The sequence below is a fragment of the Coregonus lavaretus genome (assembly GCF_964263955.1).
Source record: "Coregonus lavaretus genome assembly, chromosome: 21".
Classification (NCBI taxonomy): Eukaryota; Metazoa; Chordata; class Actinopteri; order Salmoniformes; family Salmonidae; genus Coregonus; species Coregonus lavaretus.
The window spans coordinates 12,454,452-12,594,451 of NC_140008.1; the positions used below are offsets into that span (position 1 = coordinate 12,454,452).

The following is a 140,000-nucleotide window of genomic DNA, read 5'->3' on the forward strand; positions in this document are numbered from 1 at the left end:
TTTGTAGGTGACCAAATACTTATTTTCCACCATAATTTGCAAATAAATTCATTAAAAATCCTACAATGTGATTTTCTTGATTTTTTTTTCTCAATTTGTCTGTCATAGTTGACGTGTACCTATGATGAAAATTACAGGCCTCTCTCATCTTTTTAAGTGGGAGAACTTGCACAATTGGTGGCTGACTAAATACTTTTTTTCCCCACTGTAATTCCCTTGGCTCTGCTGGTGCCTTTTCCACATGAATTAACCCTTTATTTTCTTGCAGTTGATTATGAATATAGTCAATTGTATAATGCAGATGAGACGTTGATGTGTAATTTTGTTTATTTCACAGACTACCACGTCTTTCACCGTTGACCTTCAATGCAGAAAAGGTGACCAAGTTGTAAGTGCACTTTCTTGTACTTTTAAACATCCATACATTATGTGAGTGGCTACAGTATGGGCAATCTGGACCAATAAATAAATAATTAAAAAAAGCAATTACAATAAAAAGTTATGCCCGTTATACAATGATCAACATTGTAATAAAAATTATTTTGATTTGAGATGTATTCAGTCATAACTGCGTTTGTTATTTACTTGTGTATGGTCATTTTATGGAATACACATACACCTCCACTGTACATTTTGTTAACCATCAAAGTGTAAATGGAGCAATATTCCAAACTGCATTCCATGACATTTTCACATGCAAATAGCACTTGATTTCTATGATACAGTATATCTGTAGTGCTCAAGGGACAACATTCCATTAGAGCAAAATGACTTGGGAAATATATATTTAAATCTACTGTGACCTTTTTTTAGGTAAAACTCTTAAATATCATTAGATTTATGACAGATGGCATGCAGTGTTAAACGTAAGTTAAACCTAATTTTACTTCTATGGAGTCAGTAATTCAAATGTGATCTTCATTCCAGCTCCCTTTACCAATAGTGGTACTTATTGAGAATGTGAATGACAACCCGCCAGTATTTACAGAAAGCCAGTACACTCTCAATGTCAATGAGGTGAGTGCATATTTGTGACTCTCATTCTTTCCTAGTTAGTTTACTTCATTATCAGTCATAGGGAAGTTAGGATCACGTTTTTAACTAGTCAGTCAAACAGTCAAGCAGATTAACAGTCTAGCAGTTTTTATACTAGCCATGAGTACTTTGCTATATTTCTAGAATCCTGTTAAGGTTCCATAGTAGAATGTCTGATTCCATTTACTGTAAACACAAAACATCTACTCATAGGACAGCGACAGTAATTAATACTATACGTGTTATTTTCTTTGGACCAGTTGTCACCTGTAGGCACAAGTGTCGGTGCATTTGTAGCAGTAGACGCAGATGATCATCAACTCTATTACCGCCTAATGCCAGATACAGTAAGTCTCCATCCTCATCCTGTCTAAATATGAAAGCGAATACTAAAAGAAAATGCTCCTCTCAGCCATACATAACTTATCTAAAATAAAATAATGTCCTTTTAAATTCTAACAGGCGGGTTTTAGACTGCAAGATAACAGCCCAAATATACTAGTGCAACAAGTTCTCGACTACGACACAGTGAAAATGGTGACACTTACATTATTTGCTCAGGTGAGTGCTGGTTGTGTTTTTCTAGTTCTTGTAATAAAAGTGACTGATTGTTTGGGGCTGTGGAATAAGAAACTGTATTGGTTGAAATCATCATCTATCTGACTGCATCCAAGCTTTTGATCTTCACCTAGTCCTTTGTTGTGTTTTTTTTAGGATACCCCAACACCCACACCACCTTCATTTACTGCCACAGCCACTATCCATGTCAACATCTTGGACATTGACAACCGTCCACCATGGTTCCAGCCCTGCACAGAAACCACAGTTGGCTTGTCCAAAATCTGCCTCAGCTCAGGTTATACAGGAAAAGTCAACCTAACAGAGCAAGAGGTGCGTCCATCCATCTCCCCTCAAAAAACAACAACGTTGTTATAATCTTATAATACATCTGACTAATATTCACAATCTACTCAGTACGGCTAGCCATCATTATGTGTTTATCTTAGCCTATGACATTGTTGGATTGTAATAGTAGTAACAGTAGCCACAGTAGGTAATGCAAAGTCTCATTTACGTCCCAGGTTGGTGCATTGCCATTGCAGCCAGGTCCGGTGCGTGCCATTGATGGTGACAAAGGCTTAAATGTGCCGATAATGTACAGTTTTCTAACTGGTAAGCAGCATAAATATTCAACATTTTACATGTACATGCTCTCAGATGTTGGCTCTCAGAAATATCATGATCATTGATACTGGCAGACTCGGCCATCATTCACAATGCAAATATCTCACCTATAGGCCTGGCCAACAACACTTTTCTTCTCCAATGAAAATACCCCTACTTACAGGACTCTCACATTTCTCTTTTTCTCTTTTTAAGAGAATGGCATATTTGATATCAATCAAAACACTGGGGAGATCACCATGTTGAAAGCGGCGGATGTAGCGGGTCCATTGACCTTAACAGTTTTGGTAATTAAACGTTTATCTGAAATAGTTCATAAATCCATAATGTCCATATAGACCTCTGCCAACCATATAGTCTATACACGCTTAGAAAAAAAGGTGCCATCTAGAATCGAAAAGGGTTCTTCGGTTGTCCCCATAGGAGAACCCTTTTGAAGAACCCCTTTTGGTTCCAGGTGGAACCCTTTTGGGTTCCCTGTAGAACCCTTTCCACAGAGGGTTCTACATGGAACCCAAAAGAGTTCTACCTGGAACCAAAAAGGTACCCTTGGAATCCTTTTTTCTAAGAGTGTGTAGTTAATAACCTCTTATTGCAATTAATAGAATTATGCAGTTGACATCACATGGGAATGTTTTTGCGGCACAGATACAATCAGCGATAGAAAATGTTGACTCGGTTCTTATTCTCAGGCTTTACAGACGTCCAACAGCGACCAGTTCGCGACCACAACGGTCACGATCGTTGTTGTGACCAAGAGTGTGAACCCGCCGCGGTTTGAGAAGACGGAGTACGAGGGCTTCATCTCTGCAGACGCGGGCATAGACAGCATGGTTCTGGAGAGCAAAGCCTCCAACAGGCCACTCAGGGTCCAGGCCAAGGACAAAGACTTTGCTGATGTAAGGTCTATCGGATTCCCTTGTGGCGGTAGCAGTGAACACACATGCACATTTAAAGTACAGATCTTGTGATTTCATTTTTAAAGAGACTAAATATGCTACAGATGATATTGATATTGATCACACTAACTCTGAATATGATCTTTAGTGGTCTTACATTTCCCATTACAGGGACCTTATTGCACCTATCTAACGGTATGGCTAACCAATCCTTCTCTACAGGGCTTCAACCCTGATGTGAGATACGAGGTTCAGGAAAGCCGTGGTTTCTCTATTACCCCGCAAGGCTTCATCCTCATGGCTCAAAACCTTGAGCCAGGCCATGTTTCCTTGCAGGTGAGTGTATCCTGTTCCCTTTAAGACAAAACAACAACCTCCAAATAAACTGGAAGAAAGTCTACTGTAGGTGTTTGAGTGAGACATAAAAAAAAAAACTTCTTGTACTTAGAGTTTCAATGTTGAACTTTTTATCTGTTTGCTCAGTTGCGTGCCATCGACTCATTCAATGCAGAATCAACTACAGCAACTCTCACGGTGGAGATCATGCCAGGTAAAACCCATTAAATGTAGCTAATATATTTACATAGTTATAAATAATGCTGGTTGCCCATTACCCTCCCTGCTCTCCCTTAATTACTCGCAAATCACGTGCTATTGCACGCACTATGTCTTTCTCCATGCTATGCTATTGCTAACCCTGGTGAGGGACAGGGATGGTGAGGGGGTCCATGCTGAACAGCTGCTGACACTGCTCTCCTCCCAGGGATTACAACCATGGCCCCAACCACCACTGACATGGCCACCACTGACATGGCCACCACTGACATGGCTACCACTGACATGGCCACTACTGAAATGGCCACCACTGAAATGGCCACTACTGAAATGGTCACCACTGAAATGGCCACCACTGAAATGGCTACCACTGAAATGGCTACTGCCACCCCTGCCACCATCAACTCCACAACAGGTACCCACATGGAAAAATACTACAGTTTACTATAGAATATTATAGTATTTACTGTAGGATTCTCTAGTAAACTGTAGTAAAAGGTAGTATACTGTAGAATACTATACTCCACACTGTAGTATCCCTCGATCATGTGTAGTGCTTACTTTATAATGTAGCAGTATATTGGAGAATACGATAGTAAATACTACAGTATTATCCACATAAAAACACTATAGTTATAAAGTAATGTAAAGTACACAAAAACACGAAAATGTCTGCAAAAACACTATAGTTTTTAACTATAGTAATACTACAGTATTTAATGTGCTTATACCCCACCCATTCCTATCTCCCGTATCCCAATTTGTGCCACCCATGAGTGAGAAACCTACATGCCAAGTATAGGCAACATATTGTGTTCCCTACAGGTTACATGGAAACACCTCTGTCAATCATGCTCCAGATGTCAAAGCCAGACTGATACAAACTCAACCTCACACAACATCAACATACCTCACTTATAAACACAACATAACCCTAATTAACATATACCCTATCCCCTACACCCAACCCTTACCCTAATCCGGGTTCGTATCCTCCCCCTCCCCTCCCATTACTGACTATTGGCATCTACAAACAGTTCTTTACACTTTTACTGTTCTAAACTCTACTACTATTTTAACTATTCTCCCACTAACTACTTTTAACTCATCTCGTTGGCACTCTTCTTTCCTTTATTAACAAAAGTAAATAAATATGTAAATAAAATAAAACTTATTGAATTTTAGGTATTACTTTAAATATACGTACATTCAGTGGCCAGTTTTTAGGTACACCACCCCATTCATGAAAATGGTTCACTCCTACAGACAGTGAGTCACGTTGCTGTGGCTTGCTATATAAAGCAGGCAGACAGGCATCGAGGCATTCAGTTACTGTTCGATTAAACGTTGGAATGGGCAAAACAAGTGACCTACGCGACATTGAACGTGGTATGAACGTGGTATGGTATGTCTCCCGAGTGGCGCAGTGGTCTAAGGCACTGCATCACAGTGCTAGCTGTGCCACTAGAGATCCTGGTTCGAATCCAGGCTCTGTCGTAGCCGGCCGTGACCGGGAGACCCATGGGACGGCGTACAATTGGCCCAGCGTCGTCCAGGGTAGGGGAGGGAATGGCCGGCAGGGATGTAGCTCAGATTGTGGGTTCGATTCCCACGGGGAGCCAGTATGAAAAATAAAAAATAATAAATAACTGTAAGTCGCTCTGGATAAGAGCGTCTGCTAAATGACTAAAAATGTATGATCGTTGGTGCCAGGCGTGCCGGTTCCAGTATCTAAGATTCAGCCAGCTTCCTGGGCTTTTCACACACGACAGTGTCTATGGTTTACCGAGAATGGTCCAACAAGCCAAAAACATCCAGACAGCGGCAGTCCTGTGGGCGAAAACAACTTGTGGATGAGAGGTCGAAAGAGAATGGCAAGAATCGTGCAAGCTAACAGGCGGGTCACAAACAGGCAAATAACGACGCAGTACAACAGTGGTGTGCAGAACTGCATCTCGGAATGCACAACTCGTTGGTCCTTGTCACGGATGGGCTATTGTGGCAGACGACCACACCGGATTTCACTTCCATCAGCTAAAAACAAGAAGAATTGGCTCCAGTGGACATGCGATCACCAACACTGGACAACTGTAGAGTGGAAAACATTGCCTTGTTCGACGAATCCTGGTTCCTGTTGCGTCATGCTGATGGCAGAATCAGGATTTGGAGTAAGCAGTATGAGTCCATGGCCCCATCTTGCCTAGTGTCAACAGTACAGGCTGGTGGTGTTATGGGGTGGGGAATGTTTTCCTGGCACATGTTAGGTCCCTTGATACCAATTGAGTAATGTTTCCATGCCCCGAAGAATTCAGGCTGTTCTGGAAACAAAGGGGGTCCGACCCAGTACTAGATGGGTGTACCTAATAAACAGACCACCTAATAAACTCCCCCCTGCCTGCCTTGCCTCCTCCTCTCATCCCATGAGATGACATCGATAGAAAATAGTAGAATGTCTGAACTATCCAATCAGGCTCCAGTCCTACCTACCTACCTACAGTTTATAGAAAAGAGCAGAAGCTCTGAACTATCCGTTCAAATTTGCTCTTTTAGTATTTGTCCAGTAGGTTTCCTCAAGGAGAAAGCCCCCACTTCTATGTCAAAGATAATAAAACAAAAACGCTGTAGTAAATACACAGTAATGTCCTCAAAAACACTACAGTTATTACTACAGTATACTACAATCATGTCCGCAAAAACACTACAGTAAATACTACAGTATACTACAATCATGTCCTCAAAAACACTACAGTAATTACTACAGGATACTACAGCCATATCCGCAAAAACACTACAGTATGCATTACAGTAAAGTCCACAAAAATACTACAGTGAATAATATAGTATATAAATATAGTAATACTACAGTATTTATACCATAGTATACAATAGTATTTTTTCATGTGGGTATCCTCTAATCCCCCGTATTTTTCTCCCAGGAGACTCCAAACACAACCTCACTGATAATGGCTATTGCTGCTGCCTATGCTTCTTACACAAGGTCACACACAGTGCTTTTGCTTGGCTTGTCAACACCTCCCAAAAGCCATTCACTGATTGTAAAACCAATGTCCATAGCTTGCAAACCTGCGCTTACCCAAGCTTGCTGAAATTATACTCACAGGTCTTTCTTGGGACTAGAGGTCTTTCTTGGGACATTCCTGTGGTTATTGCACATCCTGATAAACCCCTTCCCTAATCCTCCTACTTTTAGGGGGGAGGGGGCTATAGAGATGCATATATAAAATTGTATACACAATTTTACCATATTTGATTAGTCTCTAAAAATAATGTTTTCCCTGACCAAGATGGCTGTCCTGTAGACATGTTGGATGGATGCCAATGTCCATTCTTGTGTTGTATTTATTTCTGTGAGGGGCGGCATGTTTTAAACATTGTGTTTGACCTCGAACCTCCCCTGCAGAGGGGATTCTTGGGGCCCCAGGTGGGTATGGTCCTGGGGACATGGCTGCCCTGGGTGCTAGCATGGCTGTGTTACTGGTCATCTCTATGGTCTTCATCGGCCTGCTCGTCTTCCGCATCCAGAAGGGCAAGACAGATTGGAGGAAGCTGTCAGAGGCCAGCATCTTCCGTAGCTCTGTGAGTTAATTCTACACTGCTAGAAAAAATAGCAGTTCAAAGCTTTTAAAAGCTACACTTTTAGAAAAGAAGGTGCTATCTTGAACCTAAAAGGGTTATTCGACTGTCCCCATAGGAGAACCCTTTGAAAAACCGTTTTGGGTCCAGGTAGAACCCTTTCCACAGAGGTTTCTACATGGAACCTAAAAGGGTTATATCTGGAAACAAAAAGGGTTCTCCTATGGGAACAGCTGAAAAACCCTTTTGAAGTGTAGTAATCGATTGGAGTGGCAAAAAAATTATATTAGTGTTAAAGATTTTTGCTCTGCCTCCCTAAATACAGTCTGTTCTGACTGGTGCATTGCTTGTCTACAGCTTGGGAAAGGTCCCGGCGAGCTCAAGGACGGGGTGCAGTACACCAATGAGGGCTTCCAGAATGACGGGGACACCAGCAGCGTGGGCTCCAAAGGCCCAGAGGAGATGGATGGGAAGTGGGCCATCGGGAATGGAGTGACCTCCAGAGCTGTGGAGGAGACTGTCATAAAGGTCTCGGCTCCAATGTACCCCAACCTCCTGCCTGATACCAGCAGCCTGGCAGGGTCTGACAAGGCCGACAGCGAGAAGGAGGTGAAGCCCATCCTGACCAAGGAGAGGCGCATGGAGGAGGGCTACAAGTCAGTCTGGTTCAAAGAGGACATCGACCCAAACGCCAAGGAGGAAGTGGTCATCATACCCGACAATGGGGAGCGGGAAGGTGACGACGATGATGATGATGATGAGGAAGAGGAGGTGTCTAGAGAGGAGGAAGAAGAATATGACAACTCGTCACCACAGACCCCAAAGGTGTTCTTCTCTGATGCTGATCTGGATGATGGACGAGGGGCGAGGTTTGAGGATGAAAAAATCCAGACGTCTGACCTGTGAGGAGTAGAGGGGTAGGCCTGCAGTGGATTTAGCTTGCCTTGTCTGGTTGGGCGGGTGGGGTTTTCATTTTTTTGCGGGGACTATCTTACTCTTTCAGTTGTGCCGAGTAAGCTAAATCTTACACACCTGGGGCCTCATTTCCACACTAAATATCTGCGTGCGCCATTTCTGAAAAGAATACGTACGTCTAAAAATATTGAGATTTATAAACTTGGCGCATTCCATACATACGCATTTTTGCCGCTATAAATCAGACCTGTCGTAAAACTGTGCACACATGAACAAGCATTATAACTCTGTCAGAAAATGTCCCTCCATTCACCTTTCATGGTGACAATAACGCCTTTTATTTTCTGTATCATTTGGAACTATTGGAATTAGGCCACGTAGGTTTCTGAAAGAAAGAGCAATGGCAAATTTGATCACATTTCTGTAGAGGTGTGGGCAGAATGTTTTAGTCTTTTAAAGTGACTTTTTCAAACAGAACATGCATGCTGCCTATGCCAAACACTTGATTGATTGTAATTTATATTCGGAACAATTTTACTTTGACAGTATGGGTATAGGCTACCGTATTGCTGTGCGATGGGAGCGTGACATCATAGCCTATTGAATCTCAGAGCCTATACCAAGGCAGGAGATAGAAACACAATAATCTATTGATAAACAAAATATTGAACAACAATTAGTATTTTGCATAGAACTGTGGGCTGTATCATTTTACTTATAAACTACTGGACTATTTACTGTGGAATAGATTCCTATGAATAAAACACAGATTTTCACTCTTGTCACTAACAGCAAATGGCTGCATCTTGTTATTATCTTTTTATGAATAAACGTGTCATAATAGCCCCCATTTGCACAAAATACTTTGCCGCGCTCACGTGCTAGTCAGAACTAGGAAACTCTAGTGCACACATGTTTTGGGGTATATTTTGTACGTACGCAACATTTATAAACGAGGCACCTGAAGTACTGCATGTGAAAGAAAGAAATGCTATTTTCTGCATTAGGATCCCACCTGTCTGAAGCATCACATTAACTTTTTACTGCATTGGGCTAAATCAGGGTCATACAGAGTGTTTCTTGGTAGTCTTAAACAAATCTACTTTGAAACAAAAGTGTACACCTCACACACATGGTTATGGACTGAAGAAAACAAGACACCTGTACCATGTCAGATATACAGATGAAATGTATTCAATGTTGAGTTTGCATCCCAATATTACACTTTATATACATCACAGAAGATTGAAATATAACAAAACCGTTTGACATAGAAACACTGGATTTTCAGCAGGTTTTTTATGAAACAAATGAATAACATTCCACCCATGATGCCGTTAGAGGGCGATTTGGTCATTTGACCACAGGAATGGGGTTTAAGACTACTATTTTATTGGACAACATGCTAGAACCTCTGCTGCTTTCTCATCAATCCTGGAAACATTACAGTAGAAGCCATTATCAATCATGTGGAGCTTTGACCCTGGCACACATCGGAGTCATACTTCCTTGTTGCTTACCGAAACTCTGCCGTTCACTAATCAGTAACTCACTTTATTGCTTAATACAGTACTATTAGACAATGTGTTATCATACACAAAAACAAACAGAAAAAAATAACATTAAGTGCAATACTTACTAATTTCGTTTTGCCATTGTTCGGGTAAGATCATTCATGGTTTGAACTTAAGGTTGAACTTTTTTGTATCTTTGTAAATAATGGATGTTAAAAATAAAATAATTTATGTAATAATAAAGAACTCAAGTATGATTTGACAAACCAAATATCGAATGATCATGTCTCACATGTCTCACATGAGTTTGATAATACAGACACCTGAATGTAAAAATGTGGCAGGACAGATACTGATAGCAACAAGTCCTCCATTGTTTGTTGCTTGTTTATGATAAGGCCCTCGTTACCAGCAGGCAGGGGCTGTAAAGAGCAATAGACTGACGCAAACAAGTGCACTTTGTACCCTAATTAAATAATAATCCATGTACAATAATCATAGATGTTCTATATTTGTGAGAATGACTAACCCATGACATACAGTGAGGGAAAAAAGTATTTGATCCCCTGCTGATTTTGTATGTTTGCCCACTGACAAAGACATGATCAGTCTATAATTTTTTTTAATGGTAGGTTTATTTGAACAGTGAGAGACAGAATAACAAAAAAAAAATCCTGAAAAACGCATGTCAAAAATGTTATAAATTGATTTGCATTTTAATGAGGGAAATAAGTATTTGACCTCTCTGCAAAATATGACTTAGTACTTGGTGGCAAAACCCTTGTTGGCAATCACAGAGGTCAGACGTTTCTTGTAGTTGGCCACCAGGTTTGCACACATCTCAGGAGGGATTTTGTCCCACTCCTCTTTGCAGATCTTCTCCAAGTCATTAAGGTTTCAAGGCTGACCTTTGGCAACTCGAACCCTCAGCTCCCTCCACAGATGTTCTATGGGATTAAGGTCTGGAGACTGGCTAGGCATCTAGGACCTTAATGTGCTTCTTCTTGAGCCACTCCTTTGTTGCCTTGGCCGTGTGTTTTGGGTCATTGTGATGCTGGAATACCCATCCACGACCCATTTTCAATGCCCTGGCTGAGGGAAGGAGGTTCTCACCCAAGATTTGACGGTAAATGGCGCCGTCCATCGTCCCTTTGATGCGGTGAAGTTGTCCTGTCCCCTTAACAGAAAAACACCCCCAAAGCATAATGTTTCCACCTCCATGTTTGACGGTGGGGATGGTGTTCTTGGGGTCATAGGCAGCATTCCTCCTCCTCCAAACACGGCGAGTTGAGTTGATGCCAAAGAGCTCGATTTTGGTCTCATCTGACCACAACACTTTCACCCAGTTCTCCTCTGAATCATTCAGATGTTCATTGGCAAGCTTCAGACGGGCCTGTATATGTGCTTTCTTGAGCAGGGGGACCTTGCGGGCGCTGCAGGATTTCAGTCCTTCAAGGCGTAGTGTGTTACCAATTGTTTTCTTGGTGACTATGGTCCCAGCTGCCTTGAGATCATTGACAAGATCCTCCCATGTAGTTCTGGGCTGATTCTTCACCGTTCTCATGATCATTGCAATTCCACGAGGTGAGATCTTGCATGGAGCCCCAGGCCGAGGGACATTGACAGTTATTTTGTGTTTTTTCCATTTGCGAATAATCGCACCAACTGTTGTCACCTTCTCACCAAGCTGCTTGGTGATGGTCTTGTAGCCCATTCCAGCCTTGTGTAGGTCTACAATCTTGTCCCTGACATCCTTGGAGAGCTCTTTGGTCTTGGCCATGGTGGAGAGTTTGGAATCTGATTGATTGATTGCTTCTGTGGACAGGTGTCTTTTATACAGGTAACAAACTGAGATTAGGAGCACTTCCTTTAAGAGTGTGCTCCTAATCTCAGCTCGTTACCTGTATAAAAGACACCTGGGAGCCAGAAATCTTTCTGATTGAGAGGGGGTCAAATACTTATTTCCCTCATTAAAATGCAAATCAATTTATAAAAATGTTGACATACGTTTTTCTGGATTTTGTTGTTGTTATTCTGTCACTCACTGTTCAAATGAACCTACCATTAAAATTATAGACTTTATAGACATTTCTTTGTCAGTGGGCAAACGTACAAAATCAGCAGGGGATCAAATACTTTTTTCCCTCACTGTACCAGGGGGAGAACAAGTCCACTTCTCAAACCAACCCATTGCAGGGACTGAATACATTTTTTAAATGTTATTTGTCACTGCAGTAATTGTGTCGGATTGCCATAACAATGTTGTGTCTAATGACCCAACACTCATTCATATATCAGTAATATCACTATTATCTTAATACCTAATGTCAAATTCCAAATCTGAATTCCAAAGTTTAATAATACACATGTATAAATGTACCCAGGAAGAAAAGCATGTAGAGGGCACGCTGGGCTAATGAGAGTCCATATAGATGGGGATGTGCTGAAGTGATTCAAGGTCAAAGGAAACCACATTCATTTCCTCATGGCAACAGCAAAACCATAACAAATCCTGATAAACATCGCCGTTGGTGCAACATCATAACTACACCCAATCAGCTGCAATTACTCTGAAAGAACACCACGCACACACAATGGCCAAATAACTGGGAGTTAAGTATTTATTTGATTCATTCATCTATTTACACACAAATATGTAAAATAGAGGTCATGTTTAAATAGGGAGATTAACCAGGGAAATTAACACAGGAAAATGCACCCACTTACTCATAAAACAAACTAAACTTTGAATGCTGTGAAAATTATTTATGATACAAATGTTACCAGTGTGAGAGAAGTTAATTGTCTGCATGCCTCATTTTCAGGCCAAATATAATTGTACAAAGTTTGTTATTCTAAAATAAGAATTTTAAATCTATGAAAGCACAATAAATCTCAGCAGCTAATTTAAGTGTTTTAGCATTACTCTCTTTTTCAACATTATTTTCACTGGGCAGGGCTATCTAGAGGGGTTGGGTTAAACGCGGATGCAGAAGACAAATTTCGGTTGAATGTATTCAGTTGTGCAACTGACTAGGTATCCCCTTTCTCTTTCCCTTATATTGCTTTGGCAAATCCCACCCTATCGTTGTCCCGGTCAAAGACTGTGTAGTAAGCTCCAATGAAGACATCTCCCAGAGTCCAGCCAGGGAAGCCTGTGGCGAAAAATCCTAAAAGGCAGACTTTCTTGCCCTTACTAGTCCACTGTTCATGCACGTGCGCACGCCCGCACACACACACACACACACACACACACACACACACACACAGTTAAGAAGGTAAGAAGGAGCACCAGTGACATCTACTGATATGCTAACAAGGTTTCTATTCTATAATGATGCTAAATTATTCCACTTTATATTTCCATATGCCTTTTACTTTCCTAGACTCTGACTGTGCTAACATTACAGTACCATATAGTGCATTTCGTTTTCTCTACAAACTGCCTGATATACTATACAGTGGGGGAAAAAAGTATTTAGTCAGCCACCAATTGTGCAAGTTCTCCCACTTAAAAAGATGAGAGAGGCCTGTAATTTTCATCATAGGTACACGTCAACTATGACAGACAAATTGAGAAAAAAAAATCCAGAAAATCACATTGTAGGATTTTTAATGAATTTATTTGCAAATTATGGTGGAAAATAAGTATTTGGTCACCTACAAACAAGCAAGATTTCTGGCTCTCACAGACCTGTAACTTCTTCTTTAAGAGGCTCCTCTGTCCTCCACTCGTTACCTGTATTAATGGCACCTGTTTGAACTTGTTATCAGTATAAAAGACACCTGTCCACAACCTCAAACAGTCACACTCCAAACTTTACAATGGCCAAGACCAAAGAGCTGTCAAAGGACACCAAAAACAAAATTGTAGACCTGCACCAGGCTGGGAAGACTGAATCTGCAATAGGTAAGCAGCTTGGTTTGAAGAAATCAACTGTGGGAGCAATTATTAGGAAATGGAAGACATACAAGACCACTGATAATCTCCCTCGATCTGGGGCTCCACGCAAGATCTCACCCCGTGGGGTCAAAATGATCACAAGAACGGTGAGCAAAAATCCCAGAACCACACGGGGGGACCTAGTGAATGACCTGCAGAGAGCTGGGACCAAAGTAACAAAGCCAACCATCAGTAACACACTACGCCGCCAGGGACTCAAATCCTGCAGTGCGAGACGTGTCCCCCTGCTTAAGCCAGTACATGTCCAGGCCCGTCTGAAGTGCATTTGGATGATCCAGAAGAGGATTGGGAGAATGTCATATGGTCAGATGAAACCAAAATATAACTTTTTGGTAAAAACTCAACTCGTCATGTTTGGAGGACAAAGAATGCTAAGTTGCATCCAAAGAACACCATACCTACTGTGAAGCATGGGGTTGGAAACATCATGCTTTGGGGCTGTTTTTCTGCAAAGGGACCAGGACGACTGATCCGTGTAAAGGAAAGAATGAATGGGGCCATGTATCGTGAGATTTTGAGTGAAACCCTCCTTCCATCAGCAAGGGCATTGAAGATGAAACGTGGCTGGGTCTTTCAGCATGACAATGATCCCAAACACACCGCCAGGGCAACGAAGGAGTGGCTTCGTAAGAAGCATTTCAAGGTCCTGGAGTGGCCTAGCCAGTCTCCAGATCTCAACCCCATAGAAAATCTTTGGAGGGAGTTGAAAGTCTGTGTTGCCCAGCGACAGCCCCAAAACATCACTGCTCTAGAGGAGATCTGCATGGAGGAATGGGCCAAAATACCAGCAACAGTGTGTGAAAACCTTGTGAAGACTTACAGAAAACGTTTGACCTGTGTCATTGCCAACAAAGGGCATATAACAAAGTATTGAGAAACTTTTGTTATTGACCAAATACTTATTTTCCACCATCATATGCCAATAAATTCATTAAAAATCCTACAATGTGATTTTCTGGAGAAAAAAATTCTCATTTTGTCTGTCATAGTTGACGTGTACCTATGATGAAAATTACAGGCCTCTCTCATCTTTTTAAGTGGGAGAACTTGCACAATTGGTGGCTGACTAAATACTTTTTTTCCCCACTGTATATACTGTACTTACCCTGAGAATATAATGTTCTCCAGTCAGAGGGTAGACCTTTCCACTGACAGCGAAGGAGACGGTGGGGAGGGAGGACACTTTCTCACAGTCAACCGTGTACTGTGAAACAACAGGGAAATGACAGCTAGCGTTTAACAACAGTCAGACTACCCTCTCACAGCTAACATGCTTCAATGTCAATAGAATCGCTAGAGAGTTGTGAAATGGCTATTCGAGGACCTATTTAGCATCATGATTACAATTATTTTTACTCCCTTGGGTTTGGTAGATACCAGGACGATATACTCGTCGGTTGGTATGCATTTTCAAAAGGATTAGGGAGATAGAGAGAAGAGATAGAGAGTAATAGGAGATTCTAGTCTCTGTCATCTGTCATGTTCTACCTTTCCACGGTTCCAGGACACAGCTCCGACAGCCTTCTGCAGAGCACTGATCTCATCATAAGGACCTAGGATCAGGGAGGTGCCAGTGTCCACTACGGCCTCACAGCCACCTTTACACAGCTTGACATCCTCCCCAACGTTCAAACTGCCAAAGACACCCAAATATTTAGTTAGAGAAATATACTGAACAAAATTATTAACGCAACAATTTCAACGATTCAACGAGTTACAGTTCAGACAAGGAAATCAGTCAATTGATATATATTAATTAGGCCTTAATCTATGGATGTCACATGACTGGGCAGGAGCCCAGCCATGGGTGGGCCTGGGAGGGCATAGGCCCACTCACTGGGGAGTCAGGCCCAGCCAATCAGAATACGTTTCTCCACACAAAAGGGCTTTATTACAGACAGAAATACTCCTCAGATCCTCAGGGGATCTTTTATTTCAGCTCATGAAACATGGGACCAACACTTAACATGTGTCCAATCAAAAACGCATCTTCTGACCAATGGCTAAAATAATATGTAAATTGTGTAAATAACTCTCTAACAAAACCAATGGTCCAAACCTCATATCTCTATCATAATCCGTTGAATTTCTATTGGAGTAAAAGCGGGGTCAAAAATCGGGAAATTAGCATTGAGCGTACTGCAAGCTTTTTTATTTTCAAAGCCTTTTAGTTTATTTCAGCTCGTGCCATGCTAATTTAGCAGAAACAACTTGTACATTCTCAAAATGTAAAATACTCAAAGGTTTCGGCGACAGAGCTCGGTGCATTTTATCGGATGTATGCAGTTCCGAAATTGGACTTTTTGTATATAATGTTAACGATATGTTAGAGATAGATCCCACTGAACGATTCAGAACATGAAGAATCATATTTGTCTCTGTAAAATGTATTTTATAACATAAGGAAGTGAAATGTCATCACCAATGCACGTTTTCACCCACTCTGGGCAGAGTGGGTGTACACCCTAATGACTGTCCCATGAAAATCTAGCTTTTAAAAGTTAATATTCTGTTAACTCATAGCCAGATAATGTTGTTGACTCATCCTATACTTGTATTTGTGGCCAAAGCATAAATTGGAGAAAGAAAACACTTCAAAAACCCCACCTCAAACTTGTCTCTCAAACAGACCGTTTAAAAAAATGCTTGCTATTTCCTCAAATGCTTGCTATTTCCTCATGGAGGATGAGCTGGCCAATCAGCGGACTACTCGCATGAATATTTTTAATGACCATGTTACAAATGAATGGAGGCTTGTTGTGCAATTAAACTGAACGTCACAGCGTAGCTTGGAAGAAACTGTAAGTAGTATGTTGCCTTGCCGAGGAATGATGCCAGCTGTGCTGCGGACTGAGGCTCAGGTAAGGTGAGAATAATAATAATAATATGCCATTTAGCAGACGCTTTTATCCAAAGCGACTTACAGTCATGCGTGCATACATTTTTGTGTATGGGTGGTCCCGGGGATCGAACCCACTACCTTGGCGTTACAAGCGCCATGCTCTACCAGCTGAGCTACAGAGGACCACTATGGGACAGGATGGGGGTGATGTATCCAAGGAACTCAACGTCTGACACCCCGAACACACACTTTTCTGTGTTGAGTCTGGCCCCGATCTCGAAGAGCTGACAAAACACCTGCTGCAAGTGAGAATTGTGCTCTGTCTGTGATGCACAGTGTACCACAATGTCATCCAAACAGATTTACACTCCAGGGATGCCTGCCAGGAGAAGAGTCATAATCTTCTGGAATCAGCTGGGCGTGGAGCTGAGTCAGAATGGCATGCGTTTGTACCTGAACAGCCCCCTGTCATGTGCCAGGGGAACCTGGAGGGATCCCTGCCTCAGGTCTAATTTACTGAATAACGTGGACCCATAAAAATGGGTTGTGAGCTCCTCAGCGGTTGGTAGCGGGTCCTTGTCGGAGATAATCGCTTTGTTCACGGCCCTGAGGTCCATGCAAATTTGAAGATCGCTATTTTTCTTGAGTGCAATGACCAGGTTTGAGACCCATGGTGAGGTGTCAAGGAGGTTGTCAAGTCCGTTGTCAATGGGCTTCCGAAGGGTCAGCGGAACCCTCCGCAATGGCTAGATTACTGGCTTGACCTCTTTGTTGACTGTAGGCCGATGAGGTGAACTAGCACCTCAGAAAGTTGTGAGTACTCCGTAGGCACTGGTGTAGGAAAGTGCTGCACACGTGCACCAGTTGAATCTGACAACTTGAACCCTAGGGCATGAAATAAGTCCAGTCTGAGGATGTTAGCGCCATCTGTTGCAACGTAGAACTGGGTGGCCGGTGTGGTTTTGTTGTTGTAACAGACTGACAGTGAGACAGTCCCAATGATTGAGATCGGTGTGTGGTTGTAGCTGTAGAGGGATACTGCTGGTCTCTGCAGTGGCACATGTGAGAAGAATGAGTCATAAGTGGCTTTGTTCAAAAGTGACACTTTTTCTCCAGTGTCAATCACCAGTGAGGTTTTAACACCCTCAATGTAGCAGTCACATTGCTTGGCCGCAACTGAGTCATCATGTACAGAGTTAATGGAGACTGGTGAACTTTGACCTGCATCTGCTCGATGCTGTCCTGCCGCTGCTGAACGACAACAATGGGCAAAAGGATTGTATTTGTTGCAGTTCTTGCAGCGTTGCCCTTTTGCTGGACATGGAGATGCTCTTGTAGCATGCCCACTGGAGCCACAATTAGAACAATGAAGCCCCACAGTGGTTTCCTGCTCATTTTGCACTGGTGCCTCAGCCAGTGTGTGAAGCCCCGCCCACTGAGATGCGCTCTGTAGTTTATGTAGGTCAGCGAGAGCAACTTCCATTTGTTTTCCAGTGCTTTCTCCAGTGTCAGCTCTTCGGTCTCTAACAACAATTTCTCCCTCAGTGGAGCACATGACGATTTTTCAATGAACTGATCACGTACAAATTCGTTTTCGAGTGGTCCCACTAGCTCTCTCAAGGAGGAGACAAACTGTGCTACGGACTCACCCAGCAGTTGGGCTCATTGTCTAAAGAGAAAACTATGCATGATCACACTACGTGAGCCACTGTAGTGTTCCAAGAGAGCTTGGACCGCCGATGTAAACTTGTTATCTACTGGCTTTAGAGTGGAGATGACATATTGTCCCTCAGCACCGAGACAGTGGAGTAGAATCGCCCGTTTGTGCAGCTCCATGCAGATTGATAACTACCATATACATCTGGGCTCCCGAGTGGTGCAGCGGTCTAAGGCACTGCATCTCAGTGCTTGAGGCGTCACTACAGACCCCCTGGTTCGATTCCAGGCTGTATCACAACCGGCCGTGATTCGGGGTCCCATAGGGCGGCGCCCAGTGTCGTCCGGGTTTGGCCGGTGTAGGCCGTCATTGTAAATAAGAATTTGTTCTTAACTGACTTGCCTAGTTAAATTTAAAAAAAAAGGATTGAAACCAGCGATTCCATGGAACAGGTGGATCTCCCAAGACCGATGGAGATTGTGGAGGTAAGCTAAACTCGGCCATCCTCCTCGCCAAATGCACTGAGGCTTTTTGTGCAATTAAACTGAACATCTTTACTTCAGATCAACATGTTAACATCTCGTACAAACTCACCTATCCAAACCTCACACCTCTGTGCATGGACAATATGACTGATACATTCTTAAAGCAACAGTATTCAATACTCAACTGAGCTACGACACCATATTACTGAACACAACAGACCGGTATACACCAACACCATTCTGTTGTTGGGATATGCCGATACCCTTCCAAAACAGAAAAGTTTATTTTAAATATACTTAATTACAATTTTTGGGGACAAAAATGTTTTCACACATATTGTAATTAATTATAGGTCATATTTCATAGAAATCTGGAAACACTGGACAGTTACTTTAAAATAAAAAAAAACACTGGCTAGCAGCACTAACCCGTCCATGTGGATGTTCCAGAGGTCCTTTGTGGTGACGTTGACATAGTGGAAGTCCCCAGTGTAGTATGCAGGGTCAGTCCCTCCCAGCACTAGCTGTCCCCCTGGCTGGTTGGAGGAGATCCTGTCACAGAACAGTAGTGCCCATCAGAAGACAGCATCTACAGTACATTTCCAGTGGTACAAGTAGATTTCTAAAACTGCCATGTTAACTTACAGTTATTCTGCTCAATGGGACTTTCTGGATAAATAGGTATAAAATACAATAATGATCTGTGTTCCACTTCACTATCGCCACTCACCTGTGGTTGAGGTAGAAGGAGAAAACATTCTCCGCCAACAACTTCTCTCTCATTATGTTGTCAAAGACAGGGCTCATGGCATCATCCGTTGGGTAAGACATACCCAGAACTCCATCGAACCTAGCACCAACGAAGTTCGCTCCATATATCTTGACGGCCTCACCAAACACCTGATCTTTTACGGATACACTTCCAATCTGACAGAAGAGCAAAGAAGACGATTTAAAACTATATCATCTGTCAGTGACAACAGTTCATTTCTCCTCCTTTCCAAACTTACTGTGCATGTATCCTGGCTGAGATACCCGGTTACACTTCCCAGTCCATAATGCATTGAAAAGTATTTTCCACCCTTGACATATGTGCTGGACTTGGTATCATTGTATTTCCTGTGAATCACTGCAATACAACGTTAAACAGACGGTGCCTTGCAAAAGTATTCATCCCCCTTGCCGTTTTTCCTATTTTGTTGCATTACAACCTGTAATTTAAATGGATTTTTATTTGGATTTCATGTAATGGACATACACAAAATAGTCCAAATTGGTGAAGTGGAATGAAAAAAATAACTTGTTTCAAAGAAATTCTATAAAATAAGTAATGGCAAAGTGGTGCGTGCATATGTATTCACCCCCTTTGCTATGAAGCCCCTAAATAAGATCTGGTGCAACCAATTACCTTCAGAAGTCACATAATTAGTTAAATAAAGTCCACCTATGTGCAATCTAAGTGTCACATGATCTGTCACATGATCTCAGTATATATACACCTGTTCTGAAAGGCCCCAGAGTCTGCAACACCACTAAGCAAGGGGAACCACCAAGCAAGCGGCTCTCCAAACAGTTCAGGGACAAAGTTGTCATTAATCAGAGAGGCAACAAAGAGACCAAAGATAACACTGAAGGAGCTACAAAGCTCCACAGTGGAGATTGGAGTATATGTCCATAGGACCACTTTAAGTTGTACACTCCACAGAGCTGGGCTTTACGGAAGAGTGGTTAGAAAAAAGCCATTGCTTAAAGAAAAAAATAAGCAAACATGTTTGGTGTTCGCCAAAAGGCATGTGGGAGACTCCCAAACATATGGAAGAAGGTACTCTGGTCAGATGAGACTAAAATTGAGCTTTTTGACCATCAAGGAAAATGCTATGTCTGGCGCAAACCCAACACCTCTCATCACCCCGAGAACAACATCCCCACAGTGAATCATGGTGGTGGCAGCATCATGCTGTGGGGATGTTTTTCATTGGCAGGGACTGGGAAACTGGTCAGAATTGAAGGAATGATGGATGACGCTAAATACAGGGAAATTCTTGAGGGAAACCTGTTTCAGTCTTCCAGAGATTTGAAACTGGGACGGAGGTTCACCTTCCAGCAGTACAATGACCCTAAGCATACTGCTTAAGCAACACTTGAGTGGTTTAAGGGGAAACATTTAAATGTCTTGGAATGGCCTAGTCAAAGCCCAGACCTCAATGCAATTGAGAATCTGTGGTATGACTTAAAGATTGCTGTACACCAGCGGAACCCATCCAACTTCAAGGAGCTGGAGCAGTTTTGCCTTGAAGAATGGGCAAATATCCCAGTGGCTAGATGTGCCAAGCTTATAGAGACATACCCCAAGAGACTTGCAGCTGTAATTGCTGCAATAGGTGGCTCTACAAAGTATTGACTTTGGGGGGGTGAATAGTTATGCACGCTCAAGTTTTCTGTTTTTTTGTCTTATTTCTTGTTTGTTTCACAATAAAACATATTTTGCATCTTCAAAGTGGTAGGCATGTTGTGTAAATCAAATGATACAAACCCCCAAAAAATCAATTTTAATTCCAGGTTGTAAGGCAACAAAATAGGAAAAATGCCAAGGGGGGTGAATACTTTCGCAAGCCACTGTACATCATCAGTTTGAAATTGTATTTTCTGAACAAACAACTAGCTAAGACATTAAGTCACAATTCACAATGTTTATTCCTAATATTGACATAAATGTCACTCAGACATTAAATCGCCCTTGGGTTTGGTCTCTCTTTCTTTTTAAACCTTATATCCATTTACTCCAAATATACACTGAGTGTGCAAAACATTAGAAACACCTTCCTAATATTGAGTTGCACCCCCTTTTGCCCTCAGAACAGCCTCAATTCATCGGGGCATGGACTCTAGAAGGTGTCGAAAGCGTTCCCCAGGGATGCTGGCCCATGTTGACTCCAATGCCCACAGTTGTGTCAAGTTGGCTGGATGTCCTTTGGGTGGTGGACCATTCTTGATACATACAGGAAATGTTGAGTGTGAAAAACCCAGCAGCGTTGCAGTTATTGACACACTCAAACCGGTGCGCCTGGCACCTACTACCATGACCCGTTCAAAGGCACTTAAATATTTTGTCTTGCCCATTCACCCTCTGAATAGCACACATACACAACCCATATTTGAATTGTCTCAATGCTTAAAAATCCTTCTTTACCTTGTCTCCTCCCCTTCATCTAGACTGACTGAAGTGGACTTAATAGGTGACATCAATAAGGGATCATAGCTTTCACCTGGATTTACCTGGTCAGTCTATGTCATGGAAATAGCAGTGTTCTTAATTTTTTGTACACTCAGTGTATATTTCCATATGCCTTTTACTTTCCTAGACTCTGACTGTGCTAACATTAAATTGCAGTATCATATAATATACATGATATTCCTAGAGTAAAAAAGAATTGTACATTCAGTGTATATGCTACAGGGAATAGTCTGAGAAAATGCTACCCATGTGCACAATGCATGATGAGACTTACAGCATGTGATGTCAGCGACGGAGCACTTGGAAGAGGGCACCCAGAGATCGTTGGATCCAGTGTCAAAGGTCACCCTGAACATTTGAGGTGGGGTTCCTAGACTAATCTCTCCATAGAACTGAGCCTGGAGACACAATCACATCAACGATGAAGAAGATATATCAAAACCAATGCACAATGATTAATGCATAATGGGCGAAGTATGACTTGAGTTACTGTGCATAAGGCCCCTTACTGTGCAAATGAAATAGGACTTTTATATGACTTATACTGTGCATAAGGCGGGCAGACCCTTACATCAACATAGTTCCTCAGAGCCACTTTGCTGGGCCCACTGGCGTCATCGTCGTCAAAGGTGTCGGAGTAGGAATCATGGAATAGATTACTGAAATCCCTCTCTGAGTCAGACATAGATTGCCTCAAGGACTTAAACTTTGTGAGGGGAATACTGGATAGCAAAATCAACAAAAAAGGTACAGGACATAAGGATCTTCTCAGTGCCTCTAGGACCTTTATCAAGCCTTCACTAAGTATGAACAAGTAATAATGTTTTAAGCAGTATACTTTTATACAGATCTCCAGCAATCTATTTTTATTTCTACATAATTCATATAGAATTACTGCATAATTTAGGTAATGTTCAGTTGCAAACCACACATTACTAATGCAGTTAATAATGCACATGTTTTATAAATGAACTAGAAATGTTATTAAAAACATATCTGCTGTGTATCATACCGTATGAGTGACTCGGACGTCCACGCACAAGTTGCTAACACACTGAGATATAAAATCTTCATTTTGAGGCTTTCTTGTGGTTGTTGTCGATGCAAGTTCTGATGGCTTCTCCACCACTGCTGTGATGTTGAACTGTAGAGTAAGGATCCATAGACTGGATATCGTCTCTCCTGAGAGGAATTTATACAAATCTTTGTTTGCTTGTTGCTGTGTACCTGTCACTCCTGTCATGCAACACATTACCTACCTGAGGCTAATTCACAGGTTCAAATATTGGAGCTAAGCTAATTCTTATTGATGTAGGCAATGCGGGCGGCAGGTAGCCTAGCGGTTAAGAGTGTTGTGCCAGCCAAAAATGTTGCTGGTTCAAATCCCCAAGACAACTAGCTGAGAAATCTGCTGATGTGCCTTTGAGAAAGGCACTTAACCCTAATTGCTCCAGGGTCGCCATCAATAATGGCTGATCCCTGGCTGTGACCCCACTCTCCGAGGGTGTCTCAGGGGGAGTGGGATATGCAAAAATAAATTTGCAATTCACACGTGTATAATACCCACTTGTACATGTGTGAAGTAGGACAAATATAAGCACCACCCTAATTATGATTATTTTGATGCAGCGCTCCACCTGAGGAAGAATGTGTGTCATTCAGAATGCATTGTGTGCTTCTGCTCTTAAACAATCAAGATTAAAGGAATATTTCAATATTTACAATCTGTTTAAGCAGTTGGTTCAATGATATACTGAAGATGGCAGCTGTCGTATGAATGATAAATGATAAACATGCCAGTGAAATATGTAAAACTGGAGCCAAAAAAATACCCCAAAATACACAGTATCTTCTCCCCATTGGTCTGCCATCAATCATGACATCGTAGTGACCCCCTCCATGTGATACAGGCAGTTGAGGCAGAGTACATGATGCCGTACCAAGTTAAGGATAGGGCTATGAGTGGCTCCAGCCAGGCAGAAGGCCTCATCCACCAGCAGTCCCCAGCCTCGTAGAGTCTTAAGGGCACTGGCACACACTTCCCTGGAGCTCCAGCCTAAACCTCCTCCTCATCTCACCCATCAACACAGCAAACTCTGTCATGGAACCCTGGAGTACAGACAGCATGTCAGGGCGACGTGTATGCTGTGAGCGAAGAAAAGCGCAGGACACCAAGCTACTGGCAGACGAACTTTACTTGCACAGTAATAAAAATTACAAACAAAACCTCCAAACAGGGAGGAACAAAATACGCATACACCCGAACACTGCCGACCTCACGGAAAACAATCACACACAATAACCAATGAGAGACAGGGGGTTATAAAGGAAATACAATGTAACATAATGGGAAACAGGTGAAAACAATCAAGACAAACTAGACAAACACCGAAACATAGATCGGTGGCAGCTAGTACTCCGGGGACGATGAACACCGAAGCCTGCCCGAGCAAGGAGGAGGAGCAGCCTCGGCTGATTCCGTGACACAGCAATACTTTTCTTTAGTAAGGCCTTGCAAACATCATTGGTATCTGTTGACAAGTACGGCTTCAGGTTATTTGGTTGCAGGCTCTAAATGGAATCCTCCTTGTCGCAGAAGTAAAATCTGCTAATATCAATAACTTTTGGGGAATACAAGAAATACAACATCCAGTTTGTGATAATTACACGTTAACTAGGCCTACACATGGATTACCTAAAAATGACTACTGAATAATAAAGTAAGAACACTGTTCTTGAAAATAGGGATTCATCTTACATATCTTGTTGTGATTCTCTTCCATACCCCTACTGTAACTCAAAGTTTATGCCATACCATAATGTTTTGCACTGGCAATGATATTTGAGTGTGTTTCTTCGCTGTCATTGGCCAGCAGAATCACATCAAACAGGAATATCTCATCAGGGTTCATGGTCAGCAGTCTTTCATTCACTTCCTGGATGGCCTGGGGAGGATAAAAGCATGCAAAACAAACTTCATTTCTGAAGAAATAATATTTCTGAAGAAAGACGTATTCAAACTATTAATGTATTCATTCATAAATGAATTACCACATCTGTGTATTTTACTAACTGTGCATACAGAATGGATGCTTAAAATTATGAATGTTCACCTTGATGAACGAAAAAGCATCTCTCTTTCTCAAAGGTTCTGTTTCTCCATGGACTTGCTCAGCGTCTGATTACACTTCAACAACCACAGCCGGAGTTGCGTCTCTCTAGAGACAGAAAGAAACATTCAATAATATTGCTCAAACATTGATAATACCCCATAGCCTACAAGTAGTTGTTCTGGGGGACTATTATGAGTAACTGCAACTAGACAGATTTGCCGCAGGATATTTGACATGTCGATGTCTCACCTGCTTGACATCGGGATTAGGATTGAATATTACATTTACATTTACATTTTAGTCATTTAGCAGACGCTCTTATCCAGAGCGACTTACAGGAGCAATTAGGGTTAAGTGCCTTGCTCAAGGGCACATTAACGTCATTTAGCAGACGCTCTTAGCCAGAGCGACTCGCAAATTGGTGCGTTCACCCTATAGCCAGTGGGATAACCACTTTACAATTTGGGGGGGGGGGGGGGGGGGGGGTTAGAAGGAACACTTTATCCTATCCCAGGTATTCCTTAAAGAGGTGGGGTTTCAAATGTCTCCGGAAGGTGGTGAGTGACTCCGCTGTCCTGGCGTCGTGAGGGAGCTTGTTCCACCATTGGGGTGCCAGAGCAGCGAACAGTTTTGACTGGGCTGAGCGGGAGCTATGCTTCCGCAGAGGAAGGGGAGCCAGCAGGCCAGAGGTGGATGAACGCAATGCCCTCGTTTGGGTGTAGGGACTGATCAGAGCCTGAAGGTACATAGGTGCCGTTCCCCTCACTGCTCCATAGGCAAGCACCATGGTCTTGTAGCGGATGCGAGCTTCAACTGGAAGCCAGTGGAGTGTGCGGAGGAGGGGGGTGACGTGAGAGAACTTGGGAAGGTTGAACACCAGACGGGCTGCGGCATTCTGGATGAGTTGTAGGGGTTTAATGGCACAGGCAGGGAGGCCAGCCAACAGCGAGTTGCAGTAGTCCAGACGGGAGATGACAAGTGCCTGGATTAGGACCTGTGCCGCTTCCTGTGTAAGGCAGGGTCGTACTCTCCGAATGTTGTAGAGCATGAACCTGCAGGAGCGGGTCACCGCCTTGATGTTGGCGGAGAACGACAGGGTGTTGTCCAGGGTCACGCCTAGGCTCTTCGCACTCTGGGAGGAGGACACAGCGGAGTTGTCAACCGTGATGGCGAGATCATGGAACGGGCAGTCCTTCCCCGGGAGGAAGAGCAGCTCCGTCTTGCCAGGGTTCAGCTTGAGGTGGTGATCCGTCATCCATACTGATATGTCTGCCAGACATGCAGAGATGCGATTCGCCACCTGGTTATCAGAAGGGGGAAAGGAGAAGATTAGTTGTGTATCGTCAGCGTAGCAATGATAGGAAAGGCCATGTGAGGATATGACAGAGCCAAGTGACTTGGTGTATAGGGAGAAAAGGAGAGGGCCTAGAACTGAGCCCTGGGGGACACCAGTGGTGAGAGCACGTGGTGCGGAGACAGCTTCTCGCCACGCCACTTGGTAGGAGCGACCGGTCAGGTAGGACGCAATCCAGGAGTGAGCCGCGCCGGAGATGCCCAGCTCGGAGAGGGTGGAGAGGAGGATCTGATGGTTCACAGTATCAAAGGCAGCAGACAGGTCTAGAAGGACAAGAGCAGAGGAGAGAGAGTTAGCTTTAGCAGTGCGGAGAGTCTCAGTGACACAGAGAAGAGCAGTCTCAGTTGAATGACCAGTCCTGAAACCTGATTGGTTTGGATCAAGATGGTCATTCTGAGAGAGATAGCAAGAGAGTTGGCTAAAGACGGCACGCTCAATAGTTTTGGAAAGAAAAGAAAGAAGGGATACTGGTCTGTAGTTGTTGACATCAGTGGGGTCGAGTGTTGGTTTTTTGAGAAGGGGAGCAACTCTCGCTCTCTTGAAGACGGAAGGGACATGGCCAGCGGTCAAGGATGAGTTGATCAGCGAGGTGAGGTAGGGGAGAAGGTCACCGGAGATGGTCTGGAGAAGGGAGGAGGGGATGGGGTCAAGCGGGCAGGTTGTTGGGCGGCCAGCAGTCACAAGTCGCAGGATTTTATCTGGAGAGAGAGGGGAGAAAGAAGTCAAAGCATAGGGTAGGGCAGTGTGAGCAGGACCAGCAGTGTCATTAGACTTAACAAACGAGGATCGGATGTCGTCAACCTTCTTTTCAAAGTGGTTGACGAAGTCATCTACAGAGAGAGAGGAGGGGGGGGGGGGGGGGGGGAGGATTCAGGAGGGAGGAAAATGTGGCAAAGAGCTTCCTAGGGTTAGAGGCAGATGCTTGGAATTTAGAGTGGTAGAAGGTGGCCTTAGCAGCAGAAACAGATGAAGAAAATGTAGAGAGGAGGGAGTGAAAAGATGCCAGGTCGGCAGGGAGTTTAGTTTTCTTCCATTTCCGCTCCGCTGCCCGGAGCTCTGTTCTGTGAGCTCGCAATGAGTCATCAAGCCACGGAGCTGGAGGGGAGGACCGAGCCGGCCGGGAGGATAGGGGACACAGAGAGTCAAAGGATGCAGAAAGGGAGGAAAGGAGGGTTGAGGAGGCAGAATCAGGAGATTGGAGGGAGAAGGATTGAGCAGAGGGAAGAGATGATAGGATGGAAGAGGAGAGAGTAGTGGGAGAGAGAGAGCGAAGGTTGCGGCGGCGCATTACCATCTGTGTAGGGGCAGAGTGAGTAGTGTGGGAGGAGAGCGAGAGAGAAAAGGAAACAAAGTATATTGTCCTGGTATTTTACAACTCTTCCATCCCGAGAATAAATCACTTTTCTCCCGGTTAACCCGGTATTTCCCGCCAAAACCGGAAGTGTAATTCAAAAGCATATAAAGCATATAGGCGTATATCTGGATTTTATTAGAGATTTGATCGAAAATTCAAGCCTGATGCTACCTGAGCCTGATGAGCCATACATTAAATACATTTTATGAGCCCTACATTAAGGACATGTTATGAGCCCAAGCCCAAATGATTGTGTCGTTATCCAATACATGCAGTACCAGTCAGAAGTTTGGACACACCTACTCATTCAAGGGTTTTTCTTTATTTTTACTATTTTCTACATAGTGGAATAATAGTGAAGACATCAAAACCATGAAAGAACACATATAGAATCATGTAGTAACCAAAAATTTGTTAAACAAATCAAAATATATTTTATATTTGAGATTCTTCAAAGTAGCCACCCTTTGCCTTGATGACAGCTTTGCCCACTCTTGTCATTCTCTCAACCAGCTTCACCTGGAATGCTTTTCCAACAGTCTTGAAGAAGTTCCCACATATGCTGAGCACCTGTTGGCTGCTTTTCCTTCACTCTGCGGTCCAACTCATCCCAAACCATCTCAATTGGGTTGAGGTCGGGTGATTGTGGAGGCCAGGTCATCTGATGCAGCACTCCATCACTCTCGTTCTTGGTCAAATAGCCCTTACACAGCCTGGAGGTGTGTTGGGTCATTGTCCGGTTGAAAAACAAATGATAGTCCCACTGATCGCAAACCAGATGGGATGGCGTATTGCTGCAGAATGCTGTGGTAGCCATGCTGGTTAAGTGTGCCTTGAATTCTAAATAAATCACAGAGAGCGTCACCAGCAAAGCACCCCCACAACATCACACCTCCTCCTCCATGCTTCACGGTGGGAACCACACATGCAGAGATCATCCTTTCATCTACTCTGCGTCTCACAAAGACACGGGGGTTGGAACAAAAAATCTCAAATTTGGACTGATCAGACCAAAGGACATATTTCCACCGGTCTAATGTCCATTTGCTCATGTTTCTTGGCCCAAGCAAGTCTCTTCTTCTTATTGGTGTCCTTTAGTAGTGGTTTCTTTGCAGCAAATCGACAATGAAGGCCTAATTCACGTAGTCTCCTCTGAACAGTTGATGTTGAGATGTGTCTGTTACTTGAACTTTATTTGGGCTGCAATTTCTGAGGCTGGTAACTCTAATGAACTTATCCTCTGCAGCAGAGGTAACTCTGGTTCTTCCTTTCCTGTGGTGGTCCTCATGAGATCCAGCTTCATCATAGCGCTTGATGGTTTTTGCGACTGCACACAACTTTTCCGGATTGACTGACCTTCATGTCTTGATGGACTGTCGTTTCTCTTTGCTTATTTGAGCTGTTCTTGCCATAATATGGACTTGGTGTTTTACCAAATAGGGCTATCTTCTGTATACCACCCCTACCTTGTCTCAACACAACTGATTGGCTCAAACGCATTAAGAAGGAAAGAAATACCACAAATGAACTTTTAAGAAGGCGCACCTGTTAATTGAAATGCATTCCAGGTGACTACCTCATGAAGCTGGTTGAGAGAATGCCAAGAGTGTGCAAAGCTGTGGGACTATCTTTTGTTTTTCAACAGGACTATGACCCAACACACCTCCAGGCTGTGTAAGGGCTATTTTACCAAGAACGAGAGTGATGGAGTGCTGCATCAGATGACCTGGCCTCCACAATCACCCGACCTCAACCCAATTGAAATGGTTTGGGATGAGTTGGACCGCAGAGTGAAGGAAAAGCAGCCAACAAGTGCTCAGCATATGTGGGAACTCCTTCAAGACTGTTGGAAAATTATTCCAGGTGAAGCTGGTTGAGAGAATGCCAAGAGGCATCAAGGCAAAGGGTGGCTACTTTGAAGAATCTCAAATATAAAATATATTTAGATTTGTTTAACACTTTTTTGGTTACTACATTCTATGTGTTCTTTCATAGTTTTGATGTCTTCACTATTATTCCACAATGTAGAAAAACCCTTGAATGAGAAGGTGTGTCCAAACTTTTGACTGGTACTGTATATGATATAGGTATAGGCTACTGCACATTACTCACAACATAAAAACATGAAAGCCCATAGATGTAGCTAGCTATAGCCTATGCTCTCTTGGGTAAATAAATGAAACAAGCTCCAGTAGGCTAATCTTTTTGAGTGTGAACTGTATTACTGTAGGCCTACTGTATTGTTTTATACTGTATTATATGGACTGGAATTACGCACCTCCTTCAAACCATGATCAAGTTGGGAGAGAACATGCAATTCTGGTGCAGCACATGCGGCCTACAAAGTTACAAATATAGGCTAGCGAATTTGATTTCAATTTTGAAATATAATAGGGCCTATTTCTATAATTAGTAGGCTGACCGATATATATATATATATATATATATATATATATATATATATATATATATATATATATACCTTTTATAATATTTCCCCTAATGTTATTAGCCTACCTCCTCTTTCTCTCTATATTGTTGCTTCATTCCTTCCTCGCTTTCAACAGTTCAATTAAATACGTTTTGTTGTCCTTATCTTCATCATTCTAATGACATGCTTGAATAATATAGTACTAGAATTAGATGCAGACGGCTTCCACTTCTCTTCACGAAGATTGAATGGTTATGGGTCTGAATAAATAACTGCTATAGCCTACCGCCATTGCGCGTTCGCCCTTTTTTCAAACTACTTGTGAGATCTATTGGCTGCTGTATTTATCATTCAGCAAACAAGAGCTTGCATCCCTCTTCTAATAGTCTACTGGTGTAAGAAATGCACAAAAAAATGCTAAGCTAAGGAGCTTTTTTTAAGGAGAGAGGCCAGTGGAGCACAGGTGCGTGGGTATTGCGGAAGAGACAGAGGCTATAAATTAGAAGCGTATTATGCATCATTTATTAGCAAAATATAAGGCCAATACTGCATTGAATGTATTACCTGAAAGAGGTAGGCTAGGACATCGATATACAGTATGTGCCTATATCCATCTTGAACAGGATTATCTATTTTGGATGATTGACCATACAGAGAACAGAGAGAATGCTGTAGATAAACCAGATTTAGACATCGCATATAATTTAACAGTTCCATTTCACGTCATGCTGTTCATATAAATAATTTATGGTAATTTACCGGTTTCTCGCAGTTATTTATCCTGGGAAAAGGGAGTGGTTTTGGGCAGTAAATCTCGGGAACTGGGTTCCAGCCATTCAACCCTAATTGGGATTGCACACCATTGAAACCATCCATCTTGATAATGCAGAAGAGAGAGAAAAAATTAATAAAAATAACCCAAACAATCTCCAAACTCTCTAAAGTTTCTTAATGAAAACTGTCAATAGACTCAGGAATAGGCATTTGTGCAAAATTGTCTATTTGAATAGGCTATAATGACAAACATGTATTGAACAAATTATGCAGAATAAGGTATAATGTGGAACGGTGCTTGGACATCAGATTGCCCTACCTACTTTGGTTTGCCTTGCTACAGTGTTTTTCCGTACTGAGAAACAGATACTTAACCAATACTGCCATCTGCTGCACAGGAGTAGTAGTACCAGCAAAACTACAGAAGTTATCCCCTAAAAACTAACATTATTATAATCAAGGTAATATTTGTACTCCAAAATGAATATTAAGAAAAGAAAATAAAGCTAAACCTTATTGATAAGATTCTTAATATTTCATTGGATTTGAGTCCATGTTTATTTGTCATGGAAACCATATAGTCACAGCGGAAGCTATGATTATTATTAGCAACTATTTAAACATTTATTTTTATAAATGCATGACAACTTTCAGCATAAATAAAATAGTCAGAGAGCTCCATCTATAGCGCACATGTAGATTGAGTATGATTGGAGATAAATGAGATAAAAATCAATAGTTATTTGCTCAATAAACAGATGATGGAGGGGTTGACTATTGACTCATGGAGGCACCGATGTTACTTTGTTGTAACTGAACCGGATTAGTCTAGGTATCTTCCTGTGTTCATGCAAATGTTTGTGTTTTTAACCTTGGTTTCCTTTCAAAATGGAATATGATACCGTACTGTAGTATTGGTCCATCCCATGTTTATACAACATATCCAGACTACTGTTCTACTGTTCTACTGTTCTACTGTTCTACTGTTCTACTGTTCTACTGTTCTCTTCTCTAATACTGAGGTGGAGCCAAACATTCCAATGCTGTACGGGTTCCCTGACTCACACACACACACACACACACACACACACACACACACACACACACACACACACACACACACACACACACACACACACACACAATGTGTGGTGTCACTGTGTGTACATGAGGTGTGGTATTCAATGCTTCAGTTACATGTGTTGAGGAAATACATCAAAGCTCCCTACCATCTACAAGCTGTAACAAAATGGAGGGATGGGATGATTGGGATCAAGAAGTGGACTAGACACATCATTGGAATTTAAATTTCTGGAAACAAACGTGTCTATTATCATTGGAGAAAAGGTGAGTCAATCAATTTACCAGTGTGATATTTACACATTTAAAATTAACCCACTCAATGATCAATCCACCATTACAGAAAGATTTGTGTAAACCAGAATACACAGTTTATTGAGCTGTTTAATACTAGTAAAAAGCATCAGTAACATAATTTACTCAAAGATGTTATTGTAAACAAAGGTGTGATACTGCAGGAAAATATTGAAGGCTACGCCCTAACTGAGTTGGCCTTTCTATGCTTAGCAATGAACTATGTGAAATGCATATATTGGTCTAAGCAGAAGAATAGCTATTTATCTTCCGCATGAGACCACGTCTTCTCACTGATCAAACACTTCATACAGAATGTTTATGGGCCGATCCAGCCACTTTTAGGCTTTCAGGGCCAAGTGACTTCCTTCCCCTCATTTGTTGTAATCCTGTAACTCCCTTTTGCTGGAGAACTGCATGGATGAATGATAAAGTAGTATAGTCTTCAAGTAGGCTACAGTAATAAGGATAAAACTACACTGGTACTGAAACAGTGAGTACTACCTTATGTTTTTACATATACGTTTCCCTATATTGTAAGTAAAACCTGATTCTCTCAGAATATAGGTATCTATTAATAAAACAATTGTTTGCCTGTTGTACGGTTGTTGGTTGTGTTCATGTGAACAAAGACTCGAGCTCTTGAGATACAAGCTCTTGTGGTACTCTGTCTTTTCATTATCTTTGTTCTAATGCTCAAATACTGTCTCTTTGAACTAGCAGCTACTGTATAAAACACCTTGTATTGGGTTTTAGGGATATTGTCCATTGAGTGTCCATCTTTGTATTGACTTTTCCTTACTGTTGACACATTCCGGTGGTGGAAAAAGTATCCAATTGTCATACTTGAGTAGAATTAAAGATACCTTAATAGAAAATGACTCAAGTAAAAGTGAAAGTCACCCAGTAAAATACTACTTGAGTAAAAGTCTAAAAGTATTTGATTTTAAATATACTGTATCAAAGTAAATGTAATTGCTAAAATATACTTAAGTATCAAATGTAAAAGTACAAGTACAAATAATTTCAAATTCCTTATATTAAGCAGGCCAGACGGCACCATTTTCTTGTTTTTTATTTTATTTACGGGTAGCCAGGGACACACTCCAACACTCAGACATCATTTACAAATTAAACATGTGTATTTAGTGAGTCCGCCAGATCAAAGACAGTAGGGATGACCAGGGATGTTCTCTTGATAAGGGCGTGAATTTAACAATTTTCCTGTCCTGCTAAGCATTCAAAATGTAACAAATACTTTTGGGTGTCAGGGAAATGTATGGAGTAAAAAGTACATAATTTTCTTTAGGAATTCAGTAAAGTAAAAGTAAAAGTAATGTACAGATACAAAAAAAACCCGACTTAAGTAGTATTTTTACATAAGTACTTTACACCACTGACACATTCCAATTGAAAAGCATCTGTATGAATATATTTACGTCATGTAAAGTAAAGAAAAGTAATCCGCTGTGCTATGGTCATTTTGTTTGAAATACCATTTAGAAAATAATGTTATCAGGGGAGTGCAGCACACCCTGTTTTAATCTGCCTTTGTGGAGCTGTCAGCACTCAACCATGCAGTTGTTTAACAATGGTGGTGGCTAAGTATCCACTCTCCTCTGTCATGGCAACCATGTTTTTGCAAGCAGAGGCACAATATTTTGTGTGTAAGAAAGAATGGGTGTTGGGTACAACTTGAGTTTAAACCAGTAGTGTAAAGTACTTAAGTAAAAATAATTTAAAGTACTACTTAAGTAGTTTTTTGGGGTATCTGTACTTTACTTTACTATTTCTATTTTTGACAACTTTTACTTTTACTCCACTACATTCCTAAAGTAAATAATGTACTTTTTACTCCATACATTTTCTCTAACACCCAAAAGTATTTGTTACATTTCGAATGCTTAGCAGGACAGGAAAATGGTCCAATTCACCCACTTATCAAGAGAGCATCCCTGGTCATCCCTACTGCCTCTGATCTGGCGGACTCACTAAACACAAATGCTTCATTTGTAAATTATGTCTGAATGTTGGAGGATGCCCCTGGCTATCCGTAAATAAAAAAAACAAGAAAATTGTGCCGTCTGGTTTGCTTAATATAAAGAATGTGAAATGATTTATACTTTTACTTTTGATACTTAAGAATATTTAAAACCACACACTTTTAGACTTTTACTCAAGTAGTATTTTGCTAGGTGACTTTCACTTTTACTTGAGTCATTTTCTATTTAGGTATCTTTACTTTTACTCAAGTATGACAATCGGGTACTTTTTCCACCACTGGTTTAAACATAATTTCAACATCAATGCTATGATCTCCAAACTATTATCTGTAAACCTAACAAAAATGGTCTAAGGCAATGAAATTATTAGTACTTTATCTTACCAGAGGGGACTGCTGAGGAGCAACAGTACAGTAACTGTGTTAAAGTAGCAGTTGGTGTCAACAGACACAGAAGCATCCTGAGCTATGAATTACCCAAATTGCTTTTTCTCATTGCCTGTGTTTGCTGTTTGCTCTCGATTCTAGGTCTCAGCTATTCACCCCATACATACACCATGTTTCCTACAACCCCATTAACTAAGGGCACCGTAACCCCTAACACTACTGCCAGCCCCACAACCGCCGCTCCTGGGTTTATAGACCAACTACTGAACAAGATTCCCTGTGAGTAACCCCGTAATCCCCCCCCCCTCTCCCTTTACCCCCCCCCCCCCCCCCCCCCCCCTCCTCTGACACCCCTCCTCTGACACCCCCCACCCTCTCCTGAGTGGGCACCCCTACGCTGCCCCCCTTCTGTCCCACTTTCAACAGACATGGCAGGGGAGAGCTGCCTGCCTGCCTGCCTGGGCACCTGTCTCCATGTGTCATATCTAATTTCACTCCCAGCGCACATTTCTTAGCTCTCCATTTTCACTTATTATACAAGTTTATTTCTCCTGAATCTTGTTGGCTGTGCTCTTGCTGCATGCTTCAGATGTGTGTCATGGTGAGACAAGTTGACTACACTGACTCTCCCAAGACTCGGCAGCTAGGGGCTGCTGCTCTCACATAAATACAAGGCAAATGTATTTTCGAATAGCTCTCCATTTCTACTTGTTACAAGTGAATCTCTCCTTAATCCTGCTGGCTGTGCTCTTGCCTCATGCTTCAGATGTCTGTCACAATGAGACAAACTGCTGTCTTTTCTTGTCTCCCGCAGTGCCAAGATGGGCTATTTACACCATCTTTGCCGTCATCGACTTGATGTTTTTGGTGTGTATTATCTGCATCTGTGCGAAATGCTGCTGCAAGAGCAAGAAAAAGAGAAAAAAGAAGCCGGACGCTCATATCAATCTACAAGGGGTGAATGGTTCCTCAACTACATCGCTAGTAAGTACAGGGAGTAGTAGTAGTAGTAGTAGTAGTAGTAGTAGCTTGGTCTTGGTGGGAGCATCTGCTCCATTTGATCCATTTATTTTTGCTTAGACTGGTCGCTGTTGTTGAGAAGGAGTGAGGTAGAGGTGCAGCTTTAGCTCCTCATGTCTGTTAGGATGGGCCGCTGATTGAGGGATTGGTTGGCTGGCCGGTGAATGTGATTAGCTGGTTCAAGCTATGACAGTGTTCTTGATGGGCAGGTCCAACCTGGCTCGGATGATGCAGGCTACGGCTCAGCTAAAAACCGGGGAAGACTGCTCTACTCTCTGGAATACAAGGCACAAGAGGTTAGAATGCACTTAATTAGTCTTCTGAACTTGTAACTTGATCAAAATACTGTAGCCACCACAAGCCATAGAACCAGAGTTCCCATTTGATCACAGATTAAACAAGATATTAATTATCACACATATCAAGAGAAATGTCTGCTTTTTCAAAATATCACTGAAGTATACGTCAATGTGTCTTTATTTTTCTACCATACAGTGATATTGCGTGTGTGTGAAGCAGCCTTATCTTCCCCTACTATCTTTGACTATCCTGCCATCTCTCATCCCCTGCAGCTGACAGTGGGGCTCAAAGAGGCTGCAGCTCTGACAGCCATGGACCGGAGAGGCACCTCTGACCCCTATGTTAAAGTCTACATCACCCCCAACAAGTCAAAGACATTCGAAACTAAGGTCTTCAGGAAAACCCTCAACCCCGTGTTCAATGAACACTTCAAATTTAAGGTATTTGAGGAGTATTATACATATGTTATTATAGCAGTATTACCAGACAGTCTACCAATTTGAGAGGATTTTAAACAGTGTAAGTGAGTCTGTGTTCCTGCACCACTCTTGACTCTTGCCTGTCTATCTTGTGTCCAGATTGACAAGGCTGAGCTAAATGAGTCCACCATAGTCATGAAAGTGTTCGACTTCGATAGATTCTCCAAACACGACATCATTGGGGAGCTGAGGCTGCAGCTCGGAAACATTGACTGGAACCATGTGATTGAAGAGTGGGAAGACCTGAGAGAACCCTCCAAGTTTGAGGTCAGGAGATTTAGTTGATTTCTGGAACCAAATAGTGCAGGTCAAACATTTTTTTTCAAACGGCATTTGAATATCACAAAGTTCTCAAATCTAGCCATAGGCCTACATACTGAATTTTTACATGAGGCCTACATTCCTTTGACATCTATAGGCCCACATACTGAATTTCCACATGGTAGTTAATGTTGTTTCTTGTTATCTACTGTGATTACAGGATGAAATTCTGGGGGAGATCTGCTTCTCGTTGCGCTACGTCCCCACCACTAACAAGCTGACTGTTGTCATCCTGGAAGCCAAGAACCTAAAGAGTATGGACAGAGGGGGCTCATCAGGTAGGTCCAAGCCTTGCTCTCTGAGAGGAAGACTGAGTGGTGGTTTTGCTGAAGAGGCTAGTTATGATTAGCCTGGAATCCAGACCTGTTTTGTGCTGACATTCCACTCCTTGTACTCAGTCAGTGTCATGCGCCAAACATATAACATGGAGTAACAAAGAGTGCAATGTTACCACAAAACAAGTCGGATTCCAGGCTAAGTTATTAATTAAACAAATAATACTACATTATTATTGAGGCCAGTTTTTGATTATCACAAAAAATACTGCATTATTTGTGAGGCAGTGGATGCTCAAACTACACTCCACCTTCATTCATGTACACTGTAGATCCCTATGTAAAAGTGCAGCTAGCTCTGGACAAGAAGAAGTGGAAGAGAAAGAAGACATCTGTTAAAAAGTCGACACTGAATCCCTACTTCAACGAATCCTTTACGTTTGATGTGTCGTTTGAACAAATTCAAGTAAGTATGATCTTATCTCAGAATATGGCTAAGATGAAGCCTTTTGGCTCTTCAGCCAGTTACAAGCTCAACAGCCTGCATGCTATGGAGCTCCAGAAAAGAGGCCATCCCTTTACATCATAATGTTATTTTGTGGCCAAATTCATTTAAACAAAAAGGTGATGGCACATCCTCTGTAGAAGCACAGTTTGCAGTGACTGTTCTCTGCTGTTGCTCCCTCCAGAGGGTTCAGCTGATGATCTCTGTGTGGGACCATGACAAGTTGACCAGGAACGACGCCATAGGGAAGATTTTCCTGGGTTGTGATGCTGCAGGGAACCAGCTGAGGCACTGGGCAGACATGCTGTCCAACCCCCGTAGGCCTGTGGCCCAGTGGCACAACCTGCTTTCCAACGAACAGGTGGACTCCACCCTTGACCTCAAACACTCAGTCAGGATCCCCTTCATCAATAAGAACTTTTGAGAAATCTTAGACTCGCTTGCCAGACTCATGGCACTCAAGCAGCTGTGGGAAGAGGCTAGAGAAAATCCTCCTCCGTGGCCCGACATAACCAGATTCCTCCCTCTACTTCACTAAGCTAATAGCGGCTTGGAGGCCCTAGCACTTTTAAACACTGCAAAATACAGTGCCTTCAGAAAGTATTCACACCCCTTGACTTTTACAGCCTGAATTTAAAATGGATTACATTGAGATTTTTTTGTCACTGGCCTACACACATAGCCTATAATTTCAAAGTGGAATTATGTTTTTAGAAATGTTTACAAAACATGTTTTTATGGAAAGCTAAAATGTTTTGAACCCCTTTGTTATGGCAAGCCTGAATAAGTTCAGGAGTAAAAATGTGCTTAACAAGTCACACAATAAGTTGCATGGACTCACTCTGTGTGCAATAATAGTGTTTAACATGATTTTTGAATGACTAACTCATCTCTGTACCCCACACATAAAAGTATCTGTAAGGTCCCTCAGTCGAGCAGTGGATTTCAAACACAGATTCAACCACAAAGACCAGGGAAGTTTTCCATTGCCTCGCAAAGAATGGCACCTATTGGTATGGTAGATAAAAAATATTTAAAAAAAAAGCAGACATTGAATATCCTTTTGAGCATGGTGAAGTTATTAATTACACTTTGGATGGTGTATCAATACACCCAGTCACTACAAAGATACAGGCGTCCTTCCTAACTCAGTTGCCGGAGAGGAAGAAACCGCTCAGGGATTTCACCATGAGGCCAATAGTGACGTTAAAACAGTTACAGAGTTTAATGGCTGTGATAGAAGAAAAGTGTGGATGGATCAACAACATTGTAGTTACTCCAAAATATTAACCTAAATGACAGAGTGAAAAGAAGGAAGCCTGTACAAAATAAGGCAATAAGGCACTGAAGTAAAACTGCAAAAATGTGGCAAAGCAATTCACTTTATGTCCTGAATACGAAGCGTTATGTTTTGGGGCAAATCCAACACAACACATCACTGAGTACCACTCTTCATATTTTCAAGCATGATGGTGGCTGCATCATGTTATGGGTATGCTTGTCATCGGCAAGGACTAGGGAGTTTTTTAGGATAAAAATAAATGGAATAGAGCTAAGCACAGGCAAAATCCTAGAGGAAAACCTGATTCAGTCTGCTTTCCAACAGACACAGGGAGACAAATGTACCTTTCAGCAGGACAATAACCTAAAACACACAGCTAAATATACGCTGGAGTTGCTTAACAAGACAACATTGAATGTTCCTGAGTGGCCTAGTTACAGTTTTGACTTAAATCGGCTTGAAAATCTAAGTAATGGCTGTCTAGCAATGATCAACAACCAACTTGACAGAGCTTGAATAATTTTTTTGTGTGCAAATATTGTACAATCCAGGTGTGCAAAGCTCTTAGAGATTTACCCAGAAAGACTCACAGCTGTAATCTCTGCCAAAGGTGATTCTAACATGTATTGACTCATGGGTGTGAATACTTATGTAAATTAGATATTTCTGTATTTCATTTTCAATACATTTGCTAAAAACATGTTTTCACTTTGTCCATATGAGGTATTTTGTGTAGATGGTTGCGAAAATAAAATCTATGTAATCCATTTTGAATTCAAGTTGTAACACAACAAAATGTGGAATAAGTCAAGGGGTATTAATACTTTCTGAAGGCACTGTATATGCTGCCATTTTTATAGACATTTCATGAGATAAACATGTGATAGTTATGAATAATACAATTATTGAAGCTCAACTATTTTCTATGTAGCCCATTGTTCATTGGTTTTACACTCAAGTTGAATATAGCCTTACAGGCAAACTTGAACGCTGCACATGTTCATATAAATGTAATTACAATTGGTCTCAGTTGTAGAACAATTGTCATAGTGTCTACCTCAAGTTATTCAACAAACACTGCCCCTATATGGAAATACTCTAAAACTCTTACTTGATGGAAATATGCAATAAATCCATGTATGGCTTCTCATTTCCCCAAAGCATCTGATTGAATGTGTCTGATTGAATCTCAGATGATAATAGCATGTGCCCTACCTTGGGCCAATTAACTTCAGTTCAGCAGCCTCCTCTCTCCCAAGTGACACAGGGTTGGTACAGTGGGAAATCAGGGAGCCACAGAAGTGTCAGCCTATAAAACCTTTAGATGAACATGGATCCCTATGGGAGGGATGAAAACAACAGAAGCAGGGCTCGGATTCTGAGCCAGAGATGGTTTATAATGTTGATACAGGCTTTGTCTCAGCGTTGTCAGCACCTGCTGTACACAGGCTCATTATAGCTACCTAATGAGGAGTTATGTTTTGGACAGAGCACTGGAAGCACTGTGGCCACTACAAGAGGGGATGTTGCTTACTGGTCTCACAGGTGGTCAGGTGTAACATATTGAACGGTATGAAAGAAGTAAAGGAGTTTTTTCATAGCATGTTGTCAAACATACCCTCAAGACAATAGTATTGCAACACATTTAGCAATATTGCAACAAATATGGAAGTTTGAGTATAACTCAGAAAGATATTGACTTGAAATAAATTAAACTGGGTTCTAACCATGCTAGATCTCATGTCATAGAGTGACAGTCAAAGAAGGAGCTATGACTACAGTGGCTTGCGAAAGTACTCACCCCTCTTGGCATTTTTCCTATTTTGTTGCCTTACAACCTGGAATTAAATTTGATTTTGGGGGGGTTTGTATCATTTGATTTACACAACATGCCTACCACTTTGAAACAAACATGAAATAAGACAAAAAAACAGAAAACTTGAGCGTGCATAACTATTCACCCCCCCCCCCCCCCAAAGTCAATACTTTGTAGAGCCACCTATTGCAGCAATTATAGCTGCAAGTCTCTTGGGGTATGTCTCTATAAGCTTGGCACATCTAGCTGCTCCAGCTCCTTCAAGTTGGATGGGTTCCGCTGGTGTCCAGCAATCTTTAAGTCATACCACAGATTCTCAATTGGATTGAGATCTGGGCTTTGACTAGGCCATTCCAAGAAATTTAAATGTTTCCCCTTAAACCACTCGAGTGTTGCTTAAGCAGTATGCTTAGGGTCATTGTCCTGCTGGAAGGTGAACCTCCGTCCCAGTCTCAAATCTCTGGAAGACTGAAACAGGTTTCCCTCAAGAATTTACCTGTATTTAGCGTCATCCATCATTCCTTCAATTCTGACCAAGTTTCCCAGTCCCTGCCGATGAAAAACATCCCCACAGCATGATGCTGCCACCACCATGCTTCACTATGGGGATGGTGTTCTCGGGTGATGAGAGGTTTTGGGTTTGCGCCAGACATAGCGTTTTCCTTGATGGCCAAAAAGCTAAATTTTAGTCTCATCTGACCAGAGTACCTTCTTCCATATGTTTGGGGAGTCTCCCACATGCCTTTTGGCGAACACCAAATGTGTTTGCTTATTGTTTTATTTAAGCAATGGCTTTTTTCTGTCCACTCTTCCGTAAAACCCAGCTCTGTGGAGTGTATGGCTTAAAGTGGTCCTATGGACAGATACTCCAATTTCCACTGTGGAGCTTTGCAGCTCCTTCAGTGTTATCTTTGGTCTCTTTGTTGCCTCTCTGATTAACGCCCTACTTGCCTGGTCCGTGAGTTTTCATGGACGGCCCTCTCTTGGCAGGTTTGTTGTGGTGATATATTCTTTCAATTTTCTTATAATGGGTTTCATGGTGCTCCGTGGGATGTTCAAAGTTTCAGATATTTTTTTATAACCCAACCCTGATCTGTACTTCTCCACAACTTGTCCCTGACCTGTTTGGAGAGCTCCTTGGTCTTCATGGTGCCGCTTGCTTGGTGGTGCCTCTTGCTTAGTGGTGTTGCAGACTCTGGGGCCTTTCAGAACAGGTGTATGTATATTGAGATCATGTGACAGATCATGTGACACTTAGATTGCACACAGGTGGACTTTATTTAACTAATTATGTGATGTCTGAAGGTAATTGGTTACACCAGATCTTATTTAGGGGCTTCATAGCAAAGGGGGTGAATACATATGCAGCACCACTTTTCCGTTATTTATATTTTATAATACAGGTTTATATACAGGTTGTAATGCAACAAAATAGGAAAAACGCCAAGGGGGATGAATACTTTTGCAAGGCACTGTATAAGAGGAAATATATCTTAGAAGGATTCAAAGAAAATGTCTTCAATCTCCAATGAAATGTATTTTTTTAATGGTTGTATTGGAAATTAAATAGACCTTCTCTCATTTCCAATTAAAAGGTTTAGTTGGAAATCAAATAGAGTTTCTCAGAATCCTCTTAATGATTCCAGTGAACTGTTACTTCCTGGAAAGAGATGAATGGATGACCAGTGTGTGTGAGCGCAGAACTGCACATGTGTTCCCAGACAGTGGCGGCTCCTGAAAAAATTCTCAGGAGGGGCAATTTTTCTGATGATTTAGGTGACCTACACACATTTTAAAAAAGATATGTCCAGCAACAACATGAAGACAGGGGCAGCATATAAGTCAATACCAGAAGCATTTATTGACTGATCTGGGGAGATGGATTCCAGTTTCTGTGACAGATTATAAATAATCTCTGATGCCTTTGTTATATTAGCTTTTGGTTGAATGTACTGTCGTAGTAAATATATAATGTTATAGCTTGGTCTGACTAAAATCTTGTGCATGACCCATTTTGTGTTGGGCGTTTGTTTTCAATCAATGCTGTTCCTATCCTATAACAATGGACAAAAGAGTCCTATCTTGTCAGCCTTGTCAGCAGGTGGCCAAGGACAACACCCACGCCATAGGTCTCTCAGTTCTTCCAACTCACGAGTTCTTGCTCTGAGGACACACACACACACACACACACACACACATCATCACTGATAACACACACACACACACACATCATCACTGTTAAACACACACACACACACACACACAAAAATCCCCTCTCTTTAGGCTGAACATTTGAAGACAGAGAAACCGACTCAGAGCCAATGCAACAGTGGAGGGGACCTCGCCCAACTCATCAGGACCAATCAGAAGATCAGAACTACTAGATTCAACCTACATCATTTATTGTATAAAATGTCTGCACACAATGTTTTCGGGGCTCTCTTCTCCCTAAGAGTTTGACGAACGAGTCCGTGCACGCGATTCCAGATATCTTTACCTCTGAATAAACTGCCTTTATTATACCATATCCACCCTGTCCAAAGTCTCTACTTGGTCTCAGTTCTCCAGTAAACTTGTGATTATCAACAGTACACAACGGTAACAAACAATTGGGGGAACTCACGGGGCAGATAGTAAGGTCGCAATGACACCGAAAGCAGTTCAATGTCGGGGTACAGAGTCGCTCTCTTACCAGGATCGCGGTCCGCTCTGACCAGGGTGAAGCCGGCCGGCTCCACTTCTCTGTCCGGGACTCTGTCATCCAGCCAAGTCTCCCAGCTGTATTGGGATTCCGCTGCCAGCAGCGTTTTCATTATTTAGTCCGTTCGTAGCGGGTATGTACACGATCAACAAGATCAGTCCAAAACCAACCACTGGAAATCCATGGTTGGCAGAATGTTTGTAAACTAAGTCTACAAATTAAAAACATAAAATAACGCCACACTGCAGGTCGCAACAGAGACGCTGCTAGCCGCTATTGTCTTAGTTACGTTCATGGTTACGTCACGTATGACGAAAGCGCGTAAGTGCAAGCCCACAGACACCCATAGAGAATGTATTGAAAGCTTTGAAATTTGAAAAAAATAGATTTTACATGACAGGCTATGAGAGACTTCTGGGCGATTTTCAACTTGACTGAAATCGCCCCAAAAACGGGCGGGGCCATTTGAAGCACGACTTTAGCCTGATTTGACATTTAGTGGCTGGCAGATCAGACGTGAACACTGATAACTACTGTTGCCGTGATATAATTGATTAGAAAAAAAATCCCTTCCTTTTCCCGTTTGGCAGTGCGTCGCCCATATCGCCCTATTGAACAGGCCGTCCCTGTTCCCAGAACATGAAGATCTGAGTGATGATCCAACAGTAGAGCCAAACCAAAGGTCATGGCTCACGCTGCTGTGTTTTCAGTCCACTCTGTCCTGTGACACAGGGCCTCCCGCTGTGTGACCTGGCCTGTGGTAAGCCTCCCAATGCTGGGCACAGTAACATCAAAGAGCCCCTGGGAACCATGGAACCTGCCAGTTCTGATCCTGACTACAGGCCTGATCAATAAACCATGGATAGCATACTCCCTGGTAGAGTTAGTGAGCACACTCCCTGGTAAAGCTAGTAGGCACACTCCCTGGTAGAGTTAGTGAGCACACTCCCTGGTAAAGTTAGTAGGCACACTCCCTGGTAAAGTTAGTAGGCACACTCCCTGGTAGAGTTAGTGAGCACACTCCCTGGTAAAGTTAGTGAGCACACTCCCTGGTAGAGTTAGTGAGCACACTCCGTGGTAAAGTTAGTGAGCACACTCCCTGGTAGAGTTAGTGAGCACACTCCCTGGTAAAGTTAGTGAGCACACTCCCTGGTAAAGTTAGTAGGCACACTCCCTGGTAAAGTTAGTGAGCACACTCCCTGGTAAAGTTAGTAGGCACACTCCCTGGTAAAGTTAGTAGGCACACTCCCTGGTAAAGTTAGTGAGCACACTCCCTGGTAAAGTTAGTAGGCACACTCCCTGGTAAAGTTAGTAAGCACACTCCCTGGTAAAGTTAGTAGGCACACTCCCTGGTAAAGTTAGTGAGCACACTCCCTGGTAAAGTTAGTGAGCACACTCCCTGGTAAAGTTAGTAGGCACACTCCCTGGTAAAGTTAGTGAGCACACTCCCTGGTAAAGTTAGTGAGCACACTCCCTGGTAAAGTTAGTAAGCACACTCCCTGGTAAAGTTAGTGAGCACACTCCCTGGTAAAGTTAGTGAGCACACTCCCTGGTAAAGTTAGTGAGCACACTCCCTGGTAAAGTTAGTGAGCACACTCCCTGGTAAAGTTAGTAGGCACACTCCCTGGTAAAGTTAGTAGGCACACTCCCTGGTAAAGTTAGTGAGCACACTCCCTGGTAAAGTTAGTAAGCACACTCCCTTATAAAGTTAATAAGCACACTCCCTGATAAAGTTAGTAAGCACACTCCATGGTACCAGACACATCACATGACACCAAGTGCCATTTAGCATGAGGCCCACGCACGCACGCACGCACGCACCCACGCACGCACGCACGCACGCACGCACCCACCTACCCACCCCCCCCCTCCCATGTCATAGAAATAAAACTATTCTATCACTATGGGCCTATGTCATAGAGATATAACTATTCTATCTCTATGGGCTATGTGCTCAGCTGCTCTGTATGCAGCAGGGTGACATCATACGACTAGCGTTTCCAGGATACCTGGAGTGCGGCTAAGCTGCCCAATTAAAGTGCGCCTTGAAAACCATCGCCTCATACAGTTTAAGTGATTGCTCTCAATGAGGGTTTGCTTCATGCAGATTGCAACCAGTGCATGATAAGAAGGATTATTTGTCATTTGAGAGACGACGAGAGAGAATCCAATAAAATCATAGGCTATCACCACACGAGGTGAGTGTTTAAACCTTTTTGAATGTGAATTAGGCATAGGCAGTTTAGTATTCCAGATTGTTAGCTTACAAATGATTAAGGAACAATGTGGGATAATATTATTTTCTATGGTAATTTAATCTAATGATATACCCATTTGATTCTTGAAGAATATAATAATGCTATGAGCCTACTCTATCATTACACAAAATATAAGGTTGTTTTATACTATGCTTTATATTATCTGAATTCTTTGAAAAAGCTGCAATGTCAATGTCATGGCCTGTCAGTCCCTTGAATCCATAGCCCAGACGAATTTGAGAGTTGCATTTTCCCAGCCTCAGACCATTTATACCAAATCAATGGGACTTGATCACCATCAGGCCATGATGTCAAGATGTATATTTTATTATTCCATCAAATCAATTGATGACATTTGATATGTCTAATTCAGGCAATATTTGTTCAAATTTTTTATTTTTTATTCCCCATACAATTTTACCTGACAGAGTTGTCAACACAGGGGCCACAGCTGACCACATTTACCTGGGGTGTATTCATTACAGAAACCGTTTACCGTTTAACAACCAAACGGAAGCAAACAGAGAAAATGGAACGAAATGGGGCGGGACATACCTGCATGTGTCGAATAGAAACTCTCGTTTGCTTTTTCCGTTTGGAGTGGACGGTTTTTGCAAAACAAATTGAACAGACGAAACGTTTTGCAACATAATCGGCGTAATGATTACGTCTCAGTAAAATTCCTAATCGCGTTATTGAGGTGATTTGTCCACGTGAGCATCCGTACTGTTCATTCAGCTGAGAGCTGCAAGGAGCGAGTGGATGGGGGGTTTGTGCTAACTGGAATTTCTATCCATTTCATTCTTGTTGTATGGACATCTATGCAATAGTGTACTGTTTGTCAAAATTATTTCGAATGCGCATTTATTGTGTGTCTCTTGCTGGTTGGCGAGCATCCATTAAACAGCGACACTGCACCAACCTGTTATAGCTAGCTAAGTTAGCAATTTAGCTAACGTTAGCGAGCTGTGTGTATACAGCATACCATAACAGGCAGCAATATTATAATGCGCTTAGCAGAAATATGCTATGCTAAAAATGATTTGATTAGGCTCGGTTAGCCAATGCACGGCCCGGGCACACGTCCCCAGGAATCCTACCGCTAGCTGATTAACTGGCTGGTAAAAACGGCAGCGAGCCGACGGCCACTACCACCACAACATGAGTCAGATTAGATGTCGGACTCTTTGAATACTCTCTCTCTCTGCTGCTGCTGCTGATGATGATGATGCTGCTGCTCATCTTTCAATTTCAGCTTTACGGCGGCGGAGGGAAATTGTCTACGATGACAATTGGTATATTTAGTTACCTAGTCTAGACTGTGTTGATTGATAGTTATAGGTTGTCAGCAGCCATTATCAACACTGATATCGGGTAGCTTTGGAAAATGTTGAAACCCATGTTGATCATCAGAATCCTCAATTAATCTGTCTGTCTCGCTCATCAGGAGGCAGAAAATGGAAACCGTGGACAAATGGAACAAATGCCTAATATCACCTAAGTTGTTGGATAGAAAAGTATTTCCCAAACAGAATGGCAAGACAGGTACTTATTCTTCATGGGTTGCACTTGTAGTAATGTACACATAAAACAATGTTGGTTAGCTAGTCATTGTGTATGAATGAATGGTAAATGACAGACAGAACTGAAAAGATAAATGCTATTTCATTCACAGGCATGATTGCTAAGCATCTTCACAACACATTCAGACTTCAACATAGTTTGCAGATACAGTCCATCACTCGCTCAGAATGTGCCACTGGTAAGAAAACATTTGACCTAAAACCTTTTGCCCTTTTTTTATCCTGGTAATATTTCAATGTTGACTCCTTTTTCAGCACTGCATCATAAATGTTGGGTTTTTGATAACAATCTGTTTTAGCACTATGCATTAGCTACAGCACATCCAGAGGGTTCATTCTTATCATAACTAATCACATTGTGACAAAGGTAAATATTGACACATCCCTTGTCCTTTGTCAATCAGGGATATCTCAGTGTTAATGTTTAGCCCCTCAGCAAGCAACAATTGGTCTAATATAAAAGGCTCCATCGTCTAGTACAGTGTTTCCCAAACTCGGTCGTACCCCCCGTAGACGTTTAGTTTTTTGCCATAGCACTACACAGCTGATTCAAATAATCAAAGCTTGATGATGAGTTGGTTATTTGAATCAGCAGTGTAGTGCTCGGGCAAAAACCAAAACGTGCACCCGGGGGTGGGGTGCCAGGACCAGGACCTAGTTTGGGCAACCCTGTACTAGTAGAACAGAAATGGCAATGTTCACGGAGTGGTTAAGCTATTAATAAAATCACAGTTGTGGCACTGTGACTATCCCTTTGCTTGTAAGATCCACTATGCTGCTGAGGCCTTTCTCGTAGTTTTCAAGAAACATTAGAACTGTGCAAAGTTACAGAACTTGGCAAGGCCTAAACTCTGGATGTTTTCCTCCCTGTATATGTAATTCAGGCTCCTGTCCAAATTTGATGATGAGTAGGAATGAGCGCCACGAGCCTCGGCCTGTCCCCGTTGCCCTCACCCCCCAGCTGGCCCCAAGGGCCCACCGGCCCCTCTGCCTTTCTGTCTCCTCAGATAGCAATGGCCGCTTCAAAGCTCTGGAGACCCAAGAGTGGAAGAACAATCTCAAAGCCCAGGTATGTCTGTCTACTAGGCCTATTCTGGTAGGTTTCCCCATCAGTAACTACTGTTAGCCATGTGGGTGGCTACTAGGCCAATACATACTGGTGGTTTTCCCCTTCAGTGACTACTGTTAGCTATGGGGGTGGCTGTAGTACTTGCATTGTAATCCAGGCTCTGTTGTAGCCGGCCGCGACCGGGAGACCCATGGGGCGGCGCACAATTGGCCCAGCGTCGTCCAGGGTAGGGGAGGGAATGGCCGGCAGGGATGTAGCTCAGTTGGTAGAGCATGGCGTTTGCAACGCCAGGGTTGTGGGTTCGATTCCCACAGGGGGACTGTATGAAAAAATAAAAATAATGTATGCACTCACTTAACTGTAACTCGCTCTGGATAAGAGCGTCTGCTAAATGACTAAAATGTAAATGTAAATTGTAACCAGGGGTTGGAACTGAAAATCTTCTCCCAGAACCACCATTTTTTTTTGTTCCGTTCCACTGTTCCTGACCAGCAAAAAAAGTTCTGAACCGGTTCGAACACCAAAAGATAAACGGTTTATATCGTTCCTTTCTGTTCCTTTTTAAATCTCTGAAATCAAATGACTTCACCAATGGATAGAGCAGCTTGCTATGGAGCTGGCAAGCTATGTACATGCATTGGACAGACAAGTGTAGCAAAGGGTGCGACATGCGACTGACATTGGAATTTCTTTGAACTTCAGAGAGTTGGCTTAACTAACGTTGGACCAGAGCTAGCCCTTGATCATTAGTTTTTTGAGAGCTAGACCAGAGCTAGCTAAAAAGCTAGCTACAGATTATTCGGAAAGTATTCAGACCCCTTGACTTTTTCCACATTTTGTTACGTTACAGCCTTATTCTGAAAATGAGTAAATTGTTTTTTTCTCTCATCAATATACACACAATAACCCAGAATGACAAAGCAAAAACAGGTTTGTAGAATATTTGTCACTTTTTATTTTATTTTTAAATATCATATTTACATAAGTATTCAGACCCTTTACTCAGTACTTTCTTGAAGCACCTTTGGCAGCGAATACAGCCTTGAGTCTTCTTGGTTATGACGCTACAAGGTTGGCACACTTGTATTTGGGGAGTTTCTCCCATTCTTCTCTGCAGCCTCTCAAGCTCTGTCAGGTTGGATGGGGAGCGTCGCTGCACAGCTATTTTCAGGTCTCTCCAGAGATGTTAGATCGGGTTCAAGTCCGGGCTCTGGCTTGGCCACTCAAGGACATTCAGAGACTTGTCCCAAAGCCACTCCTGCGTTGTCTTGGCTCTGTGCTTAGTCATTGTCCTGGTAGAAGGTGAACCTTCGCCCCAGTCTGAGGTCCTGAGCGCTCTGAAGCAGGTTTTCATCAAGGATCTCTCTGTACTTTGCTCCGTTCATCTTTCCCTCTATCCTGATTAGTCTCCCAGTCCCTGCCGCTGAAAAACATCCCCACAGCATGATGCTGCCACCACCATGCTTCACCGTAGGGATGGTGCCAGGTTTCCTCCAGACGTGACGCTTGGCATTCAGGCCTAATAGTTCAATCTTGGTTTCATCAGACCAGAGGTGCCTTTTGGCAAACTCAGAGCGAGCTGTCATGTGCCTTTTACTGAGGAGTGGCTTTGTCTGACCACTCTACCATAAAGGCCTTATTGGTGGAGTGCTGCAGAGATGGTTGTCCTTCTGGAAGGTTCTCCCATCTCCACAGAGGAACTCTGGAGCTCTGTCAGAGTGACCATCGGGTTCTTGGTCATCTCCCTGACCAAAGCCCTTCTCCCCCGATTGCTCAGTTTGGCCGGGAGGCCAGCTCTAGGAAGTCTTGGTGGTTCCAAACTTCTTCCATTTAAGAATGATGGAGGCCACTGTTCTTGGGGACCTTCAATACTGCAGAAATTTTTTGGTACCCTTCCCCAGATCTTTGCCTCGAAACAATCCTGTCTCGGAGCGCTATGGATAATTCCTTCGACCTCATGGCTTGGTTTTTGCTCTGACATGCACTGTCAACTGTGGGACCTTTATATAGACCGGTGTGTGCCTTTCCAGATCATATCTAATCAATTGAATTTACCACTAATCAATTGAATTTACCACAGGTGGACTCCAATCAAGTTGTAGAAACATCTCAAGCATGATCAATGGAAACAGGATGCACTTGAGCTCAATTTTGAGTCTCATAGAAAATGGTCTGAATACTTATGTAAATAAGGTCTTATTTTATTTATTTTGTATACATTTGCGTAAATTTCTAATAACATGTTTTCGCTTCGTCATTATGGGGTATTGTGTGTAGTTTGATGAGGATTTTTAATCAATTTTAGAACAAGGATGTAATGTAACAAAATGTGGAAAATGTCAAGGGTTCTGAATACTTTCCGAATGCACTGTAGCTAACAAGCTTGTGTGTGCAGAGCGGCACCAGAATTCAAATAAAAACACGTCTTACCTTTTTGTAACTAATAAATCCAGTGTGAAACATAAAATATATAGTATCCTTAACTAGCATTAAAAAATAATCCATTGTTCTGTAATTACACTGAACAAAAATATAAACGCAACATGTAAGTCCCATGTTTCATGGGAAATAAATAGCTGAAATAAACAAACCCATAAATTTTCCATACACACAAAAAAGCTTATTTATCTGAACTTTTGTGCAGATTTTTTTTTACATCCCTGTTAGTGAGTATTTCTCCTTGGCCAAGGTTAATCCATCCACCTGACAGGTGTGGCATATCAAGAAGCTGATTAAACAGCATGATCATTACACAGGTGCACCCTGTGCTGGGGACAATAAAAGACCACTCTAAAATGTGCAGTTTTGCCACAGATGTCTCATGTTTTGAGGGAGTGTGTAATTGGCATGCACAAGTGTCGTATCTTATGGTATTCTACTTCAGTATGCTGTGTGTGTGTCTGCCTGCAGATGGAGCAGGCCCACAGTGCAGGATCAGCCAGCAGCACAGGCTCCTTGGAGAGGGCCTCGTTGTTTTGTGCCTCTGGTTCCACCACGGCCTCCAGCTCTGGCTTGTCCAGCCCCGTGGAGAACCTCACCAAGAGCAAGTCCTCCAGCCGCTTCTCCCTCTTCTCCCCTCCCTGGAACAGCAGCTCAGAGTCCGACTCCAACCCCCCCTCCCGCTCCGGCTCCAAGAAGCTGCGTAACTACAGCATGAGGGCGGCCACAGGTCCGGCCGGGGTGGGGGCAGGGGGCAGGGCGGGTCCACCAGAAACCCCAGACACGCCCAAACAGAACATCCCGGAACACTTCCAGTACTCTGAGCCCGTCATCTCCAAGGTGACGGACTACATCTTTGTGGGCAACCTGAACGCGGCGTACAACGGGCGCACGCTGTGCCGCAACAACATCGACAGCATCATCGACATGAGCAGCCTGCCGGGGGACCCCGGCCCCAGCCTAAGCCTTATCCCCTGCACCTGCTCCCGAGGCGCCCGCCACAGCTGGTCCCGCCTCAAGGTGGACATTTGCGATGTACCAGATGCGCTGGGCGAGGGAAGCCCTGCCCTGAAGCAGCGCTGCTTTGAGGACATCAACGAGTGCATCGAGGCTTCCACGGAAAAAAGGAAACGCGTGCTGGTCCACTGCCGTGACGGGTACTCCCTGGCTCCGACCTGTATCATCCAGTACCTCATGGTGAAGCAGAATATGCGGCTGATCTCGGCCTACGAGCTGCTGAGGGCCAAGTACCCCGTCAACATCAGGGAGTGTCACCAGAACGTGCTGGTGAGCCTGGAGAGAGCTCTGCGGCCTGGAGGAAACGTGGACCCAGAGTGCTTCAAGCAGGCCATCTCAAGGAAAGTGGCCTGGACATGACCTGACTCCTCCCCCTCCATTCCCCTCTCCCTGTAGTTTGACCCTCTTTATTTTTCTAATCTAATCATGGCATTCAATGGATATTTTTCTATGGACAATTTTTGAAAGGCAGCTTTACTTTCTGTCATAGTCAACTGGATATGGTGATGTTGCCACTTAGTGAGCTTCAAAAGGATTGGGACAGTGACACGTGTTGGTTCTGTACTCCAGCACTTTGGATTTAAAATGACACAATGACTGAGGTTAAAGTGCAGATTGTCAGCTTTAATTTAAGGTTATTTTCATCCATATCTGGTGAACCGTTGTAGATGTGTTTAGAAACATTATATTCTTATTTACAAAATAAAGTGACTCCAAAATGACACTATACATTATTTACCATTCATTTCTATTGGGCACAAAATAATCTGAAACACAACCAAAACAAACAGCTAATGCATCCAAAAAGTTTGTAGAGTCTCACAAGCGTGATGTAATTTTTGCGTGCTAGGAATATGGGACCAAATACTACATTTATGACTACTTTAATACACATATAAGTGAATTTGTCCCAATACTTTTGGTCCCCTAAAATGGGGGGGGGGGACTATGTACAAAAAGTGCTGTACTTTCTTAACAGTTCACACGATATGGATGAAAATACCATCAAATTAAAGCTGACAGTCTGCACTTTAATCTCATAGTCATTGTATCATTTCAAATCCAAAGTGCTGGAGTAAAGTGCAAAAACAACAAAACATTTCACTGTCCCAATACTTTTGAAGCTCACTGTACTTGCGACGCAGCCAAATGCTTGTGAAAATGTAAATGCAAATTGATGTATTTGTCCTCTTCTAAGCCTGTGAATTTATGACTTTGTGATGTTTCTCCATAAGAGATTAGATGTTTTACTCTTTACAGCTGCTAGATATGGAAAACGTTTCATTCTAGACCGTGACTTCAGGCTGAAGAAGCTCTGTGCCACGTTGGTTTTATTGTGGCTGTGCTGTTTTTATTTCAGGGGAATTTGAATGGGAGATCTCAGGAGAACTAATGATGATGTCATTCCAATATAGCTGCAAACGCTGCTGATCTAATCTGAAAGCTGTGTGTGAATAATGGAGGACGTCACTGCTCTCTTGGATCTACATCGGCCAATCACAGGGGCAGATCCTTACTGTACTATATCAGCGACATGCAGGGGACTTTGCACATGGATACCGATTGTTGTTGTAAATCCCTCCCTAACACCTCAATTGGTCTGTGACCCTCCTGCCACAGACAGACATGACAATGTGGTATCCTCCTCAGACATTTTCCATTATGGTTCAGAAGACCAGGCGGAAGACGATGAATTATCATAGATCATCCTCTATGAGGAAAACTAACTGTCTTAATCTTACATGACGTTCCCTATCACTTTAACTCACCGTTGTAAAAATTTGCTGTGGTACTTGTTGGAAACTGTGGCTTTGTAATTTCAGCTGTTGTGTATGCAATGATAATGTATGGTCAGTATCTATCTCTCTGGAATGCCAGTATTAGTATATTATAAATTAGACTGAATGGTGATTCAGTGTTGTACTGCGAGAAATTCTATTGCACTACCTAAAAAGGTTCTCCAGAAATGCACAGTTTGATGGGTATTAGTAAGCTGACATATGAATTTAAACACCAGTTATAGCTTTTTTATTATCATTGTTCTGTGGTATGGAAATGTCATTGTAAAATTATTGTTTTGAAGACTTAGTGTTCGATTCAGTTAATTTGGTCCCAATATTTTTCCCTTAAAGGGACAGTTTGTTCAAAAGTAATTTACTTATCTTGGAAGTAGTCATAGGCCAATAGTGACTACGTCTATGATTAGGGTTTCATTACTTTGCTTCAGCCACAACAGGCTAAATGTTAGCAATTTCTACCCCAAAACACAAGGATTGAATGTTGCCCACTTTAGAACTGTCTGAATTGCAAAATCAACTCAAATTAACATAGCATTGGAAAGCAAAACTTTCTCTCCAGGGAGTTGTGTAGAGGTTCATATGATTTAGAAAAGTTAGGTTTCTGTAAAAAACAAAAACAAAAAAACAGATGGCTTGCTACAGTAATGATCATATTCATAAAATGCCACTGATCTAATGTTATTGTAGTATGATTATGATCGTAAACCGCTATTCTTTTATCTGACAGAGATTTTAATATTAGAATTGCTTATTTTTGTCGACAGTGGTGGTAGTAAATTTTTGTTGTTCTGTGACCAGTATGGGTGGAATGGAAGCTACAGTATATGGGTATGGTGCCTTTGCTTGAATTGTTCTTGTGCGACTGTACAGTGACACTTGCACACTTTGTATGCAGTTGTTGGCCGTTGATAAACATTTTTATACTGTAAAATGTTGCCTATTAATTGATGCTATCAATGTTTTAATTGGAATACATGATGTAATGATTTTATGAAAGAATACAGTTATGTGAATTGGTTATTGCTGTAACATGTTTTGTTTTGGTGGTCAGTGGGTGCACAGTCTTATTTATGTACTTTGCGAAATGTGGCTGTGATCATTCATCCATGATGTGATTAGGGTTACAGAATGAACGTAACTTTCCCAAAATTCCCAGGTGTTCCAGAAATCCTGGTTGGAGGACTCTGGATTTTCTGCTTATTCCCACCTGATTCCTGGAATCTTCCAACTGGGATTTCTGGAAAACCTGGGAATTTTGGGAAAGTTACCAGAATTTTGCAACCCTAGACGTGATTAGTCAACATTTTGTGCACTTCTGCACACCATACAATTTAGGCCATAGACGGATGTTTTAACATTTTCAAGGTGAATATACTATATTTAAAAATAAACGGTTATAGAAGGTTTATTTGACCCTTGTAGTGGTGTCTTTGAATCGTCTCTCAACTTTGGTTTGGTTTTACAACTTGTTCTCAGGTGAACTGTAATATGGCCCAGAATGTTCTTACTTAACTGTATATGAAACCAGAATATGTGAAGCAATGCATTTCCTGTGTGTAGTTTTTGGTAGGTGTAAATATTAAAAAAATATGTGTTACATCATTGCAATTATGTATATTGTTTGACCAGATTATTCTGTATAGACGTAAACAAAGTTAAGTCTTAGTGTTCTCAGGGTTCTCTTCATTAGTGCATACCATAGCAAACGTTGCAAAACGTTTTGCAACAAAAACGAGGTTCAAGTAGTCCCTCCCCATTTCCGTCCGTTTTGTTCAGTTTGATGCCTAGTGAATTTATACGAGGCTAATTTTGTCTTGGATTCTCCACATCAATGTCAGTTGTGATGTGAACAAGTGCACACTCAGGGAGTGGGGAAGGGTGGAGAATCCCATCACAGTATTATTAGCCTTATCCCACACACAGGGCTGACACAGCCTCTGCTGCTGTGGCCCGTCTGTCACCAGCCTCCATGACTTCTATGACCTGCACGACTTTAGCTTTCCCTTCCTTTATTCCATCTCCCTGCCCCCCCCCTCTTCTGGCTCTCACTGGTCCTTAAGTGCTACATATCCCCACAGTTTGCCTCTCTCCTACCATCCCATCTTCCCCATTCCCGGACTGCATGCTGAGGCTGCTGTATTCACTTACCCACCTGTCCAAACCATTAGTGAAGTGACGTCTGCAAAGAGCCATTTTACATGCGATCGGGCATTTGATATCGTTCCAACCCTTTGCCCATTGTAACACAGTGTTAGATTCAATGTAGTCCAGTTGTCTGGAAGAAACAGCTCTTCAGCTAACGTCATACAATGTATCATACCATACTGTCTTACATTCAATGGCATATATGACATATTATTACTAAAACAAACGTTCTTCTGTTTAGGATAACACTTTTTCTCAGTGCTATGGTGACCGCCACCTCAACCTGGAATGTTCTGGAAGAAATGCCCAAGCATGATGCTGGTATATATTGATTCTCCTCTAACACATCACCATTATCTGCTCACTGTTTCTCTACAGTAGCTTGCTCTGTACTGTTGTTACTTCTTGTTAATTATACAAGTCTATTGGTCACTTCATTAACATCTTCCTGAATAGTCTTCACTGTGCAGCCAAAACAGATTCCCTGGACCTTTCATCACGCCGTACTCTCACACCTGCTGTCTCCTTAACTTACATCACTGAGCTTTCCCTCCTTATTTTCTTTACCACCACCGCCAGCTCAAACTGGCGGTGGTGGTATCACACTGCCACTTCTCTGTAGAACTATTTCTGAATGATCATCTCCCTATCAAACGCAGTAACAATCCTAACCCTGTCTCTCAATTCATCACACTTTCTGAAGCTAAAGTGTCTATCCGACTGGCAGCAGTAAACCAAGCTACCAACAACTAATCAGAAAGGAAGCATCAGACCACCGCTTCCTACTGTACTAAATAAGGCTGTTGTCTAAATGAATTATCGCGTAACAATCACAATATCATCAGAGTAAGGTTATTTATAAAAGAGGTGGGAGTCAGATATAGTATTTCAGGTGCTTGCCAGCCTATTGGTCTGTGGATGAATCTACTTCCATAAACAGAAAGATGGGATTTCCTTGGCCATTGGGAATTGCAATATATACCATCTTATAATTCCATCTGCTGCTGTAGCCACCAGCCGGTCTCACCCATCCCTCCTCCAAATCTGTTGCACTCCTCTTCCTCCTCAGCTCCTAGGTGAGAACTACTCTTCTTTCAGCCGGCTCTGGCTTGACTGCTCTGTGCTGCATGGTGAATTGTTTGGATTTATTCAGTGGTCCATCTTGTTTCAAATGAGTTTGTGCCGGTTTATTGAAGGGTTCTATTTGAGGTTTGGGACTTATTGCTGCTTTGTTTGGATGTGGTGGTTTCTGTGGTGGGTGTTGCCTATTAAAGCATTTTGTCGGTGTGGTTTCATGCAGTTTCAATGAGATATTGTCAATCCGTTGATGAATAGTGTAGGTTTTTATGGAAGTACAATGCAAACATTTGTGAAGGAGAAATTATCCAGCACTTTGTACATTACACTAGGACAATCTTGGTTGCTCTAGACCTAGATGTGGTTTATGGAGGCTGTTTGACATTACTAGACACCTTTAACTGATGGATGTGCAATGCGATACTCCCAGTGTGTATCTTGGTGTCAGCGCAAACAATTTTTCACCATATAACACAGATGAGGGCTTGGCTGGAATAAATTGTTTTAACACTGTAGGGTGTAAAGCCTTATTTGCATATTTTCCAGCATGCCTTCCGAGTGAATGTGAAGGATACCTACCCATGACTGTGTTTGTTAGTGACAGAGACATGGTTGTTGCATTCAATAACTTTCAGCCCTGAAGTCTTCACCAAGTGACTGCCTAAGTGAATGTGTTTAAATTAAAAGTAAACCCTTTATGACCATATATTATACATTTCATAAGGCCTTTAGTTATGGCCTAGTTATCCTCAACATTGTGGTCTGAAAATCCTGGCTCATCAAACCTGCAAGTCACAGGTTTGTGAAGTGATTAGTAATTCCTATCGAAATCCAGCCAGATGAAGGAAATCCAAAAATGTGAATATTTTATCACTCACAACCTGCATTCAAAATGATTGCTATGGTGAAAGACTTGACAAACAAGACTACCTAAACCATGTAAACTGGAATAACCATTTCAGTAACGGGTGCAATAAGTCCAACACTTTACAGATTGGATTAGTTTAGAAAAATGTAAGTCATTTATCTTTGATATACAGTGGGGGAAAAAAGTATTTAGTCAGCCACCAATTGTGCAAGTTCTCCCACTTAAAAAGATGAGAGAGGCCTGTAATTTTCATCATAGGTACACGTCAACTATGACAGACAAAATGAAGAAAAAAAAATCCAGAAAATCACATTGTAGGATTTTTAATGAATTTATTTGCAAATTATGGTGGAAAATAAGTATTTGGTCAATAACAAAAGTTTCTCAATACTTTGTTATATACCCTTTGTTGGCAATGACACAGGTCAAACGTTTTCTGTAAGTCTTCACAAGGTTTTCACACACTGTTGCTGGTATTTTGGCCCATTCCTCCATGCAGATCTCCTCTAGAGCAGTGATGTTTTGGGGCTGTCGCTGGGCAACACGGACTTTCAACTCCCTCCAAAGATTTTCTATGGGGTTGAGATCTGGAGACTGGCTAGGCCACTCCAGGACCATGAAATGCTTCTTACGAAGCCACTCCTTCGGTGCCCGGGCGGTGTGTTTGGGATCATTGTCATGCTGAAAGACCCAGCCACGTTTCATCTTCAATGCCCTTGCTGATGGAAGGAGGTTTTCACTCAAAATCTCACGATACATGGCCTCATTCATTCTTTCCTTTACACGGATCAGTCGTCCTGGTCCCTTTGCAGAAAAACAGCCCCAAAGCATGATGTTTCCACCCCCATGCTTCACAGTAGGTATGGTGTTCTTTGGATGCAACTCAGCATTCTTTGTCCTTCAAACACGACGAGTTGAGTTTTTACCAAAAAGTTATATTTTGTTTTCATCTGACCATATGACATTCTCCCAATCCTCTTCTGGATCAACCAAATGCACTCTAGCAAACTTCAGACGGGCCTGGAAATGTACTGGCTTAAGCAGGGGGACACGTCTTTCACTGCAGGATTTGAGTCCCTGGCGACGTAGTGTGTTACTGATGGTAGGCTTTGTTACTTTGGTCCCAGCTCTCTGCAGGTCATTCACTAGGTCCCCCCGTGTGGTTCTGGGATTTTTGCTCACCGTTCTTGTGATCATTTTGACCCCACGGGGTGAGATCCCAGATCGAGGGAGATTATCAGTGGTCTTGTATGTCTTCCTTTTCCTAATAATTGCTCCCACAGTTGATTTCTTCAAACCAAGCTGCTTACCTATTGCAGATTCAGTCTTCCCAGCCTGGTGCAGGTCTACAATTTTGTTTCTGGTGTCCTTTGACAGCTCTTTGGTCTTGGCCATAGTGGAGTTTGGAGTGTGACTGTTTGAGGTTGTGGACAGGTGTCTTTTATACTGATAACAAGTTCAAACAGGTGCCATTAATACATGTAACGACTGGAGGACAGAGGAGCCTCTTAAAGAAGAAGTTACAGGTATGTGAGAGACAGAAATCTTGCATGTTTGTAGGTGACCAAATACTTATTTTCCACCATAATTTGCAGATAAATTCATAAAAAATCCTACAATGTGATTTTCTGGAGAAAAAAAATCTCAATTTGTCTGTCATAGTTGACGTGTACCTATGATGAAAATTACAGGCCTCTCTCATCTTTTTAAGTGGGAGAACTTGCACAATTGGTGGCTGACTAAATACTTTTTTTCCCCACTGTAGTTTAAGATAAATTAATCAATATGCATGTAGACACAAAGATATTAAAACAAACAATTTCTAAGAATCAACCTGCAACAAAGCATGCTGGGAAATATGATAACAAGTACCACTCCCACAACCTTTTCACTCAGAGATTTAACGGAAATGAACTCAACACAGTCGAGTAACAACACCACACGGTGTTGATTCCACTGTGAATCAACTAACACTTCATTTATTCACTGCAGGTGGTGTCAATTGTAATCCCACTGGCGTTAACCCCACTAGAATCAACACTCAGATATAACACTCACAACACCTTTTACCTCAGCACCGAGATTTTAATACTTGCAAATATTGCTATTCAAAGATCCAATTTTTGGATATCCTAACTCTGTCTGGATTCCAATAGTATATGACCTGCCGATGTGGCCTGCAAACCACACGTTTTAGACCACTGTGATAGGGTAAAACTAGGCTGTCGAAGTATGGTATTGTAAAAAAAAAAAAAAGTAATGTATTGTCATAATAAATCCTTACATTTTTATGATAAAATATTTACTTAGGCACTTACTTGGTGAAGGCTACAGGACTGAAAGCCATTGAATTCAACAACCATGTCTCTGTCACTAGCAAACACAGTCATGGGTGGTACCAGCCTCTAAATTTCACTTGAAAGGCACCCTGGGAAACAAATAAGCAAATAAGGCTTTACACCCTACAGTGTTAAAACAACACCCAAAAACCAGTCACCACAGGTGTTAATTCCCTAACGCTGAGAAGGCATCAACTGCAATAAAGTGTTAATTTAAGTCGGAATTTGCAATACCCATGGTGTTAGGGACCCAAAACCCTTGAGGTGTTAGTTTATCAACACTTTGAAAAGTGTTAATTTAACACTATTTTGGTGGGCCAAGTATAATTACTAAGAAAATGTTACATTTAACACTGTGGGTGTTAAGATTCCGATTGCAAACTTGCTGTGTGTTTGAAACTCTCACAATCACTGTCTGAGTTTCTCCCCCTGATAAACCTCTTAGTTTTTTTTTTTTACTGAGGATAGTCACTGTTCATGTTAATATCTGCCAAAGAAGAAGATTCAAAGCCACATCTAATCCTTTATGAAAGCACTGGGATTATCAAATTCACAATACATTTTTATAAGAGATTTAGGTTCAGCAGATTTATCCAGGGGCTTTTATTTGGGTATTTGACAGGTATTCTAACCATAGGTGGTTAAAGGGGCAATCTGTGATTGGTACATCCATTTTTGGACTTTTAAATTGAAGATATATAGCCATTTTTTAATTTGAAAGTGATTACATTTCTCCAGCCCCATCCCACCGCTGTTTACCAAAACAGTGCTAGGGTGACCGCTTTATTATTGTTTGAATCCCAGATTGGCCCTTTAAACAGTCAGAAGCTCTATGGAAGTGCTGGATCAAGTGGACTTTTCCAGGCAGGGGAGCCCTTATTTCAGATGTGATGGTGTAATGTCTCTGCCATCTCAGGGATGTTCTAAAGGGTAAGCTGGGCATCAACAGAGGTGGTATCAGGTTGTTGATAATCTCCCAGCCTTCCATTATGGAGCTACTCAAGGAGAACAGCTGGCCCTCATATTCTAATTCTAATTTTGACCCTGTTGCTTTTCCAGGGCCAAATGGCCCTCACTTGTGTTGGGAGGCTATAGTGTTTCCCCTCAGCCCTCACGTGTGTTGGTAGGCTATAGTGTTTCCCCTCAGTGGAACAATTATGCCTGAATGCCCTGTATAAGGAACTTCCAAGGTGATTAAACTCAGCATGACTTCTGATTGATCCTCCTTGAGAGATTCCTGGAGAGATTAATTGGTACATCTGTTTAGACTAGGTGAACAAAATCATATTTAATTATCTACTCCTAAATTCCATCAACGTTTGTCTGAAAAATAAATTGAAAAAAAACATCAACAATTTGATAGAGTTTGATAATCAACATACTCTCATTAGAATATGTCAGAAGTTAGGACATTTGACCATTGTAGTTACAGTATATGTCACATAAGTTGACATAGTAGTGAATTGTATTCTTATTCTTTGCCACTGTAAAACAAAACCATGCAGTTGATAACAGAAAATTGCCAAGTAAATAAAAAAATAATTTTGGTTTTCCAATATTTGCAGCCTTGGAAAATCTCTAACTGAAATGACAGGTGATTGGCAATGCAGCAATTGTATTTGTTTGAATTAGTTTGAAATGTATATTAAATAATGACCTCTCTTTTTTCACAGGGTGTGAAATCAAAGGAACGCCAAGATGTCGGAGTGAGTAACTTATACATTGATCATATCTCATATTTGTGGATCTCGATGTGTAATACATAAAAATGACCATGATATTTTCTCTCACCTTTTCATCATTTTATCTCTTCAGGAAAAAGATGTCTTCGAGTCGGAGGCATTACCTGAAGGTAAACACTTTCAAATATTTGCTCTTAATTTGATACTTGTCAACAACTATCAATACAAGGAGAATAGAGGGAAACACAAGTATACAATATCTTACGGTTCATGTTCTACACGAAAGCCTGTCAACAAAAATGCCTACCTGATTCTGGTATGGCTGAGCTTTTCATAAGTGTAACCTGCATGCCTAATGTCTCCCAGAGCTTGATGCTCTCCATTGCTAAAGGCTTACTTGAAGACGAGGCAAAGGAGAAAGAGCAGGAGAGAATAAGATGGATGGCGGAGAACTGCCCTCCCCTGTCCCTGCCAGGGGGTACTCAACAGTTACAGGTAAACCAAACAAACAACCATTCAAAGCAATTCTATATAATCCCATAATTTAAAGTGGTAGTTCACTCAACAATCAAAGTTTGGTCAAACCCCAAATCAATGTAAAATATATGCCTTCATATAAAAGATGATTACATAATTAGTTACTGTACAAATGTATTGAATAACGTTTTCACTATTGTTGTTATTATTATTATTATTATTATTATTATTATTGTGAATAGTAGTAGTAGTAGTAGTCATAGTAGCAGTATCAGTAGCAGTAGTAGTAGTCATAGTAGCAGTAGTAGTAGTAGTCATAGTATCAGTAGTAGTAGTAGTAGTAGTAGTCATAGTATCAGTAGCAGTAGCAGTAGTAGCAGTAGAAGAAGCACTGCGGTAGTAGTAGTAGCAGTAGTAGTGGTAGTAGTAACAGTAGTAGTAGTAGTAGCAGCAGTAGCAGTAGAAGTAGTAGTAGCAGTAGTAGTAGTAGCAGTAGTAGCAGAAGCAGTAGTAGTAGCAGTAGTAGAAGTAGCAGTAGTAGTAGTAGTAGTAGTAGTAGTAGTAGTAGCAGCAGTAGCAGCAGTAGCAATAGTAGTAGTAGTAGTAGTAGTAGTAACAGTAGTAACAGTAGTAGCAGTAGTAGTAGTAGTAGTAGTAGTAGTAGTAGTAGTAGTAGTAACAGTAGTAGCAGTAGTAGTAGTAACAGTAGTAGCAGTAGTAGTAGTAGCAGTAGTAGTAGTAGCAGTAGTAGTAGTAGTAACAGTAGTAGCAGTAGTAGTAGCAGCAGTAGTAGCAGCAGTAGCAGCAGTAGCAGTAGTAGTAGTAGTAGCAGTAGTAGTAGTGATGGTAGTATGTATTAGTATTATTAGTATGATGATGATGATGATTATTATTAATGCTTGATATTTCCTGATATCACCTCAGGAGTTCTTGAAAGAGTTGCATCATAAGATTGACGTGATAGATGAGGAGAGATATGACCTGGAGAGCAAAGTGAACAAAGCTACTAAGGAGGTATATCGTATTCACTTTACCTCACAACTACTAAAACTTGGAATCCATTCCATGAGTAATTATGTGGTGCCAGTTGGATCAATGTTTTTGTTCTCCTCTTCTTCCATTGGTCAGATTGAAGATTTGAACATTAAAGTTATTGACTTGAAGGGCAAGTTCAAGAAGCCAACTTTGAGGAAAGTGCGTATGTCTGCTGATGCTATGCTCCAGGCTCTGCTGGGCTCCAAGCACAAGGTGTCTATGGATCTGAGATCCAACCTGAAACAAGTAAAGAAGGAGGTCAAAGAGGAGGTGGGTAACGGTTCAGAAAGATAACAGTATATTGTAGAGATGTCCCTTTGGGTAATCTCTCGTGGACAGATGCACGTAACATAATTGGTGGTAGCATCTGGTGACAGACTGTGGGATGTGACGACTAACAACTTTATTCCGCGACTCAGATTTTTCGTCACTGATCATTTGGACAAATCACAATTTCACAGGTGCTCGTATCTTTCGAATTTCAGAAGGGGAGGGGACATTTGGCCCATAGACTTGCCCGAAACTGGCTGAGAGTTTCCGTTTAGAGGGGTAGAGACTTCACTAGTCTCGTTAGTACATAGTACATTTTATAACACGTCTCCCCCCATGACTTAATTGAGCATCAATTACGCAATATTTTTGTTCTGAGTGTCTGAGATTACCCATTGGCAGACATTGTCATTGTCAAACCTGAGGCCTTGTTAATCTACTCTAAGAGGTTGGTCATACTGAAATGAGTTCATGCATAGATAAGCTCAGCAGAGCGCACCCATGTTATAAGGCTGTTTGATTTGATGTTGTATAGAGTTGTCAAACCACTGATACAGGGTCAGGTATATTTTCATAGCATTGGGTTCATGGGTCATCTACAGCTACACAACTTATGCCAAATAACTGCTCCACTCAGACATGACAAACAAGCCACCATGTTGTTTGGATTCAGCACTCAATTATCTCAAGGTTTAATAGATTTAATTTACTGCATTTTCTTACCTTGAACCTTTGACTATGTTGCTATTGCAGGATAAGGAACTGCGTAACGTTGGAGACTGGCGTCAGAACATTGAAGACAAGTCTGGAATGGACGGGAGGAAGAAGATGTTTGAGTCCGAGGGTTAATTTAGTCTATCATTTCCCTGTACACTCTAAAAAGAAAAGGTTCCTGGAGTGTCCTTTAGGGGTTCTTCAAATTGAAACTGTGGGGGAACCCCTATAAGTTATTCGAAGAACCCTTTAAAAGGGTTCTTCAAATAACTCCCTTTAATGGATCCTCAAAGAACCCCTTGAAGAACCCTTTGGGGTTCATTTTTGAACTACCCACACCTCCCCTATTATTATTATTAATAATAATAATATGCATAACAATAAGAACAATAACACAATATTTTAGTTGTCAGTGTTTATTATGATTTTAGTGGCAAAGCATAATTAAAAAATCTAAATATGAGGTAAACTCCCAGCAGAGCCGCAAGTCCTATGGGTATATCCTCTGGCATGTTGATGTTAATGTGTTTATGTTCTCCGTATCCATAGCCAGAATGATTTTGCATTGCATGGTCATCGAACAGGTTTCTTGTTCATCAGAGGGGTAGGGAGGGTGAAGTCTGTGAATCCAAAAAATAGTAATTATACAGGTGATTAACAAAACATGCACACAACAGTATTCATACCTTGTTTTTTGTGGTAATTGTGAATGAAACAAATGTTTTGATAATGGTTTTCATACACATACCTTGTCCATAATGTAGAGGCCTATGGGATATTCATTGAAGAGGAAAGGGAGGAGGATGGTAAATGTGATCTGCATAACATACTAATACCAATTGACATACCATTGTATGCCCCCTCTGTATACCTGCTGACACAAAAGTGAGCAGTTCAGTCATCTGCACCCAATAGAGCTAGCCTTCAACATATTCTTATAGCTTACATATTCTTACCTCTTTGTTGATTTGATATCCATTGAATTGTCCATTTTCTGTTTTAGAAAGATTTTCATAAATATGAAAAGATAGATGGTATCATCATAAACCAATATCAATTTAGATAATACAAGGGACAAACCTTACCTTAAATTGAGAAGATCTTTATATTTTTCAGTTAAATGCATGCACCTGCTGTCCTTTCAAATTCAAATCCAAATGTTTCAGTTGGGCAGTTAGGTTCCTGCAAGAACCCCCACCAACTAAGGAGGTTCCTTGATGAACCCCACCTCCTATGAGGTTCTTGGAAGAACCTTTTGGGGGCAATTTTCAGTGCCAAAAATGCTAAGGTTCTTCGAAGAACTTTGAGAATCTTAGACGAACCCTTGTTGAACCCCTAATTGTTACAGTGTATAGACCCTGCTAAGCAACACAAAACTCTATTTTTTGAACGTTTGTCTTATTGACCACTATGGTATCATTTGAACCAGTGTATGTTTCTGTAAAACAAAAGGACAATTAAATGTTTTGAGTGGAAAAGAAACGTGCGTTAATAAATGCTTTTCAGATTGCAGCAATTTCTTGTCCCTGTGTGATCAGGTCTATATTTTGTCTATGTCTTGTCTAAATGTACCTCTAGTCTAGAACATGTGTCAGGTTATGTTTGTTAGTTCAAATATATATGACAATCATATTTTCTGCCAGTTTTTATCTTCTTTAGTTTTTCCTGATGTTACCATAGACACAATTGGCTTACATGTTAGCCTGACTAGACTGTGCAGTATGATAGGCACAGTGGTGTCACATGATATGGAGTCAAGTGCCACCAACGTCTATCACTCTTGAATCATATTCACAAGTCCTCTACAGGAATTGCCAGCCAGTGATTTACAACCTGACTGACAGATATAATGTGACCTGACCACGGTTAAACCGTCAGTAATAGCACATTCTTACCTTACCCACTGGGCACGGACGTCAATTGAACGTCTATTCCACGTTAGTTCAACGTAATTTAATTGAAACAATGTTGATTCAACCAGTGTGTTCCCAGTGGGTAGAAGTTAGGCTAATTGTATGTCCTGGTTTGCTAGAGGTACAGTATCAGTTGATAGCAAACAGTAGTTAAGAAACAAGTAGAGCACTATTGGTTGTTGCCTGGGTAGCCACTTATTGGATATGAAGAGATGTTGTCAGGTGGTGCAGAGGAGAAGAACTCTTCTTGAGAAGTGGGGTAAGTGAGGCAGGCTTACTGCCTGGCCATGGCTCTGTTAATTGATTAAATATATGAGAACTGATTACAAATGTTAGTAATTAGGATGCATTGATGGATGGTTTCAAGTAACACTCAAGATGTTTTCAGGTTCATTCTTTCATCCACAGTGAAAAATTGAGTTAGTAGAGAAAAAGATATCCATGAACCATCCTTGTCCATCTTACTTGTCTTTCAGTGGGAGATCTGAACGTGACAGAACTGTCATCAGGTCCTTTGGGTGCCTCAGAAGCCACGGACATACATTCAAACACATGATGCCTCCGAGGTACGACCAGTTTAATAGTTTGGCATCCTTTTACGATAAACAACATGGGTGCCAGTTGCATGTCTGGCCTTCTGAAAATGTGTGAATTATAGCATTCTCTATTACTGTTGGTGTGAGTGGCCTTTAAAGTTCTGAGTACTGGCCATGCATGCTCCTTATGGGTGATGGCATATGCTAAATAAAAGATGATGAAATAAGAACAACTATCTTGAAGGACGTGTTATTTATACTAGAGACTGGGGGAGGGGAGGGAACAGGGAAACACTGTACTCTATTTCATGACCTTGTCAGCCCATTGGTTTGGTCTGTAATCCGCTTCCATAAAGAGAAATGGAGGATTATAGAGAGAGATCAGAAAATGCAATATATACCTTCTTAATACTTGAGCTGCCTGCGATCAGTCAGTCAGTTGGGGATCCCTTAACAAGCCTGTGCTGCTCTCCTTAGTCCCGAGGTGAGAACCAATCCTTACAGTATGTCCGTCTCTGTTCTGTACTTCTAACTAGTTAGACACTATCTGAAGGAGAGAAGATTTATTAAGATTTTACTCAGGTTTTAGTTTTCGGATAAACTAAATTTTTCTTGATATAGTATACAGCAGTATTGTGGTCTTTGCGCTAACTTATTCATTGAGTAATTGCAGATTTATAGTGATGTGCCTATTTAATGTCATCACTTGGCTGTTGGTTGAGGAAAATAAGATTGTTTCTATAAAGATTTTAGCATGTGAAATGCATTTTAGTTTGTGAAATGTATGTGAATTGTATTGTGTATTGCAATTGTATTGCATTGTAGCTAATTACTACTTTGTGTTTGGTTGTTATCGTTGGCTCTAGTCCAAGAGTGTTAAATGTCTTTCCTGTAATCATACACTGACGTGTTTGGATTGTTGCTTCATGTAGTAATGCTTTCTTTATATGACATCTTATTCTTACTCAAATACATTTAATGTCTGTCACTAATGTTTAAATGACTCAAGTGATATATAATTTAAAAAATATTGACATAAACGTTTTAAAGAGCATAAATCAATTATTCAATTACTTGATTTATTTCAATACATTTTATAGATATTTTATTTGTTCTGTACAATATTTATTGATTGATTTTGTTGGTGTATCTTAATTTGTAACCTTTCAATAGTAGCATTTGCATAAGAAACGTTTTTCAGGTACCAGTAGTGTATTGAATGTGTTTTAGTGAGCAGACCGTATAATTATCCATGGGGTGGTAAATGATTGATGAATATGGACTGATGATGTGACATGCTGAAAGGGTACACCACCACAAGACATAAATCTGAAAGCGATCGTCAAATGTTTTCCTTCCTGTCAACACCATATTTTAGACATACAGTGGGGAAAAAAAGTATTTAGTCAGCCACCAATTGTGCAAGTTCTCCCACTTAAAAAGATGAGAGAGGCCTGTAATTTTCATCATAGGTACACGTCAACTATGACAGACAAAATGAGAAAAAAAAATCCAGAAAATCACATTGTAGGATTTTTAATGAATTTATTTGCAAATTATGGTGGAAAATAAGTATTTGGTCAATAACAAAAGTTTCTCAATACTTTGTTATATACCCTTTGTTGGCAATGACACAGGTCAAACGTTTTCTGTAAGTCTTCACAAGGTTTTCACACACTGTTGCTGGTATTTTGGCCCATTCCTCCATGCAGATCTCCTCTAGAGCAGTGATGTTTTGGGGCTGTCGCTGGGCAACACGGACTTTCAACACCCTCCATAGATTTTCTATGGGGTTGAGATCTGGAGACTGGCTAGGCCACTCCAGGACCTTGAAATGCTTCTTACGAAGCCACTCCTTCGTTGCCCGGGCGGTGTGTTTGGGATCATTGTCATGCTGAAAGACCCAGCCACGTTTCATCTTCAATGCCCTTGCTGATGCAAGGAGGTTTTCACTCAAAATCTCACGATACATTTTGGTTTCATCTGACCATATGACATTCTCCCAATCCTCTTCTGGATCATCCAAATGCACTCTAGCAAACTTCAGACGGGCCTGGACATGTACTGGCTTAAGCAGGGGGACACGTCTGGCACTGCAGGATTTGAGTCCCTGGCGGCGTAGTGTGTTACTGATGGTAGGCTTTGTTACTTTGGTCCCAGCTCTCTGCAGGTCATTCACTAGGTCCCCCCGTGTGGTTCTGGGATTTTTGCTCACCGTTCTTGTGATCATTTTGACCCCACGGGGTGAGATCTTGCGTGGAGCCCCAGATCGAGGGAGATTATCAGTGGTCTTGTATGTCTTCCATTTCCTAATAATTGCTCCCACAGTTGATTTCTTCAAACCAAGCTGCTTACCTATTGCAGATTCAATCTTCCCAGCCTGGTGCAGGTCTACAATTTTGTTTCTGGTGTCCTTTGACAGCTCTTTGGTCTTGGCCATAGTGGAGTTTGGAGTGTGACTGTTTGAGGTTGTGGACAGGTGTCTTTTATACTGATAACAAGTTCAAACAGGTGCCATTAATACAGGTAACGAGTGGAGGACAGAGAATTTTTTTTTTTGTCTGTCATAGTTGGCGTGTACCTATGATGAAAATTACAGGCCTCTCTAATCTTTTTAAGTGGGAGAACATGCACAACTGGTGGCTGACTAAATACTTTTTTCCCCCACTGTACCTACACAGCCTGTTACAACATAATAGACATCTCTGATACATCATCTCATTCGCAATCTGGACGTATACATTTCTATATATTACCTCATTTACCGTTATTTGCTCCACTTTTATACATTTTCAGATCCGCAAAAAAAGTGCTGCGTTTTGATTTTGGATGTGACCAAAGTACTTGAGTTACTGTACTTGAGTTCATGGGCATAGTGAGGATACATTTTTGGTAATAGACGACCCCAAGCCAGGGCAAGTTGAACAGCTGACATGTCAACTGGGTTGGAACTTAGAGATTTTGGGCACTTGCCAGCCAGGCTAATAGACTGACATTTTTAATAGCCCGGGTCCAGAATCTGTGCCATGTGATGTTTGAAAAGACAAAATATCACTAGCCGGCAGGCTAGTTGGGTAAATTTTCAACTAACCCGGTGTGAAAAGTACTAGCCACGGTCTAGCTTAATTTCTACCCCTGCATGTCAGTTCACAAGAGTTGCTGTACTGTAAATACCTATATGCCTATTTAGTTGAGCTTATGGAAGCTGGGGTGATACTATTTCAATTACAATTAATTAGTCTGCAGCTCTGTGAAGTTCCCTCTCTTCTGCAAGTATGAAGGACGGGAGTTCTTCAGAACTTTACTGCTTTAAACAGTATTGTTGGACATTCATGGCATTGGTTTATTGCACTTGAATCTGAACAATAATCACCCCGGATAGAAAAATACATATGCTAATAAACTCATTTTGATAATACATTTATTCAGTGTAGGTAATCATGGAGAATGGAGACAGTTGAGTGAGTACACTGAACTGACCTGATAGAGCAGCAGCAGTTATTTTTGAGACGTGGCCTAACGTCTTGGTCATCTAAGGAATGTTCTAGAAGGCAATGGCAGGGCTGGTGGCAGGGCTGGTACCACCAGCTGCAGTGTTTGGTTACTGTGACCTCTTGGAGACAAGCCTACCATAACACAGAGCCATTTAATACAAGATCTGTGCCCAATTTAGTTCTCCTCAACTCAAGATAACTTCCCCATCTCCAGGGAAACGATACCCAGAGTCGACTGAGATTAAGGAATTCGGAATGTATTCTTATCACTTGTCTCATTTACAAAAACAATTAAGAAGACCCCCGTTGGAAGTAGGGGAGAGCGGGGACAGACTCAATAACACAAATTAGAAACAGCCTAGAGTGCTCTTATTCAATGTGCTTAAAAAATATATACATGTTTGCAGACTTTGACTACTTTTTTTGTATTGACCGGTCTAGCATTCTCCATGTACCTTAGCCTATAGAACAGTATCAGTAATCTTACTGGTATAGTTTTGTGATTGGTATAGTTGATGGAGGATATACCAGTATTTTTGGTAAAATGTTGGCTGTTATAAGTACATATTTCATGATTACTATTGTTTTGCATTTCTAGGAAGTGAAGACACCAAACAGCCAAGATGGCAGAGTAAGTATAGGCCAATACATTGTTTACATGCTGTGTTTCAAGTGTTTAGGTAGTTGTACTTCACCTGATTTATTTCCTTGGTCCAATAGCAAGAAAGGCAACGTGTCCTCAAGCCGTAAGCACACTCTGAAGGTAAGGAATCCCACACAGCCCTTCCTTTAATGTTTTACGTAGAATAAAACATTTAATAATGTATAAAAATCATAATATAACATACTTTTAAAAAGTAGTAAAGCAAAGGGACATATAGGTCAATTGTCTTATCAACTGTCATAATTTGTCTCCAGAGTTGTATGCTGGCAGTTGCTAAGGATTGGCTTGAAGCTGAAGCATTAGAGAAAACTAAAGAGAGGGAGAGATACATGGAAGAGAACTGCCCTCCTCTGGAGATGCCCCACTCCAAGGATGATTTGATGGTATGATATTCAGATATTCAAAGACAGACATTATGAAAACATATCATACCTGCTTGATACAGTGTGTTGTATGAGTTGTGCTTCTATCAGGTTCAGCTGTACTAAGTAAGTTCAGGCATACTATTAGGTATTATATGAAGACAGTTAAATGTTCCTTTGTTGCATTCTTTCATTAGGAGCTTTGCAAAAAGATGTACGACAAAGTTAATGTGGTTGATGAGGAGAGATACAACTTAGAATATAAAGCGATCATGGTTTGCAATGAGGTAAGCAACCTTCTTGTCTGTTCCTAAAAAAACATTATGTTTCAATATAAATATAAGGTGCCTTCAGAAAGACTTATTCCACATTTTGTTGTGTTACAGCCTGAATTCAAAATGTATTAAGTAGATTTTGTTTCTCACCTATCTACACACAATACCCCATAATGACAAATTGAAAAGATCTCATTCACATTAGTTTTCACACCCCTGAGTCAATACTTTGTAAAGCACCTTTGGCAGTGATTACAGCTGTGAGTCTTTCTGGATAAGTCTCTAAGAGCTTTCCACACCTGGATTGTGCAACATTTGCCCATTATTCTTTTCAAAATTCTTCAAGCTCTGTCAAATTGGTTGTTGATCATTACTAGACAACCATTTTCAGTTCTTCTAGTAGATTTAAGTCTAAACTGTAACTCGACCACTCAGTAATATTCACTGTCTTCTTGGTAAGCAACTCCAGTATAGATTTGGCTTTGTGTTTTAGGTTGTTGTCCTGCTGAAAGGTGAATCAATCTCCCAGTGTCTGGAGGAAAACACACGGAACCAGGTTTTCCTCTAGGATTTTGCCTGTGCTTAGCTCCATTCCATTTCATTTTTATTCTGAAAAACTTCCCAGTCCTTAACGATTACAAGCATACCCATAACATAATGCAGCCACCACTATGCTTGAAAATATGGAGAGTGGTACTCATTAATGTGTAGTATTGGATTTGCCCCAAACATAACACTTCGTATTCAGGACAAAAAGTTAATTGCTTTGCCAAATGTTTTGCAGTATTACTTTAGGATGCATGTTTTGGAATATTTGTATTCTTTACAGGCTTCCTTATTGTCACTCTGTCAATAAGGTTAGTTTTGTGGAGTAACTACAATGTTGTTGATCCATCCTCAGTTTCCTCCTATCACAGCCATTAAACTCTGTAATGGTTTCAAAGTCACCATTGGCCTCATGGTGAAATCCCTGAGCGGTTTCCTTCCTCTCCGGCAACTGAGTTAGGAAGGACACCTGTATCTTTGTAGTGACTGTGTGCATTTATACACCATCCAAAGTGAAATTAATAACTTCAACATGATCGAAGGGATATTCAATGTCTGCTTTTTTTTTACCCATCTACCAATAGGTGCCCTTCTTTGCGAGACATTGGAATACCTCCCTGGTCTTGTGGCTGAATCTGTGTTTGAAATTCACTGCTCGACAGAGGGACCTTACAGATAATTGTATGTGTGGGGTATAGAGATGAGGTAGTCATTCAAAAATCATATTAAACACTATTACTGCACACAGAGTGAGTCCAATCAACTTAGTATGTGACTTGTTAAGGCTTGCCATAACAAAGGGGTTGAATACTTATTGACTCGAGACATTTCAGCTTTTCATTTTCTAATTAATTTGTAAAAAATTTGACATTATGGGGTATTGTGTGTTGAAAAAAAACACTACATTTAAGGAATTTTACATTCAGGCTGTAACAAAACAACATTTGGAAAAAGTCAAGGGTTGTGAATACTTTCTGAAGGCACTATGTAGTATCTCACAAAAGTGAGTACACCCCTCACATTTTTGTAATTATTTGAGTATATCTTTTCATGTGACAACACTGAAGAAATGACACTTTGCCACAATGTAAAGTAGTGAGTGTACAGCTTGTATAACAGTGTAAATTTGCTGTCCCCTCAAAATAACACAACACACAGCCATTAATGTCTAAACCGCTGTCCTGTTAAACCGCTGTATGGTCTTGGCCACCGTGCTGCAGCTCAGTTTCAGGGTCTTGGCAATCTTCTTATAGCCCAGGCCATCTTTATGTAGAGCAACAATTCTTTTTTTCAGATCCTCAGAGAGTTCTTTGCCATAAGGTGCCATGTTGAACTTCCAGTGACCAGTATGAGGGAGTGTGAGAGCGATGACACCAAATTTAACACACCTGCTCCCCATTCACCCCTGAGACCTTGTAACACTAACGAGTCACATGACACTGTGGAGGGAAAATGGCTAATTGGGCCCAATTTGGACATTTTCACTTAGGTGTGTACTCACTTTTGTTGCCAGCGGTTTAGACATTAATGGCTGTATGTTGAGTTATTTTGAGGGGACAGCAAATTTACACTGTTATACAAGCTGTACACTCACTACTTTACATTGTAGCAAAGTGTCATTTCTTCAGTGTTGTCACATGAAAAGATATACTCAAATATTTACAAAAATGTGAGGGGTGTACTCACTTTTGTGAGATACTGTATATACAATATATATATTCAGTACCAGTCAAATGTTTGGACACACCTACTCATTCCAGGGTTTTACTTTATCTTTACTATTTTCTACATTGTAGAATAATAGTGAAGACATCAAAACTATGAAATAACACATATGGAATCATGTAGTAACCAAAAAAGTGTTTGTAACGTGTACGCTGGGAGTCGGGAAGCAAGTACAGGGAGTGAATTTAATCATAAATGAAACCAGGAACAAAACAAGAAACACGAGTAGCGTACAGACATGAAACATAAAAACAGGGTCAATAACGCCTGGGGAAGGAACCAAAGGGAGTGACATATATAGGGGAGGTAATCAGGAAGGTGATGGATTCCAGGTGAGTCCCATGAGGTGCAGGAGCTTGTAACGATGGCGACAGGTGTGTGTAATAATGAACGCCAAAGGGAGTATACGTGACAGTGTTCAACAAATCAAAATATATTTTACATTTGAGATTCTTCAAAGTAGCCACCCTTTGCCTTGATGACAGCTTTGCACACTCTTGGCATTCTCTCAACCAGATTCATGAGGTAGTCGCCTGGAATGCATTTCAATTAACAGGTGTGCCTTGTTAAAAAATGTGTGGAATTAATGCGTTTGAGCCAATCAGTTGTGTTGTGACAAGGTAGGGGTGGTATGCAGAAGATAGCCCTATTTGGTAAAAGACCAAGTCCATATTATGGCAAGAACAGCTCAAATAAGCAAAGAGAAACGACAGTCCATCATTGCTTTAAGACATGAAGGTCAGTCAATCTTTGAGAATTTCTTAAAGTGCAGTCGCAAAAACCATCAAGCGCTATGATGAAACTGGCTCTCATGAGGACCGCCACAGGAAAGGAAGACCCAGAGTTACTCTCACTATTCCGTCGTGGATGTGGTGGAGGAGTCAAGCGCAGGAAACAGAGGTTTAGTCCAACAAGACTTTTAATAGTCTCAATAACACGAGAACAAAACCCCGACCTCGAAAACACGAAGTGGCGAGGGAAAATTACGCACACGCGTAAAACACTAAACATGAAAACATGACACGGAAAACAAACACGTATCATAGACACAGTGGCAACAGAATAACAACACACAAATACCCTAGATCACAACACGGAACTTATAAGACACGTAATCAACTCCCAAACAGACACAGGTGTGACAGACAGACAAAAGCAATCAAACACAGAAACATAGAGCGGTGGCAGCTAGTACTCCGGGGACGGCGAACGCCGAAGCCTGCCCGAACCAGGAGGAGGAGCAGCCTCGGCCGAAACCGTGACAGTACCCCCCCCTTGACGCGCGGCTCCAGCCGCGCGCCGACCCCGGCCTCGGGGACGGCCAGGAGGACGCGGACCCGGGCGCGTGGGATGCCCATGGTGAAACTCAGTCAGGAGGGATGGATCGAGTATGTCCCTCCTGGGCACCCAGCACCGTTCCTCCGGACCGTACCCCTCCCACTCCACGAGATACTGGAGACCACGCCTCCGGCGCCTCGAGTCCAAGATGGTCCGGACCCTGTACGCCGGGACCCCCTCGATGTCCAAAGGGGGCGGAGGGGTCTCTCCTATCTCATCTTCTTGGAGTGGGCCAGCTACCACCGGCCTGAGAAGAGACACATGGAACGAGGGGTTAATATTTTTATACTCAATTGGCAGTTGTAACCTGTAACACACCTCGTTCAATCTTCTCAGGACTTTGAAGGGCCCCACAAACCGCCGACCCAGCTTCCGGCAGGGCAGGCGGAGGGGCAGGTTTCGAGTCGAGAGCCAGACTCGATCTCCCGGTGCGTACACCGGTCCCTCACTGCGGTGGCGATCGGCGCTCGCCTTTTGTTGACGGATGGCACGCTGCAGATGGACATGGGCAGCGTCCCACGTCTCTTCCGAGCGCCGAATCCACTCGTCCACCGCAGGGGCCTCGATCTGGCTCTCGTGCCACGGTGCCAGGACCGGCTGATAACCTAAAACACACTGGAAAGGTGTTAAGTTGGTGGAGGAGTGGCGGAGAGAGTTCTGGGCCATCTCTGCCCAGGGGATGAACCTCGACCACTCCTCCGGCCGGTCCCGGCAATAGGACCTCAAGAACCTACCCACATCCTGGTTGACACGTTCCACCTGCCCATTACTCTCTGGGTGGTACCCCGAGGTAAGGCTTACCGAGACCCCCAACCGTTCCATGAACGCTCCCCAAACTCTGGAAGTGAACTGGGGACCTCGGTCAGACACAATATCCTCGGGGACCCCATAGTGCTGGAACACATGGGTAAATAGGGCCTCAGCGGTTTGTAGGGCAGTAGGGAGACCCGGCATGGGAAGGAGACGACAGGCCTTGGAAAACCGATCCACAACGACCAATATGGTGGTATTCCCCTGGGAGGGGGGTAGGTCAGTTACGAAATCCACCGATAGGTGGGACCATGGTCGTTGTGGAACGGGCAGGGGATGTAGCTTACCCCTGGGCAAATGTCTAGGCGCCTTACACTGGGCACACACCGAGCAGGAGGAGACATAAACCCTCACATCCCTAGCTAACGTTGGCCACCAGTATTTCATGCTAAGACAGTGCACGGTCCGGCCAATACCTGGATGTCCAGAGGAGGGTGATGTATGAGCCCAATAAATAAGACGATCACGGACCTCGAGCAGAACGTACGTCCGCCCCATAGGACACTCGGGGGGAGTAGGGTCGGTACGCAGTGCCCGCTCGATTTCCGTATCGACCTCCCATACTACCGGAGCCACCAAACAAGATTCCGGCAATATGGAAGTAGGCTCGTTGGACCTCTCCTCCGTGTCATACCGCCGGGACAGGGCGTCTGCCTTACCATTCTGGGACCCTGGGATGTATGTGATCTTAAAAACAAACCGAGTTAGGAACATATTCCACCTAGCCTGACGAGGGTTCAATCTCCTAGCTGCCCGGATGTACTCCAGGTTACGGTGATCAGTCAGAATGAGGAAAGGGTGTTGAGCCCCCTCAAGCCAATGCCTCCACACCTTTAGGGCTTGGACTACGGCTAACAGCTCCCTGTCCCCAACATCATAGTTGCTCTCCGCCGAGCTGAGCTTCTTCGAGTAGAAAGCACAGGGGCGGAGTTTAGGTGGCGCGCCGGACCGTTGTGACAGGACTGCCCCAATACCGGTCTCGGACGCGTCTACCTCAACCTGGAATGGTAAAGAGGGATCCGGATGCGCCAGCACCGGAGCCGAGGTGAACAGGTTCTTAAGTTTGACAAATGCCCTGTCCGCCTCAGCCGACCACCGCAAACGAACCGGACCCCCCTTTAGCAGGGACGTAATGGGAGCTGCAACCTGTCCAAAACCCAGAATAAACCTCCGGTAGTAATTAGCAAAACCCAAGAACTGCTGCACCTCTTTTACAGTGGTTGGAGTTTGCCAATTACACACGGCCGATACCCGGTCTACCTCTATCTCCACACCAGACGCGGACAACCGATAACCCAAAAAGGAGACGGACTCCTGGAAGAACAGGCATTTCTCTGCCTTGACATACAAGTCATGCTCAAACTGTCTTCTCAACACTCGGCGCACCTGGGCTACATGCTCGGCTCGAGTAGCAGAGTACACTAGGATGTCGTCGATGTAAACTACTACCCCCTGCCCATGCATGTCCCGGAAAATCTCGTCAACAAAGGATTGGAAGACTGACGGAGCATTCATTAACCCGTATGGCATGACGAGATACTCGTAATGACCCGAGGTGGTGCTAAATGCTGTCTTCCATTCATCCCCCTCCCTAATGCGCACCAGATTGTATGCGCTCCTGAGATCCAACTTTGTGAAGAACCGCGCTCCGCGTAATGATTCCGTCATCGTCGCAATCAGTGGAAGTGGGTAGCTGTATTTAACTGTGATCTGATTGAGACTACGATAATCAATACACGGGCGCAATCCCCCGTCCTTCTTCTTCACAAAGAAGAAACTCGAGGAGACTGGGGAAGTAGAGGACCGTATGTATCCCTGTGCCAAGGACTCGGCTATGTATGTCTCCATAGCCGCTGTCTCCTCTTGAGACAGGGGATACACATGACTCCGTGGAAGAGCCGCTCCTGTTTGGAGATTTATCGCACAGTCCCCCTGTCTATGAGGAGGTAGCCGTGTTGCCCTCGATTTGCTAAACACGAGTGCTAAATCCTCATACTCGGGGGGAATGCGCAGTGCGGGCACTTGGTTCGGACTCTCTACCGAGGTCGCCCCTACGGAAACACCTAGACATCTCCCTACACACTGAGCAGACCACTCCATAAGAGCCCTCTGTTGCCACGCTATGGTAGGATCATGGGTGCTTAACCAGGGAAGGCCCAACACCACGGGGTACGCAGGAGAGTCAATCAGATAAAACTGAATGATCTCCTCATGACCCCCCTGCGTCGTCATCGTCAGTGGTGCTGTGACCTCCCTGATCAGGCCCGACCCCAACGGCCGGCTGTCTAATGCGTGGACAGGAAATGGATCGTCTACCGGCCAAAGGGGAATCCCTAACCTACTACAAAATGCCCGATCAATAAAGTTCCCAGCTGCGCCTGAATCTACTAGCGCCTTATGCTGGGAATGAGGTGCCACCTGTGGAAACCTCACAGGAATACTCATGTGACCAACAGAGAGCTCTAGGTGAGTGGGGCGCCTACTCACCTGAAATGACTCCCCAGTGCGTGGCCTGTTGTCACCTCTCCCAGGAGACCCTCCCCAGCACCTGGCCGCAGTGTGTCCTCCACGACCGCAGGTGGTGCAGGGGATGGCCCCCCTCGGGTTCCCTCTCCTCCTCTCTCTAGCGCCAGCACCCCCTAGCTCCATGGGAATCGGCTCGGGGGTGCTGGAGGGTGGACTGGACGACCCCCACTCGGGACGTCCGCGGGTAGCCAGCAGGGTATCCAGACGGATGGAAATGTCCACCAACTGGTCAAACGACAGGTTGGTGTCCCTGCAGGCCAGCTCCCGACGAACGTCCTCTCGTAGACTACACCGGTACTGGTCGATGAGGGCCCTCTCATTCCACCCCGCATCCGCCGCTAGTGTCCGGAACTCCAGTGCGAACTCCTGTGCGCTCCTCTTCCCCTGTCGGAGGTGGAATAGACGCTCTCCCGCCGCTTTCCCCTCAGGGGGATGATCGAAGACAGCCCTGAAGCGGCGGGAGAACTCTGCGTAGGTGATGGTTGCGGCGTCTATTCCCCTCCATTCGGCGTTGGCCCACTCCGGAGAGACAGGAGATGAGGGCGGAGACGCTCTCGTATCCCGAGGGCGCCGGGTGTATGGTGGCAAGGTAAAGTTCTACCTGCAGGAGGAATCCCTGACACCCGGCTGCAGAACCGTCATATGCCCTCGGGAGTGAGAGCCGAATGCCACTGGGTTCCGGTGCTGAGAGAGGAGGACTGGCCGTTGGTGCTGCGATGTTGTAAGGGTCCTTGGCCACCTCAGGGTTCACCAATCGGCGCAGAGTGTTGGACACCTCGTCCATGGCGGTCCCGAGTTGCCGGATCATGGCGTCCTGGAAGTTGATCCGGTCCAGCAGGGATTCGGGTGCCGCCGCTGTTCCTGCTGACTCCATGATGGTGTGTTGTTCTGTCACTATTCCGTCGTGGATGTGGTGGAGGAGTCAAGCGCAGGAAACAGAGGTTTAGTCCAACAAGACTTTTAATAGTCTCAATAACACGAGAACAAAACCCCGACCTCGAAAACACGAAGTGGCGAGGGAAAATTACGCACACGCGTAAAACACTAAACATGAAAACATGACACGGAAAACAAACATGTATCATAGACACAGTGGCAACAGAATAACAACACACAAATACCCTAGATCACAACACGGAACTTATAAGACACGTAATCAACTCCCAAACAGACACAGGTGTGACAGACAGACAAAAGCAATCAAACACAGAAACATAGAGCGGTGGCAGCTAGTACTCCGGGGACGGCGAACGCCGAAGCCTGCCCGAACCAGGAGGAGGAGCAGCCTCGGCCGAAACCGTGACAGTTACCTCTGCTGCAGAATTGCTGCAAAGAAACCACTACTAAAGGACACCAATAAAAAGAAGAGACTTGCTTGGGCCAAGAAACACGAGCAATGGACATTACACCGGTGGAAATATGTCCTTTGGTCTGATGAGTCCAAATTTAAGATTTTTGGTTCCAACCGCCGTGTCTTTTTGAGACGCAGAGTAGGTGAGCGGATGATCTCCACATGTGTGGTTCCCACCGTGAAGCATGGAGGAGGTGTGATGGTTTGGGAGTGCATTGCTGGTGACACTGTCAGTGATTTATTTAGAATTCAAGGCACACTTAACCAGCATGGCTACCACAGCATTCTGCAGTGTACGCCATCCCATCTGGTTTACGCTTAGTGGGACTATCATTTGTTTTTCAACAGGACAATGACCCAATACACCTCCAGGCTGCGTAAGTGCTATTTGACCAAGAAGGAGAGTGATGGAGTGCTGCATCAGATGACCTGGCCTCCAAAATCACCCGACCTCAACCCAATTGAGATGGTTTGGGATGAGTTGGACCACAGAGTGAAGGAAAAGCAGCCAGCAAGTGCTCAGCATATGTAGGAACTCCTTCAAGACCGTTGGAAAAGCATTCCAGGTGAAGCTGGTTGAGAGAATGCCAAGAGTGTGCAAAGCTGTCATCAAGGCAAAGCGTGGCTACTTTGAAGAATCTAAAATATAAAATATATTTGTTTAACACTTTTTTGGTTACTACATGATTCCATATGTGTTATTTCATAGTTCTGATGTCTTCACTATTATTCTACAATGTAAAAATTAAGAAAAAACGTTGAATGAGTAGGTGTGTCCAAACTTTTGACTGGTACTGTATATATACCAGTATTGTTGGTATATACGTATGGTATATGATAAATATATATTATATGTATTTGTTTCCTCTGTTAAGCCCACCTGAATCACTGATTTTCTTGTTCCAAAATTCCACCCGCTAGGTTAAAGACCTAAACATCAAAATTGTTGACCTGAGGGGCAAGTTTAAGAAGCCAGCACTGAAGAAAGTGCGTATGTCTGCTGATGCTATGCTCCAGGCTCTGCTTGGCTCCAAGCACAAGGTGACCATGGATTTGAGATCCAACCTGAAACAAGTGAAGAAAGATGAGAAGAAAGAGGTGGGTCCATTAGGTTAACATAGAGATATAGATATTATAGAGATATTGTATCGTGAGACATTGTTAATGTTGAACGAACTTTAGGCCTTGATATTCTACACTTCATTGTCTTCTCACCCTTTCTACCATCACAGGATAAGGACTTGCGTGACGTTGGTGACTGGCGTAAGAACATTGACGACAAGGCCGGCATGGACGGCAGGAAGAAGATGTTTGAGGGAGATAATTAGATCATTGGGCTGTGTTTGTATGATGTGACTGACTACTGTCCTGTAATGTCGTACTGACAACCACATTCTGATTGATACCCATTACAACCAATATCGTAACTATGTGACACATCTTTATTTATTTCGAAGACACAGAAAGAAACAGAAGGAAACAGAAGCAGAAAGTAAGAAAGTCTTAGGAAGATGTGTGTAATGGTCTGACTCTTGGTTTACTGCTTTACTCCCTGTAGTAGAGTAGCCTGCTGTACAGTGACAAACTTTAAATTGGCTTAAGGAAATCATTCTTCATTTCAAATATTTATATTTTGTCATGCTGATACACTAAGAGAACAAAACGTGTAAATCTTGCAACCGCTATCCTGTACTGTTACCGTATAGAGTGGATCCTTGGTAATGTTCTAGACTAGAGTGCTGAGTTGCCCATATCATATAGTCACACATGCAGATCACTCCTATAGTTAAAGGTTTTGTATAATAAAAGTCCAAACGAGCCCCCGAAAATTGTGCACAATTGTGTACGACATCATCCATTTTGTATGATATGTTACGTCCTCCCAAAAAAATAATAAAAATAATAATCTTAAGATCCCGTTCAATCTCTTTAATACTCGTCTTCGATTATCTAGTCTAAATTGAGCAGCATGTACAGTAACACGTTTCTAGAGGTTTTGAAATCAATGCTTTCTGTCATGTTATACAACATTATCTGGAACATTCTTAATTTACTGTTGGATAAAGAAAACTTTATGTTAAGTAAAATCATGATATTTGTTTTATAGATTTTATATATTTTTTTAAGAGTTATTCATTCAATAGTTAGGTTAATATAAGTTGGGGTTTTTTACCTAAAAAAACAACAATTGGGCTCAACTATTTCTTCCGCAGTCTTTTTGGGGTCTGTCGTTGTCACTGAAATTAAGGTGAGTTACTTCATTATTTTTTTTTTTTCCCTTTTGTATTACAGTAAAAGCAAGTGTATTATTTCATTGTTAACTTGTTACAAATGTAACAAATTGACTAAGCAATTTTATTTAAAAAAAATTAGTTCAATTGTTTCAAATTATCTTTCCTGTTTACAATTTGCATTTACTGTAATGTATTACTTTCCTACTCTCAACAGATAAATATTCACTTAAACATCAGATGGAGTCTTATTGATGCTTCCGTGGTAAGTGTATTTTTACTGAGGATTTGTATTTATTCTTCCACTACCACAGTTTACATGCATATTATATTCAGAAAAATTCAACAAGCTCTTTTAAGACTCAGTGGCCGTGAAAAGGGTGTTAGGATATGCAAAAAAACATGTTTCAAATTCACACGTGTATAACACACACTTGTACACTGAGTGTACAAAACATTAAGAACACCTTCCCTTTTTGCCCTCAGAACAGTCTCAATTAGTCGGGGCATGGACTTTACAAGGCGTTCCACAGGGATGCCGGCCCATGTTGACTCCAATGATTCCCACAGTTGTGTCAAGTTGGTCGGATGTCCTTTGGGTGGTGGACCATTCTTGATACACACGGGAAACTGTTAACCGTGAAAAACCCTGCAGCATTGCAGTTCTTGACACACTCAAACCGGTGCACCTGGCACCTACTACCATACCCCGTTCAAAGGCACTTAAATATTTTGTCTTGCCAATTTACGCTCTGAATGGCACACATACACAATCCATGTCTCAATTGTCTCAAGGCTTAAAATTCCTTCTTTAATTAACCTGTCTCCTCCCCTTCATCTACACTGATTGAAGTTGATTTTACAAGTGACATCAATAAGGGATCAAAGCTTTCACCTGGATTCACCTTGTCAGTCTGTGTCATGGAAATAGCAGGTGTCCTTAATGTTCTGTACACTCTGCATGTGTGAAATAGGACAAATATAAGCACCCACCAAATTATTCTTATTAAATAGAAAGCATGTGGTCCAGGTGTTATCCCCCTGGTTACTAAAGGAATTTGCAGAGGATCTAGCTAGTTTCAGTTTAATTTTATTAGTCGTATGTACAGGACACGTGGTATACAACATCCAACGAAATTCTTACTTGCAGGTTCCTTCTCAACAATTCAAAATGATAAAAAATAAGAAAAGATAAGAATACGAACATAAAGTAAATCAAATCAAATCAAATTTTATTTGTCACATACACGTGTTTAGCAGATGTTATTGCGGGTGTAGCGAAATGCTTGTGCTTCTAGCTCCGACAGTGCAGTAAAATAGTGTTCCATTTCTTAAAGTGGACAGTGATTTCTATAGGCAGCAGCAGCCTCTAATGTGCTAGTGATGGCTATTTAACAGTCTGATGGCCTTGAGATAGAAGCTGTTTTTCAGTCTCTCGGTCCCAGCATTGATGCACCTGTACTGACCTCGCCTTCTGGATGATAGCGGGGTGAACAGGCAGTGGATCGGGTGGTTGATGTCCTTGATGATCTTTTTGGCCTTCCTGTGACATCGGGTGCTGTAGGTGTCCTGGAGGGCGAGTAGTTTGTCCTCCAGTAGAACATAATAAACATTTAGCATAAGTATAATACAGGAAGGCACAATTTATAGTCCAATATTTACACATGTTTTGGGGAAGGGGGGATTGGGGGGCAAGCTCCAGTGGTCACACACTTAGTAAACACCTCCTATCAACTGGGCTATGTACCTTCGGTGTGGAAGACCGCTAACATCTGCCCCGTTTCTAAGGTCCCCAGTCCTGGAAAGAAAAATGATTGGAGACCAATCTATCCTACATCCTGTCTGTGCAAAGTCCAGGAAAGGTTAATTGTGAAGAAGCTCATGCTAGTTGCTCTTGAGGAATGCAAAAGCCAGTATGCATACTTGCCTAAACACAGCACAACAAATGTGCTGGTCAGAGTCACACACACCTTGCTAACAGAGACAGACTCAAAGCAACCCACAGTGGTTTGGGTTCTGTTGGCAGACATGTCAAAGGCTTTTGACCGTGTCGACCATGCTGAACTCCTGCAGCATTTGTCCAGTCTGGGTCTGTGTCCAAGGCTACTCACCTGGCTTCACAGCTACACAACAGGGAGAACACAGAGGGGGATGGCAAATGGAATGTACAGCTCATTGGCAGAGGTAACATCTGGGGTCCCACAGGGTGGGGTTGTCTCGCCTTACCTCTTCCTGCTCCACATGTCCACTCGGAGAGTCATCTTTGGGCTGTCCTGTTCTTTAAGGCTAGAAAACATTGACAATGACACCTCAGCGGAAGAGGAGGCGAAGTAACTGGAGGAATGGGCGGCAGACAACAACACACTTCTTAATGGAAAGAAGTCTGTCCAACTAAAAATCCTCCCCAGCCAGCTCCACTAATCCTGGGTGGACAGGCTGTTCCAGTTGGAACAAAATACCTTTGCTTCCACTTGGACAAACAACTCAGTGGTAACCAACATATTGACCAGGCAGTGAAAAAGGCTTCAACACATCTCATCTTCCTGACTGTGATGGCAAGAAACAGCCTTCCAACTGGAAATCTACACCACTCTGATCCGACCATGCCTGGAGTATGCCAGTGTGTTGCTGGTGGGTAGCACAAAGAAGCAGCAAGCTGGACTGGACAGTATAAAGAAAAGGACAAGCAAGATAATTAAAAAAAATGGAGATATCCCACTGACCCTTCCACCACTACAGTCAAAGAGAGATCAAGCAGCAGTAAGATTGGTCACTGACATGCACCAACCTGACCACCCTCTACAGATGTAGGATCTTCATTTGATCACCCTGTTGCAAGATAACTTTCCTGTAATGCAGGAAATGTAAAACTTATAGTGTATTTGAGGTTTAAAAATACTTGATTTTCCCTTACAAAAAATGTATCAACCTCTACAAATATGTCCATTAATTATAATCCACATAATAATTCACATTTCCTGTTGCTGCAGGATTATTTTTCTGCTGTAGCAAACTGCCTCAAATTAAGATCCTAAATCAGTACATAATCTCCTACCACAGAGAAGGGGAGACAGTACCAGAACCAACTGTCCAGCATCAACGCAAGGACAAGTAGGCAGAACAATTCTGCCATACAGTCTTGGTCTGCACTGTACATTTGTAACTCATCTTGCAATTGACAGGCGGTTAAATAAATAAGCAATAAAACTAGAATAACAATCCTGAAGGGTTGGTTATTTATATGCAGGCAGCAGGGAGGTTGGGTTTTGGCTAGAGTTACAGCAGCTTGCTGAACCATTGGTCTGGAGCGGGGCTCCATTCCAATTCCATAAAGAGAAATGCAGAGTTTTGCTGACCCATCACAGTATCCCATTAAAACCCTCATAGCATTTCAGTTGCCTGTCACAGTCCCAAACGGGTGTACTGCTCGATCGCCAGCTTTCTCTAATAGGTGAGAACCTCTCACCTGTTTATCCTGACTCTCTATCTGCTCCCTGTTCTCAGCTTGGTTATGCATCACAGGAGTTCAGCAACTCCACTGGCTCTCCTGTTCTGGATTAGCACTCCTTCTTCTGTTTGGAAACCCTACAATCAGCTGCACACGTGAGATCAGACCAGGTGTCTCTCTGTGTGCAAAATGACTGTTTAAAATTGGTTTAGATAAAGCTTTGATGATAAAGTAACTAGTGACAAACCTTTCATGTTGAGGAGAGGATATAGTCCTGTCACAACACACATATTATAGAGCATTAACGACTTTGCTCACTTGTCTTTTAGTCATAACATTTTCATTAAATTAATCTTACAACAAAAATAATGTGCAGGGTAAAACATGTTTATCTCGTTTAATACGTTTGTTTGAGTTCAATATAGTCTGGAATGTAGTGTTAAATATATCAAATGTTGTCTAATTCTTGGGGACATTGCCAGCTACGTAATATTTTGAAACCAGACTCCTACATGAGCAATTAATTTAGAAACCTATACTCGTCAGTCTCCTTTGACGTCAGTGGACATACATTTAATTAGATTTGACATTGCTAATGAGTCCTCAGTTGTCATATATTTATGTCATGTGCACCATGCCAAAGTACATTTGGTTTTGTTTACAAATGTAATGATATTTTGTATTTTTATAATTACTAGCATTTCCATTTTGATTGTTGTTGGATCTTCAAAGATTTGTTTGAAATGCAAATAGGTCTTGGGTTGTCACATACATCAAGTGACTGAGCTTTTGATAGATATTAGAGAGGTTTCAAAGACCACTTCCTGTGCTCTCTCCAACTGGTCCCCAAACAGTACCTCCACATTTTGACAGAAAAAAAAGAGCTTAGAATATTTGTTTCTTGATTCCAGTGCTTTGAGAACGTTATGAAAGTGTTTTTCACTTCCAGTCATCTATTTTCATAATCACCTCTGATGTCTTTCAAGACCACATCCTCAGTCACTGGCAGATACTTACAAATATTGTAAAGTAAATGTAGCATGCTTCATCATTTTGTCCAAGCATTTTTTTTGGTGAAGGCTGCATTGTGTGCTGGTGTAATTGTAAATCTATTAATTGCTCTGTATTTGAGATACTGTATGTTGGGGATGAAGCTCCTTCAAATCGTCCTTGGCTGTCTCAGTGGTGTCTTGTGGTACAGTACAGTTTGGAGGCACATGAGAAAGTGTTACGTTATAATTGACCTGCTGATGACAACTGACAGTATCAGAAGAGAATCCTAAGAAGACACACTTTTAGAAATGAGCTCCTTTCCCTGAGCACAGCAGGGGTTCCAAAGGATAACTATCTTAACCCTCTGAGTGAAACTGGCGTCAGTGTGCTGCTAACAGCTTCACTGTCCCTGTCCCCTTGCTGGGCTTGAACTAGTGGTTCTCTGATCGCAAACACACGTGACCGCCCAACCAGTTGTGCTATAGAAAAGGATCTAATTCGATAGCGCCATTGGCGACATTTCAAGCTAGCTGTGGAGTGAGCTTACGGCACATTCTTAACCAAGTAAATTCTGTTTGGTAAAATATTGCTATTGGTATTCAAATCCTATTCAAATGAAAAAAAGGTTGTCAAGAGTGCATGAATATTTGCAAGTGTTGAGTTTATTACATTGTTGTATTGTCGTTTCTTTCCAAAGGGGTCTGAAGCAAACAAGAGACCAAGATGTCTGAGTAAGTTCCAATATGTTCTTATGATATCAGTGACTATATTTGTCTGCCCTGTGTGAATAATTAAGCTCCTGAGTGGCGCAGTGGTCTAAGGCACTGCATCGCAGGCTCAGCCGGCTGCGACCGGGAGACTCATGGGCGGCGCACAATTGGCCCAGCGTCGTCCAGGGTAGGGGAGGGAATGGCCGGCAGGGATGTAGCTCAGTTGATAGAGCATGGTGTTTGCAACGCCAGGGTTGTGGGTTTGATTCCCACGGGGGGCCAGTATAAAAAATGTATTAAAAATAAAAAAATGTATTCACTAACTGTAAGTCGCTCTGGATAATGTAATGTTAACATCACCTTTATATTGGTGTTCATCTATGGAATAGCCTCCCATTAGGGGAGAGTGGGGTAAGAAGGATACTTTTTTACATGCTCAACGTGGGAAAGGAAATATAGCATTCACTCTATGATGTATACTTCAGGATCTTGGACATCCATGTATATCAATATATTGCCTTTTTATTAATGTTTGGAAACTCATCTTTACCTCTCCAGTGCCCCATGTCCCAACATTATTTTTTAAATCAGAAATGTATACATTTCTAGGAAATTCACATATCTTTTGATAAACTCTTTTAGGAAAAAAATGGCATCGAGTCGCAAGCATCATCTGAAGGTAATTTGTCACAAGTAACATTGAATTTTATTTTTTGTAATTAAACTTTATCTTGAGCACAATATATTATAATATGACAGTATAATGAAAGTTTTTGTGTGTTGTGATGTGTATTCCCCTGTTAACCTTCATCCAGTTGTGTCACCATTCCTGCTTCTCTCTCCTTCTCCAGAGTGTGATGCTCCAGATTGCTAAGGGCTTGCTAGACGCGGAGGCCATAGAGGCAATGGAAGAGAAAAAAAGGTACATGGATGAGAACTGCGCCGCATTGGACATGCCTGGGTCATTGGCGGATCTGCAGGTACAGTATCACCAATGGTTGAAATCAACAGTGTTTACAAATGCTTAAACTAGATTTTCAATCTACATTGTCAGGAAATTCACTTTTGTTGCCCCACAGCGCAGGTTGTTTATATTACATTCAGTTCTTAATTTCAATCTTTAGTTGTTAAAGGTTCATTTAGTTAATAACCTCCTGCAGGAACTGTGCAAGACAATTCATCACCAGATTGATAAGGTGGATGAGGAGAGATACGACCTGGCAGGCAAAGTGGGCAAGTGTGACAAAGAGGTACAGAAACCCTAATTAATCTGTCAAATGAAATCCTGTTGTAGCCAGTTGAGGTTGATTTTCTCTCTTGTTAACATTGGTGACCTGAAGATAAAAGTGCAGATCTTGTCTTTTTCCTGACTTCCTCTCTTCACAGATTGAGGATTTGAAGATTAAAGTGATTGAGTTCCAGGGCATGAAGAAGCCAGCTCTGAAGAAAGTGCGTATGTCTGCTGACTCCATGCTCCAGGCACTGCTGGGCTCCAAGCACAAGGTGTCTATGGATTTCAGAGCCAACTTGAAAGAAGTGAAGAAGGAGGTCAAAGAGGAGGTGGGTATTTGTGTGGAAACCTACAAAGCAGAGAATTGGTATAATACTATGGATCGATATCCGTGCATAGCCATGGGAAGGTGTAAGATGTTTTGAGTTTGCAAAACGCATTTCATGCAATTCTACATAGTTTTACATGACTGGAGACATTTGAAGAATCTTTTTTATTACCAAACTAATAACCGTAATGACAGGGTACTCTGACCCTGAAACAACCGTAATGACAGGGTACTTTGACCCTGAAAAACTGAGATCAATAGAAACGACCTAGTCTTGAATGCAACCAATAGCCTAGGCCAACGAAAAGAGTGGAAGACACCCATATTGTACAATATGAGGATGAAAGTATAGTTCTAAAAACCTTTCCAGTGGCACTGACTCACCCAATGATGAATATATTGTATATGTGCACTCAGCGGTGATGGCAGATGCACTCGTGCCAATAGCCTATCTCTCAAAGATACTTTGTAAAACAATGCTGTTCGCTCAATATTGGGAGTTGATCAAATATTTTGGTAGCCTAACAACAGACTAGAGACAGATTAGACTCTTCTCTATTTAGCAGTATCCATTGGACTTCCAAACTTTTTCCCCATGATTGTATTTTGAAATATTGCGAAAGGCCAGGCTATTTTAGCTGCTGTTCACTGATAGCCACAACTCAACAATCAGCTGTTTGATATTTGCCGCACGTGCTGCCCAAATTGCAGCAGGCTTCCTGACTGTATGCGCTTGTGATTCCACACAATCCACAGCTAAAGAAGCTATTGATCCTCTGTGGCTAAAATGTGCTCTCTGGTATAGTAATTTGAATGATTTCATTATTTCTGTACAGACAGGAGCCTATAATTTTGGCAAATGTATTTAAATGTATCAGAGGGTGCAGCAGCACCTCCAGCACCCCTACTTCCCGACGCTATGTATCAGTACAGTACATTACATTTGAAGTAAATAATTTGAGTCATATTAAACTATTTTGGCACTAATATCACTCCATATTGACTAATATCACTCCATATTTACTAATATCACTCCATATTGACTAATATCACTCCATATTTACTAATATCACTCCATATTTACTAATATCACTCCATATTTACTAATATCACTCCATATTTACTAATATCACTCCATATTTACTAATATCACTCCATATTTACTAATATCACTCCATATTTACTAATATCACTCTCTGAATGTACTTCTTTCCTTTTTACAAAACCCTTAAAGCTCAAATTAAATAACCTAAACAAATAGCTTAGATTCTCTCTTGACCTGATCTCTCTGCTGTAACACCCACTCTACCCTTACAGGACAAAGATGCAGTTGGTGACTGGCGTAAGAACATTGATGACAAGGCCGGCATGGACGGCAGGAAGAAGATGTTTGAGGCCGCATAAACGCTGTGGCACGACTCAGTCCCATTTCACCTGGCATTCTCTGTGTCTTAATAATAAGTCAGTTGTTGTCGGATATATAAAGTGGTATTGTGGTTAAGTCAGAGATGGATTTGTATGACCTTGTTGTCGACTCAGATAATTACATTTTTCACAGCAACTTGAACACATTTTGAAAAGCACTTACTGTATGAATAAGTGTACTTTACTAAAGTATATATGACTGAATATGAAATAAATATGTTAACCTTTACAACTGGAATAGCATTTTCATTTTGCTTGCATGTCTTTTAGGTTTTTATGATAAAAAAAGAGAAAAAAACTACTTATTCAGTAACCTACTTGATTTGGGTATGATTATCATACTATTCAATGTTATTCAATAGTGAAGGACTGAAGGATTTTAATCTTAGGACATCATTTCTTAGAACATGTCACACACACCAAAAGGTAAATGCTCTGTGCATGTTCTCTCTCTCTCTCTCTCTCTCTCTCTCTCTCTCTCTCTCTCTCTCTCTCTCTCTCTCTCTCTCTCTCTCTCTCTCTCTCTCTCTCTCTCTCTCTCTCTCTCTCTCTCTCTCTCTCTCTCTCTCTCTCTCTCTCTCTCTCTGCTGAATCCTGCTGACCTAGTGGAGGTAATTATGACTCCTAGAATTGGTAGCATCTTTTTATTGTTTGAGCATCTTGTGCATGAAAACTGATACAAATATATTTAGGCTAGGATTGAATCAATTGTGGATTTAATCAATTGTTCAATACTAATACAAAAATACAATACTAATTTGATGTGAATAATGAAGAATGAATATAGGGTAACATGTTATAACAACCTTCATGACTAAGCATTAATTTTCTATTTATAATCTATTAATAAATAAGTATTTCATTATTTGTAAACATAAACATTTATATGTTTTTATAAGCATAGAAAGCATTACAATTCATAAGCATTAGTAACATGTATGGTAACTTAGGCCTATAAAGAATATAGGATTGATAGTATTTCTCACACAAAAATCAGCGTGCATAGTGTGTTGACCAGGGTAGTTGAGTATTCATGATGTTTTCTTGTATTCATGATGAAAAAGCTATGTTTTCTTGTATTCATGATGAAAATGCTATGTTTTCTTGTATTCATGATGAAAAAGCTGTTTTCTTTTATTCATGATGAAAAAGCTATGTTTTCTTGTATTCATGATGAAAATGCTATGTTTTCTTGTATTCATGATGAAAAAGCTATGTTTTCTTTTATTCATGATGAAAAAGCTATGTTTTCTTGTATTCATGATGAAAATGCTATGTTTTCTTGTATTCATGATGAAAAAGCTATGTTTTTTAAATTCATGATGAAAAAGCTATGTTTTCTTGTATTCATGATGAAAATGCTATGTTTTCTTGTATTCATGATGAAAAAGCTATGTTTTCTTTTATTCATGATGAAAAAGCTATGTTTTCTTGTATTCATGATGAAAAAGCTATGTTTTCTTGTATTCATGATGAAAAAGCTATGTTTTCTTGTATTCATGATGAAAAAGCTATGCCTTCTTGTATTCATGATGAAAAAGCTGTTTTCTCGTGTCTTGTGACACCATAGGTTGGTGTTGTATCTTGTGAGGTCTTCGCTGTAGCGAGAGCGAGACAGTGGTGGACAAGCATGGACGTGACGCCCCCTACTGCCTCACCCTAGCACACACAACTGCAGGTAAGGGAGAAATAAGAAACCTGTTGGCTGGCCAGTGTAATAAGTCATCATTTCAGATATGGATCATCTGTGTAATAGATCATCTTTGCCTTTTTACTTACAGCAGCTTTGATGTGATTTATCGACAAGTGCTTTGGTTTTATTGTCAATGACAGTGTAGAATTAAATCTGGGTACATGAAAAACGGAGAAATCTGGGTAGATTACATTTACATTTTAGTCATTTAGCAGACGCTCTTATCCAGAGCGACTTACATGAGCAATTAGGGTTAAGTGCCTTGCTTAAGGGCACATCGACAGATTTTTCACCTAGTCGGCTCAGGGATTAGAACCAGCGACCTTTCGGTTACTGGCACAACGCTCTTACCCACTAAGCTACCTGCCGCCCCAGATATATATGTTGAATGGAAAATGGATATTGGGTGAGTGAAGTCAGGATTGTTTTTAGATCATGGTGCTTTATGAGATGAAAGAGAAATGGTTGTAGTTGTGATTGCATTGTTGAAGCGTACTGGAGCATAACTCTGTATGAACAATGCATGACAATATCTTCTATAACTGATCAAACTGAGGGTGCATGATTCCCCTGTCTGTACCTCTTCTTCTTGCCTGCAGTAAGGCACATTTGCAAAACCGCCTACAATATTGTTTGAAGTCCTGTGTGGCTATGTTGGTAGGACATGGCACTTGCAATGCCAGGGTTGTGGGTTCGATTCCCATGGGGGACCAGTATGAAAATGCATGCGCTCACTACTGTAAGTCGCTCTGGATAAGAGTGTCTGCTAAATGACTAAAATGTAATTAAGAGCCGCAGAAATGTTTGCCACCACAAATTCCAGAAAATATTTTATTTGGAGGGGCCTTTACATTTTAGCAGATGGCTGGTGGATATAGAACTAGAACTACAAGGTTAGCCAGCCAGCTAATTCTGAAGCCAAATGACCGAAATAAACACTCAGGAAAGAGGATAGTCAAAGCATGGCCGGCTCCAGGCATCAGCAACGTAAGCGGTCGCTTAGGGTCCCCAACCAATTATTATTTATTTATTTATAAAAAAATTGGGGGGAACTCAGTTGGGTCTCAACTTACTATTGAGAGTTAGAATAATGGAATACACCAGGTGCAATTTCGAAATGTGGTTGTGGATCAGCAGTTTCTCTCTTGTTATATCAATCACTGACAGTCACTCAATTAGCCATGTCGGCTAACAAGTTTTTGATTGGTAGTTAGTCTAGCCAGCTATCTAAACTTGTAGTAATCATGGCTGAATACCGACCTGTCACGCAGGGCACGTGCCCAGGGGCCCTGACCTCCAGAGGGCCTCCATTGATTTTGTTAGTCATTTACACTCATATCATATTAACATGGCATAAGTCATTACAAAATGTGTAGCATTGCAGAAAATGTGCTTTAAAACTGCAAAAAAGTCTCTCCACCCCATGGCACAATCTGTAGATTGCAGGAAATTAGTTGTAAAACTGCAACAACAAAAGATATCAATACAAATATCTCTGTCCCATGGCACAAGTTATAGAATTGCACTAAACTTGTTTTAAAACTGCAAAATGTTCTCTATGTCCATTGGCAAAATGTGTAGAATTGCAGGAGCCATTTTTATCTCAATGTCAAATCATTTCTGGGTAACAATTAAGTTGTCACACCCTGGCTATGGGACTCTAGTTGTTGAGCCAGGGTGTGTTTGTTCTATGTGGTGTGTTTCTATGTTGGGGGTTCTGGTTTGTTGTTTTCTATGTTTGCCTTAGTGACTCCCAATCAGAGGCAACGAGTGTCAGCTGTTGGCTGGTTGTCTCTGATTGGGAGCCATATTTAACTGTCTGTTTTTCACTTTGTGTTTGTGGGTTTTTGTTCCGTGTTGGTCATTGTTACCAAGGACGTCACGAGTCGTTTGTTGTTTTGTTTCGTGCTTTATTAAATAAAGTAACATGTTCGTTCATCACGCTGCGCATTGGTCTACTTCTCTCCCTGACGATCGTGACATAAGTACCTTACGGTACCTTACTCAGCCACCCAAGTCATAGACTGTGCTCTCTACTACCGCACGGCAAGCGGTACCGGAGCGCCAAGTCTGGGACCAAAAGTCTCCTGAACAGCTTCTACCGCCAAGCAAAAAGACTGCTGAACAGTTAATCAAATGGCTACCTGGACTACTATTTGCATTGACCCCCTTTGTATTTTTGTTTTGTTTTATTGCACTGGCTCCATGCGCACACTCACTGGACTCATTTTTTACATTTACATTTTAGTCATTTAGCAGATGCTCTTATCCAGAGCGACTTACAGTTACTGAGTGCATACATAATTTTTTATTTTTTCATACTGGCCCCCCGTGGGAATCGAACCCACAACCCTGGCGTTGCAAACACCATGCTCTACCAACTGAGCCACATCCCTGCTGGCCATTCCCTCCCCTACCCTGGATGACGCTGGGCCAATTGTGCGCCGCCTCATGGGTCTCCCGGTCGCGGCCGGCTACGACAGAGCCTGGACTCCTTGTATATAGCCTCGGTATTGTTATTTTATTGTTTTACTATTTCCCTTTTTTATTTGGCAAATTGTTCTTACTTTTAAACTCTGCATTGTTGGGAAAAGGGCTCTTAAGTAAGTAAGTCTACACCTGTTGTATTCAGTGCATGTGACAAATGAAATTTGATTTGATTTTGATTGTTTTCAATAAAAATTGCCAAAAAGAAACCAAAATTGCTTCTTAGCAAAAGAGCAATTTCTCAAGCAAGAATTTAGCTAGGACTGTCTGGGAGTGGTCTGAGTGGGGGAGGGGAAAACAGAAAACTAGCTGTTATTGGCAGAGAGGTTTGGAACTATCTTTCTTATTGGTCTATTAACACATTTCCCACCTGGGGATGTCACCAGGCAGGCCTAAACTCCATCCCACCAAAACAGTTTGACATTTCAGGCGGTCTATTCAAACAGTTCTTACACTATCATCATTTTCACAATTTCACAGTATTACAGTGTATTCCATCCTCATAGTATGGAAATATATATAAAACAAAGGAAAATGCACTGGGCCTTTAAAACAAAAATGTTTCTCTCCACCGTCAAGAGGGGTGCCACTCAAATGTTTTGCCGTGATGTGGGGGGCCCCCCTACCAAATCTAGCTTAGGGCCCCCAAAAGGCTAGAGCCGGCCCTGGGTTAAAGTATGGATCAGACCCCTATCCTACCATAAGATGCAGTATTAGCAACACTTATTACATCTGGCCCTGTAGTGTAGGCCTACTGTGACCACATTCATTTATCATTCATTAATTAAGACTCAATCACAACAAGAATCTATAGAGGGGATGAAATTGTGACAAGCAGTTGCATGTTGCTTGTTATTATTCACGTTACAGAGCAAGACGTGGAAATATTATTGATACTGTAGTTATGGTCAATGTGGAGCCTATATTTAGATTACAGGGCATGATACAGGGCATGACAGGGCAGTATATCAGGCCGACAGGGGGCCGGCAGCATCACTGACCATTACCATAAAGACTGACCTACTGGAGGAAACATTACCATGTTGAGGGGGGGGGATAAACCACTGGTGTCCACCCATCAGTATTTAATACTGTGTACTCCCTCATTTAATCTGCCATCGGCTTGCCATCCTCTCCCTCTCTCACAGCTGCTCTTCATTTTTCATCATTATTTTTCTCACAGGTGAGGATAATAGTGGAATCTTATAGTGTTCCAGCATCCATAATGTGCTCCTGTCTCTTGACTGCTTTGAAATGTATCTAGTATTGCAGCTGTTGGTTTCTGCACATTGTGAGATAATAAGATCACAGTAGAAGTGTGGTCCTGTATGGTTCAGTTGGTAGAGAACAGTGCTTGTTACACCAGGGTTGAGGGATCAATTCCTTTGGCCTCCCACATGAAAAATGTATGCATGTGTGACAGTTAAGTTGTTTTTGGGATATAAGTGTGGGAACAAATACATGTCTGTATCCTCACCTTTGTTTTTTTTATGTGATAGATGTTATTTGAAATTATTCATTATGTGCACATGATTGACAGATGTTAAGGAATTTGAATGTTTAATTGTTTTGCGTCACCAAATGTGAATCTAGCTATTTAGGAAGTATAGCTAGCTCAACAGTTTGAGCCTTCTTGGTCACTAGGAATATTTTACTTCGTAGGCAGATTGTATGTATCAGCCCAACATGATGCTCAAGGGAACCTTGTTACCTGGATGTTTTTGTTCTGCTATGGGTGTGCAATCTTTTCAAAAAAAAATCCCGAACAGGTAGTGTTCTAGATGTTGGGAATCTACAGAATTTAACTTTGTTAGCTAGCTAGTTATTTTGAAATGGTTTGGAGGAAACAACAACAAGTTGGAAGAAAAGCTACAAAAAATTAAGGAACACTTTAACTATCCCTTTAAAGAATCAACACTTTATCTATCCATAAGAGTGACTCAAAAATATTTGGTACTAATTGTGTATGGTAGTAAAATAAAAATAAGAGTTGTAGCTATGTAGGTCAGCAGCTCAGAAATTAAGTAGATCATAATTTAGCATGCCAAATATCAGTTTAGATTTGTCTACCTCAGGGAAATATGAAACGATCATTGAGAATGTTTTTGGCATCTGAATAGGTTGAAATCCTATCTGTTAAATCATTAAAATGTTCCAAGTGGGAAGCAGCAATATGATACATGCTTGTGAATATCTCATATCTGCACGCTTATATCTGCAATGTGAAACTAGTTTGAAGGTGTTCTATTGCCAGTGTCTAGCTGCCAAATAATATGCTAAAATTGCAGATTGTCCAAATGTCCTGGATCAGCATATAAAATATATATATATACCCCAGTAAAGTGAACCAGGGTAGACTCCTACTTGCTGTGTAATTAAAGTGATCTCTACAGCCGTGGTCAAAAGTTTTGAGAATGACACAAATACAGTGGCTTGCGAAAGTATTCACCCCCCTTGGCATTTTTCCTATTTTGTTGCCTTACAATCTGGAATTAAAATAGATTTTTTGGGGGGGTTGTATCATTTGATTTACACAACATGCCTACCACTTTGAAGATGCAACATATTTTTTATTGTGAAACAAACATGAAATAAGACAAAAAAACAGAACATTTGAGCATGCATAACTATTCACCCCCCAAAAGTCAATACTTTGTAGAGCCACCTTTTACAGCAATTACAGCTGCAAGTCTCTTGGGGTATGTCTCTATAAGCTTGGCACATCTAGCCACTGGGATTTCTGCCCATTCTTCAAGGCAAAACTACTCCAGCTCCTTCAAGTTGGATGGGTTCCGCTGATGTACAGCAATCTTTAAGTCACACCACAGATTCTCAATTGGATTGAGGTCTGGGCTTTGACTAGGCCATTCCAAGACATTTAAATGTTTCCCCTTAAACCACTTGAGTGTTGCTTTAGCAGTATGCTTAGGGTTATTGTCCTGCTGGAAGGTGAACCTCCATCCCAGTCTCAAATCTCTGGAAGACTGAAACAGGTTTCCCTCAATAATTTCCCTGTATTTAGGGCCATCCATCTTCCTTCAATTCTGACCAGTTTCCCAGTCCCTGCCGATGAAAAACATCCCCAGAGCATGATGCTGCCACCACCATGCTTCACTGTGGGGATGTTGTTCTCGGGGTGATGAGGGGTGTTGGGTTTGCTCTAGACATAGCATTTTCCTTGATGGCCAAAAAGCTCAATTTTAGTCTAATCTGACCAGAGTACGTTCTTCCATATGTTTGGGGAGTCTCCCACATGGCTTTTGGCGAACACCAAACATGTTTGCTTATTTTTTTCTTCAAGCAATGGCTTTCTTCTGGCCACTCTGTGGAGTGTACGGCTTAAAGTGTTCCTATGGACAGATACTCCAATCTCCGCTGTGGAGCTTTGCAGCTCCTTCAGGGTTATCTTTGGTCTCTTTGTTGCCTCTCTGATTAATGCCCTCATTGCCTGGTCTGTGAGTTTTGGTGGCGGCCCTCTCTTGGCAGGTTTGTTGAGGTGCCATATTCTTTCAATTTTTTTATGATGGATTTAATGGTGCTCCGTAGGATGTTCAAAGTTTCTGATATTTTTTTACAACCCAACCCTGTTCTGTACTTCTCCACAACTTTGTCCCTGACCTGTTTGGAGAGCTCCTTGGTCTTCATGGTGCCGCTTGCTTGGTGGTGCCCCTTGCTTAGTGGTGTTGCAGACTCTGGGACCTTTCAGAACAGGTGTATATATACTGAGATCATGTGACAGATCATGTGACACTTAGATTGCACACAGGTGGACTTTATTTAACTAATTATGTGACTTCTGAAGGTAATTGGTTGCACCAGATCTTATTTAGGGGCTTCATAGCAAAGGGGGTGAATACATATGCACGCACCATTTTTCCGTTATTTATTTTTTCGAATTTTTTGAAACAAGTTATTTTTTTCATTTCACTTCACCAATTTTGACTATTTTGTGTATGTCCATTACAGGAAAACCAAATAAAAATCCATTTAAATTACAGGTTGTAATGCAACATAATAGGAAAAACGCCAAGGGGGATGAATACTTTTGCAAGGCACTGTACTAATTTTCACAAAGTCTGCTGCTTCAGTTTTGATTATGACAATTTTTATATACTCCAGAATGTCATGAAGAGTGATCAGATGAATTGCAATTAATTGCAAAGTCCCTCTTTGCCATGAAAATGAACTTAATCCCCAATGCTGCCTATGACCCCAAGAACACCATCCCCACCGTCAAACATGGAGGTGGAAACATTATGCTTTGGGGGTGTTTTTCTGCTAAGAGGACAGGACAACTTCACTGCATCAAAGGGACGATGGACGGGGCCATGTACCGTCAAATCTTGGGTAAGAACCTCCTTCCCTCAGCCAGGGCATTGAAAATGGGTCGTGGATGGGTATTCCAGCATGACAATGACCCAAAACACACGGCCAAGGCAACAAAGGAGTGGCTCAAGAAGAAGCACATTAAGGTCCTGGAGTGGCCTAGCCAGTCTCCAGACCTTAATCCCATAGAAAATATGTGGAGGGAGCTGAAGGTTCGAGTTGCCAAATGTCAGCCTTGAAACCTTAATGACTTGGAGAAGATCTGCAAAGAGGAGTTGGACAAAATCCCTCCTGAGATGTGTGCAAACCTGGTGGCCAACTACAAGAAACGTCTGACCTCTGTGATTGCCAACAAGGGTTTTGCCACCAAGTACTAAGTCATGTTTTGCAGAGGGGTCAAAAACGTATTTCCCTAATTTATTTTGCAAATCAATTTATAACATTTTTGACATGCGTTTTTCTGGATTTTGTTGTTGTTATTCTGTCTCTCACTGTTCAAATAAACCTACCATTAAAATTATAGACTGATCATGTCTTTGTCAGTGGGCAAACATACAAAATCAGCAGGGGATCAAATACTTTTTTCCCTCACTGTAGATACATAATTATTACTGCTCTTCTGACTCTATCACAGTGCAACATACACATTTATAACAACACTTGTTCTGTCAAAGTTTTGAATCTTTTCATTTCTGTCTTATACAAGGTGTGAAAAAAAAATAAACAAGCAAGATGTCAGAGTAAGTATAATGTTAAATTTGTCTCAATAAATCTGAGAGGTGATCAATTGTCTGAGTGCATCTTGATCCTTTAATGTTTTCTACTTCTTCCTCTCACAGGAAAAAGATGACATCGAGTCGCAGGGGTCATCTGAAGGTAAATATACTGAACTAACCCAATTTCCCCCTCCAATATGAAAAACTGTTTTGTTCTTATTCTCCTTTGATTTAACATTTATCTATACAGGTAAGTCAATTAATAACCCATTCTTATTTGCAAAGATGACATGTCAAAAGTGCGAGCACAGCAGCGATATAAAATAACTTTCCTTATTTAATGAAATAACCACAAATGAACTATGTGTACGAATTATAGTGTAATATGTTTTCAAGACAAACACAAACGGCAGATAAACAGTAGCTGGCAGGTGCCTGAAGTTAACAGTAGCTGGCAGGTGCCTGACGTTAACAGTAGCTGGCAGGTGCCTGATGTTAACAGTAGCTGTCAGGTGCCTGACGTTAACAGTAGCTGGCAGGTGCCTGAAGTTAACAGTAGCTGGCAGGTGCCTGAAATTAACAGTAGCTGGCAGGTGCCTGAAGTTAACAATAGCTGGCAGGTGCCTGAGGTTAACAGTAGCTGGCAGGTGCCTGAAGTTAACAGTAGCTGGCAGGTGCCTGAAGTTAACAGTAGCTGGCAGGTGCCTGAAGTTAACAGTAGCTGGCAGGTGCCTGAAGTTAACAGTAGCTGGCAGGTGCCTGAAGTTAACAGTAGCTGGCAGGTGCCTGAAGTTAACAGTAGCTGGCAGGTGCCTTAAGTTAACAGTAGCTGGCAGGTGCCTGAAGTTAACAGTAGCTGGCAGGTGCCTGAAGTTAACAGTAGCTGGCAGGTGCCTGAAGTTAACAGTAGCTGGCAGGTGCCTGAAGTTAACAGTAGCTGGCAGGTGCCTGAAGTTAACGTGCTTAGGCTGTCAATTATTAATTCAGACACTTAATACCACAAGGTTACTTTCTTGAATTTATAAGGAAATACAGTACATTTGAGAGTGTCTGAAATTGACACTAGGCCTAACCTTGCATTGGTGAGTCCTACATGTTTTTGCCTAGTCGTGGTCTGTTTTAGCTGCTCTGACACCTATTCTCCCCTTGGCCTCCAGAGCGTGATGCTCGCGATTGCCAAAGACCTGCTGGAGAAAGAAGCAGCAAGCTTGAAAACGACAAAGGCAGAGTATATGGCAGAAAGCTGCCCTGCTCCGGTAATGTCTGGGGGTCTTCCTGAGCTGCAGGTATTGTACCATTCTGACCAGTTCATTCTCATTTAGTCTGTTTTGAATACCTGACATATACAATGATCCATACAAACATACAATGGGTACCACAACATCCTAACCTAATTATCTTTCATGCTACATATTTGATTTTGCGATATGTGTTAAGGCTGCATTTGGATTTATTTGATTTGCTTAGAAATGAAAATGATTTGAATGAGATTGATCTGTGCCAAAAGCTGAAGAGACCATTAAGAGACTCACAGTGTTTCTCATTCAAATGATATGTGATGTGTTTGTGTGTCAACAGGAAATGGTTAAAAAGTTGGCTCAGACCATCGACAAGGTTGATGAGGATAGATATGATGCAGAGGCAAAAGTGAAGAAGGCAGACAAAGAGGTACAGTACATTGGATTCCATATTGTCCTCATCCTGTAAACATTTACCGCTGGTGTTGACTCACCCTCTTTACAGATCGAGGAGCTGAAGATGAAAGTGGTTGAGATCCAGGGCATAAAGAAGCCAGCTCTGAAGAAAGTGCGTATGTCTGCTGATGCTATGCTTGCAGCTCTGCTGGGCACCAAGCACAAGGCTTCCATGGATTTCAGAGCCAACTTGAAAGAAGTGAAGAAGGAGGTCAAAGAGGAGGTGGGTATTTGTGTGGAAACTTACAAAGCAGAGAATCCCAGTACCGTAGGAGTTGACGGCAGTTGTCCCGAATGTGCTCAGAACTTTGAGGAAAGGATCAGTTACATGTATTTCATATTATATCCTCAAACACTAAGAATGTCACATCATAAACTTTTTGTCATGCAGGAGGAAGTCGGTGACTGGCGTAAGAACGTTGATGAACAGGCTGGCATGGATGGCAGGAAGAAGAAGTTTGAGACCGCATAAAGGACTGAATTAGAGTCATTTTGTCAATCCATTTAACTTAAACGTATTTATGTCAATTGTAAAAAGCTATTGAAGAAAACCCATTTTACCTATGTCCAACATTCAATGCCAAAGTCCAGTAATTAATTAAATACTTTGAAGTAGACAGTATGTTTTGGTTACTTTTGATGTGTATATCTCTTGAACACAGTGGAGGCTGCTGAGGGGAGGACGGCTCAGGATTTTATTTCCTACAAACATTTCATCATAAATTTCAACATCATTAGAATATAATCTGTCAAACGAAATAACTTGATGAAAATACAATTAAATTAAAACATAGATTAAATTAACTCAATAACGATTGGCTTGATTTAGTTACACATTTTAGATGTGTGTTAATAATTACAAATATTTTTTATATTGAATTAATCATTTCATAATTTAATAAAGAATATACTAAACAATTTACAATAATATAGTTATTATATAATATATACATACCACAAGATGTCAGTAGAGCACCTGTTCTCCTTTCCTCTCTCGCTCCTCTTTTTGATCTTAATTTATTTACCTAGGCAAGTCAGTTAAGAACAAATTCTTATTTACAATGACGGCCTACACTGGCCAAACCCGGACGACGCTGGGACAATTGTGCGCCGCCCTATGGGACTCCCAATCACGGCCGGTTGTGATATAGCCTGGAATCGAACCAGGGGGTCTGTAGTGGCACCTCAAGCACTGAGATGCAGTGCCTTAGACCGCTGCGCCACTCGGGAGCCCTCTCTCTCTCTCTTCTCTCCTCTCTCTCTCCCTTCTCCTCTCTCTTCTCTCCTCTCTCTTTTCTCTCCTCTCTCTCCCTTCTCTCCCCTCTCTCTCTTCTCTCCTCTCTTTCTCTCCTGTCTCTCCCTTCTCTCCTCTCATCTCTCTTTTCTCTCCTCTCTCTCTCTCTCTTCTCTCTCTCTCCCTTCTCTCCTCTCTCTCTTCTCTTCTCTCTCTTCTCTCCTCTCTCTTCTCTCCTCTCTCTCTCTCTCTCTCTCTTCTCTCCTCTCTCTCTCTTCTCCTCTGTCTCTCTACTTTTATCTCTCCTCTCTCTCTCCATTCTCTCCTCTCTTTTCCTTCTCTCCTCTCTCTCCCCCTTCTCTCCTCTCTCTCCCCCTTCTCTCTCTTCTCTCTCCTCTCTCTCTTCTCTCTCCTCTCTCTCTTCTCTCTCCTCTCTCTTCCTTCTCTCCCCTCTCTCTCCCTTCTTTCCTCTCTCTCTCCCTTCTTTCCTCTCTCTCTATCCCTTCTCTCCTCTCTCTCTCTCTCCTCTCTCTCCTCTCTCTCCCTTCTCTCCCCTCTCTCTCCCTTCTCTCCTCTCTCTCTCTTCTCTCTCCTCTCTCCTCTCTCTCCCTTCTCTCCTCTCTCTCTCTCTCTCTCCCTTCTCTCCTCTCTCTCTCTCTCTCTCCCTTCTCTCCTCTCTCTCTTCTCTCCTCTCTCTTTCTCTCCTCTCTCTTTCTCTCTTCTCTCCCCTCTCTCTCTTCTCTCCTCTCTCTCCCTTCTCTCCTCTCTCTCTCCCTTCTCACCTCTCTCCCTTCTCCATTTTCTATTCCACTCTCCATCTTTCTCTCGCGCTCTCTTTCAATCTCTCGCTCCTTCTCCCCACCTATGTCCCCATCTCACCTTTGAGCAACGGAGGGCTGTTTGCTTGCACACTTTGTTCTCAGGAATTTGTCATTATTTGTAGATATTACATTTGCAGGTGTGTTACAATGAAAATGAAGTTAGTGCACTGGATTGAGGAACTCTTGTCCTGCAAATGGTGAGTAACACTTTTATCTCCTTTTAAAAAATCCTTCAAAAAATCGACAAGAAAGAAAAGTGTTCTGACAGTAATGACAAATACAGAAATTGTTAAACAATTGCACTGTTATGCAATTCATAGCATGGTTCCCTTGTTCAATTTGACAACCCCTTTTTCCCTGTTTTATTTTAAAGGTGCAATCTGCAATTTGTACTTCAATTTTCTTTTACTTTTAAGTTATTGATATATACCCATTGATTATTGAAAGTTATAAACTGGGTGGTTCGAGCCCTGAATGCTGATTGGCTGACAAAACATTTATTTTTACTGCTCTAATTACGTTGGAAACCAGTTTAAAATAGCAATAAGGCACCTCGGAGGTTTGTGGTATATGGCAATATACCACGGCTAAGAGCTGTATCCAGGCACTCCACGTTGCGTCGTGCATAAGAACAGCCCTTAGCCGTGGTATATTGGCCATATACCACACCTCCACGGGCATTATTGTTTAAACATAACTTATAAATGCCTCATGAGCTTAGTTCAACTGTCGTTCACCATCAGCTTATTTTCCTCCAGAGTTTGTAAACAGTGTAAACTAAATCTTTATGGCCTCAAAACATGGTTAAAACTATAATTTTGATATCATGGATGGTCAGTCATTGCTTCAATAGCTCTGTCTATGAATTTGTTTACATTTCTCCAGCCCCATCCTTCCGCTTTTTACCAAAACTGTGGCAGGGCGACTGCTTTTTTATTGTTTGAACTGCAGATTGCCCCTTTAACAATTGCCATCTGATTATTGAAAATGGCAGGATCATCATCACCAAAAAGTGGTTCAAGAATATATCAACATTGTCCCTTGCTTAACAGGTTTATCTATCCATGTCGTCCGTGCTTAACTGGGATGGCCTAATTGGTATAGAAGCCAAGTGGCAGCTCAGGTTTTGGGAGACACCTTACTCATTCAAGGGTTTTTCTTTATTTTATTATTTTCTACATTGTAGAATAATAGTGAAGACATCAAAACCATGAAATAACACATATGGAATTATGTATTAACCAAAAAAGTGTTAAACAAATATATTTGAGATTCTTCAAAGTAGCCACCCTTTGCCTTGATGACAGCTTTGCACACTCTTGGCATTCTCATCCAGCTTCACCTGGAATTATTTTCCAACAGTCTTGAAGGAGTTCCCACATATGCTGAGCACTTGTTGGCTGCTTTTCCTTCACTCTGCTGTCCGACTCATCCCAAACCATCTCAATTGGGTTGAGGTCGGGGGATTGTTGAGGCCAGGTCATCTGATGCAGCACTCCATCACTCACATTCTTGGTAAAATAGCCCTTACACAGCCTGGAGGTGTGTTGGGTCATTGTCCTGTTGAAAAACAAATTATAGTCCCACTAAGCCCAAACCAGATTGGATGGCATATCGCTGCAGAATGCTGTGGTAGCCATGCTGGTTATGTGTGCCTTGAATTCTAAATAAATCACTGACAGTGTCACCAGCAAAGCACCCCCACACCATAACACCTCCTCCATGCTTTATGTTGGGAACTACACATGTGCAGATAATCCATTCACCCACACCGCGTCTCACAAAGACACGGCGGTTGGAACCAAAAGTCTCCAATTTGGACTCCAGACCAAAGGACATATTTCCACCGGTCTAATGTCCATTGCTCGTGTTTCTTGGCCCAAGCAGGTCTCTTCTTATTATTGGTGGCCGTTTGTAGTGGTTTCTTTGCAGAAATTCAACCATGAAGGCCTGATTCACATAATTCTGAACAGTTGATGTTGAGATGTGTCTGTTACTTGAACTCTGTGAAGCATTCATTTGGGCTGCAATTTCAGGGGCTGGTAACTCTAATGAACTTATCCTCTGCAGCAGAGGTAACTCTGGGTCTTCCATTCCTGTGGCGGTCCTCATGACAACCAGTTTCATCATAGCTTTTGATGGTTTTTGCGACTGCACTTGAAGAAACTTTCAAAGTTCTTGAAATGTTCCGTATTGACTGAACTTCATGTCTTAAAGTAATGATGGACTGTCGTTTCTCCTTGCTTATTTGAGCTGTTCTTGCCATAATAAGGACTTGGTCTTTTACCAAATAGGGCTGTCTTTTGTCACACAACATAATGCCACGGATGTCTCAAACTTTGAGGGAGCACGCAGTTGGCATGCTGACTGCAGGAATGTCCACCAGAGCTGTTGCCAGATAATTGAATGTTCATTTCTCTACCATATGCCGCCTCCAACTTCATTATAGAGGTATCTGTGATCAACAGATGCATATCTGTATTCCTAGTTGTGAAATCCATAGATTAGGGTCTAATTAATTTATATGAACTGTAACTCAGTAAAATCTTTGAAATTGTTGCATGTTGCATTTATATTTTTAGTCAGTATACATTTTGTAATGATACCACATTGCTCATAGCCATCCTAAAAACACTTGGGTTTGAGTCTTTCCTTTTCACAACAACAATGTGAGAAAATTGTAAGTAAATTTGATATTTTCTGACCTTCCCATTCTATTCAGCATGCTATAGAATATCACTGATACAACCCTTGGTCAACATATTGGCCAGTCATGTCCCTTCAGCATATTGAGCAGTCGTGTCCCTTCAGCAAATTGACCAGTCATGTCCCTTCAGTATATTGACCAGTCATGTCCCTTCAGCATATTGACCAGTCATGTCCCTTCAGCATATTGACCAGTCATTTCCACTCAGCATATTGATCAGTCATGTCCCTTCAGCATATTGAGCAGTCATGTCCCTTCAGCAAATTGAACAGTCATGTCCCTTCAGCATATTGACCAGTCATTTCCACTCAGTATATTGACCAGTCATGTCCCTTCAGAATATTGAGCAGTCATGTCCCTTCATTATACTGACCAGTCATATCACTTCAGCATATTACCAGACATGTCCCTTCAGCATATTGCCCAGTCATGTCCCTTCAGCATATTGACCAGTCATGTCTGTCCAGCATATTGACCAGTCATGTACAGTGGGGGAAAAAAGTATTTAGTCAGCCACCAATTGTGCAAGTTCTCCCACTTAAAAAGATGAGAGAGGTCTGTAATTTTCATCATAGGTACACGTCAACTATGACAGACAAAATGAGGAAAAAAAATCCAGAAAATCACATTGTAGGATTTTAAATGAATTTATTTGCAAATTATGGTGGAAAATAAGTATTTGGTCAATAACAAAAGTTTCTCAATACTTTGTTATATACCCTTTGTTGGCAATGACACAGGTCAAACGTTTTCTGTAAGTCTTCACAAGGTTTTCACACACTGTTGCTGGTATTTTGGCCCATTCCTCCATGCAGATCTCCTCTAGAGCAGTCATGTTTTGGGGCTGTCGCTGGGCAACATGGACTTTCAACTCCCTCCAAAGATTTTCTATGGGGTTGAGATCTGGAGACTGGCTAGGCCACTCCAGGACCTTGAAATGCTTCTTACGAAGCCACTCCTTCGTTGCCCGGGCGGTGTGTTTGGGATCATTGTCATGCTGAAAGACCCAGCCACGTTTCATCTTCAATGCCCTTGCTGATGGAAGGAGGTTTTCACTCAAAATCTCATGATACATGGCCCCATTCATTCTTTCCTTTACACGGATCAGTCGTCCTGGTCCCTTTGCAGAAAAACAGCCCCAAAGCATGATGTTTCCACCCCCATGCTTCACAGTAGGTATGGTGTTCTTTGGATGCAACTCAGCATTCTTTGTCCTCCAAACACGACGAGTTGAGTTTTTACCAAAAAGTTATATTTTGGTTTCATCTGACCATATGACATTCTCCCAATCCTCTTCTGGATCATCCAAATGCACTCTAGCAAACTTCAGACGGGCCTGGACATGTACTGGCTTAAGCAGGGGGACACATCTGGCACTGCAGGATTTGAGTCCCTGGCGGCGTAGTGTGTTACTGATGGTAGGCTTTGTTACTTTGGTCCCAGCTCTCTGCAGGTCATTCGCTAGGTCCCCCCGTGTGGTTCTGGGATTTTTGCTCACCGTTCTTGTGATCATTTTGACCCCACGGGGTGAGATCTTGCATGGAGCCCCAGATCGAGGGAGATTATCAGTGGTCTTGTATGTCTTCCATTTCCTAATAATTGCTCCCACAGTTGATTTCTTCAAACCAAGCTGCTTACCTATTGCAGATTCAGTCTTCCCAGCCTGGTGCAGGTCTACAATTTTGTTTCTGGTGTCCTTTGACAGCTCTTTGGTCTTGGCCATAGTGGAGTTTGGAGTGTGACTGTTTGAGGTTGTGGACAGGTGTCTTTTATACTGATAACAAGTTCAAACAGGTGCCATTAATACAGGTAACGAGTGGAGGACAGAGGAGCCTCTTAAAGAAGAAGTTACAGGTCTGTGAGAGCCAGAAATCTTGCTTGTTTGTAGGTGACCAAATATTTATTTTCCACCATAATTTGCAAATAAATTCATTTAAAATCCTACAATGTGATTTTCTGGATTTTTTTTCCTCATTTTGTCTGTCATAGTTGACGTGTACCTATGATGAAAATTACAGGCCTCTCTCATCTTTTTAAGTGGGAGAACTTGCACAATTGGTGGCTGACTAAATACTTTTTTCCCCCACTGTATATAACAATCCTGTATGTTAAACTCACCTTTTTTCACAGGAAAAGGATGTCCTTGACCCGCAAGCATCATCTAAAGGTAAATCAACACATTTCACTGTGACAACTTTCTATGTATTCTTATGGTCTGCTTGGCAAGTTCGGTGCAAACTGCATTTTATCGATGGGTTTCCAATGAGCAGTATATGACTCTGGGTATGACAATGTGCATTTCTATATTTTTGACCTCCATTAAGTACACTAGTGTGTCCTAAATGTACACAGTGGTGTAAAGTACTTAAGTAAAAATACTTTAAAGTACTACTTAAATCGTTTTTTGGGGTATCTGTAATTTACTTTACTATTTATATTTTTGACTACTTTTACTTTTACTTCACTACATTCCTAGAGAAAATTATGTACTTTTTACTCTGTACATTTTCCCTGACACCCAAAAGTACTCGTCACATTTTTAATGCTTAGCAGGACAGGAAAATTGTTCAATTCATGCACTAATCAAGAGAACATCCCTGGCCATCCCTACTGCCTCTGATCTGGCGGACTCATTAAACACAAATGCTTTGTTTGTAAATTATGTTGGAGTGTTGGAGTGTGCCACTGGCTATCCGTAAATTAAAAAGATTTGCTTAATATAAGGAATTTGAAACGATCGATACTTGTACATTATTTTTTACGTTTGATACTTAAGCATATTTTAGCAATTACATTGACTTTTGATACTTAAGTATATTTAAAACCAAATACTTTTAGACTTTTACTCAAGTAGTATTTTACTGGGTGACTTTCACTTTTACTTGAGTCATTTTCTATGAAGGTATCTTTACTTTTACTCAAGTATGAGAATTGGGTACTTTTTCCACCACTGAATGTACACCAAGCCAGGTACTAGACTAGGTTTGGCCTCACTGTGTTTCTTTTCCCCCCAGAGCTTGTGTCTCTTGATTGTGGCTACTTCGCTGGAAGCAGAGAAAAAGGAGTCTGTGAAGGAGAAAGACAATTTCATGGCTCAGATCCCCGGCCTGGATTTGTCTGGAGATCAAGCGGCGCTGGTGGTACGATACTATTTATTAATTTGAGTTTGTCGTAATAAGGAGGGGGAATTCGTACATGAAGTATACAAACTCCATTATCTTCCTTTTGCAGTTGCTGATGTCTTTTTTTAATACAGCAGCAGGGGATATAATTTCACACAGGCGTCTTGGCAAAGCCTTCATCAGTATGGGGAATGAAAGGTTCGCCACCTCTCTCTCTAGATAGCTGTTGCCTGCAGAAAGTGGTTCATTCCACACACTGTAGATGCTGGTGCCATGCTGGTGCCTCTCATATAAATTATCTGTGATGTGTTTGTGTGCACAAAGGAAATGATAAAAAAGTTAGCCCAGACCATCGACAAGGTTGATGAGGAAAGATATGACACAGAGGCAAAAGTGAAGAAGTCAGACAAAGAGGTACAGTACATTGCATTCCATATTGTCCTCATCCTGGAAACATATACTGCTGGTCTTGACTATGTGTTGACTCACCCTCTTCACAGATCGAGGAGCTGAAGATGAAAGTGGTTGAGGTCCAGGGCATAAAGAAGCCAGCTCTGAAGTATGTCTGCTGATGCTATGCTTGCAGCTCTGCTGGGCACCAAGCACAAGGCTTCCATGGATTTCAGAGCCAACTTGAAAGAAGTGAAGAAGGAAGTCAAAGAGGAGGTGGGTATTTGTGTGGAAACTTACAAAGCAGAGAATCACAGTACTTTAGGAGTTGGCAACCTTTGTCCCACATGTTCAGGGCTTTGACGAAATGATAAATTACATTTATTTAATATTATATCCTCAAACACTGAGAATGTCACATCGTAAACTTTGTGTCATGCAGGAGGAAGTCGGTGACTGGCGTAAGAACATTGATGAACAGGCTGGCATGGACTGCAGGAAGAAGAAGTTTGAGACCGCATAAAGGACTGAATTCGTTTTAGTGTTCAAAACTACGGAGGCTACGGAGTGATTCATCTATCTTTTTTGTTATTTTGTTGTACTGTTACAGAGTTAATGTTGGATCTGGAACCTAAGGTCGAGATTTGAGGTAAAGCCATGTTTTCACGCAACTTACAGCATATGATAAGCACTTATACTAACTGTAAACTGTGTTGTGTAGAATTATGTTACCCCTTTCAGATTTGGTCCCTCCATGCTTTTGGATGTAAGGTATTCTGGAGTATAGTTGCAAAAAAGGTGACTTTATGAAAAATCGTCTTATTCGCTTCTGATTCTGGGAATCTTCCAACTGGGATTTCTGGAAAACCTGGGAATTTTGGGAAAGTTACCGGAATTTTGCAACCCTATTCTGGAGAAACCTAGAACAGCTGGGGTTGAGGTTATCTATTATTATTGTATTATTATTATCTATTAAACACATCTGAGTTATAAACCACAAGATGTCAGTATAGTAAAGTACTTTCTCTTTCTGCTGACCCTTCCTCTCTCTCTCATTCACTCTACCCCACTCTCTCAATTAAATTAAATCCCCTTTCTCTGACCCAGATTCCTCTTTGACCAACAAACAGGCATGCCCCCCCCCCATTTGAAAGTATGGAAATGTCAAAAAGGGGGGACGTTGGTGAGTTTTGAACAAACGATAGCAATCTGCACTGTTCACCAAATGTAGCCAAGCAGAATCATGAATAGAGTAGCATTTCAGTTACTAAGTGTTATTTACTATTTTGTTTAACTACATTTGTCATGTGTTGGCCTGCTTAAGCACTCAACTTATTAGCAATATGGCCTAACATATCATTCACAGTTGCTGTGCTTTTAGGCTTGAAGGAAACACGATGGAATTGAGGTTTATTGTGTTTTGTCTTTAAGAAAATAAATCAATTTCTGATTTCAATGCAATTTCAATTTCTGAGTACTTTACTGATTCGATAAAAGTACAACTTTAAAAAATGTTTTAAGATTTTCAAGTACTTATTTTTCTAGAATTGATAATATGATTCAATTCTTGAATTATATTACTATGATTCATTTGTTGAAGTAGACTCCCATTTCAATTAATTTAGATTTTAAAAATACAGTATCATATTTTTTTTAAATCACTCATGTCTATAAATACTTTCCCTATCCCTCCCATACTGAACTGTAATTCTGTACTCACTGTTCAGAGCAACATATGTCTTGAAAGACATCTTGAAGGAAATAACATTTAAGAGGTGAACAGGGTTGGGCAGAGTGTATTTCAGGAGCTCGATGTTCCATTGGTCTGCCATGGAAACTACTTCCATAAAGAGGACCCAGTGTTTCTGCTGATGCATCACCCGACACCATATATACCATTTTCATGTTTCACTGCATGTCGCTTGCCAGTGTGCTAGTCTTCCATTCTTCCTCCTGGTGTGTTCTGCCCTCTTCCTCCTCTTCCTCTCATAGGTGAGAATCTCTCTTTTCCTGTCTCTCTATCAAACTCTCTGATTGTGTAGCACCACTGGAATTAAAAGCACAAGGTAATAGAAAGAGAAAGAGACTAAAAGGCCTCCCAACCGATGACAATCTTAACAATCAAACTCACTCATTGCACATGGGTGAGTTGCTGTACACCACTTTATGGATCATTAAAAATTGAACATATGGAACATATCTATTCACCTGGCAATACAGGTGAATGCATTGAGGTAAATATGTCAGGTTTTCTTTATTTTTGTGAAACTTTGGCTAGGGTTCTGGTTAGGGGCTATACTCTAGCAGTCAAAGCTGGTAAATACACTTAACCTAAATCCAGACCTCTGAGTTATTGAGTTTCAGATAAAGCTCTCAGGCACATGATGTTCTGTGTTAGATTCAGTGATTATATTAGGATTAGTGTTAATTCAATATAAAAGGGGAAGTTTATAGTGTTATACATTGTGATGGACAATATGATAGCTGTGAAAGTTTTTTGTTTTCTATTCAAGAAATGTGGTACATGTTTATTTGAGGTGGTGGATGGAGTAACAGCTTTGTAGAACTGAATAATAGACAGCATGCTAAGTGCCATGTTAATTGTTATGTATGTGTAAACAAACAAAAAGAATAGGAGATGTTTCATTAGACTGAGCTTGCTAAATTGTACACTTGACTTGATTTTATGATTTGAAATGAAATCATTAATTTGAATAGATTATGAATTACTGGGAAAGTAAAGCTTTTCTGATGTTTTTAATTCTCAAGAACTTTTAACTGAGACTTACAGTAAATATTGGGGAAGAAAAATAGCAAACCATTATATCCGTTGATTAAGTGTGAGTACCTTGATTCAACACCATCACATCTGTCTGCAGAATGAAGAAGATGCTGTTGATTTATGTAATTAGGAAGGCTTTTCTGATATACAGCACCGCGGCAGGTTAATAAATCGAGACTTGCGTCTCTGAAGGCAGCAGCAGTTAAAGTCTGTTAGGGTTTCACATTCTAACAACCATAAAACAAGTCAGACACCTGACTCTAGCAGTCCAGATTTAGCTCGCTCTGAATCACTGCAGACTCTAGCTCTGAAAATGGATCATGTTTCCCCTAAGAACCTAGTTTGGCCAAGTGTTCCCCAATCTTCAGCTCAATATCACAGTATGATCTTTAGACCAGACATGTCTCTCGCTTTTGCACCTATTGCATCCTAATGATATTATAAATGTTTATTTTTTAATCATAAATATCAAAACAAGTTTTCTCTGTTGTGTCTTCTATTCAGGGTGTGAAGCATAACAACAGCCAATATGTCGGAGTAAGTCTTGAAATGTGTCTAAAATTCACTAAAAGTGAAATTCCAGACTTTCAGCCTGACACAAAGCATGTCCGATCCACCGTTATGTTCTCTCAGTAATGCACATACCTGTTATATCCCTAACAACGTGTGAAATCCACGTTTCTTCACAGAAAAAAGATGACATCGAGCCGCAGGCATCATCTGAAGGTGAACCAAGACAATGAGTTGTGGTCCAATGGATGAAACAAGTATTACACACCAATATCCAGTACTTGACTAAATTAGTTTGGGCATAAATTAGACTGGATTTACACCTTTTCAACCTCTTTAATCCTTTAGGTAATCCTTTGTGCTCCAATACTACGTAGTAGGCTGGGTTTGGATTTACTGTGTTTCTTTGTCCTCCAGAGCTTGGTGCTCCAGATTGCATTTGAGCTGATTGAGACGGAGAAAAAGGAGGCTGTGCAGGAGAAAGCCAATTTCATGGCTGAGCTCCCCGTCCTGGATTTGTCTGGAGATCAAGCGGCGCTGGTGGTACGATACGATGCTAGTCATTCATTTGTTTACACAAGCTTCACACAACTACTCCAATGTATTTAAGCCTCACATTGGTGGTTCTTGGAATAAGCAATGTGTATTTTCCTACAAAGGACACAGACTCCAATTTCTTCACTCTAAATAACTGTTGCCTGAAGAGACTGATTCCTTCTGGAGAGGAGAGTTTTGCCTACAAATTATCAGACTGATGTGTTTGTGTGTCAACAGGAAATGCTCAAAAAGTTAGCCCATACCATCGACAAGGTTGATGAGGACAGATATGACGCAGAGTCCAAAGTGACGAAGGCAGACAAAGAGGTAGATTGTATTCCATCTTGTCCTCATCATGAATCAAACGTATACTGCAAATCTTATCTTCCTCCAAACTTTCTCACATCACAGATTGAGGATTTGAGGATGAAAGTGGTTGAGATCCAGGGCATGAAGAAGCCAGCTCTGAAGAAAGTGCGTATGTCTGCTGATGCTATGCTCCAGGCTCTGCTGGGCACCAAGCACAAGGCTTCCATGGATTTCAGAGCCAACTTGAAAGAAGTGAAGAAGGAGGTCAAAGAGGAGGTGGGTATTTGTGTGGAAACCTATAAAGTAGAGAATCACAGTACCTGAGTACTGTGTCCCAAATGTGTTCTGAGCTTTGAGGAAAGGATGAGTTATTTCATATTTTATCCTCTATATGTCACATCACAAACTTTCTGTAATGCAGGGAGTGGATGCAGTTGGTGACTGGCGCAAGAACGTTGATGAACAGGCTGGCATGGACGGCAGGAAGAAGAAGTTTCAGGGTTAAACACATTCATTTTTCAGCCATAGCCGACTTTTGTGTTTTGTCGTATTGTGGTACAGAGATGGATTTCTATGACCTTGTTGTTAGGCATCCCTTCAGGAAGAGGATCTTTGATTTTAAATGCTGTTATTTTTTGATACTGTAGGTTCAAATATATACTCGACACTATGGTTTTGGATCTCTCTCTCTCTTTCTTTATCTCTCTCTCTCTCTCTTTCTCTCTCTGTCTCTCTATCTTTCTCTTTTAACTTTTCAGTGTTATTTGCAAATGTTTTTGGCTATGGTATAGTGAGGTGGAAAGGGTAAATATTTGTAGCTTCACCCACTCTTAACATCACACAGCTTTCCATCTGCATCTGTAACATTCACTAAAAGGAACATATTCACTAACCAAAAAATACAAATAAAAATATATTTTAAAAGCTTGTGAATGTTTTAGTAGTATTTTCCTACAAGATCATTGCCAGTTAGGCCCAAATTGTCACTGGGCGTGCTTCTGCCAGTGAAAACATGGCACTCAAAGAGTGCGTGCATATTTGCCCAGATGTGTCCTTAGATCACAATATCTATGAGTCTGTAAGGTTCTGTAATTGACCCAGCAGCCCTGCTGTATGCTGTTTTTATGTGTTATGCAAAGCTTGCATTTAGATCTGGAAATTGGCCCTGTGCAATGGATAGATCCAACCCAATAAATATAACTAAGATTTACAGGATTCCATGGATCTAGATCAGGGGGAAATTATTAGATTCTTAATATATCTATTTTTGTTATTGATATTTAGAATTGAAAATTGAAACACAACAACAAACACACAACCCTGGATTGAACAACCAATTATTATTTGCTAAGTAACCAACCTCCTATTTAATCCAGATTAACAAATTGTTATCAGATGTATACTGTAGTTTGTAAGAAATATTGTTCTTAACTGTTCTAATCTGTTTTAGCTAATGGAAAGGCATTGGGAAATGGTCATGTCATATTAGTGTACCATATTTGTTAACACCTTTAATAATAATAATAATGATAATGATAATAATAATAACTGATTTCATTTATAATTTTCCAGATACTCCACCAGAGGGAACCTCCATATGTCGACAATATTAGGACGTTTGGGCTGACATTTTTATTTATTTTTACCTTTATTTTAGCAGAATGTCTCATTGAGACCAAGGACTATTTTGACAAGACAGGCAGTAATTCCACATTCAAAGTTAGAGATGCAAGTAGGTCAATCAAGAAAAAAAAATACAAAAACACAATTATAGAAAAACAAGCACTATCCTCTGTGAAGAGGTCCTCTACCAACAATCTGAACTGCCCGAAAGGCACCAACGCATCCAACTGAAGGGTATTCTGAAGATTGTTCCATAACTAAAAGAAGATTTAACTATATCTGTATTGACGGAAGGATTTCAAGAGTTAGCCATCCATATATGGTATCTCGTAAATATGACCAGAGTATGTCGATATAGATAGATACATACATGCACATGTATTGGGAAGACATTAGTGGATAAACATGTGCAGTAAGCTATTTACCCACGAACATTATCAGTTGAAAAACACAGATTTACTCAGATATGCCCATCCTAGCACCTAACCAACCATTCACGCTCAATATCTGACCTGTGGAGGTATGTTAAATGCTTAGCCTTAGACTGTTCAGAGTATTGATATCAAACCTCCAGGCAGCCAGCTACAACCACTGGCATAGCGATACCATAGCATTCCATCTATGGTCATGATGGCCTGCCTGTATTTAATACCCCAGCCTGGGCTGGGCATCTTAGGTTACCTCCAAGGAGCTCAAATGCAGGCCTGAGACTGGAGAACTGGCTAAGTATATCCCCTGACCCTGCTTCCGAATGCAAGGAGATGACACAGTGCTATATTTGGGGCATCTGAATTCACCAAGACACGCTATCTTTAACATTAGGAGAGCCGACAGAATCATAATGACTCAAAACAAATGTACTTTTCTAAATACTCTGCCATTTTTAAAGTGACTTTTCTTAAATAAGTCTATATAACACACTGTTGTTGTTAGAATCTTAATATCAGACACAATATTGGAGACTCCTTGGGGGAGATGTACTGTCAGAGAGAGATGCAGTCTGCCGGACCTGGTTTAATATGACCTTGGGTCAGCTCTAGCTGGGATGCGTTGATCATCATTTGGCTGCTGATCTTCTGTCTCCACCTCTAAATGGAGGATGTTTTTGTTATTACTTGAGAGGGACAAAAGGAGAGATTTAGTGAAGAACTGTTTATTTAACTTGTATTTAACCAGGCGAGCCAGTTAAGAACAAATTCTTATTTACAATGACGGCCTGGTTGTTATTCAGATAGTTAGGACCCTTTCAATGTTACGGCCTGGTTGTATGACAGATACCGTGCAGAAATAAGACATGACAGTGATAGATTAAAAATGCTCATATTTGGTAGTCATATCGCCTATACTGGCATACCCAGTCTACAGCCAAGCATGTGTTGATATTCTATCAGTGATATCATGTCTTGCGTTGGGTTCTGGCTTATTTCAAACCCATGAACATGTGAGAAAACCCACTGCTGGTGGACAGTCAGCCGTAAAAACAGAGCATTCACAAGGTAGCATTTATCAGGTGCAATGACAGCCCTTAAAATAATCAATGTTTTAACACAATAAAATGCATGAGGGGAATTTAGACCAACAATGCTTTCTTTGTCAACACATATGTTGACCAGAGGCACGGAATCAAGTCAACATATGGAAACAAAGTACTGCAGCTAAGTCCCCTCTGTTTTCCTCATGATCATCATGGTCATTATTTCACTGACCTAAACCTGCTTCTGACTGAAACAATTACAAAAAAACAGACACCACTGGCAGCTTGCACAGTGTAGTTGGCAGAGATTTGGGGTTGACCTTGTGTCCGTTTCCTGTGTCTTTATCCAGAAGGAACTGAAATGTCTTTATAACACCAACAGTGGACAGAGCCAACAGGACCTTTTGCCTTTTCTACTGTCGTATATGATGAATGGTGGTAATATTGCTGATGAACAAAAAGTCCGTTATGCTGCATCGTGTCAGAAGTTTTTATTCCTACCACGAGGTTACAGCATAAATTCACAGACACGCGTTGCCTGGAGAACGCCTCCCAGATTGTTATGGTCGTTCTGTCGTCTCATCGTTTAACTCCTATTTATAAACAATGCAAAGGGAGGGGCTACTCCCTCTTCTGGCCAATCACCAGTCTCCCCTCGGGCGTCACCCTCCAAGCGGCACATTTCAAATAACATCATAAAACATCCCCCCTTTGGCCTGAACAACCAACATTCCATTTCGTCATGAAAAACATTTAACAAAGGCATAATCTTCAGATACGATATTCCCCCCTTTCGAGACGAAATAAACGTCTCGAAAACAAACAGAATAAGATTATGACTATTAACCATTTATCTCAGTGAATATTCTTAACCTTAAACCCAAAAACATTCTCCTCTAGAGTGTAAATACCTTTCTATGAAATACCTGTTTATGAAGTGTGAATACATTACTATGACCCATGAAGAAATCTCTATGGAGTATAAATACATTACTATGACATATGAACAACTGTTTATGAAGTATGAACACATTACTATGAATTATGAATAAATCTCTATGGAGTGTAAATACATTACTATGACATATGAACAACTGTTTATGAAGTATGAACACATTACTATGAATTATGAATAAATCTCTATGGAGTGTGAGAGCGAAAAACTGTCCAGCAGCCATCCATCCATATCAATCAAGACAGTAAAATTCTCTCACCGTCCCTCTGCCCCAGGCAACCACCGTCGGTACTCCAGATAACCTCATAACTCATGTAAATGCATTTGAAACTATGATGTAATTAAATACCCATGTAAACAAAATCCTATCCATAAATATCCACTCTCAGGCTGGTCAACCCATAGGACCTGAAAGGGAATCTCTCCCTGCTTAAACATTCTGTCCCTAACCCCATCGAAATAAACAAAAGCATCTACGATCCTCATCTGCATTCAATAACATCAAACATAATTCTACTAAAATCAATACCTAAGAATATGACACAATTATGTATTACACATCAAATATGTCTATATTTCATTGCAGACACTGGAATGTAGTCCACTACACTTCCTCTTCCTGTAGTGTCCTCTTCCAATGGACTTGTTGATGATGGAATCAGCCACACCATCCTTGTTTCCTCTCCTCCAGTCATATTGTCTTTGTTTGAGTATTCCAATCTCCACATGCTTCTCCCACATGCTTCTGGAATGACAAGAAAATAAACGACCAAACAGTATCCTTTGCAAAACAACCACTTTCAAATTAAACCTCCATTTCACCTAAGAATTTAAAAAAATGATACAGAAATGATGCATGAATCACATTATCCATTCCCCCCTTTGATTCATAAATCACACTAAAAATCATACTAATATTGAAAAACCAATTTGAAAAATCATAAAATAATCCAAAATGATATTTATCCATTCAGTAGTCCATCTAGACCCCCTCGTCCGTCTTCGTCCAGATCCGGAACAGTCAACACCGGCATCTGAGTGTTGTCTCCAGGCACCACTTCTCCAACCTATCTCAATCTCATAACTTTCTCAAAAGTCAGTACAAACATCACACAGTGTTATCAAAGCTTAAACTACTAGAATCTGACCCATCACTGCCCCTACTGGCCTAATTAATCTTGCAACCAAATCCTTTCAAATGCTTCCCTTATATTATCTAAACTAACAGGAATACACTAATATTTATCAATATTATCTTCCCAAATGTTACACCATACCATGAATGAAGTCCCCCCTTCTCCCTTAAACTTATTCTTCAATGATAGGCTTGAAGACTATGACATGTCGCCATGTGTCTGCTAAATGACTGAAATGTAAATGTAATGTCACCCTTTTAACCCTAGATTTATCTGTGTCCAATGCTATCCCTCTTATAATGGTAAAACCTCATATGGAATCTTCAACGTTGACCTGTAACAACATCCTATCCCCCATAGGGTAAGAATATACTCTATCATAATTTCCCCTTATCCTCTAAAATTCCCATAGTCACATTGTCAGTCAAAAGCTAATCTTTTAACCATCAAAGTCCTGCTCTTCTTACTACCTGATATATAAAAAGTAACCTATTATTTGTCATTACTACCCTTAAGGTCATGCTTATCCAAAGTTATCATCTAACATCCCAATCTGATCTTTCCATAAACATACCCCTTACCTCATATGTTTTATTAGAGCAAAAACCACTTTTATCCCTCAATATTTCACCTGAATACTTCAGAGTTTGCAATTACCTGATTTTACTTTCTCTCTAACCAATGCTCATAGGGTAATCTTTTCACCCAAGAACACTTAAACCCTACTGTTTTGACAACAACATTATTTTATCGGTCAATGACTGTTGCCGATACCACAGTCATGACAAAGCATAACATTTACCCACACCTGCCAGAGGCCGCGCGACCGTCTAACACGTCTTGAGCTGGCATCCCCAACAGACATCAACCCTCAAGATTCCTCACTGACCCTACAGAATGAGTTAATCTATCTCTAATTTTCACAACAGAGGAACGAGCAGCACTGATCAGATGCCCCCCCCCTCTGTCATCAAAATCAAAAGACCCCATACTGCAGCTTCCATGATGAATCTCTATTCTCCATTTCAGATTAATCTATATTGTTTCTATCTGCTCTATTTTAACCCCATTCGTACCATAACCTCCTGAGTCCCTCTTGCTACCTCTTTAATTTCAGAACAATTGTTGTCAGTATCCTACTCCTATATTTGCTATTGCCATAGTATCATTAATCCCTTCCAAAGTTACCCTTAAAGTAGTTGATATTTGATGAATTAAAACCCTTAATTCCCTCTAGTGGGAAACTACCAACATCCTATTCGATTATTCCCTGTTGGAGTGACTACTGTAATAAACTTATCCTTAACTCCCTCTGTGACTGTGGAAAGTTTTACAGACTTCAAATCTTCCATTATAAGCATCACCTTACAAATTACATAGCCCTTTAACCAATAATTCCTAACCGGAACAAATTCTAATGCTTTCACTAGATAAGTACACATATTCTCCCTGATCTTTATCTGTAACCTTACGCAAAATAATCCCTTATTTGAGTAGGTGCAACAGCTCCTACTTCTGATCCTGCTAACCATACTTATCCTCCCTAATTATCTCTCTCTCTCTCTCTCTGTGAAAGAAACGTCATCATCCTAACTGGCATATTATAATTATTATTCTCCTAACCCTCATAACATTATTTTCCCCCTATAATTGATGCTGGACCCTTAATCAAATGCGATATATTTATGACTTTAATACCTATCAATGTTGAAAGAGTTAAATTGCTTCTCCCTGTTGTTCTAATAAACTGAAGTGTTAATGTCCTTATTTACTCCTAGTTTTCCCATAAGACTTTGAACTCCTTCCTTGTACTTCCATCTATCACCCCTAGTGTCACTTTTTCCCCCTTTCAGTTCTACCTCTAAACTTTAAACCTCCTGATTATAACAAAATACACCTATAATGACCTTGATCTCCCTACTGGACAGTGTCATTCATTACTGTTCTCTCTCTGTCTTACTACTAACTTTGAAACTTAGCTTACTGTCTCAGAGTCCCTTCAACCTAGCCTACCCCTAACTTATTTTAATCTAATCTTTTCTCTCATAACATTTAAAACCTTTTCCCCTGATCTATTGACAAAATCTCTTACCACCAAATTTTTAGAATATGTGATTGGGAAAGTTCCCCACCTGCTTCTGACTCATTACACACAGACTTGGCAAAACCGACTAAACACCTTTTAGCCTAACCTCAAATCTCTTAGTGTAAGAATGTAACCCAAAATAACAGTCACCCCTATTAAGTTTTTTCCCAGACAGATTGTCTAACAGGCAATCTAATACATTATCATCCTTCCTATGATATTTATCTTTTAAGCAAATGACTCCCCAAAAACCCTACTTCTTAAAATAGTCTCCCAGACCGTCAGTCGTCTATTGGGCCTCTGATTGAATACTTCAATTTACACCATGCATCTCTTCCCAACACTGCCATAACAGCATCTTCTAATATTAGTATGATTTTTTACTTCCTCTTTGACTTTTATAGCAGAGCTCAATTGATTCCCTAAGAGTAATTAAACTATTTTACTACTTCCAATCCCTATCCTAACCTAATTAGTTTATTTTACAGAGTGATATGTTTAACCTTTTTAGACTGAACCCCGATAAGTTTTTCCCCTATTCACTATCACTTCTAATGGTCAGTTGTTTCAACTGTTAGCTATTTCCTCTTCTTCTCTAATCGATGCTCTCAGCAATGCACCCCCCTTCATCTCTTCTAGAACAGGTGATCTTCACTTTCTCCTTCATCTTCCTTAAAAATGTTCTCCGTTCTTCCTCCTAACTTGTTGCATGAACAGGTAAAGTACCCAATCTGTCCATAATTATACTAGTCTTCTGAAAGTTGCTGAAAGTGTAGCTGAAATATTCCTCCTTCTTTGTTCTTCTCCCTCTCAAATTCTTTGTCTGTCCAGAAACTGGCGATCGATATGGAACATCTGGTCCCCCCTTGGCTGGTACAATTGCCTTTGATATTGTTCAGTTGAAGCTGTAACAGTGATTGTTGATTTGATTCACTCTGATTCTTCATAACCAACACTTATTTTCTTCTTCTCCACCACCAGTTATAAGTTGTATTTGCTTGAGTTTTCTTCGTCCGGTTCTTCTCATCGTTGACATATCAGTATTCTTCAACCTTAGTTCCAAGTTCTGTCCTCGAAATATCATCTTCCATCATCTTCTTACTAGTGGGCTCTTCTTGACCTCAATGTGTTCTTCTTCAATTCTTGGGATTAAAAATGTTCTCCGCAGGTTTTCTCCTTGTCTCTTCTATATCTTCAGCGTCTCGAGCTGTTCCTCTAGCTCCCTTACCTCTCCCAAAGTCGTCTCTTCCTCCAGGCCTGATACGCCTCGGTCTATATCTCCTATTTCTTCTTTGCCAGTCATTGTAGGATAAAATCCTCTTGAACATACAACACCTTTAATCTCCAAATCTTCATCACTTTCTTCATCAGAACTCGAATCTCTTGTTTCCTTCGTTCAACTTTCATCAGAGATCAAGTCTCCAGTATCCTTCTTTCCTCTCTTGCCACTTCCTTCTGATCAGAGTCATATCCACCCATGACCTCTCTCAATCACTCATCTTCATCCTCCTCATCTCCTTAAGTTCCCAGACATCCCATTTTCTTCAGTCTTCTGAATTCATCTTCATCGTTGTTTCTGCTCGTATTCATCTTCATCTCTGATGCCATAATCACCCTGCTAGATGATCATTGTAAGCTGAGAATAAACATCCCTAAGCTCTACTTTTTAAACCTATCTTATCGCTGACATATTTTATCAATTTTTGTTTGAGAATGAAGGGCAACTTTTGTTTCACTTGCCGGATAACCTAGCAACACTTTAATTAAAGGATTACCCCTATTTCCACCCGTGAAATGACTCTCATAGTCCTGATATCTTTTTCCCCATTGTAACACCCTTTTATATTCCTTTATTGTGAACTATCTTATTCTAGACTGTATAAGTTATATAGGCTTCCCCCCTTAAATTATTAATATAACCCTAACAACCTTCAAAAAAAATAAAAAATAAATAAAAATTTTTTTTTTTTTTTTTTTTTTTTCCTCCTCCCAAAAAAAAATTAAATAAAATAAAATATGAATATTAAAAACATTCAATTAAATGCCTTATTCAAAAACCCTTTAATTAAAAATAAAAACCCATTAAAAACTCAATTAAAAATTATGAATAATTTAAAACCAATTTTTTATTCCTATATCACCAATTTATCAATTAGTGTTGAGTATATTACCACAACCCATCAAATGCAAGTAAATGCAAGTTAGTAATCTTCAGACTAAAATACCCATAAACAAAGCCTAACCTTCAATACTACAATACTCCAATTCCCATAACCCCTTGCTCCATTAGCTCTAATTATCATAAATTTACAGAAGAATCCTCAATCCATCCTGGATTCCCAACACATCTGTAATTAAACCCCAGTGATGCACATAGCCTCCAAAATGCAATTTTTAATGAAATAGTATTTGCCAAGCCGATGTAAAATTGTCATAACATCACATATCTGGTTAGGATGATTTTGTGTACTAGCCTGATCCGATCCTCTCCTGCATCATGTGATGTCACGTCATGGGACGTCACCCCTCCTCTCTCTCGTCTCGCCATTCCATGTTCCTCTCATATTTCAAAAAACATAGAAACACACAAGATTTCAGCAGTTTATGCAATTAATCAAGTTATCCACATTCAATGCATTATACTTCGTCAACATATATTTAATTTATAAATTTAATAGGTCCCAAAACAAGTTTCATCTTAACCCACCGCCGTTTATAAACTTATAAGATTCGTGTTAAACTCTCCCTGGGCCTATTTGTTCCGTCGTCTGGGTTCCTCTGTCTCCCCCTGCAGGTTAACCAATGTGTTGTTTTGCAGAATCCCACGCATGCGCAAATATCATTTACTAAATAGATCGCTCCAAACCATTTCATTTAATTTTAATCGTCTTTTAATTTAATTAATTATACTCCGTCAACATATATTTGATTTATAACTTTACCACATCTCGCCAAATAGTTTCCCGTTCGAACAACAACCGTTTAACACCTAAGAGATTTTTCCCCAAAATCTCTCTTATTCTGTGACTATTATCCCTTGCCGCGTCACATGGGACCTATGACCCTTACCCATAATGCCGTGCTTTGTAGGCTTAGCACATAACCACATGTTGTAGTTTTTAACCCCGTAAAATCACGCATGCGCAAATATCATTTTAACCTCATACTTGAGTCTCAGCATCCCCTCATGGTGCCGTAAAACAAAACGTACCCTAATCTCGTGCCATAAACTCCAACTCCCACGTTTGGTACTGTAGTGTCGCAAAATTAAACGCATGCGCATACCCATTCCTCCATACAATTTCACCGTGGAAGAAAGATTCTCTCTTCTCTCTCCCCAAACAGAAAGAATAACAGCCAGCTGTAACTTCCCATTTCCCCTTATAATCAAACAACATTTACCAGCGCTCACAAAAAATATAACCTGACTTACAAACACATAAACAAGTTTAAGAGACTTTCACCCGTCGCAACGGAATCTCTAAGGATATCCGTTAGCATGTAGCACACAACACAATTAACCTGTAGCATTAGCCTTTAGCTTAGCCTAAGGTACACCATAGCATGATTCCCACTTTAGCCTTACAACGATTAACCTGAGCAACGATGTACCACGTGGCCTGAAACAATCAAGCCTTAGCTTCAGCCTCTAGCCAACTGTGGCCTACTAGCTATACCAATGAACACCCCGCACCGCGGCCCAATCATTATCCATGATCATCAATAATCTCCTTCTAACTTTTTGTTGCCTTGAAAGATGAATCTCATATCAAGCGGTTATCCCCAAACCAATTTCCCGTCGACCAGAGGAGGAGTATAACATAGCTACAACCATTCACTTCATAATTCCCGCTTAAGAAATCAACCTGACCCAATACTAACTAAGTCTGGATTTGTAGCCCACTTAATAATAATAATTATTATTATTACAAGTCGCCTCGTTTCGAGGTCTTTTCCAGATTCACGGTGCCCTAAAAATGCATACGTATTCCAACATTATTCTCTACCAACCCATTGTCACCCGTTACCAATGAATTATACACGTTCAATACTTAAATCCTACCGTTTAATGCTCTAAATTCCAATTAACTGTCGTTTCCGATGAAATAAATTTAGCAGACTTCAGTCGACCAGCAACAAACACCACCTGAGGCCAGGTCATATGGAACATCCCCTCAATGTACACAAGTCATATCCAATCTAACAAACTCCGAAGCGGTAAGAACACACTCACCCTTTTTCGGCCATGCTTCAGAGAGAGTTAGGCCGGCGGTTGACTGAAACAAAGAGGAGACGCAAACCCATGCCCCACGTTGGGCGCCATTATGTCGTATATGATGAATGGTGGTAATATTGCTGATGAACAAAAAGTCCGTTATGCTGCATCGTGTCAGAAGTTTTTATTCCTACCACGAGGTTACAGCATAAATTCACAGACACGCGTTGCCTGGAGAACGCCTCCCAGATTGTTATGGTCGTTCTGTCGTCTCATCGTTTAACTCCTATTTATAAACAATGCAAAGGGAGGGGCTACTCCCTCTTCTGGCCAATCACCAGTCTCCCCTCGGGCGTCACCCTCCAAGCGGCACATTTCAAATAACATCATAAAACATCCCCCCTTTGGCCTGAACAACCAACATTCCATTTCGTCATGAAAAACATTTAACAAAGGCATAATCTTCAGATACGATACTACTATTCGTGTTTTAACACCTTTACTGCTGTACCAGGCTCACAGTACAATGACAGAATATGAAGGGTTACACTGTACCCCAAATCCAGAGTCATGATCAGTGACCCTTACAGGTTAACCATTACCATAGCCACTAATGACGCATGTTAGCTACGACTGTATCAGCAATTGAGGCATTTTCTGGATGTGTGGAAACTAAAGAGAATGAAGCTGGTCAGAATGGATTGCCTTGCTGCCATGGACCAGTGCCAAATGCCCCCAGGACCCAGACGGCTCATAGCAGGGATATGAGGTCATACTGCAGCCAGCCTGCCCTAATGGCCCATAGTCACCCGGTCAAGACGCTTCTTGTTAGGACTGTTTGGATGTTGAGCCCTTCCCTTCGCCCTGTGGAATGGTCCAGGTCCTGAGAACGTCGGGCTGTGGGTCTTTTTGAGAGGCTAGTAGTTGCATTCCAAATGGCATCCTGTCAAAAGTAGTGCACTATATATGGAATAAGGTGCCATTTTGAACGTTGCCCAGGTCTCCAGGGCTAACGAAGCCTCTGTTCCCATAGAAAAGCCTCTCCTTCAGGCCTTGACAGCCAGGGACTCTGCCTGTTGCAGACTAGGAAGAATGTGCCCCCCATGGAGGATTGAATCAATATGTTGTGAAATCTGTTGTGAATGTATTGTAATGTTTTAACTATTTTATAACTGCCTTAATTTTGCTCGACCCCAGGAAGAGTAGCTGCTGCCTTGGCAGCAGCTAATGGGGATACATAATAAATACAAATACAAATACAAATGTGACACATACTGACCCTGGTGGCATTAGGAATTAGAATTGGAATGTAGTCTCAAAGCCCCATGCATTTTGTGAATTTCTGGTTGATCACAGTTTTTGTCCCCTAATGATGAATGACAATACATGTAGCAGCACAGCTGGATATGGTAAGGAATATGTACTTGTACTACCAAACTTGGCCCCAAATACAGGCCTTCAGACACACATTATTAACATTAACTTAAAAACAAGAGATGTGTGATTTACAGTCATTTGGTTAGCTGTGGTTCATTTTCCCCAATCCCTCCATAGTTTTCCTGTCACGGATTCTGCCGAGACTGCCCTTCCTTCTGGCTCGGGCAGGCTTCGGCGTTCGTCGTCACCGGAGTACTAGCTGCTGCCGCTCTATGTTAGATGTTTCTATGTTCACTTGATTGTTGTCTGTTGTTGCGCACCTGTTCCCCATTATGTTAGTTTGTCTGCCTATTTAACCTGTAAATCAAATCAAATCAAATCAAATTTTATTGGCCACATGCGCCGAATACAACAGGTGCAGACATTACAGTGAAATGCTTACTTACAGCCCTTAACCAACAGTGCATTTATTTTTAACAAAAAAGTAAAAATAAAACAACAACAAAAAAAGTGTTGAGAAAAAAGAGCAGAAGTAAAATAAAATAACAGTAGGGAGGCTATATATATACAGGGGGGTACCGGTGCAGAGTCAATTTGCGGGGGCACCGGCTAGTTGAGGTAGTTGAAGTAATATGCACATGTGGGTAGAGTTAAAGTGACTATGCATAAATAATGAACAGAGTAGCAGCAGCGTAAAAGGATGGGGTGGGGGGGCAGTGCAAATAGTTCGGGTAGCCATGATTAGCTGTTCAGGAGTCTTATTGCTTGGGGGTAGAAGCTGTTGAGAAGTCTTTTGGACCTAGACTTGGCACTCCGGTACCGCTTGCCGTGCGGTAGCAGAGAGAACAGTCTATGACTAGGGTGGCTGGAGTCTTTGACAATTTTGAGGGCCTTCTTCTGACACCGCCTGGTATAGAGGTCCTGGATGGCAGGAAGCTTGGCCCCAGTGATGTACTGGGCCGTACGCACTACCCTCTGTAGTGCCTTGCGGTCGGAGGCCAAGCAGTTGCCATACCAGGCGGTGATGCAACCAGTCAGGATGCTCTCGATGGTGCAGCTGTATAATTTTTTGAGGATCTGAGGACCCATGCCAAATCTTTTCAGTCTCCTGAGGGGGAATAGGCTTTGTCGTGCCCTCTTCACGACTGTCTTGGTGTGTTTGGACCATGATAGTTCGTTGGTGATGTGGACACCAAGGAACTTGAAGCTCTCAACCTGTTCCACTACAGCCCTGTCGATGAGAATGGGGGCGTGCTCAGTCCTCTTTTTTTTCCTGTAGTCCACAATCATCTCCTTTGTCTTGGTCACGTTGAGGGAGAGGTTGTTATCCTGGCACCACACGGCCAGGTCTCTGACCTCCTCCCTATATGCTGTCTCATCGTTGTCGGTGATCTGGCCTACCACTGTTGTGTCGTCGGCAAACTTAATGATGGTGTTGGAGTCGTGCCTGGCCATGCAGTCATGGGTGAACAGGGAGTACAGGAGGGGACTGAGCACGCACCCCTGAGGGGCCCCCGTGTTGAGGATCAGTGTGGTAGATGTGTTGTTACCTACCCTTACCACCTGGGGGCGGCCCGTCAGGAAGTCCAGGATCCAGTTGCAGAGGGAGGTGTTTAGTCCCAGGATCCTTAGCTTAGTGATGAGCTTTGAGGGCACTATGGTGTTGAATGCTGAGCTGTAGTCAATGAATAGCATTCTCACGTAGGTGTTCCTCTTGTCCAGGTGGGAAAGGGCAGTGTGGAGTGCAATAGAGATTGCATCATCTGTGGATCTGTTGGGGCGGTATTCAAATTGGAGTGAGTCTAGGGTTTCTGGGATAATGCTGTTGATGTGAGCCATGACCAGCCTTTCAAAGCACTTCATGGCTACAGACGTCAGTGCTACGGGTCGGTAGTCATTTAGGCAGGTTATCTTAGAGTCCTTGGGCACGGGGACTATGGTGGTCTGCTTGAAACCTGTAGGTATTACAGACTCAGTCAGGGACATGTTGAAAATGTCAGTGAAGACACTTGCCAGTTGGTCAGCACATGCTCGGAGTACACGTCCTGGTAATCCGTCTGGCCCTGCGGCCTTGTGAATGTTGACCTGCTTAAAAGTCTTACTCACATCGGCTACGGAGAGCGTGATCACATAGTCATCCGGAACCGCTGGTGCTCTCATGCATGCTTCAGTGTTGCTTGCCTCGAAGCGAGCATAGAAGTGGTTTAGCTCGTCTGGAAGTCTTGTGTCACTGGGCAGCTCGCGGCTGTGCTTCCCTTTGTAGTCTGTAATAGTTTTCAAGCCCTGCCACATCCGACGAGCGTCAGAGCCAGTGTAGTACGATTCAATCTTAGTCCTGTATTGACTCTTTGCCTGTTTGATGGTTCGTCGGAGGGCATAGTGGGATTTCTTATAAGCGTCCGGGTTAGAGTCCCGCTCCTTGAAAGCGGCAGCTCTACCCTTTAGCTCAGTGCGGATGTTTCCTGTAATCCATGGCTTCTGGTTGGGGTATGTACGTACGGTCACTGTGGGGACGACATCATCGATGCACTTATTGGTGAAGCCAGTGACTGATGTGGTGTACTCCTCAATGCTATCTGAAGAATCCCGGAACATGTTCCAGTCTGTGCTAGCAAAACAGTCCTGTAGCTTAGCATCTGCGTCATCTGACCACTTTTTTATTAACCGAGTCACTGGTGCTTCCTGCTTTAGTTTTTGATTATAAACAGGAATCAGGAGGATAGAGTTATGGTCAGATTTACCAAATGGAGGGCGAGGGAGAGCTTTGTATGCGTCTCTGTGTGTGGAGTAAAGGTGGTCTAGAGTTTTTTTTCCTCTGGTTGCACATTTAACATGCTGGTAGAAATTAGGTAGAACGGATTTAAGTTTCCCTGCATTAAAGTCCCCGGCCACTAGGAGTGCTGCATCTGGATGAGCGTTTTCCTGTTGACTTATGGACTTATACAGCCTATTCACTGCAATTTTAATGCCAGCATTGGTTTGTGGTGGAGTTATGGGAAATAACTCCACCACAATAGACAGCTATGAAAAATATTGATGAAAACTCTCTTGGTAAATAGTGTGGTCTACAGCTTATCATAAGATACTCTACCTCAGGTGAGCAAAACCTCGAGACTTCCTTAGTATTTGATTTTGTGCACCAGCTGTTGTTTACAAATATACACAGACCGCCACCCCTTGTCTTACCGGAGTCAGCCGTTCTATCCTGCCGATGTAGAGTACATCCCGCTAGCTGTATGTTATCCATGTCGTCGTTCAGCCACGACTCGGTGAAACATAAGATATTACAGTTTTTAATGTCCCGTTGGTAGGATAACCGTAATCTTAGGTCATCCAATTTGTTCTCCAATGATTGAAGATTGGCTAATAGGATTGATGGGAGCGGCAGTTTACTCGCTCGCCGTCGGATCCTTACAAGGCACCCCGACCTACGTCCACGATATCTCCGTCTCTTCCTCATGCGAATGACGGGGATTTGGGCCTTGTCGGGTGTCTGTAGGATATCCTTTGCGGCCGCCTCGTTGAAGAAAAAATCTTCGTCCAATACGAGGTGAGTAATCGCTGTCCTGATATCCAGAAGCTCTTTTTGGTTATAAGAGACGATGGCAGAAACATTATGTACAAAATAAATTACAAATAACGCGGAAAAACACACATAATGGTACAATTGTTTAGAGGGCTGTAAAACGGCATCCATCTTCTCCGGCGCCGTTAGAATTCGTCCACTGTTTGGTGTGCGTGTTTATTTTATGTACGAGTGTCATTAGTGTGAGCGGGTTTTGCTCCTCCTTTGTTGTTTTGGAGGATTTTCCTTGTATTTCTTTACTACTCAGTAAAGTGGTTCTTCATCTCATTCTGTGTCCTACGCTTGACTCTGGCCTACCGCATTTCACCGACATTCGTGACATTTCCCAGTTTTTCCTATAGTTTTAATACAGTAATTCACCTCACTTAACCAGTCCCAGGAAAGGTCAGTAGGCATGTTTGCTCTGTTTAACTTCAACTTGTTTGGGTATCTGGCTGCTATGTTAGCTAGTACTATTGACTGAAGCTGTGCTGTTATTAAACAGCAGATCAAGCAAAACATAGCCTATTGACCATAGGCTTTAATTCAGAGGTACATTTACCAAATGATATAAATAAACAAGGCACAAACTATCTCATAGATCACAGAGCAATCCACCCTTTGAAAGAGCTTAATCAAGAGTCCTCAGTCAATAGTGAAGAAATGCATTTTGCTTTGGATGAACTGCTGGTGTTTTCAGGTATTTTCTTTGTCTTTCCCTATGGTCCTAATGGTCGGTAGAATAATCAGTCATTCCATTCTTACCCTCCCTGGTTAGTCTCATTGTAAAAAAGGCCATGCCTGTGCACGTGACTTTCCCCACAGTTCCGAAGGGTGATTTCGCCCCTTCTCAGCCTCCTGGTTTCCACCAATCCGAGTGCCCGAATGCACATGGACTCCGACCCCTCCCACTCCAGGTCAGAGAGTGGCTATCGTTGTCGGCAGATGAAGACGCAAGTTTTGGCTGCCGATCAAGTTGTCAGTGTGTTTACTAGGAAGATTGTGCGTTTACCAGGAAGAAGTCCATTCCTATGTATCACACATAAATCACTTTCTAATGGAAGCAGCTGTATCCACGTGTGTGGTGGTGACAGACAATTGTAATGGGCCTGAACATTAAATTCTGACAGGACAACACTGAATTGATCTTACTGAATCAGTTTATCAGTATATAGTGGGTGAGGGCATTCACAGCCGATTGCTCAGACGGGTGAGGGCATACCAGCCAACCGTTTTTGAATGAATGTCACAATGTCATTAAATTTAGCTCCCCATTAGTCTCATAAACGTAACACAAGCTGAGTGACCCAGGTTATAAAGTAATTTAAGGTCATTATGTATCCACCCCGCTGAGGTCATTGTAAAAGTTCAGAGTGCTGTTAGATTTAGTGCCTGCTCAAAATCTCATTACGTTTTTCTCTCTACTCGTATTGCGTCCCATATGTTTTCATTTTGTGCAGATTGTAACCTACATGCAAGGTATAGCTTCTGCTTCCCTTGACTTGGCAGGATAATAGCTGCTTGAATATCAGTTTAACTCTGAACGCGCTCACGCACACATACACGTCAGAACTGGATTGATGAAGATGTATTTCTCATTCAATTCCATCCTGCATCTGATATAGTGTAATCTGTGTTTCCATGGCCAGAGAGTTAATTGTGTCACTTCTTGAGTTTTGAAATAATAATATGCCATTTAGCAGACGCTTTTATCCAAAGCGACTTACAGTCATGCGTGCATACATTAATTTTTTTATATAAGGGTGGTCCTGGGGATCGAACCCACTACCTTGCCGTTACAAGCACTGTGCTCTACCAGCTGAGCTACAGAGGACCACGGTCGTGAAAAGGTTGTGAACCTTAGCTAACAACACATCTGGTAGTCTAGTGGTTAAGTGTGTTGGGCCAGTAACCGAAAGGTTGCTGGTTTGAATCTCTGACCTGACTAGGGTAACAATCTGTTGATGTGCCCTTGAGCAAGGCACTTAATCCTAATTGTTGCTCTGGTTAAGAGTGTCTGCTAAAATGTTACTTTGTTTTTTATGTAATTCAGTAGGGGAGAGATGTAAGTTATCTCTGTTTCAAAACAGTCCCTGTTTGAGTAAGTACAGTCAGGGATCTGGATGTCAAATGTCTCAAACAAAAATGTTCAATAAATGGAGATTAAAAAAGAAATCAACATCTGCCGCCACAAAACAAATATTCAAGTCTATAAATATGTTGGCTGCGATTAGTCAAGGGGCCACAAAAGGCAAATACATTTTCAAGGGGATTGCAGGAGGCCAGGGCATTGGAAGTTTGGAGAGGAATGCATTCATCATCATCTCCAGGGGTCAAAAATTGAGTTGTGGGAACTCAAAGAACCAATAAGCGGGTCTGTGTTAGCCAGGTCACCGCTGCAATGGAGAGATGAGGATACCTGATAATGGAATAACGAGACGTTTTCTTGTCTATACTGTCCCTTCCACACACTTTTTTTCAGCTTATTCACAAATAAGAAGGGGGAAGGAATGTAAAACTATCCAGGGAAAAATGTGAATGGCAAATATATATATATATTTTTTTGCAAGATTGCCAACTGGTGGTTGATCATGACAGTGACACTGGTCTGGAGGAGTGCTGCGGGGTTGGGGTCAATTCCATTCAGAAAGTACATTTCAATTCCAATACCAATTTTCTTAATGCTTTTCCATGATGAAAAATGTGAATGTCAGTTTACTTCCTGAATTGAAATGGAATGGCCCCCCAACTAAGTGCTAAGTGTTCCTCCTATGAATAGACAATTGTCCTGCTGATTGTACTGTTACAGTATGTCTCCATCTGGTGGGGGTCTGTATGGGGCAGATGAGAGCGGTGACAGGGCCAGATGAAGGATCTCTCTTCTCATCCTCCTAACACTTTCCACATGTACAGTACCAGTCAAAAGTTTGGACACACCTACTCACTTAAGGGTTTTTCTTTATTTTTACTATTTTCTACATTGTAGACATCAAAACTATGAAATAACACAAATGGAATCATGTAGTAACCAAAAAAGTGTTAAACAAATCAAAATAAATTTTGTATTTGAGATTCTTCAAAGTAGCCACCCTTTGCCTTGATGACAGCTTTGCACACTCTTGGCATTCTCTCAACCAGCTTCACCTGGAATGCTTTTCCAACACTCTTGAAGGAGTTCCCATATATGCTGGGCAGTTGTTGGCTGCTTTTCCTTCACTCTGCGGTCCAACTCATCCCAAACCATCTCAATTGGGTTGAGGTCGGGGGATTGTGGAGGCCAGGTCATCTGATGCAGCACTCCATCATTCTCCTTCTTCTTCTTGGTCAAATAGCCCTTACACAGCCTGGAGGTGTGTTTTTACTCAGGCTTCACTTATTATACAGATTCTCCCTCTTTTTATGTCTGATCTTCTGTGGATGTCAATGTTTTTAGCTAAATTGAGGATTTAGTACTTAAATCATTGAGCAAGAGTTGTCTAATCTCCCAACCCCCGTGGATGTCTCACTCAGGCCTCATTGATACCCTGCAATGTAGCCTCTCTCTCTCTCTCCTACAGTTTGTCAAGCATGACGAAACACACTAGGAAACCAAAGCTTATTCTAAACTTACTGTGACATAGCAAATCATTACTTCATATCCCACCATCGTGGAGACGGAACGTCAGGTCACCTGACAGGTGATTGTTCTATCAGTAATCAGTGTCACCTCTTCTCCTGTTATCTCACCCAATCAGAATGCACCCAGGAACATTCTCTTCCTGTTCCTCTAAAACATTTATTAAGGCACAGATAGAACAATGAGACAGATATTTCACTGGACGTATGAATGTGGTAGTGAGAGGAAGCCCATTGGCCGGCAGTTGGCTGACATTCTGCAAATGTTCTCATCAATGAAACATTTGATCTCAATACAGTTTTCAATACCCTCCTCTGTACAGTGTGCATTCCTGCAGCTGAGGTGGAATTAGTGAGGCATTACTCTGTCAGTATGCACGTTGCCTACATGCTGTAAACCTCTAGGAGGGGGCAATAAAACCCTACACTGTAAAAACTACTCCCCCAGCACCCCATAAAACCTGAGGGGGCTTAGGACCATGTGGTGGGTAGTGTTAGTACAGTACCCTCAGCTCTCTACACTGTTCATGTACCTTCATTCTCTAGCTGATTCTCTAACTGCCTATATGCAGTCCATAGGAAGAAGAAAAGTGCTGTAAGACAAGCTTGCTTTTCACTGGAGAGAGAAAAGTTAATCACAGATCGTTGGATTGAATAAATCTGCGGACACATGAGCTGATAGTCAAGAGTTGCACATGCATCTCGTTCTCGAGTTAGATTTGTCTCTGGGCCCAGACCCCGATGAAGGAGTCTTGAAGGCTCCAACTTCCAGATGTGCCATCACACATGTTTGATCCATATAATTAAATAGTAATGTGATGTATCTCTATGGGCCTAGTGGAGGTCATTAATTACAGAGCGGATGGTTGGAGTTAAGAGGCATCAGGGCCAAACCATTACTTACTGTTATAGCACTATTACTATTGGTGTTGTAACACTTTTGTGAACTTATTTTTTTCTTTCCACAAAAAAGAAAACAGATATGGGATATTGTGTTCATGTAGCAAGGAGAGATATTATGATGTAATTAAAGACGTATTCAAGAGGAAGAAAATGCAATGACAAACAAATAAAACAACTGAACATAAGCAGTCTTTTTTGATCTTTTTTGGTTATTTACTCAAGTATAAAATAAAATATCCCCACACAATAAATATACATATATTGACTGGTATAATGTGACTTTCTATTTCACAAATGTAGCTATCCATTTGATATATTCTGCACGCACTCATTAAAAAATAATGATCTGCCGTTGATGCTACAATGTTTCCAGCTGAATGTAGCCCAATTCTTATATTTAAAAAGTTTAACAGCACAGCAGATAACCAATAATTGCATGGAACTATCACATCAATATCTTAGATATCTTAAATAGTTGTACAAATGGGATATTGGGCTCATTTCTGGAAGTGGAAATTATATTTCAAATGCTGTCAGCATACTTTTATTTTCATTCACTTTGGAGTAGAATGTCCTTCAGAAAGTATTTAGACCGCTTTACTTTTTCCACATTTTGTTACGTTACAGCCTTATTCTAAAATGGATTCAATTGTTTTCCCCACTCATCAATCTACACACAATACCCCATAAAAACAAAGCAAGAACAGATTTCTTGAATCTTTTACCAAATGTATAAAATAAAATAAAAACAGTAATATCACATTTACATAAGTATTCAGACCCTTTACTCAGTACTTTGTTGAAGCACCTTTGGCAGCGATTACAGCCTCAAGTCTTCTTCAGTATGACGCTACATGCTTGGCACACCTGTATTTGGGGAGTTTCTCCCATTCTTCTCTGCAGATCCTCTCAAGCTCTGTCAGGTTGGATGGGGAGCGTCGCGGCACAGCTATTTTTAGGTCTCTCCAGAGATGTTAGATCGGGTTCAAGTCCGGGCTCTGGCTGGGCCACTCAAGGACATTCAGAGACTTGTCCCGAAGACACTCCTGCGTTGTCTTGGCTATGTGCATATGGTCGTTGTCCTGTTGGAAGGTCAACCTTCACCCCAGTCTGAGGTACTGAGCGCTCTGGAGCAGGTTTTAATCAAGGATCTCTCTGTACTTTGCTCCATTCATTTTTCCCTCGATCATGACTAGTCTCCCAGTCCCTGCCACTGAAAACATCCCCACAGCATGATGCTGCCACCACCATGCTTCACCGTAGGGATGGTGCCAGGTTTCCTCCAGAAGTGACGCTTGGCATTCAGGCCAAAGAGTTCAATCTTGGTTTCATCAGACCAGAGAATCTTGTTTCTCATGGTCTGAGTCCTTTAGGTGTCTTCTGGCAAATTCCAAGCGTGCTGTCATGTGCTTTTACTGAGGAGTGGCTTCCATCTGGCTACTCTACCATAAAGGCCTGATTGGTGACGTGATGCAGAGATGGTTGGAAGGTTCTCCCATCTCCACAGAGGAACTCTGGAGCTCTGTCAAAGTGACCATCGGGTTCTTGGTCACCTCCCTGACCAAGGCCCTTCTCCCCCGATTGCTCAGTTTGGCCGGGCGGCCAGCTCTAGGAAGAGTCTTGTTGGTTCCAAACTTCTTCCATTTAAGAATGGTGGAGGCCATTGTGTTCTTGGGGACCTTCAATACTGCAGAAATGTTTTGGTACCCTTCCCCAGATCTGTACATCGACACAATCCTGTCTCGGAGCTCTACGGACAATTACATCAACCTCATGGCTTGGTTTTTGATTTGACATGCACTGTCAACTGTGGGACCTTATATAGACAGGTGTGTGCCTTTCCAAATCATGTCCAATCAATTGAATTTACCACAGGTGGACTCCAATCAAGTTGTAGAAAAATCTGAAGGATGATCAATGAAAACAGGATGCACCTGAGCTCAATTTCGAGTCTCATAGCAAAGGGTCTGAATACTTATGTAAATAAGGTATTTCTGTTTTATTTTAAATACATTTGCAAAAATTTATCAAAACCTGTTTTCACTTTGTCATTATGGGGTATTGTGTGTAGATTGAAGAGAAAAATAAAATATTTAATCCATTTTGGAATAAGGCTGTAACGTAACAAAATGTGGAAAAAGGGAAGGGTCTGAATACTTTCTGAATGCACTGTATATAGTCTATGCATGGTCCATATTATCAGGTATGCTATTAGCAATAAATAAACTGTTAGGGTAATTTGGGGTAACTCGCCACCTGGGGTAACACGCCTCCTGCCTGTACTTTTCACAGAAACCACTTAATGTCACAATATTTCCCCCCCACATTTTACATTTACATCATTTAGCAGACGCTCTTATCCAGAGCAACTTACGGGAGCAATTAGGGTTAAGTGCCTTGCTAAAGGGCACATCGACAGATTTGTTTTCACCTAGTCAGCTCTGGGATTTTGGTTACTGGCCCAAATAAAAACTCTGGTTTTAAAATGATGCAGTTCGCGCATATTTATGATTAAACAGCAAGCTCATTACACAGGTGCATCTTGTGCTAGGGACGATAAAAGGCCACTCTAAAATGTGCAGTTTTGTCACACAACACAATGCCACAGAAGTCTCAAGTTGTAAGGGAGCGGGAAATTGGCATGCTGACTGCAGGAATGTCCACCAGAGCTGTTGCCAGATAATTTAATGTTAATTTCTCTACCATAAAATGCCTCCAGCGTCATTTTAGAGAATTTGTCAGTACGTCCAACCGGCCTCACAACCGCAGACCATGTGTAACCACGTCAGCCCAGGACCTCCACATCCGGCTTCTTCGTCTAAGACCAGCCACCCGGACAGCTGATGAAACTGTGGGTTTCCTTCACTCTGCGGTCCAACTCATCCCAAACCATCTCAATTGGGTTGAAGTCGGGGGATTGTGGAGGCCAGGTCATCTGATGCAGGACTCCATCATTCTCCTTCTTGGTAAAATAGCCCTTACACAGCCTGGAGGTGTGTTGGCTCATTGTCCTGTTGAAAAACAAATTATAGTCCCACTAAGCCCAAACCAGATGGAATGGCATATCGCTGCAGAATGCTGTGGTAGCCATGCTGGTTAAGTGTGCCTTGAATTCTAAATAAATCACAGACAGTGTCACCAGCAAAGCACCCCCACACCATAACACCTCCTCCTCCATGCTTTACGGTTGGAAATACACATGCAGAGATCATCCGTTCACCCACACCACGTCTTACAAAGACACGGCGGTTGGAACCAAAAATCTCAAATTTGGACTCCAGACCAAAGAACACATTTCCAATGGTCGAATGTCCATTGCTCGTGCTTCTTGGCCAAAGCAAGTATTTTAATTTTTATTGGTATAGTGGCGCCGGAGAAGATGGCTGCCGTTTTACAGCCCTCTAACCAATTGTACTATTATGAGTGTTTTTTCGCTTTAATTGTAATTTATTCTGTACATAATGTTTCTGCCACCGTCTCTTATAACCAAAAAGAGCTTCTGGATATCAGGACAGCGATTACTCACCTCATATTGGACGAATATTTTTTCTTCAACGAGTCGGACGCGAAGGATATCCTACAGACACCCGACAAGGCCGAAATCCCTGTCGTTCGCATGAGAAAGAGACGTAGATATCGTGGACGTAGGTTGGGGTGCCTTGTAAGGATCCGACGGCGAGCGAGTAAACTGCCTCTTCCATCAATCCTATTAGCCAATGTTCAATCATTTGAAAATAAATTGGACGACCTTAGATTAAGGTTATCCTACCAACGGGACATTAAAAAATGTAATATATTATGTTTCACCGAGTCGTGGCTGAACGACGACATGGATAACATACAGCTTGCGGGATGTACGCTACATCGGCAGGATAGAACGGCTGACTCTGGTAAGACAAGGGTTGGCGGTCTGTGTATATTTGTAAAAAACAGCTGGTGCATAAAATCTAAAACTAAGGAAGTCTCGAGGTTTTGCTCACCTGAGGTAGAGTTTCTCATGATAAGCTGTAGACCACACTATTTACCAAGAGAGTTTTCGTAGCTGTCTATTTACTACCACAAACCAATGCTGGCACTAAGATTGCACTCAATGAGCTGTATAAGGCCATAAGTAAACAGGAAAACTCTCATCCAGAGGCAGCGCTCCTAGTGGCTGGGGACTTTAATGCAGGGAAACTTAAATCTGTTCTACCTCATTTCTACCAGCATGTTAAATGTGCAACCAGAGGAAAAACAACTCTAGACAACCTTTACTCCACACACAGAGACACATACAAAGCTCTCCCTCGCCCTCCATTTGGCAAGTCTGACCATAACACTATCCTCCTGATTCCTGCTTATAAGCAAAAACTAAAGCAGGAAGCACCAGTGACTCGGTTAATAAGGAAGTGGTTTAGATGACGCAGATTCTAAGCTACAGGACTGTTTTGCTAGCACAGACAGGAATATGTTCCGGGATTCTTCTGATAGCATTGTGGAGTACACCACATCAGTCACTGGCTTCATCAATAAGTGCATCGATGCCGTCGTCCCCACAGTGACAGTACGTACATACCCCAACCAGAAGCCATGGATTACAGGCAATTTCCGCACTGAGCTAAAGGGTATAGCTGCCGCATTCAAAGAGCGGGACTCTAACCCGGACCTGGTTTATTATTTTTTTTAAATATTTTTTTTAGGGGGTAGATCAGCTTTAATATTTCAGATAGATTGTAACTTCCATCAATGTAATTGTCTGCATCACTTTCAACCCCCCATATGTTTTTTTCTCTCGCAAATATATATATATATATATATATATATATATATATATATATATATATATATATATATACAGTGGGGAGAACAAGTATTTGATACACTGCCGATTTTGCAGGTTTTCCTACTTACAAAGCATGTAGAGGTCTGTAATTTTTATCATAGGTACACTTCAACTGTGAGAGACGACAAAAAATCCAGAAAATCACAATGTCTGATTTTTAAGTAAAAAATTTGCATTTTATTGCATGACATAAGTATTTGATACATCAGAAAAGCAGAACTTTGTATTTGGTACAGAAACCTTTGTTTGCAATTACAGAGATCATACGTTTCCTGTAGGTCTTGACCAGGTTTGCACACACTGCAGCAGGGATTTTGGCCCACTCCTCCATACAGACCTTCTCCAGATCCTTCAGGTTTCAGGGCTGTCGCTGGGCAATACGGACTTTCAGCTCCCTCCAAAGATTTTCTATTGGGTTCAGGTCTGGAGACTGGCTAGGCCACTCCAGGACCTTGAGATGCTTCTTACGGAGCCACTCCTTAGTTGCCCTGGCTGTGTGTTTCGGGTCGTTGTCATGCTGGAAGACCCAGCCACGACCCATCTTCAATGCTCTTACTGATGGAAGGAGGTTGTTGGCCAAGATCTCGCAATACATGGCCCCATCCATCCTCCCCTCAATACGGTGCAGTCGTCCTGTCCCCTTTGCAGAAAAGCATCGCCAAAGAATGTTGTTTCCACCTCCATGCTTCACGGTTGGGATGGTGTTCTTGGGGTTGTACTCATCCTTCTTCTTCCTCCAAACACGGCGAGTGGAGTTTAGACCAAAAAGCTCTATTTATGTCTCATCAGACCACATGACCTTCTCCCATTCCTCCTCTGGATCATCCAGATGGTCATTGGCAAACTTCAGACGG

The 140,000-nt window shown here is 41.7% G+C and overlaps 8 protein-coding genes and 1 pseudogene across 9 annotated transcripts; 8 read left to right on the top strand and 1 right to left on the bottom strand.

Annotated features, from left to right (window-relative positions):
* Nucleotides 1-1,305: 1,305 nt before the first annotated feature.
* Nucleotides 1,306-8,174, top strand: cdhr5b (cadherin-related family member 5b; the record flags this gene model as incomplete). Its single annotated transcript, XM_084185724.1, has 11 exons — nt 1,306-1,382; nt 1,498-1,596; nt 1,750-1,926; nt 2,118-2,208; nt 2,416-2,507; nt 2,913-3,119; nt 3,342-3,455; nt 3,603-3,669; nt 3,883-4,089; nt 7,096-7,271; nt 7,626-8,174. The coding sequence occupies exons 1-11, from the start codon at nt 1,371-1,373 to the stop codon at nt 8,172-8,174; spliced, it is 1,791 nt and encodes a 596-aa protein (XP_084041850.1). The 5' UTR covers nt 1,306-1,370.
* A 1,437-nt stretch (nt 8,175-9,611) lies between these two features.
* On the bottom strand, nt 9,612-22,565 carry LOC311148759 (cathepsin D-like; the record flags this gene model as incomplete). Its single annotated transcript, XM_084185725.1, has 7 exons — nt 9,612-9,617; nt 14,767-14,865; nt 15,150-15,294; nt 19,075-19,197; nt 19,376-19,572; nt 22,195-22,278; nt 22,452-22,565. 7 exons carry the CDS (start codon nt 22,563-22,565, stop codon nt 9,612-9,614), a joined length of 768 nt encoding a protein of 255 aa, XP_084041851.1.
* A 12,274-nt stretch (nt 22,566-34,839) lies between these two features.
* LOC311148407 (synaptotagmin-2-like) lies at nt 34,840-37,993 on the top strand (the record flags this gene model as incomplete). Its single annotated transcript, XM_084185376.1, has 8 exons — nt 34,840-34,948; nt 35,484-35,653; nt 35,899-35,985; nt 36,262-36,429; nt 36,568-36,735; nt 36,950-37,067; nt 37,397-37,530; nt 37,754-37,993. The coding sequence occupies 8 exons, from the start codon at nt 34,840-34,842 to the stop codon at nt 37,991-37,993; spliced, it is 1,194 nt and encodes a 397-aa protein (XP_084041502.1).
* A 23,667-nt stretch (nt 37,994-61,660) lies between these two features.
* LOC311148760 (troponin I, fast skeletal muscle-like) lies at nt 61,661-64,275 on the top strand (the record flags this gene model as incomplete). The annotated part of the gene is made up of 6 exons (XM_084185726.1): nt 61,661-61,668; nt 61,778-61,814; nt 62,011-62,139; nt 63,046-63,135; nt 63,250-63,426; nt 64,180-64,275. 6 exons carry the CDS (start codon nt 61,661-61,663, stop codon nt 64,273-64,275), a joined length of 537 nt encoding a protein of 178 aa, XP_084041852.1.
* Nucleotides 64,276-70,706: 6,431 nt separating this feature from the next.
* Nucleotides 70,707-81,008, top strand: LOC311148761 (troponin I, fast skeletal muscle-like; the record flags this gene model as incomplete). The annotated part of the gene is made up of 6 exons (XM_084185727.1): nt 70,707-70,714; nt 70,804-70,846; nt 71,002-71,130; nt 71,307-71,396; nt 80,602-80,778; nt 80,913-81,008. The coding sequence occupies 6 exons, from the start codon at nt 70,707-70,709 to the stop codon at nt 81,006-81,008; spliced, it is 543 nt and encodes a 180-aa protein (XP_084041853.1).
* Nucleotides 81,009-87,075: 6,067 nt separating this feature from the next.
* Nucleotides 87,076-90,025, top strand: LOC311148762 (troponin I, fast skeletal muscle-like; the record flags this gene model as incomplete). Its single annotated transcript, XM_084185728.1, has 6 exons — nt 87,076-87,083; nt 87,705-87,741; nt 87,914-88,042; nt 88,223-88,312; nt 88,449-88,622; nt 89,939-90,025. 6 exons carry the CDS (start codon nt 87,076-87,078, stop codon nt 90,023-90,025), a joined length of 525 nt encoding a protein of 174 aa, XP_084041854.1.
* Nucleotides 90,026-95,361: 5,336 nt separating this feature from the next.
* Nucleotides 95,362-101,434, top strand: LOC311148781 (troponin I, fast skeletal muscle-like; the record flags this gene model as incomplete). Its single annotated transcript, XM_084185743.1, has 7 exons — nt 95,362-95,409; nt 99,259-99,292; nt 99,392-99,428; nt 100,426-100,554; nt 100,847-100,936; nt 101,012-101,185; nt 101,354-101,434. Exons 2-7 carry the CDS (start codon nt 99,285-99,287, stop codon nt 101,432-101,434), a joined length of 519 nt encoding a protein of 172 aa, XP_084041869.1. The 5' UTR covers nt 95,362-95,409; nt 99,259-99,284.
* Nucleotides 101,435-107,861: 6,427 nt separating this feature from the next.
* LOC311148763 (troponin I, fast skeletal muscle-like) lies at nt 107,862-109,759 on the top strand (annotated as a pseudogene). The gene is made up of 5 exons: nt 107,862-107,891; nt 108,739-108,864; nt 109,171-109,260; nt 109,347-109,512; nt 109,679-109,759. The product of its transcript is annotated as a troponin I, fast skeletal muscle-like (transcript).
* Nucleotides 109,760-112,547: 2,788 nt separating this feature from the next.
* On the top strand, nt 112,548-113,879 carry LOC311148764 (troponin I, fast skeletal muscle-like; the record flags this gene model as incomplete). The annotated part of the gene is made up of 6 exons (XM_084185729.1): nt 112,548-112,555; nt 112,708-112,744; nt 112,946-113,071; nt 113,303-113,392; nt 113,477-113,650; nt 113,796-113,879. 6 exons carry the CDS (start codon nt 112,548-112,550, stop codon nt 113,877-113,879), a joined length of 519 nt encoding a protein of 172 aa, XP_084041855.1.
* Nucleotides 113,880-140,000: the final 26,121 nt, after the last annotated feature.